Here is a 127,709-nt window from a genome sequence, read left to right as displayed (position 1 = left end):
TGTAATTTGGATATTTGGGTTGTTTGAGCCAAGTTACTGAACTTGTCAGTGCGTTTTTAAATGGATAAAGTGCACAATGAAACAGCCAACTTGAAACTGATCTATCACATCGGGAAAGAATAGACTGCATCTCCGGTGACTGAATAGTTTATGGGATTCCCAAGCTAGTTTAGAGCCAACTCATACATTTTAATTTGAAAAAAATTAAAGTGCAATTGAGAAACAATCATACTTCCCAAGTAGTCTCACTGCCTTTAGAAGTGGTGTTACTCTCAAACAAGAAAACATTTTGAACCATTGACTCCTTTTGAAAATGGCTGTTAGTAAAAGATTAATTTTAGTATGATGTTATTTTTATTTAGTAAACCATTAGCTTAATGGAACCCTAAGGGAGCTTGAGAGGAGACTTGCAGCTAACAAAAATGGGAATCCAAATGGCTTCTATAGACATACTAATGGGAAAAGGGTGATAAAAAGGGAGGTGGGGCCAATTAGGGAACAACAAGGTTTTCTACGCTGAGGTACAAAATGAGTACCTTGCATCGTCTTTATCAAGGAAGAAGATGCTGCCCAAGTCATAGTGAAAGAGAAACTTGATGGGCTGAAAATTGATAAAGAACAGATAAAGGTAGAGAGTGATGGAAGCAGAGACGCTCAATGATTTCAAAAGCAAATTGGTTGGGCACTTGAAGGAAATAAACTTGCAGGGCTACGGGGGGCGTGGGACTGACTAGATTGCTCTGCGAGGAGCTGGCATGGACTCGTTGGGCTGAGTGGCCTCCTTTTGTGGGTGTAAATGACTCTATGACCCTGTGACTAAGAGGAATTAGTTAGGCTGGCTGTAATTAAAATTGATAAGTCACCAGGACAGGGTTGAGATGCACCCAAGGATACTGAGGGAATTAATGATGGAAATTCTGAAGCATTGACTATAATCCTTCAGCCCACCTTAGGTAAAGGCTTGGTGCCAGAGGACTGGAGATTTGGAAATGAAGATTTGAGCAAATGTAACCCCACTATGTAAGAAGGGAGGGAGAAGGAGAATGGAAAACTACAGACCTGCTTGTTTGACGTCAGTAGTAGGGAAAATGTTAGAATCTATTATTAAGGATGTGATAACTGGACATTTAGAAAGTAGTGGTCAACATGGATTTATGAAAGGGAAATCATAGTTGACAAACCTGTTGGAGTTTTTTGAAGATGTTACTAGCAGCATAGATAAAGGAGAACCAGTGGATGTGGTGCATTTGGATTTTCAGAAGGCTTTTGGTAAGGTCCCACACAGGAGGTTAGTAAATCAAACTAGACCACATGGGATTGGGGGTAATATAGTAGTATGGATTGAGAATTGGTTAGCAGACAGAAAGCAAAGAGTAAGAATAAAAGGGTCATTCTCAGAATGGCAGGCTGTTATTAGTGGGATACCGTAAGGATCAGTGCTAAGATTGTAGATCAGCTGATCTACAACAGCTGATGTAGATCAGCTGTTCGCAATCTACATTAATGATTTGGATATGGGGACCAATTGCAAGGTTTCCAAATTTGCTGATAACACAAATCTAGATGAGAATATGAGTTGTGAAGAGGATGCAAGGCGGCTTCAAGCAGACTTGGACAGGCTAAGTGAATGGGCAAGAACATGGCAGATGGAATATAATGTGAATAAATGTGAAGTTATCCACTGTGGTAGAAAAAACAGAAAGACAGAATATTCCTTAAATGGTGAGAGGTTGGGAAGTGTTGGTGTCCTAAGGGACCTGGATGCCCTGTTTGTGAGTCACTAAAAGCTAGCAACAATCAATAAGGAAGGCAAATGGTATGTTGGCCTTTATTGCAAGGGGATTTGAGAACAGGAGTAAAGGTATCTTGCTGCTATTGTAAAGAGCCTTGGTGATATTGTGCACAGTTTTTGTCTCCCTATCTAAGGAAGATACTTGCTATAGAGGATGTGTAATCCAAAGTGGATAACCTCACATTTATTCACATTATACTGCATCTGCCATGCATTTGTCCACCCACTCAACTTGTCCAAATCACACTGAAGCATCTCTGCATCCTCCTCACAGCTCACCCTCCCACCCAGCTTTGTGTCATCTGCAAATTTGGAGATATTACATTTAGTCCCCTCATCTAAATCATTAATATATATTGTGAATAGCTGGGGTCCCAGCACCGATCCCTGCGGTACCCCACTAGTCACTGCCTGCCATTTGGGAAAAGACCCATTTATTCATACTCTTTGTTTCCTGTCTACCAATCAGTTTTCTATCCATCTCAATGCACTACTCCCAATCCCATGCACTCTAATTTTACACGCTAATCTCTTATGTGGGACTTTGTCGAAAGCCTTCTGAAAGTCCAAATGAACAACACCCACTGGCCCCCCCCCTCATCAACTCTACTAGTTACATCCTCGAAAAATTCCAGTAGATTTGTCAAGCATGATTTCCCTTTCATAAATCCATGCTGACTCTGTCTGATTCTGCCACTGTTTTCCAAGTGCTCAGTTATTAAATCTTTTATAATGGATTCTAGAATTTTCCCCACTACTGACGTCAGGCTGACTGGTCTATAATTCCCTAATATATTTAAGACTGAGATGAGGAGGGATTTCTTTACTCAGAGGGTGGTGAATCTTTGGAATTCTCTACCCCAAAGGGCTGTGGAAGCTCAATCATTGAGCATTTTCAAGACAGAAATCAATAGATTTCTGGAGACTAATGCCATCAAGGGATATGGAGATAGTGCATTGAGAAAGTGGTCTTGAGGTAGATGACCATCCATGATCTAACTGAATGGCGGAGTTAGCTCAACAGACTGAATGAACTACTCCTGTTCCTATGTTCCTGTGTTACACCAAGGATAAACCCAGCAACTACAGGCCAGTCAATTTTACCTCAGTGGTGGGAAAACTTCTAGAAACAATAACTCGGGACAAAATTAACAGGCACGTGGACAAATGTGGATTAATTGCTGAAATCTAGCATGGATTTGTTAAGGACAAATCGTGTTTAACTCACTCAACTGAGATTTTTTGATGATGTGACAGAGAGGGTTGATGAGGATAAGGCAGTTGGCAACTCTCCTCAAGGTCACAAATTACATCCTATGTGACTGACAGAAGTAACCTTTCCCCCTTTGTCCTTCTCAACCTCTCTGCAACCTTTGACACAGTTGACCACACCATCCTCCTCCAACACCTTTCCATTGCCGTCTTGCTGAATGGTTCCATTCTTACCATCTGGTCACTGCCAGGGAATCAGCTGCACTGGCTTCTCTTCCTGCTCCTGCACCGATATCTCTGGTGTCCCCAAGGATTTATTAACAGTTGCTGCAATTGCTGCAGTCACCATGTTCTTGCACAGGGTCTCAATCTTTGCTATCATACATATCCTGGGGCACTGCCCCCTCCCTCCAGCAGAAACAGAGACATTTATGCTCCAATAGGATGTATCTATGTTCCAATACTGTACTCCACTACAGAGGCAAAAAAACAGTTCTATGAGGAGCTTGGCTCTGCTATCAACAGAATCCCTAAATCAGAACATCTTTACTCACTGGAGGATTTCAATGTAAGGGTGGGCACAGCCCACCTCTGCATTGGACTTTGGGACCTGGGAAAGATAAATGAGAATGGTACCACAAGCTTTATGCAACCAACATCTTCTTTCAGAACAAACCGCCACAAGGTTCCCAAGATCAGAGCATTGGCACCAGCTGGATCTGATCATCACCAGATGTGGCTCTGAATGGCAGTCTCAATTCACGCAGTTGCCATAGCGCTGGCTGATACACTCCCTGGTGTGCACTAGGGTAAGGATACAACCCTCCACTTTTTCATTCACGCCAGAATATCTGCAGGATTGCTGGTTTCTGGTGCTTGATGAGTTCAGGCAGGATAGCATCAGCACCTGGAGCTTTGCCCGTGGAAAGCGAATCAATAGCTTTGCTAAGCACCTCCAACATGGGTTTGATATCCAGCTCTGTCATTACAGGCAGGCTCTGAATGGTGTCTGGAGCTTCCAGGTTGACAGTGTTCTCCCTGGAGTACAACTCAATGTAGCGTTTCACTTATAATAATAGCATTTCACCTATCTCTTCAACTGTTTATTTCAGTCGGTGATGAGCTGACTGCCTTTCTTTGCAATGGAACAGTTTTCCGTGAACTTTTTGATCCCTTCATACATGCCCCTGTGTCATAGGGCATCTGGATATTCTGGCAAAGTTGTAACAGTAGTCATTAGCGCACTGCCGTAACAGCCTGTAGGACTTTACCTCAAACAGCTCATCCAGAGCCCTCTCAATTGGATCTCCCCTGTAAATAATGAGAACGGATCACTTGGCTTCAGGTTCCATCACAGTGATGTTAGCCTCGAACCGGTGAGCAATTTTCCCCTCTTGCTTACCATATGTTGAGAGTGCAGTGTTGTAGATGGTGTCTTGAAGTCTGTACCATTTTGCTGCTGCACTCTATGTGGAAATGCCAGAGAGAACCAATTCAATCAAGTTGCGGGACTGTTGGTTTTTATTTGGATAGTCAGTAAGGCGGATATTGATATGAGGATGGCAATTCTGGTGTGAATGAAAAAGTGGAGGGTTGTATCCTCACCTGTGGTAGCTGCGTGAATTGAGATTGCCATTCAGGGTCAAGTCTGGTGATGATCAGATCCAGCTGGTGCCAATGCCCTGATCTTGGATATCTCCAGGAAACCTTGTGGCACGGTTTGTTCTGAAAGAAGATGGTAATTACATAAAGCTTGTGGGATCTGGGTTTCCTGGTACATGAATCACAAAAAGTTAGCATGCAAGTGATTAGGAAGGCAAATGAAATGTTGTCATTTATTGCAAGGGGAATGGAATATAAAAGTAGGCAAGTTTTACTGCAGCTGTAGATAGCCTTGGCGAGACCACATCTGGAGTACTGTGTATAGTTTTGATCTCCTTATTTGAAAAAATATATAATATGTGTTAGAAGCAGTTCAGAGAAGGCTCACTTGACTCATTCCTGAGATGGGAAGCTCTTCAACCTTGGCCGCTTCCGGGCAAAAATAAAACTCACCACCATGGACATCAAGGACTTTCAGTTTACCGGTGACTGCTGCATGATGGCTCATTCTGTACAGGACATGCAAAGCACACTTGACCTCTTCAACACCTTGTATAAGAGGCTTGGCCTGTCCTTAAACATCACCAAGACAAAGGTCCTTCACCAACCTTCCCCGGGCCAGCTGAGCATCCCCTGCGCCATCCACGTAGATGGGGTAGCTCTGGAGTATGTGCAGCACTTCCCGTATCACAGCAACCACCTCTCCCAAGGGGCTACCATCGATGATGAAGTCCAACACCCGAGTCAACTGTGCCAGTGCTGCCTTCTTCAAGCTGTGCCAACGTGTCTTTGACAACAGGGACCTTTGCAAGTCAACAAAGGTTCTGGCTGATAGGGCTGTTGTGTTGGCAGAATGGCGGTGGCAGAGGAAGGAGAAGGAAGCCAACCCAGGGCTGCGATTTCCACTCCCCTGCACAACAACGTGCCCCCTCTGCGGGAGAACATGTGGATCCAGAATTGGGCTCCTCAGTCATCTGAAATCTCACCGAGCCTGATGGACGTCATCCTTTGAGGGACCGCTGACATATACATTGGAGTTTAGAAGGATGAGAGGTGATCTTATTGAAACATCTAAAATCCTGAGGTTCCTGACCTATTTTGCTCTACCTGCTCTTCAACAGCATAAAACCCATCATATTTCTACTTCTCTTCAGTTCAGAAGAAGTCATTCGGGCTCGAAATGTTGACTCTGTTTCTCTCTTCACAGATTCTGCCAGACTTGAGTTTTTCCAGCGTTTCCTGTTTTGATTTAAGATCCTGAGGGGATTTGATAGGGTGGAGACTGGGAGGATGTTTCCTCTTGTGGGGGGAGTTTAGGATTAGGGGAGCGTGTTGAAGAATAAGAGGTTTCCTTTTTAAGATGGAGCTGAGAGGATTTTTTTTCTCTTAGAGGATCATTAGCCTGTGGAATTCTCTTCTCCAGAAAGCGGTGGAGGCTGAGCCATTTAATTTATTCAAGGCTGTATGGGTTAGATTTTTGATAGACAAGGTTATGGGGGGGACAGACCAGAAAAGTGGAGTTGAGACCACAACCAGATCAGCCATGATCTTATTGAGCGTGAAGCAGGCTTGAAGAGCTGAATGGCCCACTCCTGCTAAGTCCTGTGTTCCTATGTTAACTGGCCCTGCTTGGGTTGAGAAGCAGCTGGAGAGAACACATCCTGAACCATTTGTGGGGTTTCTATCATCGAGAATACCAATTTCCTTACAGCAAAGTCTACACCTTGCTCACACCTCTTCTCTGAACTCTTGCCCTGCCAGATGAACGTGTAATTTTTTTCTTTCAGTGATCCTCTCAGCTTCCCTACAGGAGACCAGGTTTGCCATGTCAATGTTTGGCCCATCAGGTTCCAAGTCGATCCCAGGTGTCTTGAGCGCGTTACCGAGCAGCTGCGAGTTGTCTGTCAAGCACATGGTCCGGGCGTTCCAGCTTGCCACTCGAAGAGTTGGCATCTTCTCTCTTTCTTTTCATTTTGTTTTGTTTGTTTGCCTGGTGTGATGGATTCTGTCCACTTGTTGAGCAAAGATTCTAAGCTGCAAGCATCCATTGAAGCTGAAGAACTGTGACGGGTCAGCACTTATAGTCAGGAGCTGCCCGACTTGAGGTGATGGTGACTGACCAGTGGACATAATGGTCCCTTTCACCGTCAGAGACAGCCTGTTGCACCCATTCTCTATGCCAATAAACTTGGACTTATCTCTCATGACTGCTGTCTCATTTATTAAATGAACTCTCTCTGTAACAGAACGGGAGTGTCCTCTCCAGGGGGCCAGCCTGGGCAAAATTTGAGACCTAGCACTGCCCAAATGTGAGGATCCCCCTTTTGAACTCCCTGGTTGAGTGCAAAAGAAAGCAAAGCATTGCATTTGGCACCGGCTTGGTGCAAGAGTTGCTGGGAAATACAACATATTTAGATACAAGGTGTATAACCCAATGGGCTCCATTCCAGATTTTTGGTCAGGGTTTACTCCCTTAGCCTTCAAATCCCCTGAGGGATCCACAAAGCAGTGAGGCTATTTGGCCTTAACTGGGGGTTTGGTTCATGATTACCATTGCGTATCCACATGCCAGGGGGCCTGCACACTGCCTATTCTGGGTGGTGGGGGGGAGGCCAGTGGTCGAGGGGTGCGGGGGTGTTGGTGGTTGCAGGACAAATGGGGAGGTGGTGGCGTAGTCATAATGTCACTGGTAAGCCAGAAGGCTCAGGCTAATACTGTGGGGACATGGGTTCAAATCTACCATGGTAGCTGGAATTTAAATTCGATCAATGAAATCTGGAATTAAAAACCTAATCTCAGTAACGGTGGCCATAAAACTATGTTGATTATTGTAAATGTCCATCTGGTTCACTGATGTCCTTGTCTGGCTTGCACATGACTCCAGATCTACAGGAATGTGGTTGACTCTTAAATGCCCTCTGAAATGGCCTAGCAAGCCACTCAGTTGTATCAAACTGTACCAAAAAAAGTTGTACCAAAAAAAAATAGAGGGAGAAAATAAACTTTGAGGGTAAACTAACAAGTAATTTAAAAATGGACAGTAAGAGCTTCTTTAAATTTATAAAAAGGAAGAGAGAGGCCAAAGTGAACATAGGCCCCTCAAAGAATGAGGCTGGGGAAATAATAATGGGGAACCAGGGAATGGCAGAGGAGTTGAATAAATACTTTGCTTCAGTCTTCACAGTAGAAGATACTAATAGCATTCCAAAAATACTAAATAATCAAGGGGCAAAAGTGGGGTGGAGGAAATAAATACAATAACTATCACTAGAAAAAAGGTATCAGGGAAACTAATGGGGCTAAAGGCCAATAAGTCCCCTGGACCTGATGGGTTGCATCCTAGGATATTAAAGGAAGCTGCTACAGAGATAGTGGGTGCATTGGTAGTAATCTTCCAAGAATCCTTAGATTCTGGAAAAGTCCCAGAGGATTGGAGAATGGCCAATGTAACACCCTTATTCAAAAAGGGAGACAAAAACAGGTAACTATAGGCCAGTTAGCTTAACATCTGTCATTGGGAAAATGTTGGAATCTATTATAAAGGTTGTAATAGCAGAGCATTTAGAAATACATAATCTAATCAAGCAGAGTCAGCATGGCTTCATGAAGGGGAAATCATGCCTAACAAATTTATTACAATTCTTTGAGGAAGTAACAAGCATGATAGATAAAGGGAAACCAGTAGACGTAACATATTTGGATTCCCAAAAGTCGTTCGATAAGGTACTTCACAAAAGGCTACTTAATAAGAGCCCATGGTATTAGTGGTAGTATATTAGCATGGATTGAGGATTGGCTAACTAATAGAAGTTGGGATAAGGGGGGCATTTTTGGGATGGCAACCTGTGGAGTGCCAAGGCGATCAGTGCTGGGGCCTCAATTATTTACAATATATATTAATGACTTAGATGAGGGAAGTGAATGTACTATCACCAAGTTTGCAGATGACACAAAAATAGGCGGGAAGGCAAGTGGTGAGGATGACACACAAGGAGTCTACAGAGGGATATAGACAGGTTAAGTGAGTGCACAAAAACTTGGCAGATGGAATATAATGCGGGAAAATGTGAGGTTATGCACTTTGTCAGGAAGAATAGAGAAAGACTGCAGAAGGCTGCCACACAAGAGGGATTTGGGAGTCCTTCTGCATGAATCCCAAAAAGCTAACATATAAGTTCAACAGGTAATAGGGAAGGCAAATGGAGTGTTGGCCTTCATTTCAAAGGGAATGAAGTATAAAAATAGCGAAGTCTTGCTAAAACTATACAAGGCACTAGTTAGATCACAGCTAGAATACTGTGAACAATTTTGGTCCCCTTATCTAAGGAAAGATATACTGGCATTGGAGGTAGTCCAGAGAAGGTTAACTAGGTTGATCCCGGGTATGGAGGGATTTTCATATGAGGAGAGGTTGAGTAGGTTGGGCCTGTACTCAAAGGAATTTAGAGGAATGAGAGGTGACCTTATTGAAACATATAAGATTCTTAGGGGGCTTGACAGGGTAGATGCTGAGAGGTTGTTTCCCCTTGTGGGAGAGTCTAGGACCAGAGGGCATAATCTCAGAGTAAGGGGGTGCCTGTTTAAAACAGAGATGAGGAGGAATTTCAGAGAGTAGTTAGTCGGTGGAATTCTTTACCACAGAAGGCTGTAGAGGCTGCGTCGTTAAGTATATTCAAGGCTGGGATGGACAGATTTTTAATCAGTAAGGGAATCAAGGATTATAGGGAAAAGGCAGGAAGATGCACTTGAGGATTATCAGATCAGCCATGATCTCACTGAATGGTGGAGCAGACTTGATGGGCCAAATGGCCTACTTCCACTCTTATGTCTTATGGTCTAAACTGCTACAAAGTCTACAAAGAGGAATGAAACCAGATGGGCCACCTGGCATCGGCCTAGGTACTGGAAACAACAATGGCAAACCCAGTCCTGTCAACCCTGCAAAGTTCTCCTTGCTAACACCTGGGGACTTTTGACAATATTGGAAGTGCTGTCCCACAGACTACTCAAGCAACAGCTTGATATAGTCATACTCATGAAGTCTCATGGAATTGCATTAAATATGGGCCTACCACACCTTCCCCCCCTCACTTCAGCTGATGAATCAGTACTCCTCCATTGGAAGAGGCACTGAGGGTGGCAAGGGCACAGAATATACTCTTGGTGGGGGACTTTTCCATCACCAAGAGTGGCTCACTAACACCACTACTGACTGAGTCCTAAAAGACATAGCTGCTAGACTGGGTCTGCGGCAGGTGGTGAGGGAACCAAGAGGGAACAATCTACTTGGCCTAGTCCTCACTAATCCATGTGGCACAGATGTATCTGTCCATGACAGCATTAGTAGGAGTGACCAAAGCAGTCCTTGCGGATTAAACCCTGTCTTCACATTGAGGATACCCTGCATCGCCTTGTATGGCACTGCCACCTTACTAAATGAGATAGAGTTCGAACAGATCTAGCAACTCAAAACTGGGCATCCATGAGGCACGGTGGGCCATCAGCAGCAGAAGGATTGTATTCAACCACAATCTGTAACTTCATGGCCCGACATATTCCCTACTCTACCACTACCATCAAGCTGGGGGGGTCAAACCTGGTTCAATGAAGAGTGCAGGAGGGCATGCCAGGAGCAGCACCAGGCATACACAGGGCTAATTACACACCAAACAGCGGAAGCAGCATGCAATAGACAGAGCTAAGCTACCTCACAAGCAATGGATCAGATCTAAGCTCTGCAGTGCTGCCATGTCCAAAATGTAGGCAATGTTATCAAATGATGGAGCAGGCTTGAGGGGCTGAATGGTCTGCTCCTAATACATTTGCTCACATGTCATTCTGGGTGGATGAAACAAGCTGGGCTAGATAGCTTTTGTCATCCATAATTATCATGCAAACAGAGGGAGGAATCATTGTTGCTGATGAAAGTTTACTGTGAGTAGGCTTTGTGGGGTGAAATTTCCAGGACAGGAGTGCATAATGGGCTCATAGTAAATCAGCAACCTGTTTTACACTGCACATGATTTTCAAGAGCATTTTCCATTGACTTCAATCTTGCCCTTTTTTCTACTTACCTATTATCCCCACTCTATGTTGGTGCTTTTTATGAGATTTTTGAGGTATTGAAATATTGTGATTAAAGTTGTGCTGCATATTAGATATTGAAAATATATTGTAATGAGAAGCAGACCTGCTGATCAAGAAAACACATACAATTGTGAACCAGTCTGTGTCCTCTGGCCTATTAAAAGTTGTCACACAGACACCGGAGGGCTCCAGCACTTCTCACTGAAGACCTATGTTGTTCAATCATTCCGCTTTGTTGGTCAGAAGTTATTTGATCTTTCTGCCCTGTCAGATTACTGATAAAATAGAGTCCAATTACACCCTTTGTATGAAATTATATTGAATAATATCATGCACCCAGCCAGAAGTCATCTTATACTTCTACAAAATGGAAAAGATCTTATGCTGTTTATCTGAGTTGCAAGTATTGAATTTTTTCCCAAATTTGAATTTACTGACACCATGTCCATATGGTACAATGTACAGCACATGGTAATAAGGGTTGATATTGTCTGTACAGTGTTATAAGTGACTAATGGAATATTTTTGTCAAATTAACAATATTGCGTGGTGCTGTTTAAGTAAAATTTATACTCTTTGTTTAATGCAGTGGGATCACATAGGGTGCGCACAAACTAATACTGCATTATATTGTTGCTACTCTTAATATTAATGACCTGTGCTGCATATATATCAGACAATATTTGTAAACAGATGTCAACAATTAGCATTATCACTTTACAAGTACCTTTCTGTAATTGCTTGGTAAATCTTGAAAGGGGGAAGGGGCCTGGAAACAGGAGAAGAACCAAGGCCCATGATTTCTCTCTCTGGCCCTGTCTTCAGTACTATTGTCAGAATGCTGTCTGGGCCCATAGCTTTGCAGTATCCAGTGCCTTCAGCCATTTCTTGATATCACATGGATTGAATTGAAGTTGCAGCACTGCTGCTGCTGCTGGCTTTCGGGCAGTTTGGTGGTTTTCTGGTGGGCTTTTCGAAAAAAAAAAATCAGAACCCTTGAAGCTGCCCGAAGTTCGGAAACAGCGGCGCAGCAACTGGTGAAACTGACCTGACACCGACAGACCGGCTGTAAAAAAAAATCCAAACATGTAGCCTGACACTTCCAAATTTTTTAAGCCTGTCTTTAAGGTCTGAAGCTCTGGCTGGATGACTTGAGAACTTTGTTTAAAACCCCTCTCCTGGGTCCCCTAGCCCCTGGTGTTTGGCACAATTTGCATCACCCCCCTACCCATGCCCTGACTGAAGACTTGTGCTCCAGAACTATCTGTGCCCCAAGGCAAGCTGTTCCAGTACAGTTATAACACTGGCATCTACCTGGCAAAATCATCCAGGTATGTTCTGTCCACAAAAAGCAGGACAAAGCCAACCTCGCCAATTACCACCCCATCAGTCTTCTCTTGATCATCAGCAAAGTAATGGAAGGGGTAATCAACAATGCTATCAAGTGCCACTTACATCAACAACCTGCTCACTAATGTTCAGTTTGGTTTCTGTCAGGGCTGCTCAGCACCTGAACTCATTACAGCCTTGGTCCAAACATGGACAAAAGAGCTGAACTCAGGAGGTTAGCTGAGTGTGACTGCCCTTGACATCATGGCAGCATTTGACTAAATGTGACATCAAGGAGCCCTAGCAAAACTGAAGGCAATGGGTATCAGGGAAAACTCTCCATTGGTTGGGGAGTCATAACTAGCACAAAGGAAGATGGTTGTGCTTGTTGGAAGTTGATCATGTCAGTCCTAGGAGTTGCTGCAGGAGTTCCTCAGAATAGTGTCCCAGGCTCAACCATCTTCAGCTGCTTCATCAATGACCTTCCCTCCATCATATGGTCAGGTGTGGGGATGTTTGCTGATTGCATAATGTTCAGCACCATTTGCGACTCCTCAGATGTTGAAGCAGCCCATGTCCAAATGCAGCAAGACCTGGACAACATTCAAGCTTGGGCTGATAAGTGGCAAATAACATTTGCACCACACAGGTGTCAGGCAATGACTATCACCAACACAAGATAATCTAACCATCTCCTCATAACATTCAATGTCATTACCATATGTGAATCCCCCCACTAACAGCTGCCTAGGGGTGACCATTGACCAGAAACTGAACTGGACCAGTATACTCTGGCTACAAGAGGAGGGTGAGAATTTTGTAGCAAATGACTCACCTCCTGACTCCCCAAAGACTGTCCACCATCTACAAGGCACAAGTCAGCAGTGTGATGGAATACTCTCCACTTGCTTGGATGAGTGCAGCTTCAATGACACTCCAGGAGCTTGACACAAACCAGGATAAAGCTGCCAGTTTGATTGCCACCCCATCCATCACCTTCAACATTCAATCCCTCCACCACCAACACACAGTGGCAGCACTGTGTAACATCGACAAGATGCTCCTTCAATAGCACTTCCAAACCAGTGACCTCTACCACCAAGAATGCCCAGGGCAGCAGATGGGAACACCACCACTTGCAAGTTTCCCTCCACACACCATCTTGATTTGGAAATTTATTACCATTCCTTCACTGTCACTTGGTCAAAATCCTGGAACTCCCTTCCTAACAGCACTGTGGATGTACATTGGATGTACCAACGCCACATGGACTGCAGCCGTTCAAGGCAGCACACCACCATCTCAAGGGCAATTAGGGATCGGCAATAACTGCTGGCCTAGCCAGCGAGGTTCTCATCCCATGAAGGAATAAAAAAACCTCCTCCAAAGCTTAAGCCTAGGACTGTGAGGCACTCAGTTTCTGTATATCCTCATGGGGAGGCACAACTGAGGACTTGCTGATGGAGGGGCACTGGGCTTACAGACTTACCCATTTAGCTCTCTTTTCCGCATTGCTGCTACTCAGTGGTGGGGGCTGAAAATTAGAAGCAAACTAGCACACAAAAGCGGAAAACATGCTAAGTCTCTTCGCCCACACACTAGACGTATCACATCAACCTGTTGGACACCCAGGTTCACATTTATGCAGAAGGTGATGAACATTGGAACAGGATTCCACAACAAGCAGGACTCCCTATCATCCTTCAAGAAAATGTTAGGTGGATTTCTGGAATGTGAAATAATCACATCGCATGGAAGATGAGAATAAATTATTCTGGCAAGTAACTACTGGTTTTGGTATCTCTTGGAGATTTTTTGATTTGTCAATGAGAGTTGAGGGGAGTTTCCAACTGGTGAATTGGCTACAGGTCAGGGTTCTTTGTCACTCAGGAAATGGGGCGGAGGAGTTTGGCTGTTTCAGGTGGGTGAAATTGCTGAAGGACAAGGATGGTTCCGTTTGGACCAGCCAACCTCTTTCTCATCTTAGATACACTAACATGAAAGTTGCTGCATTGTGGAATTGATCAAATTATGCACAGATATTACATCGTTAGAAAAGTTCAAGATGATTTGCAAAATTTATCGTTCAACAATTTGGAGGATACCATGTTTTGAGAAGGACTAGAATCCCCAAGCCATCGCATTCACCTGTAAAGATTCAACTGAAATTACATACAGCCAAATTCATTGTTTAAATCGAAGTGTGGCTAAACACGTTTCCGGCCCTTCAGTGATGTCCTCTGGCTCAGACCAGAACTTACAATGGTTAATAAAACTGATCAGGTTAATGATGATGCTGCACAATCTAGTTTGTTTACCCATAAAGTGAGTGTGTGATGCAGTGGGGATACAAGTCCCATTTTTAATCTTTCGGTCTCTAGTTGCATAAATATTAAAGTACTTGCTTATAAGCATATTTATAAGCAACAGATATATGTGAAATTAGAGGTGTAAAATTACAATTTAGAAAGGGGAAGAACTGATGCAACTCTTCCCTCTATTATATAATCAAATAGGGGCAAAAGTGAAAAGGAAAACATCAGTTAAAATAAACGGAAATCTACTAAATAGGAGATTATAGTGGTGACAATAAATAAACACAAAGAGAATAAAACAAATCCACTGTATAGAGAAATTTCAGCAATCTTTTTATTTTTTTTAAAATCTGCCTGACTTACCTGTATTTGCTGAGCTATCTCAGTTTGTTGTGTGATTTATAGCAGCACGCCAAGCATATCTTGATGAAAACCAAAAACATGATACAAGCATTGTGACAAAAGTAAATAACGTGATGCAGCATCACGTGACATAAAATTAGTATGTTACAAGGTTCAGTGAGATACCTGGGCTAGATTTCAAAATTGGTGCTTGGCTATCTTAAAGGAGCAAAAAAAAAAACGATTGGGTTGTGGGAGAAGATATCCTCAGTATAAAATATTTCCCACCCTTCATTTTAAAAACAATTGGAGGTGGAATCTCCTGCTTCTTCTCCCATGGTGACCTTTCTTTTCAGATTCGAACTGAAATGAGTAGTTTCCGATTGAAAAATATTGGAAACCATTATATCTGCATTGGGCGTGAGCAGAGACTTGAAATGACAAGTATCCATGGAATGAGAAAATAGCTTACAGAGCCAGAGGCATTTCCTGACAAAGAGGAGGCACTGCCTTCATGCATTTAGTAGAGTTAATGGAATACACAAATTATAACCTATTCTCCTTTAATGAAAGCTGAATGAGGTATGATAGCTTAAGATAGCCAAACACCACTTTGACCTATGCCTCAGATTACTGACAATCTTATCATGTCTCTAAAATGATCATAAAAACAAACTTTAGAGATGTACAACTGCATATACTGTACCATTTACCCCATTGGCAAAATGTTCCATCACAAAAATGCAAAAAACATATCAAACTGCCAAGTATACATTTTATTTATAACTTCCCTAAAATGTCAAAAATATTTACATTTAATCATTTTATATACGTTAATAAAATGTAAGATTCATTACAAAATTAAAATGAGAAACATTTGCCTAAAAACAAAAATAGCAGTTACAATACTCCATATGGAGCTACAGTTCCCCTTACAGACCATTTGTTCATGAAATGTTAAAATAATTTATATAAATTATTTTCCGAAAATTAGATGAACTTCAGAAATTCACTCAGTTCTGTATACTGTATAACTCTTATATATAAACTGCATCCAAGTATTAAATTGATAAAACAGTAAAACTTTGCACTATTTGTGTCGGTTTACTTTTCTGCGTGTGACAGGCTTTCGGAACACTGGGATCAGTTTTTTCCTCTTATAACGAAGTGTCATCTTGTGTTCTACGGATCCAGCATCATCCTCTCCCCCTTCTCTTTTACTGGAACGTGTATCCAAAGGGCTTGCCAAAGGAGAAAGAAATTCAATTTCTACTGGCGGAGCTGACCACGAAGCCTTCTTGGTTATTCTGTCAAGACCGAAAACAATCATTGTGTCAAAACACACTGAAGTTTCACGTTAATTATACATGCTTGCAATAAAAGAAGCAGCTGATAAAATTAAGATGGGGCTTAAAATTCAATGTCCTTTGAGTAACACAGAATTGCAAATTACAACCACTATCTTATTCTGGCCCCGCCTAAGGGTTATTTTTGAAGAACTGGGTATTACCTGGGGCTCTTTTTCACTCGGAGCCTTGTAGTTCTGCTTCTGGTATTTATTTTCTCCTCATGTTTTTTACTTTTCTCCTCTTCCTGTTTTTTAGCCTCCCTTATTTTGGGGACATCATCCTCCAAAGCATGCAAGTCCTAAGTGCACAAAAATGAAAATTTGCATTAAAGTATTACTTCTCTTACAAAAATATGTATTATAATTTATTATTTAGCCAACTATCTTCTAGAGTATTACTACTAAACAGGAAAAGTACATTAACCAAAGCCAGTTTGACGGTTGCAATTAAAAAGGAAACGAGGCTACCTAATAGCTAAAGGTCAAGCCTTGTCCAGAAGTTAGAACGTAAACCAGGAATGAGAAATAAGCCCATCTTATTCAGCCCATCAACGCCAATTCCTTTATTGTGCAAACTTTCCCAATTTGTATAATTACACTCAATTTAAATTTAACTCGCTAGCCACATTAATTTCAATCAAGTAGTTTTACTATGCATATCCAGTTTTTTATAGTTTTAAAATAAATAATCTTTATTCTAGATCTTAAAATGCAGTTTTGTTTACCTGTTCTTTCACTATCTGCAAAGCTGCTTTGCCAGTTCTTCTCCTGGACCTTGTTAGAGGAGTAGAAAAAGTGAACTCTGGCGGCTCTTTCACAGAAGGTTCCTGCAACATTGTTTTCTGAACTATTAAAAAAAAATTGGAAACAAAACCTGTTAATGAACCACCCAGTAAAAATGACAACTTCATTACTTTCATGAAGTGAAATCCCAGACATTTAAAAGCTTGTTCATATTGTTAAGTCTCAAAGTGATCAATACATGCAAAAACCAAACTTCAAAGTGCCATAGAAAATGTAGTTCTTCACACATCCATAATATGTAACCTGAAGGAATCAACATCCTACTGGAACTTTGTTCTGATTTTGCAATGGGACTTGGATAAATTAGACTTGCCATTTAGTACTGTATTATAGCATAATTATTGTTATAGCCACTCATTTATGTGGATAAATGTCATTCAATAATTTAAAACGTCACAATTTCATTAGCAGTACTGGTCACAGTGTGAATATAGTAATTTTCATGGCAGATTGCTTGACAGAGAACTGCAGATGGACCACCACCCATAAGAGGGCCATGCTGTTTTTTTAAAAAAAGGATAGGCATTCAAGTTCAGCCCATTTAATCCTACTCCTTCAGGTACCATGCCCTAAGAGGGTGTTGGCAACATGGACTTCCATTGGATTGGTACATGATTATGCTTGGCAAAGCACTGCAGTTAGGACATGCGATAGAGGTATTTGAGGAAAATCTCCCCACTTCCCCCCCCACCCCACCGTGCATCAGAATTTCATTAATCTCTGAAAATAACATTTTATTTGCCATTACGTACCTCCTCCATTGAAAGAAAATACCACTTTGTACCTAGTGTTAGCATTCTATAAAGGGAAAATGATAAACATTCAAAAGTCTATAATTATTTTTTCTGTGCTGTGAATTTCATTTTTAACTGGGCACTAGTAAATTGGCTTAATAAATGAATTTCCTTCTGGCTTGGAACAAGACTCATGGTGTGGAAGAGCACCAGTCAAAATATACTCAATGATGAGAAACTATTTAAGATACCTTCTTCTTAGCTGCTAGTCCCCGCCATGTTGTTAAGTATTCATTTTATACAGAACTCCAGAGTCATAAATGCTCGATCATCATATCTGCAGTGGCTTTATGGAATGCAAGCACTAGGTACAAAGTGGTATTTTCTTTCAATGGAGGTGATAATAAAATATCTGTTTTTTCAGAGATTAACGCATGGAAAAAAAAGTGGGGAGATTTTCCTCTCATATCTCTATCGCATATCTTAACTGAACATCTTGAACTACATGTTCAATCTGCAAATTTCCATCTGTTAAGAGTGATGCGTGGAAAGTCACACACTTGTGCTGGCTATGTGCAATTTCCTGACTCTCACTTCTAGCATGTGCTGGAAGCACTGAAGCAGAAGATCTCATTTACAGTCTTGTGATAGCCTTATACAGGTGCTAAAGATGAACCATCAAGAAGTTAGGTTTACTTTGTTGAAATAAGAGGGAACAAGACAACTTTAAATGTAAATAGAGTGACCTTGTAAGTTCTTATTTAGGCAACCATAAATGACGTGAATCTATATTCCACCTTTTCCATGGCTTCAATATCATTTCTATAATGGGGCATTCATAACTACACACAGCTTCTGGATCGGGAGAATTGAACTGTGCTTTTTGTGGCTCTGCCCACCAGTAATCCTGTTGAAGACCTGTGTACCTACATCCCTAGGTCACACCGTTCCTTATCCCCACTGGGAAAGCCACCACATCAACCATATAGTCAGTCATTGTCCTTCTCCTCAAAGAACTACTGCTTCACATTGTTATTGATGTTGATCTGCATTTGACATGTTTTTCCAGATTTTAAAAAATTCATTCATTCCCAAGATGTGGATGCTAAGGGCAAGTCCAACAGTTTGTCCTCAAGGAGGTTTCATGGAGCCACCTTCCTTAAACGCTGTAGTCTGAGAGATGAAGGTTGCATCGTTAGAGTGTTCCAGAATTTTGACCCTGTGACAATATATTTCCAAGTCAGAATGGTGTGTGACTTAGAGACCTTGGGTGACCAAGCCTTCAGTTATCTGCCCTAATATTTCCTTGTGTGGCTGTGTCAAATTTTGCTTAATGACACTCCTGTGAAGTGCTTTGGTTTTATTATGCTAAAGGTGCTATATAAATACAAGTTGTTGTTGTGCTGGTGTTCTCTTTAGCCTGCTGCCTTTGCCTTTCTAGGTGATAGAGGTTGCAGGTTTGGGAGCTGCTGTTGAAGAGCCCTATAGTTGCTGCAGTTGATTTTCCAGCTATGGTGAGCATTTGGTGGAGGATGTGAATATTTAAGGTGGTAGACTGGGTGCTGGATCAATAGTTTGTAACAAGTGTGATGCCTCATTAAAGGTTAAAACACATGACATTAAGTGATAGGGGATAAAAAGAGTAGGGGCGATTGAACATTTTTCAGATCTGCAGGACATTGGTTTGGATGCTGTTACAGTTATCAATGCTATTCTAGACACCCCATATAGAGCCGTGAAAAAGTTAATCAAAACTGTACAGCAAGGATGCACTAGGATACTAGAATAAATGGTTATTAGTTACAAAGGCTTCAAAAATTATCTTCCCACTGAAGACAAGGGAGGAAGGAAGAAACTGAATTTTCAAAAATATGAAAGGTTTTGAGAAGTTAAATAGTGAAAGGTTGTCTTCACTGGTTTGCAAATTAGTAATAAGGTTAAAAAAAAGAGAAATAAAACTAGAACCTGATGGGCGAGGGTGGATCTTAGAAAACCTAAGCCGGGTTAGAGAACGTATGGCCATGGGCCAGATCCGTCCTGTTGCTCAATTTCATCCGGCCCGCAGCAAGATTTCTAAAAGTATAGACCAATGACAGTAGCGCCTTCAAAATAGCATTTATTATCATTATGAATTTGCTTTGGATAAAAGCGTCAGCTAAATTACTATAATAATATTTAACAAAATAATATTCAAATTCAGCCATCGCATTAAAACAACAGGTGAGTTGAACATTTCTGTAATCTCTCTTTAAAAAAAACTAAATTAAGTTAATTTAATTTGTGTGTGTATGGCCCACGACTGATTTTATGTGTGAAGGGCCCGCATCCCTGATCTAAGCAGTCATTTAATGCTATAGTCTTGTGCAGTTTCACTGTTACTGATGCAAGACTACCCTCCAATTGTTTGTGATAATACTAGTTTGAGAGAAACCAAATGCTGCCAATCCTCTGCTATTCCAATATAAATCTCCCTCAGTTTGTATCGTCAACTTAGAAGTCTGATTAACCTTTTAATAGTTTCCTTAATTTTTAAATATACACCCATTAGTGGTTCCTCCACTATTCTACTGGTACTCCATCTTCCGGTGTCAATACAGGCAAAATACTTGCATAGCAACCCTTCCTTATTGTCCTCAAAAGTTCTTTGCTTGTCCACTATTCGATACTCTCTCTAAACTCCATCTTGCATCCCGCTTTATAGCAAGTGTCTATCATCCATCAGCTTTGCACTTGCTGATCTGTGCAGGCTATTGGTCCCCAAGTACCTTAAATTTATAATTCTAACCCTACAATGCACCCGCCACCACCGTCCCCCAAACCTCCCGAGATATCTCCTCTAATTCTGGCCTCTCGTGCACCCCCAATTTTAATCACTTCAACATTAACAGCCATGCCATCAGCTGCCCAGACCCTAAGCTCTATAATCTTCTCCCTAAACTTCTGTTTTCCTTTAACATGCTCCTTAAAACTTGCCGCCTTGACCGAACTATCCTGAAATCTCCCTATGTGCCTGGCTTGTTTGATAGCACTCCTGTGAATCAGGAGAGGATGTTTTATTATTTTAAACATGTTATACACATGCAAGCTGTACAGTAAGTCCTTGCTTTAAGTCGCCCTGCTTAACATGGTTTCGTTTTAAAGTCATTTATTCTTTAGGGTCTGTTTTTCCCGTTTGCGTAGCCATTATTGTTTTTATGCTGTTTACGTACATCATTGGCAGAGTTGCCCGTCGGGTGGCAGCAGTGTTGCTCGCTATCATTGCAGTCGGCAGAGCAATGGAACAGTGCTATTAGGTTTGTCTGCAACCTCAGGAGATGGTTTGGGAGATTCCCAGGTCAGCATACAGCAAGTCAACAGAATCTGTGGAAATTCAGGCAAAGAATACTGGAAACCCATCTGAAGGTGACTGAAGGCCTTGGGTAGCCATCTGTGTCACAGGATTAAATATTTTCTTCAAAGGGTGAAGAATGCTTGGGATGAAAATCATTGGGGCAACTAAATGCAATGTGCAGAGGTAAAAGGAGATGTAAAAATTGAATGCAGCATTTCATGAATGAAAGGTTACCAAAAGATTTGTTCAAAAACGCATTTAGCTTTTAAGTCTGGAAGTGCTGCAAAAGAAAGCACTTAGGGGGCAAGGTTTCTGAACCTTACAGAGGAAAATATGGCAGAGATTTTTGGTGGAGTTTGGGGAAAGGGTCACAGGACCAGACATGGGGGCCACTCCTCAGCTTTTAATCATAGAATAATCAAATTATACAGCACACAAGGAAGCTGTTTGGCCTATCATGTCTGTGCCAGCTCTTGGAAACAGTTATCCAACTTTCCCCACTCCCTTGCTCTTAGCCCATAGTCCTGCAATGTTTTACCTTCAATTTATACAGTATTTATTTTATATTTAATGATTTATTTTATTTTGGAAGTTATTTCAGCTAGGAATGCAGTGCTGTACAAGGGCAGCAGATAAATGGGAACACCGCCATCTGGAAGTTCCCCTCCAAGTCACTCACCATCCTGACCTTGGAAATATATCACCGTTCCTTCACTGTCGCTGGGTCAAAATCCTCGAACTCCCTCCCTAACAGCACTGTGGGTGTACCTACATCACATAGACTGCAGTAGTTCAAGGCAGCAGCTCACCACCACCTTCTCAAGGGCAACTAGGGGTGGGTAATAAATGCTGACCCAGCCACTGAAACCCACATTCCATGAGTGAATAAAAAAAGTATGGTACAGTATTTCGACTTGTACATTATTTTTTCCCCGGTGAGAAATGTCCAAAGGAGCCTAACTCCGGTTTTAACACTGATTCCTATGGGAACCCATGATTCACATAAATAAAAACAGAAAAGGCTGGAAAAACTCAGGAGGACTGGCAGCATCTGTGGAGAGAAAAACAGAGTTAACATTTCGAGTCCGTATGACTCTTCAGAAGAGTCTCTTCACATAAAGTTGTTTCATTTAAAGTCACGATTTTCAGGAACACAACTACAACTGTAAGTGAGGATTTATTGTAGCTGGGTGGGCACCTAGTTAAAACCTGAGTAATTTTGTACAAAACTGAAAATTTCATTAAAGGCCAACAGGATTGTTGGTGTGGGGAATGATATTCTAAGGATAACACCAAGGCACATTGTTGGGACAAACTAATTTCATTCTACTCCTAACCTGTACTACACATAACACAATGGTACTTGATATGAATGATGGTACCTACAGTCCTTACGTTAGCAAGGGCACAAAGAACGCCCTCCTGTACACACAGCGGCAATGGGAGTACAAAACCCAGAAATCAACTGGTACAGGAGCTAACTGAGGACTGGGTGGCAACTTAAAAGGTGGGTTGAGAAATGAATCAATGATTAGAGTGGTAGTTAACTTGGAGAGGGGAGATCAAAGAAAAAAAATGAACATTTTCTTATAGTAAATGATCACCAGGTGGCGTGAGAGGAGAGTCTATGCCTGATGCTGAATAGAATGGGCGATATGAACTGGAATAAATTTTCTCTCAATTTTCTGATATTTTTATGCAAAATATCTATCTAACTTCCCAAATTCAGCAAATTAAGACAAGTTGCTGAGCTACATCCGTCAACATGGACCTGTATACATTTTTCAGTCTGGGCTAAGTTAAACATCTAGGGCCAGATTTAATGGGCCTCCGCCACAGGAGTCTCACCCAGTTCCGTGGCGGAGGCCCGATGGAATAGGTGCCTCGATCAGGCACCGAGTGCCTGACAATGAAGGAATCTGCCACCAAATCCGAGGAGGTGGTAGGCACACCTGAAAAAGAGTTTTCTGGGTGGACTTCAGGAGGCTCGGGTGGCGGGGGTGGGATGCGTGGCTTCCATTTAATCCCTGAGCTATTGCTAAATTCTAGTGGGCTCATGGATAATTGGTATCAATTGGCTCATTAATGAGCCTAATTCACATCCCACCGACAGGCAAATTCCTGCACTGGGCCCTTCCCGCGCCAACATTTTAGTGAGGAAAGTTTTCCCAATGCCAGGAGTCTGATGCGGGTACTCCTGCTCAATTCTCCCGGCCCTACCTCCCATCATCCCTGCTCCGGCGGGCTCAATTAAATTCTGTGCCTGGTCTCAGCCTGAAAAAATTTTTTGTATCATCGCCTCATGACTCCCTACTGCACACCCCAAATATTCAGCGAGCAGAAATTTTAATAAAAATCACAAGCTTCCTGCTCTTTATCACTCTCCAGCAACTCTGAAAGTGGATAATTGAAATTTTGATGAGGATAGAATTAAGGAGACATGAAGCCAATGGGAAACCCAGGAAATTCTAACAAAACTGAACAATTTTCCACTGGCTACAGAAAAAGTGTGGACTTTTGTGGATACATATATTGTACTCTGCGTCGCTAAATCTGGTTGTTTAGGGATGGCACATAGAATATGATAACACAGAAGGAAGCCATTCAGCCCACTGTGTCTGTGCTGGGTCTTTGAAGAGTTATCTAATTCGTCCCACTCCCCTGCTCTTTCCCTATAGCCTGGCAAATGTCACCGTTTCAAGTATATATCCAATCACTTTTTGAAAGTTACTACTGAATCTGTTTCCACCACCCTTTCCACAGTGTCAAAAAGATACAACAGTGACATTCCATGTCAAGTAGTAGGGGCTACTTTAGGCATAGGTGAATGCTACAGAAGTTTCACTGCTCCAGGAAGTCTCAGATCTGATCCTCATTGGAGATTTTTATCTGATACTACTGATTCACTCTGAGGTGATGAAGTCATTGGATTCTATTGCACTGTGATCAGAAATTCCCACACACAGAATTGAGTGGAGTCTGTTCCTGGAATAAAGCAGCTGCAGGATCAAGTAGGAACCAGTGATGGGAACGAGGGGTGAACAGGTAGCAGAACACACTGAGGGAATGGACTTTCACTTGGGGGTGGGGGAAAGACAACAAAGGAAAGAAGTGATATTTATGGCAGTGAGAGCCCAGTGAAAAGTTGGGGGACAGTAATTTTTCTCTGGCTTTGCTATCATCTGTGCTCATGCACAAAGAACAGCGACTGGGTACTTTACTCAGGAGTGTCCAGAGCCTCATGAACCATTACCCAGCTAGCAGGCAATGCTTTATGAAGGGGGGAAGAAAGTTGGTACAAAAAGGGGAAAAAAAACCCTCCAAAGAATATAATGAATGCAAATTTACTTACAGAAAACAGTGGTGATACACTTCACCCTACTACTCGAACACAAAAGTGATGTATACTTCTGTAACGAGTTCTACATATACATCACATGACTGATGTGTTTTTTTTATTCTTTCACAGGGTGCAAGTGTTGCAGGCTAGACCAGCATTTATTGCCCACCCCTAATTGACCCTGACGTGGTTTTACATCAACGCTCCAGCAGTTCTGTCCAACACGCTCACCCAGCCGAACATAGTTGCTAGTCTATTTGTTTGTGTGTGATAATTAAGGATGAGGAATGCTTTACTAAAGTAAAAATGGTAACACATTAATGTTAAAATGTTCATATTTCAGACCAACAAGAAAGCATGCCAGATTTGTGCAAACAGTGCTAATTGAACTATGGCCTTCATTACAATTTTTGGCTGTACTGTCTATTTGGGTAACTAAATTAAAATAAAATAGACTAAACCAACTAACTTGGTACTTACAAAAAGGTTCAAAATACACTTGAACAAGCAGTTTAAGAGCCTTAGCCAAAATTACCTTTTGTTTTTTTTGACGATCTTGTAAGAGGAGGTGAGAAAGTGTAAGAATCCTCTTCTGCTAAAATTATTGCCTGCGATTCAGAGCCTTTACCAGTTCTTCTAGTTGGTTTATGGGTAAAAGTAACTGTAAGCTGTTCCTCTTGCCTGTCATCCTCAATATCATCTTTAACAACAGGCTTTGGCGTTTCTTTGCTTGGAACAGACTGTTTCCTCCTTGTTGTCTGAGAATTAGCAGGCAAGGTTACCTCAACATTTGAATTCAGTTCAGCAATATTTTCTAATGCCACAAGATGGGCATCTTTGGCCCTACTTCTTGTAAGTCTGCTGGGTGTGGGTGGCACAGGCATTTGTTCATTAATCTGCAATGTCGAAAGTGGGTCAGTTAGCAGGGCATGGACTTCAGAAAGTTTCCTACTTTTCTTTCTCGTAGAATGATGAGAAATAGGAACGATGTCAGCTTGCTGACTTAGTGGTGTTTTTAAAGGATCGTGCAAGATGTGCTCTGTATCTGCTTTAATAGCAACACTACTTCTTGTGGATCTCAAAACAGGAACAGTTTCAGTGTGCTGAGTGAGTGGCATTTTGGCAACAAGCAGAGTACTTTCCATGACATTCGTTCTACGAGTGTTAACTTTTTTGGAGGACTTTGAAGTAGGATGGACTGAGTCAGATTTTTGATCAAGTGGTACATTCTTCGGGTCAGCAAAGGTATTTTTCAGGATCTCAACCACACCTGTAACAGTTCTCCTTGTACTCCTCCTTGGTGTTGCAGTTATTTCAATTTTAGGTTTAACTTCTTGTATTTCCACCAATACCAGTTCCTCATTATCCAGGGCATTGCCTTCAGTCACTTTATTACCTTTTCTTCTTGAGGACCTTGTGGGTGTTGTCACTTGCTTAGTTTGTACAACCTTGCCAACAATCTCCTCAGACTCATCTGTTTCTGCTTTCTTCTCTGCCTTGCTCTTAAACCAGCCACCCTTCTGATTTACTACTGGGGTGTCTACATGAGCAGGTAGGGAGATCAGTTCAGATAATTCTACATTTGACTGACCTACTTTAAGAACCTCTATTGTGTTCTCTGTTTTGGCCACTTTAATTGGTTCAGTCACATAAGGCAATGCTTCAGACAGGTTGTGTTGATCTTCTAAAGGTTCTTGAAGAACCAAAGAATTGTTTTTTATGGATGTCTGCTCTTCACTTTCAAACACATTAACCTCCGGAGTGTCTTTACTGGGTTCATTAATTTTAGTTTCCGTTGAATCAAATGGAATTGTCTTTACATTCTCAACTGAAGGATGTTGCTGGCTTGTCTCTGAAGATGTTATCAGTTCAACAGCCTCATCCCCATCGTCTTCTTCTAACATTAAATTAAAGTTTTCTTGAATATTATGTTGCTCTGCAACCTCATCAACTTCGCCTTCAGCTTCACTCTCAGCTTTTACTGTATTATAGGACTGCTCTGCAAGTTCAGAGTCATTTTCTCCAACAAATACAACTGGTTCATGCTGCTTCGGCTCTGTGGGAGTTAGGGGCCTAGGCTCTTCTCTTGGGGGCTGCACTTCAAATCCATCATCACCATCCTGCAATCAGAAGACAGGAGTTTTGGATAAGAAAATATTTCATAAAAGTAATTCCACGAATCATATATTTAAGCACCCATATTTTGGCACCCTTCAAATGCATCAGAATGCAAAGAGGAATTCACTGCACCATTTATTTTAATACACTTATACTAATGGATTAGTTAAAAGGAAAATTGCGAAAGGCAAGCACTTAAAAGTTACATTACCTTTTTAAGTTAATTTTTCTCATTGAGAATAGTTTACAACCTTTCCATACAAAGGAATATGTGGACATCCTAAAAGGGAGGAACCACTTGAGAGTTTAGCCCTCTACAGGAATGACACACACATGCATTCCCTCAGTCTCACAATATAGAAAGCTTCATTTTAGCACTGCACTGCAATTGTTTTAAATGAGGTGGAGGGAGATTGGGAGAGAATGAAAATAGATGACATGTATACTTACAGACCTAAAGACATGAAGATACTTTGTGTGCAAATATGCTTATACAGACAGTGAAACATATAAATACTTAGTATGAGCTTTGGAGCAGTCAGTAAATCTTTGTTCCAGCCATGTTCATGAGATGAAGTCACTGGAGTTCTTTACCTAGCAATATCTAGATGGGAGCACAATCAGCAGGAGATCGCAGGGGTTGAAGCAAAAAAACCCATCAACACCATCTCATAATGAAAAGAAATTTGCAGTAAATGTGGCCTTGCCAGTATTCCCCACATCCAGGGAACACATTAAATATATTTTTTTATTCATTCACTGGATGTGGGCTTTGCTGGCTGCGTCAGCATTTATGGTCCATCCCTAGTTGCTCGTGAGAAGGTGGTGGTGAGCTGTCTTCTTGAACCGTTGCAGTCCATGTGGTATCGGTGTACCCACTGTGCTGTTAGGGAGGGAGTTCCAGGATTTTGACCCAACGACAGTGAAGGAACAGCGATATAATTCCATGACAGGATGGTGAGTGACTTGGAGGGGACCTTCCAGGTGGTGGTGTTCCCATCTACCTGTTGCCCTTGTCCTTCTAGATGGTAGTGGTCAAGCACTTGGAAGGTGCTGTCAAAGGAGTCTTGGTGAATTCCTGCAGTGCACCTTGTAAATCGTACACACTGCTGCTACTGCGCATTGGTGGTGGAGGGAGCGAATGTTTGTGGATGTGGTACTAATCAAGGGAGTTGCTTTGTCCTGGACGGTGTCAAGCTTCTTGAGTGTTGTTGGAGCTGCACTCATCCAGCAAGTGGGGCATGTTCCATCACACTCCTGACTTGTGCCATGCAGACAGTGACAGGCTTTGGAGAGTCAGGAGGTGAGTTACTCGTCTTACTATTCCTAGCCTCTGACCTGCTCTTCTAGCCACAGTATTTATATAGCTGGTCTAGTTCAGTTTCTGGTCAGTGGTAGCCCCCAGGATGTTGATAATGGGGGATTCAGTGATGGTAATGCCATTGAATATCAAGGGGCGATGGTTGGATTCTCTCTTGTTGACGATGGTCATTGCCTGGCACTTGTGTGGCGCAAATGTTACTTGCCACTTGTCAGCCCAAGCCTGGATATTGTCCAGGTCTTGCTGCATTTGGACGTGGACTGCTTCAGTATCTGAGGAGTCGTGAATGGTGCTGAACATTGTGCAATCATCAGCGAACATCCCCACTTCTGAACTTATGATGGAAGGTCATTGATGAAGTAGCTGAAGATGGCTGGGCCAAGGACACTACCCTGAGGAACTCCTGCAATGATGTCCTGCAGCTGAGATGACTGATCTCCAACAATACAACCATTTTCTTTTGTGCTGGGTATGACTCTAACCAGGAAAGAGTTTTTCCCCTGATTCCCATTGACTCCAGTTCTGCTAGGGCTCCTTGATGCCACGCTCACTCAAATGCAGCCTTGATGTCAAAAGCAGTCACTCTCACCTCACGAGTTCAGCTCTTTTGACCATGTTTGAACCAAGGTTGTAATGAGGTTAGGAGCCGAGTGGCTGTGGCGGAACCCAAACTGGGCATCAGTGAGCAGGTTATTGCTAAGCAAGTACCACTTGATAGCACTGTCGATGACGCCTTCCATTACTGATGATCGAGGGTAGACTGATGGGGCGGTAATTGGCCAGGTTGGAGTTGTCCTGCCTTTTCAGTACAGGACATACCTGGGCAATTTTCCACATAGCCAGGTAGGTGCCAGTGTTGTAGCTGTACTGGAACAGCTTGGCTAGGGGCGTGGCAAGTTCTAGGGCACAAGTCTTCAGTGCTATTGCCGGAATATTGTCAATGCCCATAGCCTTTGCAATATCCAGCGCCTTCAGCCATTTCTTGATATCATGTGCAGTGAATCAAATGGCTGAAGGCTGGTATCTGTGATGCTGGGGTCCTCCGGAGGAGGCTGAGGTGGATCACCCACTCGGTGTGAAGATTGTTGCAAATGCCTTATCTTCTGCACTGATATGCTGGGCTCCTCCATCATTGAGTATGGGGATATTTGTGGAGCCTCCTCCCCCAGTAAGTTGTTTAATTGTCCACCACCATTCACGACTGGATGCGGTAGGACTGCAGAACTTAGATCTGATCGTTGGTTGTGGGATCACTTAGCCCTGTCTATCACTTTCTGCTTATGCTGTTTGGCACGCAAGTACCAAACCTTCACCAGGTTGACACCTCACTTTTAAGCATACCTGGTGCTGCTCCTGGCATGCCCTCCTGCACTCTTCATTGAACCAGGGTTGATCCCCTGGCTTGATGGTAATGGTAGAGCGGGGGATATGCCAGGCCATGAGGTTACAGATTATGTTTGAGTACAGTTCTGCTGCTGCTGCTGATGGCCGACAGTGCCTTGTGGATGCCCAGTCTTGAGTTGCTAGATCTGTTTGAAATCTGGTAGTGCCAGACAACATGACAGAGGTTATTCTCAATGTGAAGGCGGGACTTTGTCTCCACAACGACTGTGCGGTGGTCATTCCTACAGGTACTGTCATGGTCAGTTGCATCTGCAGCAGGCAGGTTGGCGAGGATGGGGTCAAGTATGTTTTTCCCTCTTGTTGGGTCCGTCACCACCAACCGCAGACCCAGTCTAGCAGCTATGTCATTTAGGACTTGGCCAGCTCGGTCAGTAGTGCTGCTACCGAGCCACTCTTGGTGATGGGCATTGAAGTCTCCGCCCAGAGTACCTTCTGTGCCCTTGCCGCCCTCAGTGATTCCTCCAAGTAGTGTTCAACATGGAGGAGCACTGATTCATCAGCTGAGTGAGGGTGGCACGTGGTTATCAGCAGGAGGTTTCCTTGCCCGTGTTTGACCTGATGCCATGAGACTTCATGGGGTCCGGAGTCGATGTTGAGGACTCCCAGAGCAACTCCCTCCCGACTGTATACCACTATGCCGCCACCTCTGCTAGGCCTGACCTGCTGGTGGGACAGGACATACAAATAATGTCCCAGACACCTGGTATGATTCCATGAGGATGACTATGTCAAACTGTTGATTGACTAGTCTGTGAGGCAGCTCTTCCAATTTTGGCACTAGCCCCCAGATGTTAGTAAGGAGGACTTTGCAGGGTCAACAGGGCTGAGACTGCAGTTGTCGTTTCCGGTGCCTAGATTGATGCCGGGTGGTCCGTCCGGTTTCATTTCTTTTTTGACTTTATAGCGGTTTGTTACAACTGAGTAGCTTGCGAGGCCATTTCAGAGGACATTTTAAGAGTCAACCACATTGCTGTTGGTCTGGAGTCACGTGTAGGCCAGATGGGGTAAGGATGACAGATTTTCTTCCCTAAAGGACATTAGTGAACCAGATGGGTTTTTACAACAATCGACAATGGTTCGATGGTCATCATTAGACTTTTTAATTCCAGATTTTTATTGAATTCAAATTCCACCATCAGCCAGATTCAAACCTGGGTCCCCAGAGCATTGCCCTGGGTCTCTGGATTACTAAACAAAAACAGAATTACCTGGAAAAACTCAGCAGGTCTGGCAGCATCGGCGGAGAAGAAAAGAGTTGACGTTTCGAGTCCTCATGACCCTTGTTTTTATCTCTGGATTACTAGTCCAGCGACAATACCACTACGCCATCACCTCCAACAGTAAGAGAAATCCAAGGGTAGAACAAAAGTCTATCCATTGACCAATCCTAGAGAGCCAGGAAGGGAACAGTGGCATCCATATTGCAGTGTTTCCTGTTTCTACTTTACATGAATGACACAGGTTCAAAAAAATCAGTGACAAATTGGAGCCAATACCAAACTAGGGGGGTAGTTGATTTGGAGGAGATAGTGCAGGTAGTACAAATGACTTAGGCAAAATATACTACACAAAATGAGTAGTTTGTATGTCTATTTGGGCTAATCAAGGTTCCAGACTACCATCAGGTATTCAATTACATTTCCCATCAAACTTGCGCAGTTGGCCATTATATCAGACTGAGACAATAAGGAATTGGAGATGTGACATTACGACATTTCATGCCTTGAAAGAGATGGAAAGATGCATACGTGGTTACCAAGAGGTCTTCTTTTCTAATTTGGAGGCAACCTTTTCCTCTGTATGAAGATGATGAATAAAATGAGGAACAGCCTGTGTATAATCGTACATACTGTAATATTCAAAGAATACATAAAAATAGTCTGATTATAGATGTTTACCTGAGTGCTAAGCTGAGTGTTTACAGGAAGCAAAACTGTAAGTGGTTCATCCAGTGTACACACAGCATCATCATCCACTATTTCAACATCATTTTCCTCATTTCTTAATAACACAGGCTCATTTTCTTCACTTCTTGACTGTGTATCAGGAATGCCCTCATCATCAACTACAATTACCACAGCTGGAAAAGAAAAAGTGTAATATTTGAGAAACACTACCCATTTTGCTGTTTAAACACAAAGTAAACAAAACTAAATATTTAATAACTACCGTAGCTTTGCAAAGGGATATTAAATGTTAATGATTGTTTAGCTGGCCTGTACATTTATGTAGCGTGAGATTCAACAGGTTCAATGCTGATGAGGTCTTTTCCTCCCACCTCACCTCAAATTAAAATTTATTGCTCCTTCAATAATATGTGGCTGTCAAAAACGGCACTATAGAAAACATTTATTTTTGCCACCTTTAAAACATTATGTGGATCAATCATTCAATTTCCAAATTAAGAATGGTTACACTTAAGAACAATAAAATTAATGCAAAAAGCATCCTTTTTTTCCCTTATTCTTTCATGGGAAGTGAGCATTACTTGCAAGGCCAGCATTTGCTGCCCGCCCTTAATTGCCCTTGAACCGAGTGGCTTGCCAGGCCTTTTCAGAGGGCAGTTAAGAGTCAACCACATCGCTGTGGGCGTGGAGTCACATTTAGGCCAGACCAGGTAACGATGGCAAATTTCCTTCCCTAAAGGGCATTAGTGAACCAGATAGGTTTTTATGACAATTGATGATAGCTTCATGGTCACCATTATTGAGACTAGCTTTCAATTCCAGATTTTTATTATGATATTAATATTAGGATACAATGGCCAAATTGAAAGAATGCAGCCTCTGGGTGGAATGTAACTCAGACCTTGGTGACCAAGTCTCAGATTTTTCCCTTCCTTCATATGGGAAAGTAGCCAGCGCTTCTCCAGTTGAAATCAGGAACTGTATAAAAAATTACATTAACATGTTCTACATCTCCGTTGGTCTCAATAGGAAGAGGAATAGGCCATTGTGAGCCTGTTCTACCATTCATTTAGAGCATGGCTGATCTGTGTCTTAACTCCATTCACTCATCTTGGTTCTGTAATCCTTAATATTCGTGCGTAACAAAAACCTATCAGTCTCAGCATTGACATTTTCAATTGACCTGATCAACAACATTTTGGGGGAAAACAGTTCCAGATTTCTACTATCCTGCATGTGAAGGAGTGCTTCCTGGCATCATTGTTGAACAGCCTAGCTCTAATTTTAACTTTGGCATTAAAGAAACCAGAGTTTCTTTGTCTACCAGATCAACTCCTTAGATCATCTTAAACATCTCAATTGGATCACCCCCACAGATCTTTTATATTGAAGGGAATACAATCCTATGCAAACTATTCTCATAATGCAACCCTTTTAGGAGCAGTATAATTTTGTGAAGCTACACTGCAGTCCCTCCCCAAGGTCAATATATCCTTCTTAAGGTGCAGTGTCCAGACTGAAAGAGGTATCCTAGATGTGAGTCTAGCCATAGCTCTGTACAATGACATACTTTGCAATAGATGGATAGAAGTTACGTACACATTATAACCTGAACTTCACATTCAATTATAGCAATTAAAAACAACAGCTCACAATAGATAAATGCCAGCAGGCACTGTAGAACAAGAACTTGATTTTGATTTTTGATCAGTCGCGTGTTGAACAAGCACAGAAATCGATCACCATACTTAAGAGTTTCCAAATGAAAGTACCGAAAAATTGACAAAGGTAAGAGTTCCTATTTGAACAATTTGAAGTGTGCATTTTCTTTCTGTAAAGGTCATATTCCACTTATCCAAATCTAGAGAATTTAACTATAATTCTGCAATGCATTTCTTGCTGCATGTCCACCCATGACCACTTTACCCCTTAGGGCACTACTATGCATATATTTTCACTGGTTAAATTAGTGGCAAGTAGTAGTGTTGAACTTGGGGGTGGGCAGAAATGCAAAAAAGAGTATGGAAAAACTAAAATAGGCCTTTAAAGACATTGTTTGCAAGTTTTCCTGATATTGCTGGAGACTTTACAGCATTATCTAACCTGTTACCTGATCATCCAATATTGCAGGTCAGGTAGAAAACCCTGGATTTGCAAATTGCCTATTATAATGTCCTAAGCTGCAGTCCTGGCACTGCATTTAGCATATCCAAAGAGCACAGACTGCAGCAGCGACTTTTATGGTTGGTCAATGTTAGTTATAGATGGAAATTCAGTTCTCACCAGATCATTATGGAAATTATATGCTTGTGCTTGCAGTCATTGACATCTAGCATGATAAAAACTCTTAACCCACAAATTCAGTTGGTTGGTTTATTTATATAAGGGATCTGCATCTGAAACCTAACTAGCAAAATAGCTGTTGGATGCCTAAGTACAACCCCTTTGGATACTTGAGAAAGCACTGTAACCTTGTCTGGATGGACATCACTCCAGAGGTCGGGAGCATGTTTTACCAAAGATATCTGGTGAAGGTCACAGGCAACTTGGCAGCAACAAAGTGATAAACTGACTAAGTAGTACAATGATTAGGATAATCCCCTTTTAGCACAGGGGCTAAAGTTCAAATCTCAAATAATTTTATATTCGTGCTTTTTTTTTACATCAAATTCTAGGAAACTATCAGTGAATCAGTTCCTGTATTTGCACTACTAAATCTGACTCTTGTACCCTGGCGAAAGAACAGCAGACCCATGAAAAACAGCTCACAACTCTGCTGTCAGACTGGGGATGCAGCGTAAATGTCTGAAGCCAAATATGGATACCATTCTCTTAGTATCTTAACAACTCTCTCCTGACTGAAAAGGACCCTCTACATGAAATGAGTTTGCAAAGTTTTCAGCCAATCCCAACGACACACAAGCTCACAGTGCAGAATCACATGTATTTAAATGCAAAACTTCAATTACATTTGTTAAATTTAAGGGTGGCTGGTGCAGGAAATTGTAAAAGTAAACACTTGCCCAGGGCAAACCACTCTTCTGAATTCTGAACAAGTTGATGCAACAGAAGAAACGGATTCCAGATTCTAAATTTGGCCATCCTTTACCTGCCCTGGGGATGAGGGGATTGTTTGTGTTGGGGAAAACATTCCTCATTTGGATGAGTGTGAAAAATCTTTGATAAAAAGGTAACACCCCGTTTTTTAGTAAGGAAGGTGAGGTACTAACACTATTTCCACTGCAACAGAGAAGGTTACGAGATTTAAATTGAGGTTTTTAAAATCATGAAGGGTGTCAAGTGTGTGAATATCAAACGACTATTTTCTCTGGATGGGGAGTCAACATCTAGATCATCAATTTAAGATAGTAAGTAAGAGTGAGGAAAGAGATTGGAAGAAATTTCTTTATGCAGAGGGTTACTGGGCAATTCAATGCTTTACACAAGAAGTGGCTGAGGCAGATAGTATTACATCTTTCAGAAAAGATTAGATCAACCTTTGAAGGAGACAACAATAGGATTTAGGAGTTAGTTTTGATTTGCTCAAACAATAAGCTGGCACGGACAGGATGGGTCATTTGGCCTCCTCTTGTGCCATAAATGGCTTATGTTGGTGCTTTAAACTCTCTCTCTTAGTATCTGAACAAAAGTGGTGGTGTACAGGCATCTATTTGATTCTACATCATGGGTGGGGGAACCTATGGCCCGTGGCTCAATTTTATCCAGCCCGCAGCAAGATTTCTAAAACTATAGACCAATGGCAGCAGCGTCTTCAAAATAGCATTTATTATCGTTACTATAATATTTAATATAATATTCAAATTCAGCCATTGCATTAAAATAGCGGGTGAGTTGAACGTTTCTATATTCTCTCTAAAAAAAATACTAAATTAAGTTGATTTTTGTGTGTGTGACCTGCGACTAATTTTGCCTATGTGTTAAAGGCCTGAGATAAGAAAAGGGTTCCCCACCCCTGTTCTGTATAAACAATTACACTCTCCCCATATACACATACACACCTGCCAGAGATTTGTTAAGTTCTTTTTATCCTTCTTGTGATTAGTATGCACATAACAATACGAGAAGAAACAAAATGGACCAGTGTAGGAAGCTTATCAACATATTAATCACCTATGTAACAATTACTGCATTTCAGAATAATTCATTGTAGATGAAGTGCTTTGAAGTGACTCAGAAATGTAATAAAGTGCTATCTAAAAGCAAGTTTTTCTTCCAAGTTAACATAAACCATGGTCTCCCAAGGAGGTGTGTGTAGAATCTACATATGTATAACTACACAATATTGGTGTACAAATAAGCTCAATGACAGCAAATCGGGCTGTTCCTTTTATTAGACGGACAGTCATCTTTACACACATTTTTGTTCAGAAGGTTTCTTGCTGACTTGGATTTCAGAGCAAAAGTCCCTCCAGTTGTTTTCAAATGTTCCTTGGCAAACAAACCTGTTGACTGTAGATGCTGCATTGAAAAAAATTCAAAATAAAAGCTCACCTGCAATAGTAAGCTAGTTTTATTCAAACTTAAGGTGGTAATTTTACACAAGTAATAAAATGAATTGCACATACATTCAGCCTCTGCAGTGACTGGATGCTTCTCACTCTGGAACAATCCATCCTTTTCCTGTGATACATGTGGCAGCTGTTGTTCCTCAGGCATTTCTGGATGCAAATCTTCTCTGCATAGATAAACAAAACAAAGGCAAACATCGAATTACCAGCACAGAACCAGACTATTTGGCCTAACTTGTCTATGCCATTGTTTTTATGCTCCATATGAGCATCCTGCCACCCTATTTCATCTACCCCCATCAGTAGATCCTTCTAGTCCTTTCTCCCTCTTGTACTTATCTGGTTTCCCTTAAATGCATCTATTTTATTTGCCTCAACTATTACATGTTGTAATGTATTGTGTGTTCTAATCGCTCCTGGTAAAGAAGCTTTTCCTTAATTCCCCACTGGATTTATTGGCGACAATATTTTACTTATGGATCTGAGCTTTGGACTCCCCCATAAGCAGAAACATCTTGGCTATGTCTCCCCTATTGAACACTGTTCATCATTTTAAAGTCACTCCTCAGCATTTGAACAGTGCCATTAACAGAATTAATGCTGAAAACTGTATCCACAATCCATCATACTTCTGATCTAAAGACCGTAGACCCCAACAGATATCATCCAGACTGTAATGTTTTAGAGAAAATTAGGAATGGGATTTCCTCCTTTTCCCCTCCTCCCATTGGCATCAAACACTCAAGTCACTGAATGGCTCAATTCAGAAATCCTTCCAGGCTAAAAGCATCCCTTAATATTTCAATAAAGAGCTGCTTTTCCCAGATCAGCTGTTGCTTAAGGTCTCACTGAATGAGATAGTCATACTAATTTCAAATTATTGGACTTTATGTAGCAGATACTCTTGTCTACTAGGGAGTGAGTTAGGAGTATCTGAAATTTTTAATTATTGAGATTCTTACACAGTTTCATTTTATTCACCTGAGCTGAATTTATATCCTACTTCCATCAGAATCTGGATAACTACTCCATTATTGGATAATATGTTGGAAAAAATAAGATGCAAATCACCAAGTCAGGTTTTACAAAATCATATATGCTATGAACACTACAGGGAGGTGCTGCTTCATAGCAACATGTGGTTAACCAGGTAGGCATCTCTGTTTCAGAAGGTGTTTATTAGTTATGTGCAAACCATAAGAACATGGAAACGTAAAAGGAGCAGTAGGCCATACAGCCTCTCAAGCTTGCTCCATCATCCAATAAGATCATGGCTAATCTTCTAAGTAAGCTACACCATCCCACACTATCCCTATATTGTTAATTCCCTTAGTATCCAAAAATCTTTCAATCTCTGACTTGAATGTCCTCAAAAACCTAGTATCCACAGCTCTCTGGGTAAAGAACTCCAAAGTTCACAACCCTCAAGTGAAGAAATACCTCCCCTCAATCCTAAATGGACGGCCCCTTATTCTGAACCCCTAGTTCTAGACTCCCCAGCCAGGAGAAGAAACTTTCCAGCAACTACCATTAAGACCCTTAAGAGTTGTATATGTTTCATTAAGATCATCTCATTCTTCTAAAGAGAATATAGGCGTAGTTTCCTCAATCTCTTCTCATAGAACAATCCCCTTATCCCAGGAATCAGTCTGGTGAATTTAGTCAATCGTGGAATGACCTGACCTTTACCACAAATGTTGTTCACAGTTCACTTCAAAGCATAAACTTTGCTTATCCATTCTGGTATATTCTACTGTGCTAATTCATCTGCATATCTCAGCTTGACTCTGGAGGTTAAACAATCCAATTTACAGTCGAACTCATAGGCCATTCGTCAACTTGTTTATCCTGACCCAAAGATCATATTCCTTTAGCTTTGTCATGGACCAGCACGTGGGTTAGTCATCAGCTCCCAGGCCTTGCTAAAAGGTCACATTCATTCTAGTTTTTTTTGAAGTGTTAGCAGTTTAAACTTATAACCACAGCTTGACCAAGCCTAGGTAATCCCATGATGCATCCTGCTATGCCTCTTCAAAGGTATATGGGGAAAAGGATAAAGTTAGGCTTCAGGTCAGCCATGATCCAGTGTCCCATTCCCCTATTGCGGACTTGCCATTCATTCTTATGTAGTTGGTTTTGTTCAGATTTAAGATCCTAGTTTTGGACTTAACTAAGTCATTCTCAAACTCAATTTAAAATTCTATCAGTTTAGGACTGCTCTTCCCAAGAGGCTCGTTCTACAGGCTAATCTACAAGATTATTAACTAACCTTGTCTCATCACAATACTAGATCCAGAACAGCATGTTCCCTAGTTGGTCCCTTGACATACTGAACCTGAAAACTCTTGAATGCATTCCAGGAATTCCACACTATTTCTGCAAATTTGTTTGCCTCAGTCTATATGAGGATTAAAGTTCCCATTACTACTCTATCACCCTCATTACTTGCACTATAATTTGCAAATGATGGAGGTTTCCTGAAAGTAAAACAGAGCTGTAACTGATAATTTTATACTCTTCTTCCAATCTGCCCCCAATACCATCATTCTTTATAACCTTAAGACCACTGCTGCCTCACACAACACTTCAAGAGGGGGCATACAATCTGCTCTCAGGCCCTGGACCGACGATGCATCATGGGTGTGCAAGGCTGGTAGAAAATGTTCATTCACAGGTGAAAACCACTTTCTAAACCTGTTAATTTGTGCTGTAAAAGTGGCATGGTAATCTAAGAAAAATATTTACCAAATGTTTAGAAACACTGATTTAACCATTATGCCAAGGCAGAACAAAACTATTTGAAAAATAAAAATCTGGAGAAATGGCAAACACCTAACTCATTTAGTGCAACAATTTGAGCAAATATTGTGGAATGTAGAAGCATATAGAAAATGCTGACAGAGAAAGTAAAGGGGAAAATATTCCAGGCTTACCCCTCATTAGCAGGTTCGAGGTTAAATTTCGACAGTGTTGTTTCTTCATTATTTGAGGTGGTGAATGCTGTTGTAATATTTTCTGATGGTGACATACTTCCTTTCTTGGCACCAACGTCCAATCCTAACAACAGAAAGTATCATCCGGTTACTGGCTTTGTTTGACAAACAAAATCAGTTGAAATTAAAGCTACCTCAATTCTAAAATGAAGGATTTCATAGAACACTGCAATTCTCTGATTAATACTAAGGATAGTCAACCAGTGCACACAACAACATCTGCAAAGTTAATCAGCAAGAACAGTAAAAAGAAAAGCCCAAACATATTGCTCCTTACCAACCTTTATATGGCCTAAGAGGATACTAGTAACTCCCAAGTTATGAAGTCTTCTAGTCATTTGGCAGACCATTATGCGGCCCTATTTTAAACTGCGTTATATAGTCTGCATGCGTGGCTGACTTAACTGCCCAATTAATGTCTAAAATAAAAAAAATAAATCTATTAAGTTTAGCAAAACGTACCTTCTTCATATTCAGAAGTTTGCTCAATATCTGACTCAACAAACAGATTTTCATTTGCAGGCACATCCTCATTTTCTATTTGTGGCACTTCCACTTCTTGGTCACTTGTAGCACCCTCCTCCACAATATGTTTCTCCACACAAGGAGGACCACCAGTTAAGATTTTCTCTCCATTACTTAGAAGGAATGCATCTGCAGAAACCGCTTTGCCCATTTCTTTGGAAGTGTCCCCTCTATCCAGAGACTCAGCAGCATCCACATATTCTTCCATGGACCACTCTTCTGTTCTTCCTGAACTATCAATGTCGTCTTTTGGGACTTGAATTCGGTCATCATCCATGTCAGTACCAGAAAGATCAACCATCTCCACTTGCTCAGACAGGACTTCATTGTCTGGGGTTAGCTCACCTGCAGCCTGGTTCTCTGTAGTTGAAGGCCATGATTCAATAGATGGTGTTCGTGGAATCTGTTTGGATGATGAAGGCAGTAGTTGTAATTCATCAGCAGCTGAAACCTTAAATTGAGAGAGATATTTGCAATCAACCATAAAATAACAGGTTAATCAATAATCTGCAAACCTGTGAATTCTGGGGTTACAGACAGCCACGGGTTAAAAATTCTATTCTTCTTGTTTTGCATATTATTAAAGGCTATATGCAGCTACTTCACCTATAAATGACCAAATTGCTTTACAATTTGCAAAGGAGAATAAAAGACTTTAGCAAGCACCTCTTTAAAGAGTCTCATGGAGAATTTCATCAAGTTATACTTTTGTGCACCAATAAGACCACATCTAACAGGCATTTCAGTAGAAATCTCAATAAGATTAGTTAGGATTACATTCTTGTCCCAAACAAAAGACAGTTCTAGGGGAGATAAGCATGTAAAGAAGACATGGAACATGGGCAAAGGACATGTGAAGTATTGTGAAACATGCTAATCATGGTTTAATTCATGGTGACTTCAATGAATTCAATATAATGTTGGATGATGAAGATCATGTCACAATGATTGATTTTCCACAGATGGTATCTACGTCTCCCCTAAATGCTGAATGGTATTTTAACAGAGATGTAAAATGTATTCGTTATTACTCCTGCAATCTGCCCAAGAGTATAGTATTCCACCAATTCACTTCTCTTGAAGTTCAAACTTAACTGTGCGTTCACCTTTTTCTAGTCTAAGCTTGATGTATGTCCCTGTCTCACAGCTTGTGCTAATACTGAATAAGACTCTGGGATCCAGTTGAGCTACTTCCTGTAAGAATTAAAAATCATTCAATAAAATCAGCTCGAAGCTGTCTCCCCCACCTACTGCAAATGTTCCAAATTCTGCAATTTCCCTCTATAACACAAATACCAAAATCTCATTGTATCAGATTTATGCCCCACCTTTTCATTCCCTTCATGATTATAATGTCACTCTTTTGATAAAGTGCTCAGAAATGGACAGGATACTCAAGGTGGGAAGAGATCAATCCATCACTTCTTGGATCACTTACTTGGACATGTTCTAATACTTGAGCTATACGCCCGTTACCACCTTCATCACTGCTGCACATTATGCTAAAGGTTAAAGGGTATTTGTGTTTCAAAAAACAGAATTTTTTTTTTTAAAATCCATAGGAAATTCTGAGAAATCTACCATGAAGCTTTATGACGGCTTGCTAACTCCCACAACCAAACTAAGATGATAACTTCTAAATGAGGTTTATTGATGCTATTTGAGAATCCGTCTTAGCACTAATGACATGACAAAGCCGCAAAACATTTGTCTTTTGCTTTTCAAAAATTTAGAAAAATAAATTAGATAAATGCTCATGATTTGACTGTATTGATGAAATCCATGGAGTAATCCTGAATTCAAGAACTTGCACAGAATGTTCCCTGACTTTATCCGGTCATGAATACCTTCAATTGAACAGAGAAGTGTCATGAAACGCAGATATCCTGCTTTATAGATTTTTATGCATTAATATTTTTAGTTTAGAATTCAAAAGCTCGAGAAGACAGATGGCTAACTGCTAACATCTTGGCCATTAGCTAAGAGGTTTATTTATAACCCCCTTTAATAAACACTTAAATGCTTGCCTAATCCAAAGCTACAAAATACATACCCCATTAGTCCAACGAATAGTTGGTTTCTCCTTCATAAAAGAGATTTTGGTCTCTTTAGTACGAAGTGGAGGAGTTGAAGACCTACTCGGTGAAGCACATGGTGACGTCAAGGGCGTGGGACGAAGGTTGGATCTCAAGATAGACTGAGGAGTAAAATTAGCAAAGGTGGTCTCCGAAGATGTAAATGCTCTTGCCCTCTAAACAGAATAAAACAATATTTTTCATTTACTGGTATATACTAAGTTTGATGACTGTGCCTTTCCCATTAAAAATAGTTAAGGCCAGATACATGGGGTAACTAGAAGGCCACTCACCATAGCAATACAAAGCACATACAATGCGGTTATACTATCTAATAACCAGTTCAAATAGATTTGCCTTAAACAGGTGGATGAAAAATTGTGTTTTTCCTATATGACATTATATATTCCCATGATAGGGGTGTAACACTGACTACAGTATAGTTCCTTTGCTTAGGAATTATTTAATGAAGTTTCATAAAATGTAACATGCTCAATCTAAAAACATGCATAGAAACTAATTGCATACCTTCATCACAGGAGGCGTTTGCAAAAGTTTTAGCTCCGATGCCTTAGAAATGCCTCCAAGATAGCTAGTACTGATGGTGTATGGTTGCAACGGATTGGTTGTCATCCAGGAGGGACTAGCCTTACTTTGTGTACACGGAGTAGTCTCTACTTTCAAGGGCGAGTGGGTCTCCAGCTGCCGTACAGAATCCAATATTCTAATCAAAGAAAAAAAACTGTTGGAAATGCACTCTCTCTACAAAAGCCTCACTCTTTTTCAAAAGTTTAATTTCTTCATTTCTTCACATTGCCACACATGATGCAGGGTGCCCTCAGTGCAAAGATGGAGCAGCCTCTCCAAAAAGTCATTCCTACCAATACTGTCATGGACAGAGGTATCTGGGACAGGTAGAAAGCGGTGGATTAATTAGGTTTTCCCACTTGTATTGGTTCCCTCTTACTAACTGCTTGAAACCCAGTCTGGCAGCTATGTCCTTTGGGACTTGACCTGCTCGATCAGTAGGGTGTTACCGAGTCATGCTTGGTGATGGATACTGAAGTCTCCCAACCAGGGCACAGATTGTACCCTCAGCCCAAATGGTGTTCAACATGGAACAGTCCCAATTCATTTACTGAAAGAGTAGGTGGTATCAGCAGGTTTCCTTGTCCGTGTTTGACCTCATGCCACAAGAATTCAGAGCCTGGGGTCAATGTTGAGGGTTCCCAGGAACACTGCCTCTCAACTGTACTCCATTGAGCCGCCGTCACCTCTTGTGGGTCTGCCCTGTAGGTGGAACAGGCATGGTGATAGAGTTGTCGAGATGTTGACTGGCAGATATGATTCTAAGGGGATGGTGGCATAGTAGTAATGTCACTGGGTTAGTAAACCAGAGGCTCAGGCTAATGTTCTGGGGACATTAGCCTGAGCCTCTGGAGGTGTCAGCTGTGGCTCAGTTCATAGCACCCTCGCCTTTGAATCAGAGGGCTGTGGGTTCATGTCCCACTCCCGGAAACCAAGAACTGTGATTGTACTCGAAAGAGTTGCAATCTGTGACTGTTGATAACTCGAAAGAGTTTCTGGGGACACTGGCTCAAATCCCACCATGGCAGCTGGTGGAATTTAAATTCAATTCATTACATTTAATTAATTAAAAATATCCAGAATTGATAGCTTGAAATTATCATCAATTGTTGTAAAAATCCATCTGATTCACGAACATCCTTTAGGGAAGAAAATCCGCCATCATTACCTGGTCTGGCTTACGTGAGACTCCAAGTCCACAGCAATGTAGTTGACACTTAACTGCTCTCAAAGGCAATCAAGGATGGGCAACGAATGCTGGACTTGCCAGGGGCGCCCACAGACCATGAAAGAATAAAAAAATGTTCTAAATAGGAATATAACGCTTGACGAGACTGTGGGACAGGTCTCTTAGAGAATCATTTGAAAGAGATGCAGTGGCACTGAATTTGTTTGAGAGAGCTAACCACTCTATTATTTAATTTGCAGTTGTCAAGAAACAATACTTAAGCAGATCAAATATGATTACAGTTCACAGGTTATAATAATATTAGTATTTATGTTTAACTTGTAAATGTTAAAGTAAGATGTAAGCTTCATCATCAAGATATAAACTTCCTACTATATGAGCAAAGGGCATTGTGAAATTTGAGTACCAGTTGTTTAGTTAAAACCAAGCAGTGTTTGTCTTTCTAACAAGTCAAAACATCCTCTCATCACAGAGGTCAGACCAAATTAATATTCTGTATATAATACATACACTGTCCCAAAAGGTTTCAATGACTTGGGTAGGATGAAATATATATTCTGGAAATAAACAGTTAAAGCTTCCTTTGTGCTCGGTATGACTTCAGCTGGTGGCATTTTCACTGATTCTCATCAACTTCCATTTTAATAGGTTTCATTAGTCCTACACTCAGTCAATTGTTGCCTTGATGTCACTCTTCATCTGTAGAATTCACTATTTTTTGTCCATATGACGAATCGTCCACTTGGCACTTCTAGCAGATGATGGTTGGGAATGCTTCCATCTTGTCTTTTCACTTGTATACTCTTTCTCCAGGTACACAGGTTGCTGCTCTGGCCTGCGGTTCTACTTCCCATGGTCTGATGGTAATGCCAGAGTGAGGGATATGCAGGACCATAAGGTTACAGATTATGGTAGAATACAACTGCTATTGCCCCTCAGCACCTCATGGATGCCCAGTTTTGAGTTATCAGACCTGATCTTAATTTCTTTGCGTTGCCACACATGATGCAGGGTGCTCTCAGTGCGAAGATGGAGCTTTGTCTCCAAAAGACTGAGTGGTGGTCATTCCTACCAATATTGTTATGGATAGAGTCATCTGTGACTGATAGAATGGGGAGGATGAGGTTAATTAGTTTTTTCCTCTTGTATTGGTTCCCTTTCACCAACTGCTGCAAGCCCAATCTGGCAGCTATGTCCTTCGGGACTCAGCCAGCTCTTATCAGTAGGGTGCTACAGAGTAATTTTTGGTGATGGATGCTGAAGTCTCCCAACCAGAGTACAGTTTGTGCCCTCAGTCTAAATGGTGTTCATCATGGAGTAGTACTGATTCATCTACTGAAAAAGTAGGTGGTTATCAGCAGGTTTCCTTGCCCATGTTTGACCGCATACCACGAGAATTCAGAGTGTGGGGTCGATGTTGAGGATTCCTAGGAATACTGCCTCCTGACTGCATTTCATTGAGCCGCCACCTCTTGTGAGTCTGCCCTGTAGGCGGGACAGGCATAGTGATAGGGGAGTCCGAGATGTTGGCTGGCGGAAATGATTCTAGAGGGATGGTAGCACAATGGCTGGTAAACCAGAGGCTCAGGATAGTGCTCTGGGGACACAGGTTCAAATCCTACCATAGTGTCTGGTGGAATTTAAACTCAATTAATTAATTTTAAAAACCTGGAATTGAAAGACTGCCTCAATAATGGTGACCATTAATCTATTATCGATAGTCCGAAAACCCACTTATTCACTAACGTCCTTTATGGAAGGAAATCTGCCACCCTTATCTAGTGTGGCCTATATGAGACTCCAGACCCACTGCAATGTGGTTTAATTGTTCTCAAGGGCAATTGTGGATGGGCAACAAATGTTGCCCCTGCCATTGACACCCACATCGCATGAATGAAAAAAAAATTCTAAGCATGAATATGCCAGGCTTGATGAGACTGTGGGACAGCTCTCCCAATTTTGGCTCAAATCCCTAGATTATAGTGAGGAGGACTTTGCAAGGTTGACTGGGCTGGGTGTGTTATTGTCCTATCGAAATCTGATACCTAGAACAAAACCTGAATGGTCTACACAGTTTTACTTTCTTTGTAGTGGTCTGATATAACTAAGTGGGTTGCTAGGCCATTTCAGAGGGCAGTGAAGAGAGTACCACATTGCTGTAGGTCTGGAGTCACACATGGGCCAAACCACATAAGGATGACAGGTTTTCTTCCCTAAAAGACATTAGTGAATCAGTTATGTTTATACAACAATCCAGTAACTTCAGAATCACCATTCCTGAGACTAGCTTTTTATTCAATTGATTTCTTATTGTAACTCAATTCAAACTATCAAGTGGCATTTGCACTCGCATCTCTGGCCTCTGGCTTACTATTCAAGTACTACCATAGCCAGGCGTGATAAAGGGAATTTCACATTGCCTCTGCCTCTGGTCTCTGTGACTGACCTGAAGTGCTTATGAAGAAAGTTTGATTTCCTAGCATTAATATCTTGCACTCTACCGAGTGCAAAATAGTCCAAATTTTACAGTTGTACAACGGCAAAACTGTCAGCATCACCATCATTATTGAGAAGCTGATAGCAACTGCTGGCATTTGCCCATGCACAATTGAAAATGGAAATTCCAAGGATGTTGTCAGTGATTCCCTCACCTCCGCAGGGTGTGCTGATTTGAAGTCCTCACAGATAGAAATCAATTAGAAATCTCAAAATTGTGAATTCCCACTTTTTACACTATTATTCTCGATGTGAGAGCCCTTGAAAAAGCTACATCTTGTTGAATGAGGTGTAGTGAATTTTTAATAAAATACCACATCATAATTACTGCTGAGCAACCTCTCTGTCCCTGGAAAGCTGATTTTATATTTGTAGGAACAGCAGAGAGTCATTTAACTCCTTGAGCCTGTTTGCCCTTAAATGAGATCATGGCTGATCTGTGGCCTTACAGATTTTGCCTCACATACCTTAGTACCTTCGGATTATAAAATTCTATTGATCTCAGATGTAAAATTTACAATTGACTTAGCATCATTTGGCATTGGAAAGAGTTCCAAACTTCTATCACTCTGTTTCTTAATTTAATTCCTGAAAGGTCTAGTTCTAATTTTGTATTATTCAGGCTAGTCCTAGACTCCCGAATTAGCAGAAATAGTTTCTCTCCACCTATTCTATCTTTCCCCTTATATCTTGAAAACTTAAATCAAATCACCCCTTAACCTTCTAAACGTCAGAGAAAATAACCCTAATTTGTGCAATCTCCTCAGTCTGGGTATCATTCTTGTAAAACTACACTGCATTCCCAGTATATCCTCCCTTTGGTGCGGCACCCAGATTTGCTTACATTACTTCAGGTATGGTCAGACCAAGCTTTGTACAGCTGAAGCATGACTACTACCCCCTTGTTTTCTAGTCCCCTGGATATAATGGGGTGCATTCCATTAGGCTTTTTGATTATTTTCTGTACCCGTTCATGATATTTTAATAATCTATGAACTTGGTCACCCAGGTGTCTTTGGGCCTCCACTGTTCCTAGCTTTTCACCATTTAGAAGTATCCTGTTCTAACCTTTTTAGGTCCAAAGTGGCTGACCTCACATTTGCCTACACTGAAATCTATTTGCCACAGTTTTGTTCATTCACTTAATCTATCTATATCTCTTTGTAGTATCAAGCTTCCATGTACGCTGCTTACAATGTCATTTGTCTTTGTGTCGTCAGCATATTTGATATCCGGCTTTCAATCCAAGGCATTAATAAATACAGTGAACAGTTGACACTCCAACACAGATTCTTGCAGAACTCCACTAGTCACATCCTGCCTATTAGAGTACCAGCCAATTATCCCTACTCTGTCTCCTGACACTCAGCCAATTTCCTAACCAGGTCAATAATTCTTTTTCATGTGTTTTAACTTTACCTAACAGTCTCACATGAGGGACTTTATCAAATGCTTTCTGAACGTAATGTAAATAAAGTTCATAGACATTCCCCTATTCATTAATTGGTTCCACAAACAGATGTGTCAGGCATGACCTACTCTTTACAAATCCATTCTGGCTCTCTCTGATCAGTTGAATATATTCAAGGTAATTATAGGCTTCAGCAATTTCCTGAGAACAGATGTCAGGCTAACTAGTTTATATAATTCCTTGGTTTCTCTCTGCTACCTTCCTTAAATAACAGAGCGATATGTGTAATTTCCCACTCTAAAAGGAACAGTTATCAAATCAAAAAATCAACTTTGGAAGATTATAGTTAGAGCATCTGCAATGTTCTCACTTACATCCTTTAAAACCCTGCAATGAAATCCATCTGTTCCTGGGATTTTGTCATGCTTTAGTGTCATAACTTTCTTTATTACTGTTATTTTTGTTTACATTCTGGGGAAATCCTGTCACTGTTTTAAGATTGATTTCCTTGCAATTTTCAGCATACTGATCTCTTCCTCTACTGTAAGTACTAACAAATTGTTCATCATACCTGCCAATTTTTTATTTTCATTGACAATATCCCTGCATTAGATTTCAAGGGCTCCACATTGCTCCTGACTACTCTCTTTTTCCTAATATAAACATTTTTTGCATTGATTTCAACTTCCCTTGCAAGTTTCTTTCCATACTCCCTTTTTATGCTTTGTTACTCTTTCCTGTTCTTTGCATCTTTCCCATGTGCCAGGATCTGTTTTTTTTGCATTTTATAAACATTTTTTGCATTGATTTCAACTTCCTTTGCAAGTTTCTTTCCATACTCCCTTTTTATGCTTTGTTACTCTTTCCTGTTCTTTGCATCTTTCCCATGTGCCAGGATCTGTTTTTTTTTGCATTTTATATACCTTTTCTTTTAATTTTACATTGTCCATGGTTGTCTTTTTTGACAAGCTGGACTCTTGCCCCTTAGGGGTATAAACTGGTTCTGCATCACAAATTCTCTTTTGAACACCATGTACTAATCTTCTGTCATTTTACACATTACCACATTTGCCCAGTTTACTGTGGACCATTTCGGTCCCATCCCATTGAAGTTACCCTTACCTAAATCTATCTGTTTTGTGCTTCTCCCTTTCGAACACTGCATTGAAGTCTATCGTATTATGATTGCTATTAGATAAATGATTATGTAATAGACTATTAAAGTAAATCTGGTTCATTACTCGTTACCCGATCGAATATGACATTGTTTGTTAGTTTGTGCATAAAATGCTACAAAAGAACATTCCCATGCACATTCAAGAAACTCACTACTATTCTTGCATGTGCTAGTCTGCTTGCCCCAATCGATATGAGTGTTAAAATCCCCCATTAAGACTACTCTGCCTTTGTTACATGCTTGTCTAATCTCTGCACTTATACTATCTATAAACATCACAGCTGCTTATACACACCTTCCACTACAGTCGTAAATTCTTTTCTATTTCTTAATTCTGCCCATAAAGTCTCCTCTGCCTGTTTACCTCTTGCACCACTGAAGTGACTTCATCCTTAAGGCTATTCCTCCCCTATACCATTTTCCCTGTATTTCCTGTAGGCCTTATAATATATTTAGTTTCCAGTCCTAACCGTCTTGCAGCCATGTCTCAGTAATGGCTACCATGTCATACCCTCCCAAGATGAATTTGAGCCTTCAATTCATTCTATTTGTTCCTTATACTTTATTCATTTTTATAAAGCATACTTATTTGGGCCTCATACTCCTATCTGTCCTACTGTTCTAACATTTCACTAACAATTTTTATTTCTCTCTCCTCATTTAATTTCTTTACATCTTTTAGTTTTCTCTTTACCTGTGATGCCATAGGCACAATTTCTGATTGTTACTCTGCTCTCGCATTTTATTTGGTTTTGTACCATTATCTGCACTACCCTTTACACTGGGGCCCTCCCTCAACCCCATAGTTTAAGTCCCTTTGGCCACCTTATTTATCTTTCCGCTAGGACCATGGTCCCAATCCTAACAGCACAGTTAATTTCTGTCCCAATACTGGTGCCAGTGCCCCATTAACCCCTGTTTTTCAGACCACTCATTTAGCCGCATGTTCATCTCCCTAATCTGCTTATCGCTGTGGCAATTTGCACATCTCCCTAACAGCACTGTGGGTATACCTACACCACATGGACTGCAGCAGCTCACCACCACCTTCTCAAGGGCAATTAAGGATGGGCAATAAATGCTGGCCTAGCCAGCAATGCCCATTTCCACGAATGAATAAAAAAGTCAAATTTCTCCATTCCATGATAAAAATTCCAATTTTCTTTTTGAAAGTTTATGATATTTTGGTTTATACTTTAATTCCACATGTATGTCCCAAACTTTATTTCACTAACTGTAACATTATAAGTGAATGATAAAATGTGCTTGTTAATTCCTGGTTTGTGGTCTGTGGAAATTCTTCAATGTGATTGGATACTTGGCTTACCTGATGATATCACGGTTGCTGATTGCTGGAGATTGCCTACAGCTGGTGCCAGAATGAAATTAATGTTGAGATAAGATAATTCATCTTTAATTCATTGCCACAGAAGGCTGTGGAGGCCAGGTCATTGAGTGTATTTAAGACCGAGATAGATAGGTTCTTGATTGGTCAGGGGATCAAAGGTTACGGGGAGAAGGCGGGAGAATGGGGTTGAGAAACTTATTAGCCATGATTGAATGGCGGAGCAGACTCGATGGGCTGAATGGCCTAATTTCTGCTCCTATGTCTTATGGTCTTAAGAGAAATCTGCACCACACAGCTTGCTAGATATTTATGGGTAGCCTTACTGGAGGTCACTGTGTTGACTGCAAGATCCAAGTTAATAACTACAGATGTCTGTGGATGACTATGAATCCGCATAAGGAGCAACATTCCAAATAAAGGGAAAGAATGCACAAGAATAATAAAGAAAGAGTGCATGTGAGACAGAGTGCAAACAAATTTATTAAATAAAGCAATGTCTACCTGGAAAGTCTTCTAGATTGTCTGTTGATTGGTGTCCCAACAAAAGCATTCGACACTTCAGTAGATTTGACAGCTGGATTAACTAAAGGTGGTTCACTATTCCCAGGGCTGAAGTTTTGTTTTTAAAAAAGAAAAGTGTTTTAGTATAAAGATCAAGATGGACATGTTTTTCTTATTTTACAAATTTATTTCCATCTCTTTTTTGATGTGCACATGCAGGTTATGGCGAAAAGACTATACTGCAGTAAAAGTTACCAAGCAGCCAGAATGAACTTAGCAAAATTTCTGGATAGAAAACAAAAAAACTTGCTTCAACATTTTCCATATCCAGGTTTAACATTCTACAAAAAGGGTGACCTAAAATTCTGCTTATTAAACATACAAGATCTCTGTCTGATGCTTAACTGGTAGCATCCAAGCCCTCTGCCTTATGAGAGCAAACTATACTTTTCAGAAAACAATCCTGCGTTTAAAGACAGCAGTGTGGTTTTTCCCTTCACTCACTTTTCACTGGCAACTTCCAAAGCACAAGAATCACCTACAGCAATCTTTAAGGCTGACTCACTTTCTTTCCATCCACTTCTCGTGTACTAGAGCGATTCATACCCTTCCCCGTGGCAATGAATATTTGAATTTTGCCAATTCTTTGAAGACAGTTGCTTCTTGTTTCTTGCAAACCCTATGACAGATATACCACTATTTACTGTCTTTAACTGGTCCACTCTTGGTTCTTTATCAGTTGATGATATGGTTATTTCACCTTAACCTTAAATGCAACTCCCAAATCCCTTCCATTGCTAAAGTTACAATTAAGAAGCTTGACTGCCCCTTTCTGTACCAAAGCTAGTTTTCCCTTCAATTGCTCTTAATTGGTTTTAAATGACAAGACTGATCAAAGCTTCAATATGTTAGAACATCTGGGCAGGCAAACACCTCTCATTACTGGAAGAGCTGATGGGTGATTGCTCTCTCATCTCCAGCCTTAAAACCTTTTCTTCTATGTCACAACTTTCTTTGTTTTAATTCATCAATACTGCAGTAGTTATTCATTTCATTCCTGTTAAATTAGAAATTAGCCATCTCACAAATAATTCCACTTCACTATGCCAAAATCAAGACTCATTGCACCATTTGTTGTTTGAGCTAATCTTTTACCATCTCAAAACTACAGGCATCTTAATTCACTCAGTCTCACCTTTATCTTTTGATTTACAAGCCTTTAAAACCCAAGTTTGGCAACAAAATACTACTTTTTACTCAACTCATCAATTGTTTTGACGCTGCATGGCACAGACTTACAGAAGGAAACCAGCCTCAGCCATTTTCTGGACACAGCCAAGTAGGCAAAACCATCACTGCAGTGCTAGAATTCCTTACCTATTGTGAGGAGATAGAGCCGCTTCTTGTTCATTTTTTAGCCAGACTTCGTTAACCTTTGAAAGTACTGAGTTGATGAATGTTGCACGAGTAACCACGCTTCCCGAAGTTGTCCGTCTCGCCACAGTAGATAATGGTTTGGGCCGCGTAACTGTTTGCAAAAAATCCTCGAGCTTAAGTAGATTCAACATAGCAAATCACTATTTAACAGTCATTAACAAAGCAAATGGAATGATGGACCAAATAGCAGAAGTTGAAAGAAGTCATGCTCAAATTACATGATACTTCAGTCAAATTACTGTATCCAGTAGTTGTCAACACAACACATCAGACAATCAAGCACTAGGTGTAGTTGATACAATTATGAGGTTTAAGATTGTTATGTTTTGGGACTATATCCTTAATTTATGGTAAACTAAATGGGGTCATGTGACCTGTTCTAAAGTCTGACAGGGCAGGGTGGATGGTTTGACTGCTAAAGGTTAAATGAAGGCCTAGATTGTTTTACTAGGAAAAAAGGTGCAAGGTATTTGTGCTTGTAGACAATGGTGAAAGCTGCTGTGATGCTGGTGGACAGACTGCGAGACTCCAAGTCCCAGAAAAATGTTGAGGATATCGGGTTGTAAACAGTTATGCTTTAAACTGTCCATTTACTTCCAAGATGAAAGAGTTGGGCTCTTGAGGATAGATAATCAGCACTTCTACCTGGATACAAGGCCAATGTGATTTACAATGCCTTGGTGATGAGCTTTGATGAGTCTGCCAGGCCCTGAGAGCAAGCAAGAGAGAGAGCGAGAGAGACAGCGAGAGAGAGAGAACGAGAGAGAGAGTTTAATCACGTTTTTTTCTTTATTCATTCGTGGGATGTGGGCTTCACTGGCTCAGCCAGCATTTATTGCCCAACCCTAGTTGCCCTCGAGGAGGTAGTGGTGAGCTGCCTTCTTGGACCGCTGCAGTCTCTGTGGTGTAGGTACATCCAGTGCTGTTAGCGAGGGAGCTCCAGGATTTTGACCCAGTGACAGTGAAGGAACAGCGATATATTTCCATGTCAGGATGCTGAGTGGCTTGGAGGGGAACTTCCAGGTGGTGGTGTTCCCACGTGTCTGCTGCCCTTGTCCTTCCAGATGGTTGCGGTCGTGGGTTTGGAAGGTGCTGTCTGAGGAGCCTTGGTGAGTTCCTGCAGCGCATCTTGTAGATCGGTAATGGAGAGAGTGAATGGTTTTTTTTGGATGGGATGCCAATCAAGCGGCCTGCTTTGTCTTGGATAGTGATTTTAGTGATTCAGTGATTTTAGTATTTTGTCCCAGTAAACGTCTTAAAGGGTGAAATCTTGCTGTGACATCCTTTCAGCTATTACCTGGAAGTTTAAATTTCTTTCGAAAGTTATGCATCTCTATGGAAATCATAACGTACCTCAGAGAAGAACCTTAAAGCCAAGTTCTCTGATATTAGGGATTGAGTTACAGGAAAGGTCAGAAATACTTGGGCTTTTCAGTCTTGAAAACAGACAACAAAGCATTGACCTCAGACAGATATACAAGATAACAACCAGTACAGTAAAAAAAAAATCCACAATATTATTTCAAATTAAACTAGGCCAACAGAAAGGAGTATTGGCTCAATTTAATAAAAAGCCACGGGTTCCGTGGCAACAAGCAGTTCTGTACATGGAGACATAATATGGATTTAAAGTCCAGGAAGGAAACAAGGAACATTAGCATTGCTTAAAAAATGAATTAAAATTGTAACAGCAGAAAATTAACAGCATAAGAAATAGGAGCACGAGTAGGTCAATAAGATCATGGATAACCTTAACTCCAATTTTTCACAAAATCCACATATGCCTTCCTCCTCATGTCCAAAAATCTCTCTCAGCATTGAATACACCTAACGACTAAGCATCCAGGGTCCTCAGGGGTAAAGAATTCCAATGATTCACAACCCTCTGAAGAAATTCCTTCTCATCTCAGGTCTTTATTGACTGACCTCTTATCCTGAAACTATGCCCACTGGGTTCTAGACTCTCCAGCCAGGGGAAACAACCTCTCAGCATCAAGCATACCAAGCCCCCTCAAAATCTCTGAACTTTCAATGATATCACCCTTCATTCTTCTAAAATCCAGAGAGTATAAGACCAATCTACTCAAACTCTCATCATATGACATATAAACATAGAAAATAGGAGGTCATTCAGCCCTTAGAGCCCGCTCTGCCATTCAATATGATCATGACTGATCCTCTATCTCAACGCCATACTCCCACTCTCTCCCTATACCCCTTAACGCTTTTAGCACCTAGAAATCTATTTCCTCTTAAATATATTCAGTGACTTGGCCTCCACAGCCCTTGGTGGTAGAGTATTCCACAGGTTCATCATCCACTGAGTGAAAAAGTTTTTCCTCATCACAGTCCTAAATGGCCTACCCTGTATCCAGAGACTGTGACCCCTTGTTCTAGAATGCCCCAGCCAGAGGAAACATCATCCCTGCATCCAGTCTGTCCAGACCTTCAGAATTTTATACGTTTCAATGAGGTCCCCTCCCATTCTTCTAAACTCCAGTGAACACAGGCCTAGATAAACCTCTCAATCCAGCAATCAATCTAGTGAACATTCACTGTATTGCCTCCAAGTTTTTCTTTCCACAGATAAGGAGACCAAGACTGTGCAAAGTACTACAGGTGTCATCTCGCCAAAGCCCTGTACACAACTGTAGCAAGATTTCCTTGCTCTTGTACTCTAGCTCCGTTGTAATAAAGGCCAACATGTCATTTTCCTTCCTAACTGCTCGCTGTGCTTTCATGCTAACTTTGTGTTCTTTAAAGGGCACCAAAACCTCCCTGAACATCAACATTTAAAAATTTCTCTCTATTTAAAAAATACTCTGTTTTTCTATTCTTATCAAAGTGAATTACCTCATTTCCCTACATTATACTCCATCTGCCACTTTACTGCCCATTCACTTAACTGGTCTATGCTCTGCCACCTTTTTCTGTTCTCCTTACAGCTTACTGTATCCCACCTAACTTTGTATCGTCGGCAAACGTTACATTACTCTTATTACCTTCATTTAAGTCATCAATATAAATTCTAAATAGCCGAGGTCACAGCACCGATCCATACTGCAGCCCACTAGTTACAGCCTGCCAAGTTGAAAATGCTCCATTTATCTCTACTCTTTGCTTTCTGTCCGTTAACCAATCCTCTACCTTTGCTAATATACTGCCCCCAATCCCATGATTCCTTATGTTGTGTAACCACCTTTTATGTAGCACCTTACAGAATGCCTTTTGGAAATCTAGGGTGTAAGAACATAATGTTCATTATGTTACATCAACTGGTTCCCCTTTATCTACACTATTATATCCTCAAAGCAGCTTAACTTTGTCAGGCATGATTTCCCTTTCGTAAAACCATGCTCACTCTATCTAAGCATATGATTTTCCAAGTGCTTTGTTAACATCTTAATAATAGATTTCAACATTTGCCAATTCTAGAGTCTTTTTGGGCTGGTGAGCTAAGGTGTACTTAAAACAGCTTTCTTCAGCTATATCTGTGTTATGTAAACAAAAACTTCACATAGCTTTAAACATTGCAGATTTCAAAATATCTCAAAGCACAATCTCACCTTCACGCAAAATTGCTAAATGATGGTAAGGTTTTGAACGTTCAGTTGCTAGCCTTCTCTGAACCCTTGGAAGAACTTTTCCATACTGCTCCAGAATGGAATTCCTAGCAGCTGTTCTTTCTCGAATTTGTGGATCACGGTCATTCTGACAAAACATTTTTAAAAAATACTTCAATTCTGTCATTTTTCTGCTTTACATCCAAATGCTTTACTTTCTATCTTTCTTCCTCCAGAGTTAGATCCTTTTCATGCCACACAGTCAACACTGGAATATGTTTCTCCTTACATGAATATAGATGTACAATGCAGCAGAGATTTCCTGCCTTCATAGCGAACCATAGCCAAGTTTAATCATTGGTAGATTTACCCTTGTTTATATTTTATTTATGGCAAATTGCCTGAGTACTGTGGTAAATCATGTTCAGCAGAACTTGGGAGGGAAGCAACAATAAGCCATTGGCACAGTGTCCAAAGGCTACTTTGAACATACTTGATATGGTAGGCATGGCCTAAAACAGAAAGTAGCTCAAAAGCAAAGCTTAATGGCTTTGCGAACACCTCAACTGCAAGGGTCACACTCTTGGCACATGCAGTCAGTGTCTGTGACATCATTGCCAGCAAAGCCACAGGTAGCTATCAGCATCAAATATTGAGCAGTGTAAAGATATTTTAACAAGTGCAGCACCAATAAAATGACTTTTTTCCAAATTTTTCTCTGATGTGCATAGTCTTAAATGATGTGTGATCTTACTCTGACAGTCTAAATACCATGATTAAGGATTACAATTCTCACAGGACATTGATCCCCAAAACACCAGTTAAAAATCCTGGATCGTGACTGCGCTTTGACCTCTCTGCCTCAGTCGCGGCCCCGCTCCCAGTTCTTGTCTGCCTCACTCACCGCCTCAATGGCCGCCCCACTCCTGGCCCCTCACTGTCTCCCTCCCACTCATCGCCCTGCTCCCTCACTGTCCACTGCTCACTGTTAGTGAGGCAGCGAGAGCTCAGGCAAGGAGTGGTGAGTGAGGTGTCCAAGATTTGGGAGCAGGGCTTCAAGTGGGGTGGCAAAGGGATGGAATCAGGGTGGCAAGGGGGAGGCAGAGGGGTCAGGAGTGAGGCAGTGAGGGGTCAGGAGTGGGGTGATGAGGAGACAGGAAGTGGGTGGTCAATGCTCAACAGGTGCACAATGGCGTCAGTGGTGAGAGGAACGACACATGCACCAATAGATTGAGGGAGGTGCCAACTTCCTGTTTCAGCTTGGTGTCAGGAGATACAGTGAGGGCGGGGTGGTGGTGATAGGGAGAGATTTCATCATATTCTTTCCAAATGTTACAAATTCCATCTACTTCTGATACCCTCACAGGTTCAGTAACATCTGTCACTTCCACGACCAAAGTGTTTTACTTTTATGCATAACCCAGGGGCTCAAAAGTTTGAGAACTGAACAATGAATCTGGGAGTAGCTGGGTTAGAACAGGTCAGAGGGGGAGATTTGGGGGTGAGGGGGGGAACCCAATCACTGTCACAGAAAACCATAGTTAGATGGCATCATAAATTGCTTCCCAGTTACCAACAGAAGGTCTGAACAATTTCACATGGGCTTAAGTGAACATAATTTTTTTTAAAGTTGCAATATTTGTAACCATATTAAATGTTTTAACATTAATATTTGTATGATATATTACAGCTCTAATGTTATCCTGTAATATCAAGCATTTTTGTTTTACACGCAACAATACAAAAATGGGGGCAAAGCTAACGTTTCATACAGATATGCGAAGGTATATTTGAGAGATTTGTTTCTCCACTATCGCGAACATACATCTCGGCAGATTTAGACAAATAAATAAATTCAGTCCCCAAGGATCAAAAACAATTCAAAAAAAGGTGGCTTTCAGCTCACCAAACTCATTTTCAGTGACTGATTAAGCTGCAAGGCTGGGACATAGTTGGCACGTTGAAGATGATGAACTAAAAGATATTCTTGGTTTTGAAGACTGCCATTCTTCTTCAAAAACTTCTCTAAACATTCCTGCGAATAGATAACATATAAAACTATATAAATATTGCTGGATACAGTGATCATGATGTGTTTATACTAAACCCGCTATAACAGTAAACACGTTTACCATTTGAATGGAAAATATTTCTTTTTCAAATTATACCTAAAAATGATTCTTCCTTCCAAACTACAGGTGCCTTTAAAGAATTAGTGATTTATGCATATACCTGTTCAGTAGCAGTGAAAGGGAGTTTAAGCAGTTCTTCCATCAGCCCATTCTCCTGACATAGTTCATACATGTGCTTTAGCAGGTCCTCTACATTTATTCTATTTGCATTTAGTCGAAGTAGATGCCAAGCCTCCACCATGCACCTGAAAGTTAAGATTACAAATGAAATGTTTTAAGTCCTTAGTTTCAATGTCAGTTTTCACACAATAATTAAACTTAACATGTACAACCTACCCATTGAGAGCTAACCCACAAGGCTTCCCTTTTGCAACATAAGAGCAGCAGGAGACCATTCGGCCCCTCAAGCCCATTTTGTCATTCAATTAGATCATGGCTGATCTGTATCTTAATTCCATCTACCCACCTTGGTACCATAATCCTTCATTTCATTGTGCAACAAAAATCCATCAACTTAGTTTTGAAATTTTCAACTGACCTACCCTCAACAGCTTTTTGTGGGGGAGAGCATGCCAGATTGCCACTGTCTTTTCAGTGAAGAAGTTCTTCATGAACTACCTAGCTCTAATTTTTAAGGTTATATCCCCTTGTTCTGGACTTATCCATCTTGATTGCTTTAATACCTACAGAAAGGCTTTCAACCATTGCCCAAAAGTCAGTTTCAAAAGAATAGCTTTAAATGCCCAGCTCTTGCAATGCTCTGGTGTAGTGTACATGATAACAAGGCAATTAATTTAGTGTCTAAGAAATTAATACAGAAAACAAAAACAGGGAGCGTAAATATACATCTGCAGTTTCCCCATACTGGCGAGCTTCAAATGGTGGACAACCTTTGTTTGGATTGTCCAAGCAGATAGTCCCGTTTGAATATAGCTTCAAGAAGCAAAGTGTGGAAATAACCTTAGATTCAACCACAGGCATTTCCAATTAGAATAACTCCCAGAGTTGAAGGCCTAGGAAGGGAAAGAATAAGCCAAGAGAAGGTAATTGATTGCAAGGATACTGTCAGTAGCCTAGCTTAATAAAGTTCACGTGAAAGCAAAAGGGTTTTACAGCAGAATCAAAGCAGTGATATCAAACAGCCTATAAATAGACAGGGTACTAGGATAAATCCTCCAAAGAACAAAGAAGCCACAGTTAGTACAGCTTCCAAAACAGAGATAAATCACCATCTACTATTGGTATGGGTATCCCAAAACATTTTTTTTTTTTTAAATTCCTTTTTGGGACATGAGAGTTGCAGACAAGGCCAACATTCATCCCCAATTCCCCATGAGAATATGATGGTAAGCCACCTTTTTGAACTGGTGGTGTTGTTCACACACAGTGCCTTTAGGGGGAGTGTTCGAGGATTTTGACCTAGCAACAGTGAAGGAACAGTTCCAAGAAATAGCTCCAAGTCAGGATGGAGTGCGACTTGGAGGGGAATGGCAGGTGGTGGTGGCGGTGGTGTCCCATGCGTCTACTGCCCTTGTCCTTCTAGGTGGTACTGGTTGCAAGTTTGGAAGATGCTGTTGAAAGATCCTTGGTGAGCAGCAGCACTGCACCTTGTACGTGGTGCATGCTGCTACCACAGTGCAGTGGTGCTGTCTTACTGCTATTGTCATGTTGCAGTTTTGTAGGTATTTGAATTGTATCATAAATAAAATTGAATTTTAAAAGTAAACATTTGTAATCTGCTTTGACAATCTCAAACTCAGCATGCATATCATTCTGGTTATCAGGCTTGAGATTTTCCCACCCCACCTCTCCTACCACACAAAAAAACTCAATGAGAAAGCACGTGTGTGGTTCATGCTCGAAAAATAGTTGGCAGAGTTGCTATATCATAACAACTTCACATGTAACTAAATCAACCTTTAGCAACTGAATGGATAAAAGGACTGCCCTACGAGCAGTAAGAGCTACAAAAATAAACTGATGACCAATTCAGTTACCTGTTAAACAGCAGCACAGTAAGGTGGAGTTTAACCTCACTGCTACTAGCCATCGAAGGTTTCATTGCCTGCATGTATCGAAGGGCCTTTCTATGCTCTCCTTGGCACATCAGGGCTTGTATGATCCGGACATGCTGCCATGAGGACAATGACCTACTGGTGGCAGGATGCAAAATACGATCCAAAGCATTCTTGAAAAAAAAAAGGAATAAAAAGAGATCAAAATACAATATTTTCTAACTGAATATCACCAGCACATAACATTTATTTAATTTAGATTTGCCAGATCTTACTTCAGTGATTTTCATGGCTGTTCTTGCTGCACATTATACTGAATAATCTTACTTTCCTGGGTGTACATCTATCACAGACATATCATGCGTCTTAGTCAATAATAGAATTTACAGCATAGGAACTAGGTCAATCAGCCTATTTTTGGTGCTTATGCTCCACGAGCTTCCTCCCACCCTACTTCAGCCAAGCCATCTAACAAACAGATTGTTATACACATCTTAAAACATAAATTAAATGGGAATTGGTGTCTAGGGTGTTATAGAAACCTCATCAGTAAATAAATTGTCACCCAATGTACTGGGCTTTTGTACCACAGGCAAATGTTGAGGAGAGAGCTGGTATTAAATCTGAGCCAACTGCAATTGTGTAATAAAGTTTGGAAAGAGGTAACTGCTTGAGACATGGAGATGCCATCAGTTCATCGAATGCGCAAAGAACTGTCTCTTCCTTATTGTACTCCAAGGGAATTCAAGGCCAAGTCTCATGAGTGGCAATCAGCTGAGGAAAGACTCCACAGATTCCAAATCTGGCTGGCAACCTCATTCAGAGGACAGCTGATGTGGGTTATAAAAATTGTTGCACTGACTTGATAAGAGACTAGGCCTTTTAGTAGGGTAACATATCAGAAGCTTTTTTCTGTCTCTAAACTCTATGCTGCCCCAGCAGGAAGCTGTAATCATGATTTGAACTCCAGGTAAACAATTTTTTTTTAAAAATCGAGTCCAGTATCAGTTCGGAGAGAAAGGGGCATGTTACACCTCATTATTACAATCACCCCAATTTTGCTGTAATTCTAGCTCATCCAATTGTTAGAGGAGACATACCACACCCTACAACATGTTTCTCAACCTCCTTAGAACTTTCTTTAATACAATACTTAACTTTCTCAACTAAGAACATACTAACCAATAGTTTCAGATAGCACTGACATTGTGTCAAAGCGATTGTGCATCATTTGCAGCATGATCTAGTTGAAATTCTAAAAAAGGTTGCTATCTTTCACAGACATTACCTGCTGCCCAACCAACAAAAATCATACCATGGAGTCCTTGATCATTTCAGAATGCGCTTGATTCTATACCAGCCAATCCTGTACCAGATTATCATTCCTTCTAATCTCTAGTCTCGTAGGCTGCTCATTCTTTTTAAATCCATGTCTTCAATAATTATCTTTGCAGGCTAGGTCAAATATCCTGTCTCTATCCATAACTGGTGTGTATCAGCATTTTAAAAGACTTTTCATCTTTCTCCTAGCCTTGCCAAAGTCTGGCATGAACAGATCCAGGATCTGACAGCCACTCCTTACTCTTTTTCCCAATGAAAAATATAGCTGTACAAATTCATCTTTCCATTAACAGTAATGGAACTGTTAGATCCATTACTTTGCTTTTTACTGATTCTTCCCCAATGCAGCATTATCCTTATGTGGGCAAGTTATCCAAAACTACATACAACATTCCAAAAACAGTGGCTGTACCAGTGATCTTATACAAAGTTAGATTAATATGGTTTGACTTTTAGTCTTTTGGTGTAATTCAGGTGTATAATTAACATTTGCAGCAGCCTTAAATTCATTAAAAAAATTTTCCTTCTTTGCCTTTGCCAAAATTACTTAATAAACAGAATAAAGGCATGATGGACAGACTGTAGGCTCTTACTGGATTGGTCAAAGCACCTCCTTCATGTGTATCTACCTTGTGATGGTCATAAACCACTTCTTTAGTTACCGTCTCAAAGTATTCCAGCAGACTGGTGAGGCGTGAGTGCGTAATGCTTTCAACTCTATCTGCTGATTACACCTTATGGACTCTGCTTGCTTTAGATGAGCAGAATAACCGTATATATAATGCCATCAAGTGTTTTTTTCTCACTATAGGTATTTGGTGTCTAATTTATAAACCATGCCTCTTCCCATATAAAGATGGCAACTGACCATTCACCAATCCTTGTTCCAGCAACAATGATGCTCCAAAAAAATTTAACTGAGCAATGCCCTTTCCTTCTCGATTTCCTTGTGAATTCTAGGGTTTAATGCATCTAACTTGAATTTCATGTATTTTTTACAATCTTCCTTGCATCACTGATATCTACTTGTGTTGCAGGTTTCTGGGCCTAAAAAATGGGTTTGCAATTTGACGACAATTGTCTTCACTTGCAACGACCAATGAAAAAACGTTTAGTTCCTGAGCATATGGAGTTTGAATGAATGAGAAAGTAAAAATTTCCTATACAGCTCAGAATTTTGAGCCATGTGATACACATCTTTAAACACACTATCCATGGTTAGTATGGACATCTTAAAAGTTGTCATCGCATACAATGTTAACTGGGAAAATGTCAATTTTCAATGTGCATGTTATCCACCTAGACACTTCAACAGGAAGTCAACAATATGTTTCAATTGACAGGGAAGGAGAGGTTGTTTTTGGCATCTGTACTTACCTCATGGTCACTGTGATCCAAAAGCCAAAAACCCTGGATAAGGTTCACAAGACCCACAGGCACGGCAAAAGCAGGTGGAAAGGATTCAATTGAAGACTCATTCTTGTTAGGAGCAGAAGAAAGGACATCCAACAGCAGGTAAATAGCCTGTAAATCAGAGGTTAAGGCTCCAAAGCAGAAGTGTGATGACCCAAATTATAAGTAATTACCTATATAATTAAAAATAACAACAGGAGGCCAGATACTTGCAAACACGAATTCATCAGTATACCAGAGGGGCTCCATATAACAAAGAATACCTTCCACACAGCTGAAGGATACAATGGCATGCTTTGTTGTTTCATCTACATTCTCCAGTAAATACACATCAAGAAGAGCCTGTTATTAAAAATAAGGATGATCAATTTAATATTTGCAAAATTTCCAATGAACTTATTTTGTCATTTGTGTATCACATCTTACGTGAAGGCTTGAGGGTGGATATTTTCCTGTTCCCCCTTCATCCCTCTTCCACAGCTGCTCTATGTGGTCCCCTGTTTCTGATACCATTCCATCAATCAACAGGCAGTCTGAACACCATTTGCCTCTGGGTAAAACAAATGTGAGGAATATGAAATATTAACAGTCATCTTGTGACTATCTGATGTTTCTTGTCTAAAAATAAAATTTTCTTCTAAAGACAATTTTCCAGAGAAAACCTAAGTTCGAGGCATTGATTTCAAAGCTAGAAATTGTGAACTAGGTTACAAAAAGAGTTGGGCTATACACTAGGTTAGCAATTTTGAGGATCACATTATTGTACATTTAATTTGTAAAAGATAATCCATTTGGAACATACTTGGATAGACGCTCCAACTTGTGCCGTCTGTTGGTATAATAATTTTGTATAATGGGGTAGTTGTAGATGGGCCTGGATAACTGTAACACATCGACATCATCTAAAAGGAAGAGTAAATAACGTTTAAAGATTATACAGGCTAACTGAAGTACAACATAAAATGATATCCTTGCTTAGCTGATAAGCATTCTTATAATATAGATCTTGATTTTACCTGAACCCTCCGGGAGTAGGCCAGCACGACAGAACCACAACACAACCTGCGTGTACTGGGAAAGTAGAGTGCCTACAAGGCGCTTGTTCATTAAGTCAATCAATCCTGTTGGAAAATGTTATCATTAATATATTTAACAAAAGAATTTCTAGGAGTTTTTTTTAATATATGAATACCACATTCAAACAATGTAGTAAAGATAAATATTTAGCCAGAGTCTCTTTATCTGGAAAAGCTGCCTCAAAATATTTATTTCTAGGTTATTGCCATATAACTGTATACTGAGTATTTGGTGGTTATTCGTTAGTATGATTAACAAAATACAATTAGCAAAGGTTTAAAAATTTGTTCCTCCCCTGAAATAAAATGGCATATTAGTAACAATGTACACAAAGGAATGCAACTGTAACACATATACACACACCTCGCTCAGTCAGCTCCTGGGCCTCAGTAAGGAAACAGCTAACAATGGTAGTGAGGTTGCTAAGTAACATCTGGCAGTGCTGCAGAGACTGGAGTGTGTGCGAGTCAATGAAGTGACAGGATCCATCAAAAAGTGGAATACCTAGTGGTTAAAGGATAAAGTGAAACACACTAAAGTTAAGCACGTGGCAACCTTTTCAAAATAATGTTTCACAGCTGTTAACCCTCACACTTGTAGACTTACACAAGTATCTGCTTCAAAATTAGAATAAATGTTCCTGAAATGCAAGTTTAAAAAAAAAAGCATGTAATTTATTCACTTCTATGAATTAATTTGGGGTGATCTACTTGGCTCATGCCTACAGTACAATGCATACAAGTTAAAGATGTCAGCCACTGTTAATCAGAGGAATCTACAGAGCAAACACTAGCCTCCTCCAGACACGAAGTTAAGTATCAAATCCTGCAATCCCACTGCTCAGAAGACATAGATTCACTCCAGGCTGATTTGCATATCTCCCAGTTATATGTTGGTTAGTGGTCTGGAAGTAAATCACCAGCAAAAAGTTTCAGCCAGAAGATGTTAGCATAACAGGACTACACAGAAGGAAAAACAAGTGGTTTTTAGGAAACTGCTTATGGTTTCAAAATATGTAACTGTGAACTAAGGAAAAAATAAGTCTTCCTTGAAACAAAAAATTATAAATGCTATTGTTCAAGTTTTGGTCTTAACACATATGGCTTAGTTCAACAGCGAAGTGCTAATTTAGTTCTGCGTTAGTCTAACACACCTACATAACAGGCCAAGTCCACATTTCAATATATACTTTCATCCAGTAGCAGCACATGATAGTAGGATCGATGCTGTGGCTACTTTTCTTCTTATTAGTAGTGTGCAGCTCCTTTAAGTGTATAATCACTTCTTTCAAGCAACTCTAACTCTCATTAAACTACACCAACAAGAGAATCTAACCATATTCTCTTTATATTCAACATCCTTGGTTTTACCATGCATCAGAAACTTAACTGGACCGGCTACATAAGGCAGGAACTGGGAATTCTGCAGCAAGCAACTTACCCTCCTGACTCCCAAAAGCTTGTCCACTATATCAAGGCAAAAGTCAGATGGAATATTTTCTACTTGTCTGGATGAGTTCAGCTCCAACAGCCCTGAAGAAGCTTAACACCATCCAGGACAAAGCAGCCCACTTGATCAGAACCCACTACACCACTGGTGCACAATGCACAATGACAGCAGTGTATAGCATCTACAAGGTGCACTGCAGCCCTCTGCAAAGGTTCCTTCGATGGCACCACTAACATCCATGACCTCCACCGCTTAGAAGATCAAGGGCAGCAAATGCAGGGGAACACCACCACCAGTTCCCCTCCAATCGCAAACCTTTGGACTTGGAACTATATTGTCATATCACTGTCGCTGGGTCAAAATCCTGGAACTTTCTCTAACAGCACTGTGGGTCTACTTACACCACAAAGAATAATACAAACATACGAATTAGGAGGAGGAGTAGGCCACTCAGCCCCTCGAGCCTGCTCTGCCATTCAATAAGATCATGGCTGATCTGGCTGTAACCTTAACTCCACATTTTCACCAACTCCTGATAACCTTTCACCCCCTTGCTTATCAAAGATCTATCTAGCTCTGCCTTAAAAATATTAAAAGACTCTGCTTCCACCACCTTTTGAGGAAGAGTGTTCAAAAGACTCACTACCTTCAGAGAAAAAAATTCTCATCTGTCTTAAATGGGCGGCCCCTAATTTTTAAACAGTGACCCCTAGTTCCAGATTCTCCTAAAGGAAGAAACATCCTTTCCACATCCACCCTGTCAAGACCCCACAGGATCTTACATGTTTCAATCAAGTCACCTCTAGTTCTTCAATCGTTCAAGGTAGCAGCTCATCACCATCTTCAAGGGCAATTAGGGATGACAAGAAACGACGGCCTTGCCAGAGATTCCCACATCCATAAAACATAAAAATAATTCCAATGATTTTAATCATGAACCAGCCAAAAACTATTAATTAGATAGAAGGACAAGATTACCAATCGGTAACTTACCATTACAAAACCAATCAAACAAATTGCTCAAAATCTTTCCACTGCTACTAATTCAGGTACAGGCAATTACCTCACAGATGACAGTCAAACATGGTCATTTGTTCTGTGTGGTCAACCAGGCTTTTGATAAAGCCCATGCTATACGGACAAAAATAACTCAAAATATGATGCAGAAAAGTTGCATTTATTTATTCAGTACTTTTAATGTGGAAAACATCCCAAGGCACTTTACTAAAGGGCAGAGTGATGGGTTGGGGTGGCGGAGGGGGGAAAATAGATAAAAAGGATAAAGGAGCACAGACGAGCATGGCAGGAAACAGCTTTGAGAACTGACTGAAGGGGGTGATTCGAAAGATCAGATTTTAGAAGGAAATTCCAGATAAATGGGACAGTGCAGCTGAAAACTGCCATACATGGAACAAAAAGAAGTGGGAACACAGGCAAGGCCAGAGTCAGAGGACTAAACCATATAGGTGCAAGGGCTAGAAAAGCTGCAAATAAAAGTTGGGTGAGGTTGTGGGAAACAAGGACAAAAATTTTCACTTCAGTAAAGCGACAGGAGTTGTGCTCAAGTTGGAGTTTATGACAGGCTGCAAAATGGAAGGCTGGCGAGGAAGATCTAGAATAATAGCCCCAGAAATGCCAAAAGAATAGATAAGGGTTTCAGTGGTGTTGGGCAGAAGCATCCTACTCATGAGAAACGTAACAACCAAACGCTTGACCCAAGAATAAGTAAGCAATGCTGTACAAGACATGACTACTTTGACCATAAACTAGAAAGTGAGAAACGTTCATAATTACTCCCTGAGGCAGTGAGCGGTAGAAACATAGAAAATAGGTTCACGAGTAGGTCATTCGGCCCTTCGAACCTGCTCCGCCATTCAATAGGATCATGGCTGATCCTCCATCTCAATGCCATACTCCCGCTCTCTCTCCATGCCCCTTGATGCCTTTAGAGTCTAGAAATCGATTTCCTTCTTAAATATATTCAGTGACTTGCCCTCTCTGGTACAGAATTCTACAGGTTCACCACCCTCTAAGTGAAGACATTTCTCCTCATCTTGGTCCTAAATGGTCTACCCTGTATCCTGAGATTGTGACCCCTTGTTCTAGACCCCACCGAACCAGAGGAAACATCATCCCTACATCCAATCTGTCCAGACCTGTCAGAATTTTATACGTTTCAATGAGATCCCCTCTTATCATTCTAAACTCCAGTGAATACAGGCCTAGTCAGCCCAATCTCTCCTCATACGACAATCCTGCCATCCCAGGAATCTCCGGTGAACCTTCATTGTGCTTTGTTTCGATTTAGGGCCCTAGTTTCAAATTGGACTACTTCACTTTCCAACCCAAGGAAGAATTCTATCATGTTATGGTCACTGTTTCCTAAAGCACCCAGCACAAGATTATTAACTTACCCCTTCTCATTGCACAAAACCAAATCTCATATAGCCTGTTCCCTAGTTGGTTCCTCAGCATAGTGGTTTAAAAAACCATCTTGTACACACTCCAGGAATTCATCCGTCACAGTATTATTGCTAATTTGGTTAGCCCAGTCTATTTGTAGATTAAAGTTCCCATGATTATTGTAGCACCCTTGTTACATGCATCTCTAATTTCCTGTTTAATAGCTTCCCCCACCTTACTGCTACTGTTTGGAGGCCTATAGACAACTCCCACTAATGTTAGCTCCCCTTGTTGCTTCTTAGCGCCACCCAGGCTGATTCTACATCTAGATTTTCTGAACCAATATCCTCTCTCACTATTGCACTGATTTCATCCTTAACTAACAATGCCACACCAAGACCTTTTCCTTTTTGCCCGTCCTTCCTAAATATTGAATGCCCTTAGATTTTCAGTTCCCAGCGTTGGTCACCCTGCAGGCTTGTCTCTAATTGCAACCATATCATACCCATTTACATCTATTTGCGCTGTTAATTCACCTACCTTATTGCAAATGCTCCATGCATTCAGATACAGTGCCTTTAGACTTGTCTTTTCGCACTATTTTTTGTACTACAGCCCCATTTGCTGCTAGCCCATTTCCTCTGTCTTCCACTTTTGCTTTTTTACTTTCCTGTCTTTCATTTCTATCTTTGTTTCCCTCGCTTGTGTCTCCCCACTCAGGTTCCCACCCCTCTGCCACTCTGGTTTAAACCCTCCCCTACAGTACTACCGAATATCCCTGCGAAGATATTGGCCCCAGTCCTGTTGGGATGCAACTCGTCCAGCTTCTACAGGTCCCACCTTACCAAGATTTGGTCCCAATGCCTAAGGATCCAAATCCTTCCCTTCTACACCATCACTCCAGCCACACATTCATCCGGTCTATTCCCCCATTCTGGATCTCACTAGCACGTAATCCTGAGATTATTACCTTTGAGGTCCTCGCTCCCTAAATTTTGCTTGCAGGGTCTTATCCCTCTTTTTACCTATGTCATTGATACCGATATGGAACATGCCCTCTGGCTGTTCACCCTCCCCCTTCAGAATGTCCTGCAGCTGCTCGGTGACATCCTTGACCCTAGCACCAGGGAGGCAACATACCATCCTGGTGTCACATCTGTGGCCACAGAAACATCAATCTGTTTCCCTTACCTATCACTTGCTTTCCCACTCTTTTTCTCTCCACCCTTGCAGCTGAGCCACTCGTGGTGCCAGGGACTTGACTCTCACTGCATTCCTCTGAGAAACTATCTCCCGCAGCAGTATTCAAAACGGAAAATCTGTTAGAGAGGGAGATGGACCCAGGGGATTCCTGCACTACCCGCCTAATGCCTTTACTCTGTCTGGCAGTCACCCATTCCCTTTCTGCCTGTGCACTCTACCTGTGGTGTGACCAGCTCACTGTACGTGCTAGCCATGAAGATCTCAGCCCTGCGGATGCTCCACAGTGACTCCAGCCGCTGTTCAAGATCCCAAGTAGCTGCCGCTGGAGATGCTTCCTGCACACGTAGTCACCAAGGACACTGGAAGTTTCCCTGACTTCCCACATCGCACAGGCCAAGCATTCCACATGACTGAGCTTCCCTGCCATGACTTACCCTTAAATTACACCCTTTAATTTTGCTTCCTCTAGTTTAGAGGATATTAAGGACAGTAGAAATACTCACCAAGTCCTACTTACCCGGGCTGTTGCTCTTCTTTCTGAGGAAAGGTAGAAAATGAAAGGATCACCTCCTTCCTCTTCAGCGAACTCCCTCATTCACCAAACTCCAACTAAAGCACTCAAATGCAGCCCAAGACTGCACTCAGTGCAGTTGAGGCAGCCCTGTAACTCTTTCGAGTTATCAACAGATCGCATGTAACTCTTTTGAGTACATTCACAGTTCTTGGTTTCCGGGAGTGGGACATGAACCCACAACCTTCTGATTCAAAGGCGAGGGTGATATGAACTGAGCCACAGCTGACACCTCTGAGGCAGCCCTGTAGATGGCCTGCTTTTACCTAGTTTCTGAAAACCTATTTAAGCCAGTTATCTAATTAACTAGCTGCAAAGAGAGCCTGAATGAGCCCTGTTTTAAAGCTGGACTAAAACTTGTCTTCTCCCAACCCAAACAGCAACTTTTAGTTAATTGCTTAATTAAAGACAAATTAGGCTGTAGATAGAAATTAACCCTTAAATTAAATTAACTGTTAAAACACCCTCACTCATCAAACTCCAACTGAAGCACTCAAATGCAGCCCAAGACAGCACTCGGTGCTGTGGGGTGGGTTGGGAGAGGGGGTGAGACAGGAAAATAAGAAGTGCACGCTCAATAAGGTTAGAGACACCAATGCTGGAGAATTTAATACTTAGCCCACCTTTGTCATCTACTATTAGCACTGAGCACTCCTAAGTAAGGTATAACTGACAGATGTAATTCCCTCTACACTGCCTCATTCTAAAAATCAAGAGTGCCTCCTACTTTGCCATTGTGACATTCTGATTTTACAAATTAAGCCATTCTTATGGCCTGACTACGATTGCTTACCTTTTTACCCACAGATGCACCAGGTGGTTATAGTACACATGCATATGCCATGCAAATACAAGGACAGAGATCACATGCTCAACGATAATGTCTTTTACTCATGTTTTATTTAAATAATTAGCCACATCTTGATTCCCAAACAGCAACAATGTATTCAACAGCACTGTACTAGAAGATATAAAGAAGGCACACTAAGTTCAGAAGTGAAAAGGTTGATATGGCTTGTTTAAGTATTGATATTTCAAAAAGTATGTATACCTAAATTTTTCAGATTAATACAAAAGGACAGATTTACTGCTCTCGAAATTAAAACTGGGAACAAAGAAACACCAATAATTTAGCGACACTCGACAACATAATGGTTGCCTCAGTCTGTTTATTTCAGTTACCCAAGCTTCCAATTCTGCTTTAGGATTCATGTACATATTTCTGCATGCTGCACAGCAGGACAAAGCAGCCCGCTTGATTGGCACCCCATCCACAAACATTCACTCCCTCCAGCGCCAACGCACAGTGGCAGCAGTATGTACCATCTACAACAAAAACAGAATTACCTGGAAAAACTCAGCAGGTCTGGCAGCATCGGCGGAGAAGAAATCAGTTAACTTTTCGAGCCTTCATGGCCCTTCGGCAGAACTTGGCTTCAGTTCTGCCGAAGGGCCATGAAGGCTCGAAACGTTAACTGATTTCTTCTCCGCCGATGCTGCCAGACCTGCTGAGTTTTTCCAGGTAATTCTGTTTTTGTTTTGGATTTCCAGCATCCGCAGTAGCTTTTAGCTTTTTGTTTGTACCATCTACAAGGTGCACTGCAGGAGCTCACCAAGCACCTTCCAAACCCACAACCACTACAATCTAGAAGGACAAGGGCAGCACATGTATGGGAGCACCAACACCTGGAAGTTCCCCACCAAGCCACTCACCATCTGACTTGGAAATATATCATCGCTCCTTCACTGTCACTGGGTCAAATCCTGATACCCCCTTCTTAATAGCACTGTGGGTATACCTACACCACATGGACTGCAGCGGTTCAAGAAGGCAGCTCACTGCTACCTTCTCAAGGGCAATTAGGGATGGGCAATAAATGCTGGCCTAGCCAGCGACACCTATATCCCATTAATGAATAAAAAAACATTTTTCTTACTGCAAAGGCACAAAACTAAACAAGTGATAATCTAAGTTAAGTGGTAGTAGGCAAAAGCAATTTACTGAGATGACTGTTCATACTCATGCACACAGAAACCTCTGGGTATCGAAGTAAACCGTAATCCATTATCCTTAGAGACAGATGATTAAAAGTAATCTAAGTACCACAAATATTAAAGACAGCAATTATGCTAGAGTAAGGAAAGAATGTTAATTTTATGGGTACTAACAGATAGTAAATTGAAAGAAGTACAGCTTAGAAACACATGTTGGCCAATGTGATTCTGCAACCAAGGAGAGTGACCACCTTTCAGAGAACAGAAAACTACAAGGGAAAAAAGGTAGTTATACCTTCTACCACCTCAGTCTCCCTCTCAGCCCAGGCAACATAACCTCTCATTCTAGAGTATGTATCGTAAAAGCTGAACCACTGAAAAAAAGCACTTTCACAAGCTGCGGACTTACAGATGTTGTCGAGTTCCTCTTTGGTACGAGTTATTTTTTTCCAGGTCCACTCAAGCACAAAGCGTAGGCTGGCAGCTGATCTAGGTTGTTCTTATGGTGGAGTAAAAAAAAAGCATTACCAGCTGAACCACAGTTCAAAACAGGTGCCTGAAAATAAATTTTACTGTTGAGAGGGCAAGATTTTTTAAATACTTGAATTTTACGCATTAAGCTGAAATACCAAGGTTATTTTTAAAAGAAGTTTGCAGCATTCCATTGGAGTTCAATTCTGGAAAATTCAGCTGCGGTTTGCTCAAACTATGGAATTAGGGGGCAAAATCATAACTGTCAAAAAATAAAACATTACTTCGTCAGGTGTTCTTTTATTTTTTTTTGAACAGATATGATAGTATGTACAAAAAGATTAAAACTAAAAAAAAATTTACCTCAGCGCTGTCAGGTTTTTCCAGAGTGAAACAACTTTTATTTCAAGTATAAGCCTTCCATTTTTAAAATATAATTTTTTAGCATCACATTTACACAATTACATACAGAGGCATGATGCTTACTTAGGGTAGTGGGGGAATGGGGGCAGAGGCAAAAGGGAAGGGCTGCCAGAGTTATTGTTTATGACCAACAGTCTTTGCTGAGGAAATCAAGAATATGTATACTGATGAAGGGCAGGAATGGGTTGGCTGTGATTTCCCCACATATGCTGACCTATGGTATATAGGCCAATACGAAAAGCTGACAGTTGGGATGAGATACTGGAGGGTGATTGATATTTGTGAATCTGTGCTTTTGGTGAGTCATCATTTTCAGAAAAAGATAGAAAACTGTAAAGAAGAAAAGTTGGATATGTTTTTATCTGATGGCACGAAGTTCAATTATGGGGTGCGATGTCTTAAATGGCCTCCAGAATGCAAAAAGCATTTTGTGTGAGACTGACGACATTTGGGCTACTTTCATTTTATTTTTTTTGCCTGTTTCAGTACGCTGTTGGCCTGTGCAATATCTTAGTACAAATTACAAGTTTTAGGCAAACGAACCAGTAGGCCACTCAGTCCCTCAAGCTTGTTCCACAATGGAGTGTCTTTCACTGCCATTCTGTTTTGTTTCAATTGGAAGGCTCAACTGTCCCATTAGTCATTTTTTGAGAAGAAAATTGAAGATCAACTCTAAAAGCTTGCACACTTATCAGTCCACAGAAGCCTCCTTGGGTTTCTGTAAATGTATTGCCACAGTGCTGCTAATGACCTTAAAAGCTCACACAACATTACAAAAATTTAATAAGTGCATCATTGACAAGGCCAGAATACCAAGCTGAAATTTTGAACGGAAGTTAAAAAATTAGTATTTTCGAAATACACATAATTTGGCCCATGACTAATGATGCATTTCGTTCAAAGCAAAGTGCAAATCCAATGAAAACTTTAAAATGAACAGAATAAACAGGTAAAAACAGGATTATTTTAAATAGGTTTCAACAAGCTTACCTTCTGCTGTCCATTGTTTGATGCACCCAGTTATTAACCCCAAGGAACTAGATTCCACAGCTGCTGACAAGATTGCTTCAAGTTTCTCTTCCTTAGAAAAAGGAAAGTAGCATTATAATTGAGTTTACACTGCTGATACTATCTTATCCCAGCTTTAAAAGTCTGCTTCCAGAGATACATCGACAAGCCCCTATAAAATGTAATAGGATCTCATGTATAAAATATCTCGATACAATTAGCTTCAGTGAATAACGAATCATTGTACTGATAAAGTGCACAATGGACATCACATAGTTCATTGCTATAAATTCAAAAAATCCTCTCTAAAATTACTGCAAACACAAATAGGAAAGATATATAGCCTGCATGTAAGAAACCTATTAAACAACTTAATTAAATTTTACAGATAGTTAATGAGGCAAACTCTGAAACTATTATTAGTTTAGAGTTATAAAAATAAGTTGTATGCCAACCTTGTCATCTTCATTTCATTAAAGCAAAACCCTGCTGACACGCATTGATTAACACAACCTCAAAGAAATCAAGTTACAACACCTCATCAAATAGTTGTAAGACTTAAACAGATAATAAACTTAGTTAGAGGTCAAACTGGGCTCAAATTATCGCCTATGTGTTCGTCCTTTAGTCATCTGACAGAATTGACAAAAATAGCTGATTCATGGAATTGTTCATCGAGAAAATATTGTAAATGTTGTATCCACCAACTGCTGTGTGCAGCTCAATAAATTTGTCTGTTTCGCTCTAAATAGCTCACTTTCAAAGATGATCACAGAATAAGTCATGTAGAAATTAGATCCAATCAAAAATGAATGTTCAAACAGCTTCCTGTAAATGTTGTTTAAGGCAGATCATTTTTGTCAAAATACTTCCCTCTATCAATAAAGTATTGTTCCCTTGTAAAAAAATAATAAATGTCTCTCCAAATCTGGTGTGTTTTTATAAGGGTGTAGAAGAAAGCATCAATTTCAATATTGTAAGATTAAAAACTTAATTGACTAAAAGCTTCAGGATTCTTAAGCTTTCAATGCTGTACATTGAGCCTTTGGATAAAAGCAAAATACTGTGGATGCTGGAAATCTGAAATATAAACAAATTTCTGCAAATACTCAGCAGGTCTGGCAACATCTGTGGAGAGAGAGAAACAGAGTCAACAATTTGAGTCGAATATGAGTCTTCTTCAAAACAAGAGTAGTAATCATATTCGACTCATTAACTCTATTTCTCTCAACACAGGTCTGGCAGCATCAGTGTTGTGAATATATAATTTAGTGATTCATATATCGTAGGAATATAACTTTTAGTTTTGGGGAAATTAAGTTTGTAAATGTAAGGTAATTGAAACTCGAATTCAGAAGTCGCAGCTCACCCACAGTGCTTAAATATTAAAAGGTCCTTCCGTGTGTATTTACAAGGTCAGAGTTAGAAGGCAAGAGCCATAAGACGGCAGGCGGGCCTTCACTAGAGATGTGAATTATTCACGTAATTCCCCAGATCAAAGAAAGGTTGAAAAGCAACAGACAAACCAGGGAAGTATCCATATACTTTTCAGATCAAAGGAAAGGACTGGAAACTGAAGCTAATTAATTGAAACCTCTACCTGGGACATCCCATTGCTGTGGGGATAGGTGTGAAGGCATGAGAACGAGAGACAGAGTGTGCACATTGCTGGGAGTCCGAGTGCCAGACTGGGAAACAGAGTGTCAAAGTGAATTCTTAAGACCTGTACCACACCCTGGTTTGGTCCCAGGATGAGTGAAGAAACCTTCAAGATCCTGTAAGATATAGGGGTACCCTTAGTGGGGATTAAAAACAGAATGGGAGGTGGTCTATTGGGATTTTTGTGTTTAAATAGCAAGGGTTTATGACATAGTGTTACGTTAATAGTACTTTATTTAATTCTTGTACAGTAAAATGTTTTTGTTTAAAATGTGAAATCTTTCTTCCAGTTAATAACTGGGAGTTCCAATTTCTTTTTAAAAATTGAATGGTCTCCCTCGAGATCTTGAGTATTGTTGAATATTTCCAGCACTGTCTTTATTAACTATAAGTAGATGTAAACTAAACAAGCAGAGCCCAAGGGGAATGAATAAAGAAACAAAAATAGTTTATACACAGTGCGGGGGGGGGGGGGGGGGGAGGAAACAAATAGAGAAAACTGGGAGAAAAAGTTCAATTTAAGTCACACCTTGCATGCCCTCAGGATAACCAAAAGCACTTCAAAGGCAGTGGACTTACTTTACAGCGAATTTGCACACAGCAAAGTCCCAAAAACAACTGACATAAATGATCATTTATTTTTCAACTTCTGCTGATTAGGAAGAAAAAAGCAGAACTCTATGCACTTCTTTGAACAGAATAATTTACATCCACCTAAACAGGCTAAACTGGGACTTGGCTTAACACCTCATCCAAAAGACTATTTCTGCACTACACTGATGTGTCAGATTAACTAATGTACCCAAGTCTTGGAGTGAAGCCTGACCCCACAGCCATGGTGATGCAAAGGGAAGCAGTATTTCCAAATGACACTAAAAATAAGATTCTAAACCAGTTAGGAAGTACACAAAGTACAATTAATATCCTAAAGGTTGCTACAACGAAACAAGCTAACCAAATAGTTATTTGAGCAAATGTTGAGATCTAAGAGACTGAAATTGAAGGGAAATTAGTCCAAAAACTTGAACATTTTTAAGAAATGTTGAACAGGATAATACTATTGTTATCAATTTCATAAAGCAAACAGAATTCTGAAAGATCCAGAGATCAGTGAGGTAGAAATAGTAGCTGGATAAATGGAATGGAAGGATCACAATCACTTGGACCTGTTGACATGTCATCTACTGAGGATGATCAGAGAGTCAAATTAATAAATTTGTTGGGTATTAGCAATTTTCACAAAGGCATCGATCACTTGCAGGTCTACAGAGTGAAGCAAGCAAGGAAATCTCGTGCCCATATTTTAAAAATAGAGCAACAAATTAAACTCAAGCAGTTACAGGGCCATTGACTTCAAAGCAACAGGTAAAGTAATGGAAACCACTCTGCAGAATAAACTGGTGGAGTGCTTAATGACAACTTATTCAAATTCATAAAATAGATATTGATGATAAAGTTAATTATTTCAGGAACCTTTTAACAAGGTTACAGATGAAAAAAAAGCTAATGAAAATGAAATCCATAGAAATTCAGTGTACATGCATGTTAGCCATAAGAATTGGAGAACAAGATTTGATGGGTCAAATGGCCTTTTCTTCACTTTCAATGTTTCTTTCTATCCATCATTAGAAGATTTTACATAACTCTTATTCTCAACTTACTTGTGTGAGGCAAGAAGGCTGTACATCTGCTAGCCTTGGAGACAGAAGGCCAGCCATCAGACAACGACTATAACCATCAGGTATAGCTTCACTGAGGAAAGGACCAGTTTTCTTCAAATAATTCAATGTCTGGAAAACAAAATTGGATGTCAGTAATGTAATGATAAGCAGTTCTTCGACAAAGTTCTCAGTATATTAAATGTATGATCATAGGATAAACACTACCACAATAGGCCAGTAAAGCATCATCTTGTAGACTGGGAACAGCTGATTAAGACAAGTTAAACATATAGCAAAAACATTCATTCAAGTCTCCAGTTTCTATAGAGCCTGAGAGGTTATGGATCATAGGTAGTAGTAAACGAATGCAGGAATTTAGAACTAGTTCTGAGAATGCACAATTTCTTTCGAAATTTGCATGAGGGGATATGAGAAAGATCTGGCTGGTAAAAGTAGGGAAAAATCCAAGATATTCTGTAAGCATATCAATGGGAAGAGGATAACCTAGGAAAGAGTAGGGCCCATTAGGGACCAAGGGGGCAATCTGCTGAGGGAGGCAAGGGAGGGGATTGCAGAGGCTCTGACCCAAATTTTTAATTCCTCTCTGGCCACAGGGGAGGTGCCAGAGGACTGGAGAACAGCTAATGTGGTTCTGCTATTTAAAAAGGGTTGTAGAGGTAAGCCAGGGAACTACAGGCCAGTGAGTCTCACGTCAATGGTAGGGAAGCTGTTGGAGAAAATTCTGATGGAGTCTAACTCCACTTGGAGAAGGCAAGGTTTGATCAGGGATAGTCAGCATGGGTTTGATCAGGGATAGTCAGCAAGGCTTTGTCAGAGGGAGGTCATGCCTAACAAATTTGATTGAATTTTTTCAGGAGGTGATCAGGTGTGTAGATGAGGGTAGTGCAGTTGATGTAGTTTATATGGATTTCAGAAAAGCCTTTGACAAGGTCCCACATGGGAGACTTATAAGGAAGGCAAATGCACATGGGATACAGGGTAATTTGATAAGGTGGATTCAAAATTAGCTCAATTGTAGGAGACAGAGGGCGATGAAAGAAGGATGCTTTAGTGACTGGAAGCCAGTGTCCAGTGGCACACCACAGGGATCTGTGCTAGGTCCCCTATTATCTGTCATTTATATAAAACGACATAGATGACCATGTGGGGGGTAGGATTAGTAAGTTTGCGGATGACACAAAGATTGGCTGGGTGGTTAACAGTGAGGTTGAGTGTCTTGGGCTACAAGAAGATATAGATGGGGTGGTCAAGTGGGCAGATAAGTGGCAGATGGAATTTAACCCTGAAAAGTGTGAGGTGATACACTTTGGAAGGAGTAATTTGACAAGGAAGTATTCAATGAATGGCATGACACCAGGAAGTTCTGAGGAACAAAGGGACCTTGGCCCGTGTGTCCATAGATCTCTGAAGGCGGAGGGGCATGTTAGTGGGGTGGTGAAAAAGGCATATGGGACACTTGCCTTTATCAATCGAGGCATAGATTACAAAAGTAGGGAGATCATGTTGGAGTTGTATAGAACCTTGGTGAGGCCACAGCTGGAGTACTGTGTGCAGTTCTGGTCGCCACATTATAGGAAGGATGTGATTGCACTGGAGGGGGTGCAGAGGAGATTCACCAGGATGTTGCCTGGGATGAAACATTTAAGTTATGAAGAGAGATTGAATAGACTTGGGGTGTTTTCGCTGGAGCAGGGAAGACTGAGGGGCAACCTGATCGAGGTGTACAAGATTATGAGGGGCATGACAGGGTGGATAGGGAGCAGCTGTTCCCCTTAGTTGAAGGGTCAGTCACAAGGGAACATAAGTGCAAGGTGAGGGGCAGGAGGTTTAGGGGGGGATGTGAGGAAAAACTTTTTTATCCAGAGGGTGGTGACGGTCTGGAATGCACTGCCTGGGAGGGTGGTGGAGGCGGGTTACCTCACATCCTTTAAAAAGTACCCGGATGAGCACTTGGCACGTCATAACATTCAAGGCTATGGGCCAAGTGCTGGTAAATGGGATTAGGTAGGTAGGTCAGGTGTTTCTCACGTCGGTGCAGGCTCGATGGGCCGAAGGGCCTCTTCTGCACTGAGAGATTTTGTGACACCAGTTTTGAAATGAAAATTTTTTGGGATGCAGGTGTTATTACTGAATGGCGAATTGAGGACTGCTATATTATACTGAATTTGCCCAGAATCAGTACTCCACACAGGAAACCTGGTGTCAAATACAGTCTAAACAAATTATATTTCAACAGTTCACTGTGATAAGCGATGGCATGGAGAGTAGAGTAGGAAATAAAGCAAAGATCCAGTTGAGTGATAGGTAAAAATGAAGGCCAGTCCCACGGCTACAATGGTAGAATAGTCAGTACCTTGACTGGGAAGCTGGAATTCAAACTGTTTACACTCAGAACCACAGAGCAGATTCATTGCTGCATTCCAACTGACTAACAAGTTAATTGAAGGTCATCAAAAATTTGCAAAATGTAGTATCACAGACTAGAAGCAGTACTTTCAAGGTTACAAACTGTATAAGCATAAACAGGCACAGCTATAGCCAAATCACAAAAATTCATTTTCATCAAGCACAAAAGGATTAAGCTCACTAGATATTACATAAATTCTCCCTCCCAACGTTTACCACCTTTCTCTCCTTCATAACCTCCCCAACCAACCAGAGACACTTTTGTTTCTCTCTTCCCATGTACAAGAGATTAGTCTAATATCTGGCTTAAGTAGCTTTGGGTCAGCTTAAACCTGAAATTTAAAGGTGTTCCTATTTTACAATGTTAACAGCAATCAGATACTTTGTAAATTTAAAATTTTACCTCAGTTAAATAAAGTGGCACTGCAGTATTGCTGTGTTAAGTAGTATAAAAACTCACCTCTTTTTGAAACCCAGAGCATGTTATATGCACAAGTCCTGAATTTATCAAACAAGTTGCATCTGTAAAAATAAAAAACATACTCTTTTAGAATACAAAAGTTAGTTAGATTTAGTTCAAGCACAATGTCTTAAACTTAATATTGGTCTCCAAGTTAAAAAAAACAATGCGCATACACTTTCATTGACACATTCAAACAATGCAGATTAGTTAAAATTTCACATTATACAATTTCAATTTGTACTATTTACACTTTAGCATTCAATGCCTCACTCTATAATGTAAAACCTACAAAAAAAGGGATTAATAATGAAAACTGATGTTACCAGTGTAGATTGAAGTATGTTGGAGAACAATGCAAAGACATCAGGGAAAGAAATCAGCAACTGACTCCCTCAAGCTTGAGGTAAGTAAACTACAGGAGTTTAGCACCTTTAATGTAGTAAAATGTCCCAACTTCACAGAAGCATTATCAGATTAAATTTAACACCAAGCCACACTGAATTATTAGAACAGGCGACCAAAAGCTTGGTCAGAGGTAGATTTTAAAGACCATCTTAATGGAGAGGTGAAGTGATGAGGTTTAAAGAGGAAATTCCAGATCTTCAGGCCTAGGCAGTTGAAGGAACTGTGTCACCAATGATGGCGAGAAACATAAATTACCAGTTGGACAGGGTTAAGGCCAGCAGCAGTATACCATAAACATGAGGTTCACTGAGCACCTTACAAAATACAAAGCTACAAAAGTTTATACTTCATACAGTTGGCTCCTTATGGGATTTGGTTCCATGGGCACAGATTCTAAGTTAACTAGCCTAATTGGGCATTACACAAGCATGAACCTTGAAAATGATATAAATGTTACATTCTACTATAGCACTCTAAAAGACAAACCACATAAGTACACTCACCGAAATTGTAGGTACTAGGATTAAAGAACTGCTCTGGTGGGGGATAAGAAGGGGGAACGCCACGGCTAAGGCTTCTTTCGTGTACCAAGACATCCAGCAGGTAATACGGAAAGGTCATACACACAACAGCATCAAGGGACCATAAAGCAAAGTAGGGGCAGTTATGAAGTTGCTCTCCTGCCCTATAAATAAGAAACCATGAAATTAAAGTAACAACCATATCTAGTCAAAATTACAATTTGCAACAGGTTTAAGACCTTCCAAACCCATGACCTCTGCAATCTAGAAGGACAAGGACAGTAAACACATGACAACACCATTACCTGCAAGTCCCCCTCCAAGTCACACCATCCTGACTTGGAACTATATCACTGCTCCTTTACTGTCGCTGGGTCAAAATCCTGGAACTCCCTTCCAACAGCACTGTGGGTGTTTCTACAACACAGGCTGTAGTGCTTCAAGGCAGCAGCTCACCACCAGCTTCTCAAGGGCAATTAGGGATGGGCAATAAATGCTAGCCTAGCCAGTGATGCTCACATCCCATGAACAAATAATGAAAAAAGACCAGTACCTGTTCTGGTGAAAGGTCATTGACCTGAAACATTAACTCTGTTTCTATCCACAGATGCTGCCTGACCTGTTGAGTATTATCAGCGTTATCTGTTTTTTATTTCACATTTCCAGCACCTGCAGTATTTTGCTATTGTACAATTTGCAAATTTGTTCCTACACTTTGAAAGAACCATGCAGGAAAAATGTGGATGCAACACTCCAATTGTTCCATCATGGCCTGCCCAGACACTAATTAACTGGAAGCTGGATCATTTATCAAAACAGATGGAACGTGACCTTCCTTCTGATTATTGTATTAGGTGTTTCAATTGCCAGTGTGCGTATCTCAGTTTCCTATATAGCATCATCACAATTACACATGGAAGAAATTAAAATTTATCCCAATGTAGTCCAAAGTCAGTTTATCGCACTTACGCGGGTGACAAGCTTCAACATTAACAGGGGATTTTCAAAGCTAGTCTGGGGTATTATCCCTGCTCACCCACTCCAAGACAACGCATTTAAATTCTTGCTAAGGTTCTGTCACACAATCAAGTCAATTAGATGGCACCCTGGCTTGAAAGTTTCCATGATGCTCCAGTAGGGGGAAGAATGACCTTTTACAGAAAGATCTGATGTTTCCAACTTCACTCTGCTCCCTCCACTCTTACATTCAGTGTCAGAATAGCACTTGCCCCTGATCAAATCCTTGCACCTTCAAAATCAGCCTGCCAATTTAGTGCTTTATAGTTACATACTAACATATGAATTAGAAGCAGGAGTAGGCCCATGTTCAAGGGTAATTTTATTAATAACTATGAACAGAATAATAAGAAAATTCAGATCTCTTACCTTAGTGAATCAGGCATCTGCGCATGATACCAACGATTAATATCAAAAATACCCAGGTAGGTAGATGGCTTGCGTTGCCCATATGTATTCACCTGCCAACTGAAAATAGACACACTGGTGTCTGGCGAGCTGGCTGTAAGCAAAAGGACCGTACTAAGCTTATTGCAAACAAATAAGCACAAAAATTACATTGAATATATCATAATAATTATTGTTTTTCTATCCTGCACAATGCAAGGATGTGTCTAGAATTTTGTATCCTCCAAGAAAGTTGCAAACCTAGTTCAGCAGAGTACCGAAGAGCAACAGTTCAAAGTAAAACAGCATATCAAAAGTTAGGAAACTTTGAATAGTACTGTTTCATTTATTGAACTATTCTCTATAGGAGCAATTTTAACCTCACCTGTTCAACAAAAAACTGGATGGGGGTGGGCAGTTAAAATCATCCAGATCACTTACCTTTAGTGGAGCTACCTAGTTCCCACAAGCCACTAGACAAAAGACTAAGGCACTCAGTCAAAGCTGGCAAAGCCCTTCATTAAATAGCATTATGTCAGGGGTCTAATGCTATCACTGAACCCAGACTGCAAATGTAACTCGGGCCCAAGTAGGTGTGGCTTTCCTGGCAAGCTGAACAGAGTCAGGGTCTGCTGGGAAGGCAAAGAGGCTCAAGCAGGTGCGTACTTTTTTTAAAAGCAGAGCAGGGCTGCAGCTCAGGGTTCCACAAGAGAAGTTTAGCCCATTTCTACACCTTCGTTTCCCTTTTTCTAAGACATCTTCCTGGAGCCTTCTTGCCAGCAGATTGTCAGCAAGTGGCCATGGGGTACTAGACTTTCTTGTAGCATATTAATGAGGCCCATGGGTTTAATAGCCTACTGATTTCTGCAGCAATGGCTGAGTTCCCAATTCACCTCACCACCCAAAACTTATTGGAGTTAAAATCAGGGCCTATATTTTGTAAATTGCAGTCCATAAAATATATATAGTGCTGTCGCTTAAGATCAGAAAGTTCCACATAATGTCAATTAAATGAATGTTGAGCACCTAAAGCTCCCAATCTTCCCCAAGGGGCATTTATACATAGCTCTGGACATGAGCAGTAACATTGCCTTTTGGTCTTCAAAAATGATCTGATTCTCTATATAGGTAACACTTTAAACTCACCCTCAGTCACACTTTCTTCTCTATCACCATGATTGCGAAATTTCTCTATAGTCTGGCAGCCCAGCAGTCGAGCATTGGTATTCCTAGTCCTTGAAGAAAATACTTCATAGGTAAGATCTTGAGTATAACGCTCTTCACAATATTCCAAGCCCTTCAAAATAACAGAAAGTCTATTTAGGAACTCTGAATACAAATTCGAACCCAGGTTTTCTTCTGCTTTAATACACCACCAACATCTATGGTATGTGTTTATCCTTGCAGCACAGATTTCCAACCATGTCACCAAGGCCCAAAGGTCTACAAAAATCAGACTTTTGATGCTTGTTGACAACAAATTTCAGATATTCTATTTTATAGTGCAATACATATGTACCCACAGATAATTTTATATGTATATATTTAAACCTTGATTGAGAACCATGGACTTGAAGAAAGCAAAGGCACAAGAAAAATCACAAAAACCACCCCCCACCAAATTCATTTCTTGCTGCCTGCCCTCCAAATGGGCAACCCCCAACGCTCTCCAATCCCTCCCGCCCTAAAAGCCTGGGACTTAACTGTTTCCAGTCCTCACTCATCTTCCTGTACCTCCTTGCAGTCCCGGCAGCAGCCACAACCAAGTTCTGCCGCTGCTGGGACTGCTGGAGCTGCTGTCCAATTGGATTGGTCGGCGGCTAAAGGGTAGGACTTCCTGTCCACTGAGGGACAGAAGTCCGACCAATCGTTACAGCATAGGAAGCTATTCGGCCCATCTGAGCCCGTTTAGCCCAGTCCCATATTAACGTTGCAGAGCAGGCTTTTTATAAGTCAGTCTGTTCAGGACCAACTTTCCTACCATGGAGTGTGAGCAGTTCTGTCACTGCACCCCCACAAAGTTTTAAAATCCAGCTCCATGAAAGTCTTTCATTCCTTACTTCTTCACATTTTCTCCCCTTCACAAGAGCAAACCTGGGCCATGAGTCTATAAATCAGGTACAAGTCTAAGTGCACTTTGCATTTGCAACACTGAGGTATAATGGATAGGCCAGATGCTGGGATATGGGGAGCAAGTGGGAAAATGGAGTTTGAAGCCCATGATCAGCCATGATAGAACTGAATGGTTGAGTAGGCATAATGGGCCGTTTGGTCCACTCCTGCTTCTATTTCTTGTATTCTTGTAAGCTCGCACACTGTATAGATTGCTAGTAACACTGCATCATATCAGAGGATCCATTTATTAACTGGATTAGATTGTTTTAGCTTCTAAAAATTGCAAATACTTTTAAAAAACTTTGGTTTCATATCTTTTTATTATTAATCTTGTCCCTGTTTACATCCAAAAAAACTGCCATTTGTTCAACAGTAACATGGGTTATTTTGTGTATGCATCAAAATATGTGGTTCCATAGGAGGGAAAAAAAACGTGTACCTCATAGAGGATTTGTCCTGAAGTTAAACACTTCCGATCACCAAATGCCAACTGGAGTAAGTGCAGGCTTACCACGTCCCCTTCACTATAGACAAAAAACAAACAAGTAGTAAACTAACACTGGAGCACATTACCATCCCTTCCAATGTTTCTTGACCACAAACTAAATCATCACTGTGCAGACATGGCTTTATATATAGCTTGCACTTTAAAATGATCAGCATATAAAATGGATAAAGAAAACCGAAAGATCAATTTTCTTTTGGAACATGAAATGTTGGAGGAATTGGGCAGTACAGTGGATTAGATGCTAGCCTTTAACTGCTGAAATTAGAATTCCAGTATTATGCAGACTAATTAGTACAGCAGTAAACAATGCTATCATTTGAGATAAATTTTGGGTCCCATGACCTCATTCCTAGCAGTCATGGGTCCCACAGCAAGAGAATTTTCCTGAGCTCAGTGGGCCCACACAATGAGTGACGTAGGATATGTGGCACAAAAACAGGCCATTTGGCCCAACTAGTCCATGCTGGAGTTTATTTCCCACTTCAGCTTCCTCCCATCTTTCCTCATCTAAATGTAGAACTGTGGATAAAGTCTCAATGAAAATTAGAGGTTGCTTTCCTGCATTTGGGGTCGAGATGTGCTGTTACACATCTATGCTGCATCAAACTGCATTATACCAAACTTTGGAATGATTAATCTGTACACATGAAGCTCAAAATATAGAGTCTTATGTGCTCTATGATTATTGATTAATATTAATCATAATCATACAGCATATTAATCACCTCAAGAAGCAAAACATTTATACAAAACATGAAATAACATCAATAACCATACTGCAACATTTTTGTTATTTTTCACACATAATTATGGGCACTCACCCATCCTGAGCAGACTGTACAGCCCAAAGATAACAGCAGTTCCGAGGATCATTCTCAGGCTCCTGAAAGGTGAATGCATACACAGGCACTTTCCCTCCTTCCAACTGCGAGTAGTATCTGCACCAAGGAAAAGGTCCCATCAAATCAACTATTTTCAGGAGTCCACTAGAATGTGGCATCTGTTGTTACTACTGTGTGTGCCTGTATCTTCAGAATCCCTCTGTCCTAATTATACTAGTTAGCGAAACTGAATATGGTAAACTTTAGGGAATAGGAAGGATCTATGAAGGGACCTAAAAAAGCTTCAAATAGCAATCATGCAGAGCAGGTATGCAAAATCTAAAGTTCCTAATACTTACTCTTTTTTCAAAGTCTTCAAGTTCCAGAGTTGAACATAACCATTAGCAAAGCCAACTACCAACTGGTTTGTTCTGGGCACATAGCTCATTGCAGTGGCTGCTACCGCTGATGGACTCTGCAGCTGGAAGCAGAGGTGTCGTCCTTCCCTTATCACAGTTTCCCTCATTCGAGGAATTTCCGCAGGGGATCTATTGACCACTTCAAGATCTGAAAAGAGATTTGTTAAGAATACAGCAAGTGAAAATGCTCCTAAGCCAATGTTTTAACACAGACGAGATGAATTGAAAGGTCTGGGTGGATGATTAACTGACCACACTGAGCCTACAATCAACTTCTTAAAAGAGGTATTCCTATAGTAATATTTTCAAATAAAGTATAATTTTTACTTGTAGGGCTAAAGCTAATATTTTATGACCACAATTTTTGATTTGAATATGAATATAGGCAAATAAATGTATGCTCCCAAGTCAGAGTCACATGACCATGGCTGCAATAGCAATAAAGATCCACACGAGAACAGAAGAACTCTGTTTAACAATGTTCATCGGAGACCTCAGGATAGCGGAGGGCCTGTTTTCCCTAATTGATTTATGGTAGTGAGGCACATATAACACTTGGGTCTATGGGACTTGTGTTTAGGAGTCCCCACCAGGTGGGGGAAAAAAAAGGAGCATGAGATCCCACCGAATACCCTCCTGGCCCTTATCCTCCCAATCTTCCAACTACCTTTCCAACAACATCAGTAGCAGCTGCAGTGTAAGAGGCTAAAGCATTTAAACAAACCACTGAGCGAGCAACAAGAGGCGAGCAAGGGAACTCAACTTCCAGTATTCAACACACCAGTCAAAGCTTTGCCCCCAGAAGTTTTTCCATTAGGCATCACCATTATGGTGAAGGAGAGAGAAGCAAAGCTGAGATAATTATTGATACCTTATAACCTTATAATACACATTTCTTGGAGCATTTTTACAATGTATCGATACAAAGAAGCCAACAACCGAGGACTGGAAACATAAAAGACTCACACTGTTGCTGGAACAGTAGGTCCTGTTAACCTGTTCAAGGTGGGGTTAACATTTCAGCTCATCCAGGGCTGGAGTTCTTTATGGGGGGCGGGGTGGGGGGGGGGGGGGGAATGGGTTCTTTTAGCTCAAGCCTGCTCTCCCCGGATCCGCCGGGCCAGGTGGATATCCTTGGGCATGATGGTGACCTCTCAGTTCCTCCAGATGTCCGACAAGCAGTCTGACAACACAGAGGCATTGGAAGGGTTGAGAGAGATTTTGCTGAGGAAGAGAATGGCGCAATCACGTTACACGTGGAACCTGACAAAATGTTTTCAGATAATATCAATGGGCAGCACGTTGATGAGAAATAGTAGGAAGCCATGGATGGCTCCTTGGGGGACCCCGGAGACAATGGTGCAACAGCAGGAAGAGAAACCATTGTAGAAGATTCTCTGTCTACCACTGGATACACAAGGATATAACAACATACTAAATCAAATTGTAACACCACAAAAACTTGTAATAGTTCAAGTCTAATCTAACCAAAAGTTAGGCTGGACTTTCTTTGGGGAGGCAAAGTAGAATTAAAGAGCAGAGTATTTCATCCGGGAAGGGGTGCAGAAAATTTTGCTGTGTTTCGGATTACAAATATTTTCTCCCTGCAGATCAATTTCATCACTGCCCACAAGTATAGCCAGTGTTAAATAAGCACATATGAAAAGGGTCGATCTCTTTGGGTGTCTAGATGGTGGGGTGGGGAGGGGAGGGTGCAGTGATAGCTGTGTACTTAAGGAAAGTAACCAATAATTGTGTAATAGAGATTGTTGCTTGGTGAATATTTGTATACCATAGTGACAACAGCAAGGTAAACAGACTAGTGGCAAGGAAAGTGTCATTCTTACATCAGGCCTGCACAGACAATTAGTAATAAGCACAAATTTAGCGTTATAATTCAGAGCATAAAGGAATGTTATGAAATGGCAGGTGGTATTTGCCAGGCTGACCAAATCCCAAAGGGAAAGTTGGCCACACTACCACAACAATTTTGCAATTTGTTTCTATTATGAGAAGGTTGTGCACTGACGTCAGAAATGAGTCCACTACCACCTTTTGAGATTTTAAAGATTAAATTAAAACATTTAACAAAAGAAAACTTAAACACACAAGACTACAGTTACACAGTTACATTTAGTTTTATAACAGTTCTCACAAGATTTCTTTAACTAGACTCCCAACTACAAACCCCTTTCAGGCAACAGTCCAAACAGATTCTTAATCTATAAACATTCAGCAATATTACCTCAAGCACCCAATGTTACTACAATGGAGATATTTCACAGCTTCTATCTCCTTCCCATTCAACAATGAAACTGCCACTGTGTGCTGGCAGTGGCTTTTAACAAAACCTTGGTTATTGGAGCAGCAAACTTCTCCAGGGTGGCTAGAGGCTTTTGCCCACAGGTCTGTTGCACACAGTGCACCTTTCAAGCTCTCATACAGTCACTCCCACACAACTTTCCATCCTTCTTTAAATATATGTTCCCCTATATGGTCTGTAAATCCTATCGTTTCAACCTTTCTTTGGAAGTTACCTTTACCAGAATATAAAAATCGTTCATGTTGACATTATGGCCAGCACTTTCAGGGAAAAATAAACTTAATAGCTTTGCCTTATTTATCTTGCCAGTTGTAAACATCTCCATCATGTCCCTTTGAAAACCAAACAACCTCAACTTATCTAAAAATGCAAATTGCATTCACACTATGTGCTGAGACTTCATCCTAGCTTACCCACCTCCACTTCAAATGCATGTTTTACACCTAACCCCTTTTGATTATTCAAACCTAGCAGTCAGACTATCTGCAATTTAATTAAACTAGACACATACACAAACATACATACACACAGTTCCCATAAGCCTGCTTCAGTATCCCACAGTAATATTCGGGGAAAAAAAATGATATTTCCTTCACATGAAGACAAGCATTACTTCCATTCTCAGGCATAGCTGCGCAGATCAATTTACCTGCTGGCTCCTGTTCACTTTGACTGCACGAGAAGTCATCCAAGCACAGGTCGATGAGCAGAACATGTCCGGTATCAGTTACAACAGCGACTATGCCAAAAAACCAGCGTAGACTCTGATTTAATCGCTGTGTGCTGGCAGTGGCACCTCCATGGTTTACTATTGGTTCGATGGCAGTCACCTGAGTTTAAAAAAAACAGCTAATTGTGCACAATTTTTTTCCAAATACTATATAATGGATCCAAAATCTTACAAAATGTTGAATAAAAACCAAAAATCAATTTAAGTTGGCAGAATTAATCAGTACAATTTTTAATGTTTTTTTTAATTCATTCATGGGATGTGGGCATCGCTGGCTAGGCCAGCATTTACTGCCCATCCCTAACCGCCCGTGAGATGGTGGTGGTGAGCTGCGCCTCAATATCATATTATGTGGTGTACACCGGTGCCTTCTGTTCCTTTTCACCCACTTCACATTTGGCCCTTGAGGCAATTTTTGGGGTGGGTTGTGCTAAAGAGAACAGGACAATTATTGCAAGCGAGGTGGGTCCCTCCCTCCAGGTCTAGGTGGTACTTAGCAGCTGATCTAGAAAGTGTTCAACATTAAAATCAGTAATATTCACCTGCCTTGCATGGAAAGAACCAGGGATATAGCAAAAGTTTAAAAAAACTCAAAACATCTATTCTACGAGCTGAAGAATCCAGCTTAAGCCACATAAAGTCTAGATGATTCAAAGGGAGAACAGTGTGTAATTTCACTTAAGTGGTTTGATGCTGGGTATTGACAATATGCTTTTCCTGTACCTGTGTAGAGAGGTACCATTTCCAGTAAGGATCAAGTTCCTTTTCTTAGAAACAATGCTACGTATAAACAGTTGGAATTAAATTCCAATAATGCATAGAATAGAACTGAGGAGGCCAGAGTACAAAATATTACATTGAAATATTAAAACATTTAGAAGAAACTTTCTTAGGCCTCCTACCCTGAGCCTGACTAATGTCAAGATGGAACTTATCAACAAGATAAAATCATATTTGAAACATATCCTCCAGAAATACACATATTCCTTAGTGGATAGGCTCAAAAGAAAAATCAATAAATTGTATAGGAATTAATTCAAATGGCATCTTATTACTGATTATTAAAAATGAACCTCAAGGTTGACCAGGACTTAAGTTGAATGACACTCAATTCCTGACTAGATGCAGGCAACATGGAACACTCACAAATCATGAAGTTTCACATGTGGAATATGAACAGGTTTAGTTCAATGGATGAGAATGCAAAAAAGACAAGATAAATCTAGCAGCCAAGGCAGGTAGGGAGTGCCAGGATTTTGATCCAATGACACCGAAGGAAAAACAATATATTTCCAGCCCAAGTGCGCCACTTGGAAGGGAAATTGGAGGTAGTGGTGCTCCCATGCACCCACTACCCTTGTCCTTCAAGGCAGTAGAGATCATGGGTTTAGAAGGTATACCGAAGTAGCTTTGACAAGTTGCTGCAATGCATCTTGTAGATTGTACAAACTACAGAATGCCAGTAGTGGAGGGGGTCGAATGTTTAAGGTGGTGGACATAGTGCCAATCAGTGGGTTGCTTTATCCTGCATGGTGTCAAGCTAGAGTGTTGTTGAGTTGTGCTTATCTAGACAAGTGGAGAGCATTCCATCACACTCCTGACTTGTACCTTGTAGATGGTAGAATGCCACTGAGAAGTTGGAAGACCGATAACTTGTCGCAGAATACTAAACTCTAACCTGTAATGCACATGCAGTGTTGAAAATTTTCCACTTGTCAAACAAAGTCAAGTGCATAGAAAGGATCGTAAAACAAGAAATTCAGACCATTTTGGAAAGGAACAAAACACACAACAGTCCAGTCCCAGGTGAAGGAGGGCAGTTGGTTGGCGTTAAATAGAAAACAAAGGAACGTTCATTTTTCCTTGCAATCTGTGAAAGGATGGAAATAACTATTGCTTAGCTCCATAGAGCTGAGAATGTGAAAACTGACATGAGAAATTTCAAAAGGCACTTGTTTTCCAAGTGCAAATGGCACAATCATTATTCAAAGAGGTTAAAGGCTCTCTGCCTAATCAATGTATTCAGTTGTAAAGGAAGAGAGGCCGTGGTCAAAGGATTATAAAAATGTACCTTTCCAGGGAGAAACACTGCTTTAACCACTCTGGATACTGCGAGGTCATAAAGGCAGAGGATGCTACCTTCAGATTCTTTTAATCCTATCAATAATCCAGTTCTTTTCAGCCAGCAGAATTCTTTTACAGCCAGAATGGTTGGGGCCTGTTCTCCAATTCCACGGAACCGATAGGCTGACAGTCTTTCACCTGTGACCGAGTTAAGCAGCTCCAAATGAGCACCGCAAGCTAGCCAGGACAATCCGTTTCTACCTGAAAGAGAAACACAACACAATAACTACATTTATTATGGTAAATATGAATTTTCATCAACTCTTCACTTATGATTTTATGATCTTAAAAGGAACATAAAACGAAACTAGATTTGTCTAATGTCCTTTAGGGAAGGAAACTTTCTACGTACCAGATTTGGCACGATATCTGATTTCAGTTCGACATCGACTGTTTGTCTACTAATTCCCGCATCAACTGCTTGATTATTAACTGCTCACTGAAATGGACCAACGTTAGGAACAACGTATAACTTTAAGTTTAATTTATAACTGCATGTTAAGGAAGGTTTCAGTTTCATTTAGTTTTTTTTGAGAGCTTGGTGCTGGGAGGTCTGGAGACTCTCCTAGCAAAAGGTCAGGTTTTTTGGACTTTTGTATACATGCATTTTTAATGAGGTTTTATAACCCTTGAAGAGGTGGGTTACAAAGAGGCTAGTAGTTTAGTGATTTAGGGAAAAATCACAAAGTAGAAAAAGCTGTGCTGTTGCTTAGTGACAGGGGTTCAATGACACACAGGCAAAGATAGAAAAGAAGTTCAGAATGTGTATGCAAGAGTGAAAACAAGAATTCTAAACTCTCTGGTAAGAAATACTGCAAGGCTGCTGGGAACAGAGTTTAGGGAACGCAAGCATTTGTTCTGCAGTTGAAGTAATAGTGAGTTGAGAGTGCGGTTTTGGGCGTCTCAGGGAGGTACACCAGCTAGGGAAAATGCTCAGAAATCCATTGGAAGGAACCCGTTTGCATCTGGGTGAACCCAAGCAAGCTGCCTTGGTGTTAAGATAGTGGTAAATCTTCACTGGAGTTTTGTGTCTGTAAGGATATTGCTGGGGTGAAAGGAATGGTGCGAGTTTGAATCATTTTCTTGCATTTTTATTGAGATCTTTCCAACCTTTCTGTCTAGTGTAATATAGTTCAATTTTTTCCCTTGCTAATAAGTGTTTTATTCGTTATGTTAAAAGTTCATCTTGTGAATTTGTTCAGTAACTTTCCTCCAGGTTTCTAAACAAAAACAAAGTTAGGATCTATCAAGCCTCGTTTCACTCTGGGATCTGACTTGTCCAGTATTAATATCAGCTGGGGTCGTAACACCAGCAAGCCACTCTGTTTTATCAAAACCGCCACAAAGAAAGGTAAAATACCCATAACCTTCTCAGGGAAACAAGAGGTGAGCAATTTATGCCTGCTTTGCCAGTGGCCCCCAGGCCCTGAGATTGATTTTTAAAATTAAGAGCATAAGCAATGAATGCCCAGGGTTGCAGTGCGAAAATGAAAGAATTTGGCAAATTTGTAAGAGATTTCCTCAGAAATAGTCTCATTCTTTTGATTGTTTCTAGAAAATAAATAGTATTTCCCTTACCTGCTATGGGTAGATAATGAGCAATTGTTACTGATACGTGAGGGATGTTTAAATGTGTGTGTGTTCTCGGGCAGGGCACAGTTCTTTACTTCTACTGTCTATCCGGTCATGATATGGGAAATGCATAAGCTGAAAAGGTGTACTAATTTGCAACTTCCCTTCTCATCGCCACAACAGCAGTCAATATTGCCTAAAAGATTGTATGATTTCTTCAGAATCTTCCTCAGAATTTGAACAATACTGCAGTCCTTCCAAAATTTTTGATGATATGAAATCATTTTTCTATCAGGTTTATTTGGGTTCTGAGAAATGTAAATTAGAGCACTGTAACTATTTAGGATATCTTACAGATAAAGATTTACAGTATTTGCCCCATGGAATATGCTGTAATGGCTAATTAGACAACAATGGGTTGAATATAATAAAAAATAATCTGGGCTTTCTCCATGAAAGTCACCTCAGGAAGAGTGAGCACGAGTGTGAGTGAGGAAGTCAGAAGTGCTTATAAGATATTTTCACGGCAGCACACAAATATCTATCAGCTGTACTCTCAGAAAAGCACTTTCAGTTTGTTGTACAGAACTCAACAGGCGGCTCAGTAGCTCAAATGCTGGAACCTCAACTCCTAACATGTGTCCCAGTTATACAATCTCTCACTGTATTCGTACTCAGTGACATAAAAGTGGTAAAAAAGTTGCAGTATTGACCAAGTAAATCCCAAACAGCTGTAGCACATTCACTAAATCCCCCCACACCCCCAAGCAAACAACATATTGGCTCTAAAGCACAGCTGGAGCAGAAAACTGTCTGGAATTCATCACACATTGTAACGCCACAGGGCACACGCTTGTCCCTTATGCCGATCGCTGCTTACCAGAACCATGCAAAAGAAATTTGACCTCACCAATGCAACGTCGATATAAGGCACATAATATGTGGGAAAGTTGCTTTTTGAAAGATCCTTGGTGTGAATCCGATTTTACAGGCAGGAAAGAGTTTAACTTAAACAGCCCTGATTTCTCCTTACACCACCCGTCCATAAGTAGAAGAAAGGCGTTTTAATTTTGATTTGCCCCTTTATAAGCGGTGGTGTATTTCCCAACCCCTCAACTTTGGTGTGATTCAATTTCTATTAATAACCTCACAGCAAACTTGAGATAGGCTGAACTCAAGAGGGTTAGTTTAGTTGCACATGCTCAAACGTGACAGGGTTGCAATGTAGCCCCCTGTGCATTTATACAATAAACGAGGGAAAGGGGAAAGAGAACAAGAGAAAGATAGATTTACAGGGCAAAGGCAACAGAATAAAGAATTATTGTTTCACGTGAATCCCAGAGTTCAGAATCAAAGTCCAATGGTGTATTCCTTCACAGAGGTCGGCAGGCTGAAAACTGATGCTGGACTGATGAATTAGTCTTGTAGGTGATGGTAGAAAAGTTCAGATGTTCCAGTAGACAGTACAGCTTTTTGGGGCGGGGTCAGGAATTCATACCTAGGCAGAGCCCCCTTTCTGAGCTGTTGCTTGGTAGATGGAAAATGGCAGACTGATTTGCAGTACAGCAAGACAGTATAACTGGTTCTCCTAGCTAGGGAGGTCATGTCACATGACCCCCACCTCTCCACTTTGGCTTTGACAAAAGGGTGTACGTTCCTTTGTCTGGGTTCGAGATTAAAATTCTTAATGGTTGGAACATTAACAAAGGACGGTTGCAGTGCTCTTTGTCCCAGCAGACTAGTGGACTCCAATGGTCAGGCCTGGCTTATGAAATGTAGATGGCCTTGTATAATTCCCTTTGAATTTGGTCTCTGCAGCCTACAGGAGTTGTTTGTGTCTCTTCAGAGATAACAAGGCACAAGGTGCTGCAATACTGCCAAATAGCTCTTATTGTTCAAGGGTCACAGCCAGACATAGCTTCAATCATTTTAAAAGGTCATGCCATAATATAGTTTGGCCTAACACCACATGAGGAAGATGGCTCCAATCCCCTTAGACCCAGTACAAATTTTGAAACTGAGGTTTAAGAAAAATCTGTGGTAGGTTAAATGAAGTTGCAGTACAAGTCAAGATCAGTTCTTCCTCAGCCCTCACAGAAAAATTTGAATGCCACTGATTTGGACACCAAGACCAGACAGTAAACCTGACCTCTACAGGATAGCACCATATCACACCTAAACCACCACAAGAGTATAACTTGTCACAGGAGAAAGGATGTCATCAGCTAGGTCTATATTTTTCACCTGACTGAAGGAGGAAGCAATAGGAATTGAGTGAATTTGCATCTTCTTCAGAAAAGCATAAAATACAACACAGCTGTTCACACCTACATCTAATGGTGGTTTTCTCAAAGGATTGGAGTTTAGAAAAGGAAAATGTTTATTAAATTAAACTTCTTAAAAGGCACTCTAGGAATGGTATGTATTGCAGTATTAGCATGGTACACCTGAATGTTCAGTCATATACCGGCTACTAGATTCCCTACAAAAATAGCTAATTTTCACAATAAGCATAAATGATAAGCCTCCCCTACAAACATAGCCTTTAAAGTCTGGACACACATTGTAGCGCTACAGTGTAGCTCTGATAAACAAAGCAATCAAACAGAACTAGCAATTACCTAAGATTTACTGGACTAGTAATCCAGAGGCCAGAACTAACGCACTGGAAACATAAATCCCACTGTGGATGCTGGGGGAATTTAAATTCAATTAATTAATAAACCTGGAATAAAATGCTAGTCTCAATTATTATGAAACTACCCATTTGCCATAAAAACCCATCTGGTTCACTATGTCCTTTCAGGGAGGAAATCTGCCATCCTGGCCCGGTCTGGCCTACACAACTCCAGACCCACTGCAATGCAGATCATTCTTAACTTCCTTCTGAAATGGTCTTCTAGCAAGCCACTCATTCAGTTGTATCAAACCATTACAGAAAAGTGGAAGAAGAATAAAATCAGTCTGCCCGCCAGCATCAGCCTAGGCACCGGAAAACGACAAAGGCATACCTAGCCCTGTCAACCCTGCAAAGACCTTCCCCTGAACATCTGGGGATTTATGCCAAAATTGGGAGAGCTGTCCCACAAGCCAGTCAAGCAATAGCCTGACAGTCACTCACAATCATACTTTACAATGTCCCAGACTTCTCCATCATCATCCTTGAGCATGTCCTGACCCACCAGCAAGACAGACCCACTAGAGGTGGTGGAACAGTGGTACACAGTGAGGAGGGTAAGGCCCTGGGTGACCTCAACATTGACTCCAAACCCATGATGTCTCAGGCATCATGTCAAACACGGGTGAGGAAACCTCCTGCTGATTACCACCTATTGCCTTCCCTCAGCTGATGAATCAGTGTCCCTCCACTTCAAGGGTACAGAAAAGTATTCTGCATGGGGGACATCAATACCCTTCACCAAGAATGGCTCAGCAGCACCACTACTGGCAAGTCCTGAAGGAATACGTGCCAGCCAGGACCTGTAGCAAGTGGTGACTGAACAAACACGAGAGGAAAAACTATTTGACTTTGCTCCCACCAATCTACCTGTCACAGATGAATTTGCCCATGACAGTACTGGTAGGGGAGACTGCCACACAGTCCTTTTGGTGATGAAGGCCCATTTTCACAGAGAACACCCATCATGTTGTCTGGCACTTTAGCTGTGCTAAATGGGATAGATTCAGAACAGATCCAGCAGTTCAAAACTGGGCATCCATGAGACGCTGTGGGCCATCAGCAGCAGAATTGTATTCAACCACAATCACAATCTTCATAACTTTGTGGCCAGCCATATCCCTCATGCTACCGTTACCAACAAGCCAAGGGATGAGCCCTGGTTCAATGGGGAGTGCAACAGAGCATACTAGGAGCAGCATCAGATATACCCAAAAATGACGTGCCAACCTGAAGAAACTACACAGGACTACATGCATGCCAAAAAGCAGAAGCAGCATGCTGCAGATAGAGCGAAGCGTTCCTAAAACTAAAGGATCAGATTAAAGCTCAGCAGTCCTGCCACATTCAATGGTGGTCAATTAAACAACTAACTGGAGGCAAAACAAAAATTGTCTTTCAAGGAGAACACTCCATTTGTCTTACCAGTCTTCAGTTTGATGATGCAACACACCAGCCAGGAAGCGGATGGGGGGGGGGCGGGGGGGGAGAGGGGGCATAGGTGGTGTTAAGTTCCAATAGTTGTTTAGAAATGAAGACTGAAAACAAGTCAGGATCCTTCAGACAGAGTTATATTGCTTGTCATAAAACTCTACCAACAGAACTAGCCTCAGCTGTTATCCCTTTCATACAGCCAAATGGGTACTTAGTTAAACAACCTAATAATTAGCAATTGAACTTCTTTAACTGTTTCCTTCCCTAACAGATTACCCTCTTCTTAAAAATGAAGCACCCTTAAGTTTATATAATCACAAAAAAAAAGTAATAACAAACATCAATATATATTTTTCATTCAATAAACTGACCTTATTCCCCTTCTTAAAAAAAAGACACATGTATAGATGTGTCCACACAAAAGAAGTATTTTTTTCCTCTTTGAGGATCTCTAGTAATATCTTGGAACTTGCTCTTCTTTTGGTGAAGCAGTCACATAATTGGTAGCTGCTAGCAATCCATTTGATCTTGGCAATCCCCTTACTCTCGAGCATCTGTTTTGAACTTGCAATGTCAATCCGCAATCTCTTATTGACGCACTCCGTAGAGTGAAAATTTTCCCAAAGTGACTTATTATCTATAAGATATTCGATAGGTACCATTCCTGAATACCCTTTTCCATTTAAAACTTCTGCCAGTATCTTTGATATAAAAAATGCCATATCTACCGTCTCAACAAGGGCGAGTCTCTGCTGCTGATGTACTTTTTACAAATCTTCGTATCCTTTTAGATTCCCATGCCAAAGGGCAGCATTTGCCTTTTTCCCCATGAGAATTATAATAAATCCTCCCGCACTCGAAAATCCATCACATAGATTTGCATAAGACGCATTACTGAACCGAGTTTCATTTTTCTAACATCACCCAAAGAAGGGAATTTCAAAACACACTGCTCCATTTTTAATTTTGTCAATGTTTTGTTTGCCTGAATGATTTCTAAAACTTTGGGATCGTTCATTTTAGTGCTCAATTCCGAAACGTCAAAACTAACGCCTGGCCTTGTTTGTTTGCCTAGCCAATTGAGTTGCCCAATTAGACTTCTGAGTTCCTGTTTCAGAAGCCACTGTATCTTTCTGGGAGGCCCTACCACTACTAATTGCAATGGGATTGATGTTCTCTAAATAGGATTGCTGATGTAAATGGACCTGTGATCCACTCTGCCTGATTTCCAATCCTATGTACTTAAATGCACCAGAAGCCTGACTTCCAATTTTAAACTCTGTTCTGAGCCCATTAATGACAACTGTTTCAAATTCACTACTACCACCCCAAAAAAATTAATCTACATGCATCATAAAGATGCCTGCAAGTTTCTCCCTGGTGCCAACAAAACATTGCCAGGTCTGCTTACAAATGAAGGCAGCCCAACTTTAATAAAACTAACCTCACTAAGAAATACCAAACTCTGCAGGCATCATTTAAACCGTATATGCATTTATTTATCTTCCAGAGAGTCCCTTCTGTGTTTGGCGCCTCTTTTGGTGGACGGAGAGAAACTTCCCTTTGAATTTGGTGTCCCTGCAAAAAAGTAGCTTTAAATATCAATGGACTTACATTCCCAAGCATTTGTAGCTAATAGAGCTAAAAAGATCTTCTGCATAACTTTCCCAATTTTTCTTCAAACCCTCGTGCCACTACATTGGCTTTAGCTTTATAAGTCCCATCAGGACACCCCTTTTCCATGCATATCCATCTATGAGACAGAGCTGGTTGTCCCCTATCTGGCACCTTTGTGTATACCTCAAATTCTTTCCAACTATGTAGTTCTTGTTGTTTGGCACCCTTTATTAATTTATCATCCAATTTGTTTGAAGCTGCTAAGACTTCTCAATCACATGGGCTTCTGCTCCTTATAGCGTTACCAGTCTGTGCCATCCTTGACTTTGTTAAACTACGCCCTCTACCCTGTGTTCTGTCATGCTCCGGACTGTTACTGTTTGATCTCCCTCTCCCATTTACAGATGTCCTTTTCTTCCTAGAGGCACGTTCACTCCCAGACCCAGTGTCTGAACTGATGCTACTTATCCGTGCATTCCGTTTTTGTACTTCGTTTCCAATCCATTGGCCTAACCTCCTGTCTTTTATCTCGTACATTCATCCAGTTTTTATATTTTCCAGTGGCCTTCCCTGCTCTACGTACAATCGTCACATCCCGCCATTGACTGGCCCCTTCCGGAAAGTGTGTAACTTTAGTGCCAGCTTTCAGCAATTGTCCTCTGGGACAAATTGCCTCATTTTCTTCGTCCAAATTACTGTCTCCATCTTCAGATATCCCGTCAACTTCAGCTACCTGGTCCTCACAATCATGCAACATATGGGTATGAGAAGTAGATAATTCCTCATCCCTTCCTACAACACTTTCCAAACCTGGCAAATTTGTAGTCAACGCCAACTAACCTTGTTGAGTGTACCCAAGTGGTCTGGTTCCCACGTTGTAAAATGACTGTTTTACCATCTTTACCTATGACCTTTCCCGGGCCTATCCACTCATTAAGTCCTTCTCTTTTATAGAATACCATGTCTCCCTGATTGAAAATAGTTTCTGACGGATGTGGACTATGTCTTAGAGCTCGCTGAATTCTGAAACTTCCAGCTTTAACGAACACTCTTCTGCCCGCGTGTAGTGCATTTAAATGCTCAGAAAAGGTAGAGCTAATCGTAGTTCCCTCCCAAGCTGCGGGATGATCATTCAGGACTGAAGGAATGTTTGGGTTTCTCCCAAAAACCAACTGATATGGACTATAGCTCCCAGTCAACTGCAGTGAATTCTTGGCATGGACAGCCCATGCTAGAGCTAATGTTAATTTACAGCTTGGTCTATCATCCAATATTTTATATTTTATGAAGTATCTCATTCATAGCCGCATGACTCCTTTCACACACTCCATTACTAAAGGGGCTTTCAGCTGTGGTATTCATAACTATTATATTCATATTTTCACAAATATCCCGGAACTCGTCGTAAGCAAATTCCCCCCATTATAAGTGAGGAATTTCACTGGTGGTCCCAAATCCACTTCTCCATTACCTGTGCCGCAATTATTTTCTTTCCTTTATTGTATATGATTGTTGACTGGCTAAACCTTGTTGCCAAATCTACGAAATGTAAAAATGTTCTTTTCTTTACCCCACACCTTTAAATCCATTGCCACAACTTCACTGAAATCCCTCGCTAAAGGTAGACTCACTATTAGCCATGACGGTGTCCTTCTGTATTTCTTATATATGTCACATCTATTGCTTATCTCCTCTATAAAGTTCAGCGTACTCTCCACCCCTTAGCAAAATTTTCAATCTTTGCGAAGGGTGGGCAAGCTGCCGATGCAATTTTAACACAACTTGCTTTTTGTCTTCCAAATTGTTATCCCCTGACGCTAATAACAATTCTTTAATCTTAATAGAAAAGTTGAGTTTCATTAGAAGGAATACAGTCGTGTCCAGATTGCGTAAATTATAAATCCACAGGTTTTCCAAATACAATGACCTTGTCATTTTTCATGTCCAGCTTCATTTGCGCTTTCTTCATCGATGGTCTGCTCAACAGTAATGGTATTTCGCTAGACACTACATCCATGCTGACGAAATGATTGACTCCAGCTACCTTACAGGGAATCACTACCCTTTTAAAAGATTTTAGGGTATTATCATCTCCAAATCTAAAACTTGTGGAACTCTCAAATTCTTTAACCTTATTCCAGCCCTTGTCATTTAAGGAGTCCAGGTAGCATTTTAACCAGTCTATTCTACAGATGTACATCCATTATCTAGCACCGTACAGTTGAAGGACTCTGCCATCAAGACATTCATCACCGGGCTGAAACTTCTTTTAACTAATACAATGCCCTCTCTTTAGTCAATATCTCCATCTTCCTCTTCTGAATCTTTTGTCTCATGTTTAATTTTACCTTGTTATATTGTTTAGGACAGTTTATTGTATAATGGTATTTTGAATTGCATCTAAAACACCGATTGACCATGCCCTGGGTATTTCTGAGGCTCATTCTTTTGTCGTAAATCCGTAATTCTTTTCTCCTGCCATAGCTGTCCAAGGTGTTTCTGTCCCCATTGTTCTTAGTTACAATCTCTTTTCGTACTGATGCCTGCATCCTGTTTCTAAACGATCTCACCATTCCCTTAACATTGTATCCTCCATTTTCTGTCTTAGCACCGAATGGCTCATTTGCGCCATGAACGGTGCTGGAAAGGAATGGCTTCCGAGGTTTTTTTTTTAAAAAGAGCTTCTGACATCTGTTCTAGCAGTGTGTGCCTTTCTGAAAATTCAACTCCCGTTTGAACTAGAAGCCTGTCCATATTCAATACTTTGGCACAGTCTAGTAACTAGAACGCCAGCACCGATTGGGGAATTTCTAGATGGAACTTTTGCAATCTTGCATATAGCCTACTGAATTCCATTATGTAATCTTCTATGGAACTCTCTTTCAACTTTCTAAATTTTCAAAATCAGACTGTGCTTCGTAAGCACTTAATAAATAATCTTTTTGATAGATCTGATCCATAAAATCGAATAATGTTTCCAAGCCTTCATCCTTGTCCAAACGATCAGACTCCAACTCCAAAAATGCATCTTATTTTGCTCTTGTATGGTAACGAAAATGCCAAGGCCATTCCTTGTTTTTTCTTTGGCAAGGGCGTAACCCATGTCCATACTGTTACTTCATTCTTGCATTGTTCATAGGGTTCATTCTCAGAAAACATTGGTGGGTAATCATACCCCGAAACTCTGCATTTTAATTCAGCCACTCTCATTTTTTTGAGCGACTCCAAACCACTCTGCTCTTAAAGTTAACTCCAAATAGTCTTTTGTCTGAAGAAAGCTTAGTTTCTAATCTTTTACTTCCAACCGGCAACCATCCTCTGCTACACTGTTAAGTTCCAATAGTTGTTTAGAGATGAAGAGCAAAGCCAAGACAGACTCCTTCAGACAGAGTTTTATTGCTGCTCATAAAACTCTCCACTGACAGAACTAGTCTCAGCTGTTTTCCCTTTTATACAACCAAATAGGTACTTATTAAACAACATACTAGCAACCGAGCTTCTTTAACCGTTTACTTCCCTAATGGGGGTGGTGGCATGGGGTGGTGTGGGGAAATATGATCGCAAAATATTGGCCATCGTCAATTCATTCATCCTTTCTTTTCTGCTCCCATCACAAATCCCAGTTGGGAAGAATCTGTTGCTCAAAGCTTCTTTGCAGTAACATGTAGAACTATACAAAGCAAAATTCAAGATGCAAATCAGTAATTCATTATTGTATTGCAGCTCTCATTAGAACTGCATTCCCAGAAAACAAGTGTCATAATTAGATAATTTATTGTATTGACATGAGCAAGCAACACCGTCAATGAATGTATTTTTGTAGAAAAATGGACAATATTGATGAACCAACAAGTTTTTTTTAATTCATTCATGGATGTGGGCGTTGCTGGCTAGGCCAGCATTCATTACACATCCCCAAATGCCGTTGAGAAGGTGATGGTGAACTGCCTTCTTGAACTGCTGCAGTCCTTGTGGTGCAGATGCATCCACAGTGCTGTTAGGGAGGGCGTTCCAGGATTTTGACCCAGTGACAGTGAAAGAACAGTGATATGTTTCAAAGACAGGAGGCTTGGAGGGAAACTTCCAGGTGGTAGTTTTCCTAAGTTTCTGCTGCCCTTGCCCTTCTAAATGGTAGTGGTCATGGGTTTGGAAGGTGCTGCCTAAGGATTCTTGGTGAGTTTCTGCAGTGCATCTTGTAGATGGCACACACTGCTGCCACTGCTCGTCTGTGGTGGAGGGAGTAAATATTTGTGGATGGAGTGCCAATCAAGCGGACTGCTTTGTCCTGGATGGTATCTAGTTTCTTGATTGTTGTTAAAGCTGCACTCATTCAGGCAACTGGGGAGTATTCTATCACAGTCCTGACTTGCACCTTGTAGATGGTGGACAAGCTTTGTGGAGTCAGGTGGTGAGTTGCTCGCCGCAGGACTCCGAGTCTCTGACTTGCTCTTGTAGCCACAGTATTTATATGGCTAGTCCAGTTCAGTTTCTGCTCAATGGTAACCCTGAGGATGTCGATAGTGGGGGACTCAGTGATGGTAATGGCACTGAATGTCAAGGGGCGACGGTTAGGTTCTCTCTTGTTGGAAATGATCATTGCCTGGCACTTGCGTGGCACAAATGCCATTTGCCACTTGTCAGCCCAAGCCTGGATATTGTCCAGGCCTTGCTGCATATGGGCACAGACTGCTTCAGTGTTTGAGCAGTCGCAGATGGTGCTGAATATTGTGGAATCAGCAGCGAACATCCCCATTTCTGACCTTATGATGGAAGGAAGGTCATTGATAAAACAGCTGAAGATTGTTGGGTCGAGGACACGACCCTGAGGAACTCATGCGATGATGTCCTGAAACTGAGATGATTGACCTCCAACAATCACATCCATCATCTTTTGTGCCAGGTATGACTCCAACCAGCAGAGGTTTTCCCCCTGATTCCCATTGACTCCAGTTTTGATAGGGCTTCTTGATGCCACACTCGGTCTAATGCTGCCTTGATGTCAAGGGCAGTCACTCTCACCTCACCCCTAGAGTTCAGCTGTTTTGGCCATTTTTGAACCAAGGCTATAATGAGGTCAGAAGCTGAGTGACCCTGGCGGAACCCAAGCCGAGAATTTGTGACAAGGTTATTGCTAAGCTAAGTATGTTTGGTGCTGCTCCTGGCATGCCCTCCTGCACTATTCATTAAACCAGGGTTGATCCCCTGGCTTAGTGGTAATGGTAGAATGGGGTATATGCCAGGCTATGAGGTTACAGATTGTGGTTGAGTACAATTCTGCTGTTGCTGATGGCCCACAGTGTCTCATGGATGCCCAGTCTTTTGCTAGATCTGTTCAAAATCTATCCTATTTAGCACAGTGGTAGTGCCACACAACATGATGGAGGGTATCCTCATTGTGAAAGCAGTATTTCATCTCCACAAGGACTGTGCAATGGTCACTCCTACCGATACTGTCATGGACAGATGCACCTGCAGCAGGCAGGTTGGTGAGAATGAGGTCAAGTATGTTTTTCCCTCATTGGTTTCCACATCACCTGCCACAGACCCAGTCCAGCAACTATGTCCTTTAGGATTTGGCCAGCTTGGTCTGTGGTAGTGCTACTGAGCCACTCCTGGTGATGGACATTGAAGTCCCCCACCCAGGGTACATTCTGCACCCTTGCCACCCTCAGTGCCTCCTCCAGGTGGTGTTCAACATGGAGGAGCACTGATTCAGCAGCTGAGGGGGGGCAGTATGTGGCAATCAGCAGGAGGTTTCCTTGCCCATGTTTGACCTGATGCCATGAGACTTCATTGGGTCCAGAGTTGATATCGCAGACTCCCAAGGCAACTCCCTCCTGACTGTATACCGCTGTGCCAGCACCTTTGTTGTGTCTTTCCTGCCAATGGGACAGGACATATCCAGGGATGGTGATGGTGGTATTTGGGACATGATCTGTAAGGTATGATTCCGTCAGTATCACTTTTTCAGGCTGTCGCTTGACTAGTCTGTGAGACAGCTTTCCCAATTTTGGCACAAGCCCCCAGATGTTAGTAAGGAGGACTTTGCAGGGTCAACAGGGCTGGGCTTGCCATTGTCGTTTCTGGTGCCTAGGTCGATGCTGGGTGGGGTTTCATTCCTCCTTATTGGTTGACTTTTTAGAGGTTTGATACAACTGAGTAACTTACTAGGTCATTTCAGAGAGCATTTAAGAGTCATCCACATTAATGCAGATCTGGAGTTTGCCATGATGGGATTCGAGCCTGGGCTCCCAGAGCATTACCCGGGGTCTCAGTCCAGTAACAATGCCACTACACCACCGCCTCTCCTATGCCCACGTTTGACCGAATGCCATGAGGCTTCATGGGGTCCAGAGTTGACGCTGAGGACTCCCAGGACAACTCTCTCCTAACTGTATACCCTAAGTGATGGAAAGAGAACTTGTGTCAACTTGGTGGCGATACCATTTAACTGCAGCACCTCAGCCAATTCATCTCTTTTCTCCCATCAGTGTTACACCCTAGTCTTGAATTGCTCAAAATGCTCACTGCAGGCAAAATTTTAATTTACAAGGACAAAATCTATAATTGCACCCTTAGCTGCTCTTCATTGTTCAAGTGGACACAGTGTGAAAATTTCACACATCCCTATACTTAAATTCTAGCTATAAAACTGTGGAAATCTGCAAGAACTTCAATTACAATAATAGTTTGGCATGGAATAATTATGCACTAGGATCTAATTTCTATAATTATGCTTTTACCTTAAGGCAGCAATAAAAATGGTGCACAAAGCCACTGGAACAAGTGCCGGCTCTTATCCCATTCTTGACCCAAACTCTCATCTAATAATCTCAAACACACATAAGATGAACATGCAAACACACATTCATTGTTGCATATGGCATGCACTTACTGTACATATTAACTTTATTTCCTATATCACTTTTATAATATAAAACCCATATGTCTATGTCACAATAACCAAACCATAGGGCAACATTTTATAATTGGTAAAGCTGTTGCTTTTTAGGAAAGTTTGCAAATTACATCACTGATTTTTTTTAAAGCTGCAATTCACCTACAGCCACCCCTACAGTAAATGAAATTTCTAATAATCAAAATAAGATGTTGCAGAAAGTAAAAATTCAAACATTTTACTTGGTTCACAATATAATAATAAATTTAGCCATTGTGTCTTTTCATATGTTCAGTAACAAAAGTTCTACTTGGAGTGTTCAGCTTCTCTTAAAACCTAGGTTTCAACTTTATACTTCCAAACTCAACCATTTTGAGAGCTTTTGACTATATTTGTGAAGAATTTCCCAGAATGCAATCTGTGCATCATAGGAAATACAGGGATATGTACTCCATATTCTCTTTAATAAAATCCAATATGAAAAATCAGCTCAAAAAATGGTGCAATATCAGAAATTGTGTATCTTTCAAATCTTACTAAAGAAAGGTTTCTCCTTTCTCCACTAAAATTATGTATTACTAATTAACCTCTTTAAATTAAGAATAAGGAATGTAATCTAAATGTGGGGTATTGCAGCCAAACATTTAGTAGCATTTGTAGATACAAACTCATGATAAGACAATATTAATCACAGGCTCACATCTGCTTCCTTTTAGAACTGTAATCTTGCATAATGATTCTGAGTTGAATCTAACTAAGTTTTGCAAATATAAGTTATGAATATGAATCCTTATTAGTTATAAGCAATCCTGTGCCAATAAATCTGGAAGGAAGACTCAGAAGACAAATAAAAGCCCTTCACAACTGATCCAAAAACTACATGTCAGCAACATTTCATTTTAAATGGAGGCTCTAGAATGGAGATTAATCAGAAGTACTGGCTACAATAAAAAATACATTTTAATGAATTCCAAAATATAGAGATATAGTGTGTAACAATGGCCACTCTTGGAAGGAATGCACCATTATTCAGGTTTGGAGGGAACTTCTGAATAAAACTCTGAATTTAACAGATTACTAATGCAGTATCTTTTATTAAGTATTCCATCAGAAATATTTAGTGATCAAGGATTTCTATGATTCTACAAGAAGCATTTTAGGTTACTCTTAGCTTAGGATAATAAAACTCATGCCCTGAACCAATGGGGCAGCTTTCCTACCCAATATTGTAAGAATTGTTTCTGAAAGGAATAACAATATTTGAGTAAAAAGTATATATTTTATTCCTTTAACCAAAAAGAAAGAACAGAAGAAACTAAAAACATTGCTTTAAATAATGTAATCTAGTTTGTGCGCTTTAGTTGATGTAAGCTTGCCTCAGTGAAGCCACTACTGTGGTTGAGTAACAGCATTTTATGTATTTTAACTTGACGCCTGTACTGAATTATGGGAGAACAGGGTGCTTGCCCAAAAAAAACCTGGTAATGAATGTAATAAAAAGAAATTAAAACAGCACCGTATAGAACTCCAGCACTTTGACTGTCAATCAATCTAGATTTTGTGCATTATCTAGCCATATCGAGAAAGCCTGAAAAATATCTCAGTACAAACTGAAGTTTTGCTTTGCATAATTTATACTCAGAAGATTCCTTCTCCTGTATATAGGCACGAGCTGGAACAAAAAATCTACTTGAAGAGTTCAGCTTCTCTAAAAATCTAGGCTTTGTGTATTTTCACCTCAGCTATTGGGAATTCTTTTGACTATATTTGACTATATAAGGAGTGCAATCTCATTGCGAGGGACAGTTAGTGACACCTTCTGATATGAAAGATCCCAGCAAATCAAAGCATTTTTACCAGTTCTGAACAACGTACTCTCTAATCTTTATTTGTCGTGTAGTGTTTAATTGTAGGTCCTTTTAAATTTTTTGTGCAGCCACTTGGTAACTTGAGGAGTTGATTTGTTTGTGGCCTGCGCAGCAGTTTTCTGGTTACTGTGCAGCCACTTGTCCTATAGGAAACATTAGTTCCAATGCTTAGACCTACAACAGATTGCCAGATAGCAAGTGCTGTATTGGTAAATGATGCAAAAAGAAAAGCGCTTTGTTTAATTCCTGGAAAGTTGTACCAAAGAAAATACGTACCTTGAAACCAGAAAACCCAAATGCCATCACTGAACTCCATTCAAGGACAAATTGACCAGAATCAATCAATAACTTGAAACAAAAGTATCCAGCACTACAAGATAATGAAGTGAAACAGCATAACATACAATCACAATTTCCAGAACTACACTGCAAACACTTTTGTAGTCAAAGCATGCTGATATTCAGTGTTATCTACTAATCTGAATGTGAGATGGGGAAAAAAATAAAATCAAAATTCTACAAACAACATAATGTAACGTTTAAGAAACCTTAAACAAAATGAAAAGTAAGTTACAGGCTAAAATAAACAAATTAAGCTCATTTTGATCACACAGTTATATACCGTACCTGCGGCAATTTTCCCATATAGACCTTCATCTTGTGTTGATTCGTCATCGGCAAGAGCTTCTATGGTCACTTCTGGAAACTGTAGTAGGCCACTGGTGACTTGTGCCGCAAGTTCAGACATACTTCACTCTGAAATAGAATAAGCCGAAATATATGGGGTGCTACAGATCAATCACACAGCAATTTCAGCATTTATAATTTTTAAAACACTAAGCAGACCTCCCATGGCGAGATCAAGGCTACACTTCTATAATTAGGTTAGGGATAACACCAAAACAACTGATTTATAGTGACAAATTCTATTTTTTATTAAAAACATGTTTTGGGATTGAATTCCATGACTGTCCATTATTCTGTGAAACCATTTCATATACTGCTTTAAATAATTTTTTATCCTTTTCCAGTTTTAAAGCTCAAAATATACAGCAAGATAGTATGCAAGATGTACCATTTGGAATTAGATATCTGATATCTAGTAGAACCGGAGTAGGATTTAGCTGCACTAGGGGTAGTTCTTTGCTCTGCTATTGTTGGCTGTTAGCAGCACTGGGGTTTGGAAGCATTTGTGGATTATACAGTCTAGCATCACTGTAGATTGAAAACCTTGAGGCTTTTGCTGGGCCAAGGGCGTGGGATTTTGTTGACTCCTGGATTCCTGGTATTGATCAGCAATGAAAGAAAGGATTTCACTGGTTTAGAACTTTCTTGAACATCTTAGCAACCATTTAATTTTTTAATATATGGGCTGTGGGCATCGCTGGCTAGGCCAGCATTCATTGTTCACCCCGGTTGTCCTTTTTCAGAGGGCATTTAAGAGTCAACCACATTGCTGAGAGTCTGGAATCACTTGTAGGCCAGACCAGGTAAGGACTGCAAATTTCCTTCCCTAAAGGACATTAGTGAACCAGATGGGCTTTTATGACATTCGATAATGTTTTCATGGTCAACATCAGGCTTTTAATTCCAGATTTTAATTGAATTCAAATTCCACCATGAACCCGGGTCCCCAGAGCACTACCCTGGGTTTTTGGGTTACTGGTCCAGTGACAATGACGCCACCCCCAATGATTAATTCTTGGAAGTTTCTCTCTCTCTCTTTTCCTATCTCCCCAAAAGGTATCAATAAATAGAATAAATAGTTACATTTTCTCAATACAATGCTTATAGCAGACAAATTGATGCCAACCAGGATTGGCCCATTGCACATGGAGGACAATGTGGCCAAGGAATTTTAAAAGGAGTACAAACACTAGTTGTCAGAATAGCATTAGTCTTAGCTGAAACCCTTGCTGGTTGCTTTATTTTCATCTGTATACACAGCACAATACAAACATATACCCAATCTGTTCTGTGGTGCACAAGGTCACATGCCTCCTTCCAAAGGGTGTGGCCCAAGCAAAAGCACTGGGTTCTCAAACAGCTTGGTCCCTGTCCTCAGGTACCTAACTGCCAAGGTCATGCTGGTGGACAAAACAGCTCAGGACAGCACAGCAATGCAAATCATTCCTGCCACCTGCGACAAGCTGGTAATCATAGCAGTTGCTGAGGTTCTAGTGGCAAAATGAATCATTGGGGGGTGGTAAAACACTGAAGCTGGCAGAACCACCTGATCAGAATCACAAAAATCACACAAGGGCTTAAAGACCGACAGCGAGATGAACAGGTAATTTAAACTGCTTGCTCTTTGAAACAGCCAGCACGCTTATTATTTTTAAGTGGTTTTTTTGTAATCGGCGCCGATGGTGATGCCAATTGGTTTGTGCCATTTATCCAATACAGACAGTTGACTGTGATAAGTGCAAACAGTGTACATTCTGGGAACTATATTTTTAAAATTGACAATTAGGCATAAACCAGTTTGGCTAAATGGTCTGACCTACGCTGAACACTCTTATTTAATTACAGCCTTTCAAAACACATCAAAATGTTGAAAATTCAGTTCAAAACTCATCTCTTGGGCTATTTTTTGTTGTGCGCATCTATTTTAAATAAAAACTAAGAAATAGAAATAGTTTATAGAAATTTATGTTCAGTAAAGGCTTTGGGGTCAGTTTTATAGGAAGGGCGTGCAGACTTTGGAGATTACAGAAGAGATTTACTATTCCATGAACTCTTTTAAAATAACTCAATTAAAGATTCATAGATTCTCTCAACTTAAACCTTCTTGTATTTAGAAACAACAATAGCTTCAACAGGCGTGCAACTGGTGCATTCTGAAGTTATTTTACTCAAAGAACATGTTCTTTAAAAAAAACTGAATAAAACTTTGGAAGTTATGTTTTTAAAAAAGTGAAAAGCTAAAAAGTCAGAAGAACCAAATAGGTTTGGTCAGAATCTGACAGGTATACATAATTTGGCAAATGTGAATGCTAATGGTGCCTCCTGGGAAACTGTACATAGCAGATCCTCAGACTACGTTAATAACTACACCACTCTCAGCAAAAAAACTCAAGGCCAAACCAGGATTTTCAGAGGCAGATGTGCCTCCAAGCCACAATAAGACAAAACAAAAATCAGTTGGTAATTTTAATGTTAATGCAAAATACATAATTTAACTTTTTAAAATTTATTTTGGACAAATAAATATCAATTATCATGGGAAAAATTATTTGAGAAAAGTATTCTAAGAGTTTTTTTTGATTGGTTCACTGACAAATGACAAAATTAAATGGGGCTTTGCAAAAATTAACATGTACAGACAGATTTCCAACACTAATGACTCAAAATTGTGACACTGGGATTGCCTGTCATACATACGAGAGTGGGGGAGTGAGAGAGACACTGCAAGAATAATTCTATAGATTAAGTGTTTTCTAGCACTTCCAAGGGACATTTTGTTCCTGACTCAGGGTTGGGTGGCATTTTATTATATTAAAGGTATTATTTAAATGCATAGATAAAAACAAAAAACTGCGGATGCTGGAAATCCAGAACAAAAACAGAAATACCTGGAAAAACTCAGCAGTTCTGGCAGCATCGGCGGAGAAGAGCAAAGTTGACGTTTCAAGCCCTCTGTCTGTGACATCTTTTGGTTATCTCCTCCTATCACTGCTTGCTCGTCCCAACAACACCCCCCCTCCAACCCCCACAAACCAGCTTATATTTCACCCCTTTCCTATTTCTACTTAGTTCTGTTGAAGGGTCGTGAGGACTCGAAACGTCAACTTTGCTCTTCTCCGCCGATGCTGCCCGACCTGCTGAGTTTTTCCAGGCCTTTCTGTTATTATTTAAATGCAAGCTGTTCAACAAGCTATAGAATTCAGTTTCAGCTACTACTAATAAGTTGGGCGGAGACTCATGTGGAGCACATTTCCGAATAGGACCTAATAACCTGTTTCTGTCCTGTAATTTCTAAGCAATTCTACGTAATCTTTTACATGCCAAAAAGCAACCATTTATCTATCCCATGAAAAACAAAGTTTTATTCCACTTATCAAGAAAAGTTGTTCTTTCTGGAACCAGAACAGGAAATACTGTACAGAGATACAATGAGATTAACACAAGTATGTACCTAAACTGAATCAACCATTAGGTGGTTGAGAACAGCAAGAGATGTACAACTTTTGCTATTTATAAATTGCTTAATGGAGTCCTCAGGATATTTTATTTTTGTATACTATCCACATAAATGCACCAATGAGCCCCATCATCTAATCCCATCAGCATATACTTCCTCCCTTGTGCTTATCCATGCTATTCGCCTCAACCAGAATAGATAAAAATACCTGCTGCTGCCTTCTTCCACCCACATCATTTCGTTTCAGGGTGTATTTCGTTCTTTACAGAGTCATCAAGATCTATGTTTTGCACGGTGTCGATATTATGTACATTGTGCTCAGACTTAGATACATCGTAAAACTATTTTCATACTACTTCAAACAAACATGTTTTAACCCAATCCCAGGAAATAATGTACATCTCCGCTAATGGCAATAAGATTTGCAACATAAAGATACAAAATAATTACAGGAAAAGTATATCAAAACATTTTTATTTGAAATAGCATTTCCATCTTAAGCTTGTTATTCCAACAAACTTGAGCTTTAGATCCTAGGACTTCAAAGGACTAGCAATGTCAGCCAAAGTGAGTCAACAAGATACCAGTTCATAACTCCCTGTATGCAACTGTACCTACAATTTCTCCAATTACTGACAGGAAGACTGACCCTTTACAGAGCATGCAAATGCATCCCTTCCTCAGCTTCCTTACCACAGGTAAATTCACATTGGAAATAATTTAAGTAGTGAAAGTAACTGGAACATGTTTGCATATAACAAATAAAGTGCAAACGTTTGAGAATTTTGACTTAAAAAAGTAACTCTACATTCTAGAAATTGTTCATTTAGAAACATATTGTGCAACAAATTAAACTTTGCATTTGGAACAATAAAATCGTTACAGCAATGGAGGCAGCCATTTGGCTTGTAGTCTCCATGCTGGCCCTCTGAAGGAGCAATTCGCCTAGTGCCACGACCCCAATTTTTTCCCATAACCCCGCAATGTTTTCCTTTTCAGATAACGATCCAGTTCCCTTTTGAATTAGCCTCCACCATGCTATCAGGCAGTGCTTTCCAGATCCTAACCACTTGCTGCATTAAAAAATTTCCTCATGTTGCCATTGCTTCTTTTGCCAATTACCTTAAATCTGTGCCCTCGGGTTCACCAATGGGAACAGTTTCTCTCTGCTCTGTCCAGTTCCCTCATGCTTTAAAATATCTCTATCAAATCTCCTCTCAACCTTTTTTTCTCCACTTATCTACATAACTGAAGTTCCTCATCCCTGGAACCATTCTTGTGAATCTTTTCTGCACATGCTCTAATGCCTTCACTTTATTCCTAAATGTGTTTAATTTTTATTTATATGTTGCAATATATAAAGTAGTTCACAGTTGCGTTTCTTTTGTGTTTGAGAAAGGTGTTAAAAGAAATTAAAAAATAAAGGGATTAGTGTGGGAAAGTGGAATGGAGATATATCAGCCATGATCATACTGATTGGCGGAGCAGGCTCGAGGGGGTCACATGACCTATTTCTTAAACTCTTGAACATAGATGTTCTGGAAAGATTGTACCGTTATTCAAGTTTTCAGGAGGGCACTGAATATAAGCACCTGTTTTAGCAGAAATCTTCTGGTGACATTCAGTAGTGCCGCAGAAATGTTTAATATACAGCACAAACAGGCCATTCGGCCCAACCTGTCCAAGCAGGTGTTTATGCTCCACTCAAGCCTCCTTCTGTCTTTCCTCATTGAAATCTCCCATCGTAATGCTATTCTTTTCTCCTTCATATGCTTGTCTAGCTCCCCCTTGAATGCATCTATACCATCTGGCTCAACCACTTTTTGTGGTAGCGAGTTCCACATTAGAACCATAGCAAAGTTACAGCACAGAAGGAGGCTATTCGGTCCATCTTGTCCATGCCAGCCCGAGGACACCCAGGTGTCCTTTCTAATCTCACCTTCCTGCACCCAGCCCATAGCCCTGCAGCTTACAGCACTTAAGGTGCAGATCCAGGTACTTATTAAAAAAGAGTTGAGGGTTTCTGCCTCTACCACCAACTTGGGCAGCGAATTCCAGACACCCACTCTCTGCGTAAAAAAGTTCTACCTCGTCCCCCCTACACCTCCTGCCACTTATCTTGAATCTATGTCCCCTGGTTCTAGAATTCTCCAAGGGAAACATCCTCACCACGCTTTTGTGTAAAGAAATTTCTTCTGAATTTCCTAGTCACCAAGCATTGGAATGTCTTTGTATTGATGACATCTAGTTATACTCTTCCCCACAAGAAGAAACATCCTCTCCAGATCTACTATAAAAACCTTTCAGAATTTTTAAACACCCTATTAGGTCGCCCCTCCACCTTTTTTCAAGAACAAGACCCAACCTGTCAATCCTGTTCTGATGTGTGCCCATGCTCTTCCGGTATAATCCTTATGAATCCTTTTACAACATGGTGAGTAGAACTGAACGCATTACTCAAGGTATGATTCAACCTAGGTTTGATACGGGTTTAGCATAATTGCCCTTCATTTCAATTGTATTCCTCTACAAATAAAGCTTAATGCTCGATTTACATTCTTATATGGCGTTGCTAATCTGTAGCACAACTTTTAGTTAAAAGCAAAATACTGCAGATACTGAAAATCTGAAATAAAAACAGAAAATGCTGGAAAAACTCAGCAGGTCTGACAGCATCTGTGGAGAGAGAAACAGAATTAATGTTTCAAGTCTGTATGACACTTCTTCAGAGCTAAAGGAATATGATGAAATTTATACTGTTTAAGGGGGTGAAGCTGGAAAAAAGGCCAGCAGTAGGCGGGGGCTATGGGGAGATTGACAAAGGTGTCATGGAGGAAAAGACAAAGGGAATGTTAATGGTATTGGAGGTAAGGGCTAAAGGAGGTGCTGATAGTGGCATAAAGGTAAGAAAGCAAATGTTTTAATAGCAAATCAAGGGTAAGCACTCTGTGAAAGAACAACATGAAACAAGTAACAGATGGCCCCATTGGGGGTGGGGTGGGGGGAGGGACAGTGGTTTGGGCGGCGGGGGGGGGGGGGGGGGGGGGAGAGAGAGAAAAGGAATAAAAAAAGGAGATAAAACAATGAATGAATTAATAAATGAAAATAGGTGGGTAAAAATAATAATAAATTTTAAAAAGGGGGTGAAGATAGAGAGAGTTCATGGTCTGAAGTTGTTGAACTCAATGTTAAGCCTGGAAGGCTGTAAAGTGCCTAATCGGAAGATGAGGTGCTGTTCCTTCGGTTTGTGTTGGGCTTCACTGGAACGCTGGAGCAGGCCAAGGGCGGACATGTAGGCATGAGAACAGGATGGTGTGTTGAAATGGCAAGTGACAGAAGGGTGTGGGTCATGCTTGTAGGCAGACCGAAGGTGTTCCGCAAAGTGGTCACCCAATCTGCGTTTGGTCTCCCAAATGTAGAGGAGACCGCATTGGGAGCAGCGAATGCAGTAGACCAAATTGAAGGAGGTGCAGGTAAAGTGCTGCTTCACCTGAATGAAGTGTTTGGGCCCTTGGACGGTGAGGAGGGAGGAGGTAAAGAGGCAGGTGTTGCACCCTCTGCGGTTGCATGAGAAGGTGCTTTAGGGAAGGGATGAGCCTGAGGCGTTGGGCGTGACAGAGGAGTGGACCAGGGTGTCCCGGAGGGAACGGACCCTACGGAATGCTAACGGGAAAGGGTGAGGGGAAGATGTGTTTGGTGGTGGCATCATGCTGGAGTTGGCGGAAATGGCAGAGGATGATCCTTTGAATGTGGAGGCTGGCAGGGTGAAAAGTGAGGACAAGGGGAACCCCATCATGGTTCTGGGAGGGAAGGGAAGGTGTGAGGGCAGAGGCACGGGACATGGGTTGGGAATGGTTGAGGGCCCCATCAACCACAGCGGGTGGGAAACTTCAGTTAAGGAAGAAGGAAGACATGTCAGAAGCATCGTTTTGGAAAGTGGCATTATTGGAACAGATGCAACGGAGGTGAAGGAACTGAGAGGAAGGGACGGAGTCCTTACAGGAAGGGTTTCCCAATTATTTGCCCATTCTGCAATTTTATTCATGTCCTCCTGTAATTTGTTACAGTCTGTCTTAGTACTGACTATCCACCCTGCCCCAAAGTGATGTGACCCACAAATTAAAAATTTATATTTTTGATTCCAAAGTCCAAACTGTTAATGTAAATTGTGAACAGCAATGGTCCCAACACTGTTCCTTGTGGGGACACCACTTCCCACTTCTGTCCCTCTGAATGACCCAGCAATATGGAAAATTGCTCAGGTATGTCCTGAACACAGAAAGCAGGACAAATCCAATCTGGCCAATTACCGCCCCATCAGTCTACACTCGATCATCAGTAAAGTGATGGAAAGGGGCTCATCAACAGTGCTATCAAGCGGCACTTGCTTAGTAACAACCTGCTCACTGGCGCCCAGTTTGGGTTCTGCCAGGGCCACTCAGCTCCTGATCTCATTACAGCCTTGGTTCAAACATGGACAAAAGAGCTGAACTCCCGAGGTGAGGTGAGAGTGACTGCCCTTGACATCAAGGCCGCATTTGACCGAGTGTGACATCAAGGAGCCCTAGCAAAGCTCGAGGTCGATGGGTATCAGCGGGGAAACTCTCTGCTGGTTGGAGTCCTACCTAGCACAAAGGAAGATGGTTGTGGTTGTTGGAGGTCAATCATCTCAGTTCGAGGACATCACTGCAGGAGTTCCTCAGGGTAGTGTCCTAGGCCCAACCATCCTCAGCTGCTTCAATGACATTTCTTCCATCATAAAGGTCAGAAGTGGGGATGTTCGCTGATGATTGCACAATGTTCAGTGCCATTCACGGCTCCTCAAATACTGAAGCAGTCCAAGTTTAAATGCAGCATGACATGGGACAACATCCAGGCTTGGACTGAATAAGTAACATTCACGTCACACAAGTGACGAGCAATGGCCATCTCCAATAAGAGAGAATCTAACCATCACCTCTTGACATTCAATGGCATTACCATCACTGAATCCCCCATTTCAACATCCTGGGGGGTCACCATTGACCAGAAACTGAACTGGGCTAGCCATATAAATACTGTGGCTACAAGAGCAGGTCAGAGGCTAGGAATCCTGCGGTGAGTAACTCACCTACTGACTCCCAAAAACCTGTCCACAATCTACAAGGCACAAGTCAGGAGTATGATGGAATACGCCCCACTTGCCTGGATGAGTGCAGCTCCAACAACACTGAAGAAGCTTGACACCATCCAAGACAAAGCAGCTCATTTGATTGGCACCACATCCACAAACATTCACTCCCTCCACTACCGATGCATAGTGGCAGCAGTGTGCATCATCTACAAGATGCACTACAGGAACTCACCAAGACTCCTTAGACAGCACCTTCCAAACCTTGTACCACTACCATCTAGAAGGACAAGGGCAGCAGACACATAGTAACACCACTGCCTAGAGGTTCCCTTCCAAGCCACTCACCATCCTGACTTGGAAATATATCGCCGTTCCTTCGCTGCCGCTTGGTCAAAATCCTGGAACATCTCCCCCTTCACCCCCACCTAACAGCACTGTGGGTGTACCTACAAGAAATTCAAGAAGGCAGCTCGCCGCCACCTCTCAAGGGCAATTAGGGGTCGACAATAAATGCTGGCCTAGCCAGCAAACCCACATCCCTTGGATGAATAAAAAAATAACTATTTGGTAACACTGCCTCAGTGGCAGCACTCACACCTTGGAGTCAGAAGATTGTAGGACCATGGTCCACACCAGAAATTTGATTACATAATCTAGGCCAACACTTTTACGCAGAGAGCCTGGCCTCAGTTAAGTGTAAAAGATCCCATAGCTCTATTTGAAGAGCAGCTGGTGAGTTCATTCCAGTGTCCTGGCCAATATTCAGCCCCCAACCAACACCTAGAACAGAGGATCTGGTCATTTACTTCATTTATTTTTGTGGGATCATGCCACACACAAATTGGTTGGTGCAATTCCTACAGTGATCACATTGTACAAGTATATCACTGGTTGTAAAGCATGTTGGTCAACACCTGAAGTCATGAAAGGTGCTTTTTGAATACAAGCCTTTGTAAATAAAGATATCAATTGGGTTAAAATATTATGTTTTACATTTCTTGGCTCCAAATGTAAAAGCCCAAACTTACTCTTAACTTCCCTTTAAATTATTGTGGAAATGTTCATTCCTCTCCCATCTCACTTTCCTTACAAGAACAGGTTCACTGCGAGCAACCACATGGAACATATGTTATCATTGAAAAATCGCAACCTGCTTGCCCGTAAAGCAAAAGTGATCATAAAAATGACTTCCCACTGAGCTAGCCTGAATAGATACCATCTACTGAAAATGACTCCAACAACTGAGCAAAAAAATGGAATATCAGGTTAAATTAGAGCTTGTGAGAACCTTGTAAAATTTAATAAAAACTAGTCAGGCCTAGGATCATGATATGTTTTGGAAGAGGTGTCGTTTTTTTGACTGGAGGGAGAAGATTAGGGAGAAAAGGAGGGTGGTTTGAGAAAGAAAAGAATGAATTGTAAAATTACCCAGAAAATACTGTAGCCTGTGTAATTTTAGGAATTATGCATAACTTTTTAAATCACTGTTTATTATCTTGCTCATGAACATGAGGAAAGGAAAACAAATATTTACCAAATTATTTTGCCGCAGCCTTTATCCGCTTACTGCCACCTATGGAGATCTGCGTTACTGCTTGAGCTGTGTGTGAAAGCATGTTGCTTGTTTGAAGCAGTATGGAAATAGTTTTACGATGTATCGATGTGTGAGCAGAATATACATACTATCAACACAGTACAAAACCAGCACAGATCTTGGTAACCCTGTAAAGCCATTTCAAGTTGATGGTGGTGGGGAAGAAAGTTTGAGTGCAGAAAGGAGGGAAAGAGAAGTTTTTTTTTTTAAAAAGGAGCAAATCTTGCTTTAATTGACCATATTGCTTTCTTTATTTTTCAGCAATGAAATATTTACAACTATCCTCACAATTCTATGTCAACATTTGTTATGTAACCAGTGATTATCACTGATTACTAGTCAGTTTCTGCTATGGGCATTCCCAGTTTACATTAGACAGAGCACAAACAATTTTATGGACTTAAAAGGGATTGTCATGCTCTCAAAAGTGATGCAAGTTTCGATGGCCAATTGGAATACTTACTTAAAATATTATATATTCAGAGTTCCATGTATTGTTTTATGCTCTTTGTAGGTCAGCATATACTTATGTTAAATTTATGGCATTTTTATGATGTTATCCAGATACCCCTTACAATTATATTCAAATTACATGCGTATTGTTCACTACTCCAAGCAGAAAGAAAGCACAAATGTTTATTTTGTTTACCCCTGAATTTGCTTGGGAAAAGCACTGGCAAAACCTAGGGGGCTGGGTAGAATCTGAATCTTAACCAAAGTTAAGCCACCATTATTTGATTAATCCCTCAAAATGTGTTCCTAATCATTACAGAGGCATCTTGAACACAGGTTGTAGCAGTGTTTTGGGGTTTTGATTGGCTGCTGAGGCACAAGAAAGAGTGCTAAGGGCCAAAAATAAGAGCATGCAGCTCACAAATTGCCACAACCCATTATGTTATCACCTCATCTCATCACTGAGGATAGAAGTGATTTAAATTACTTTTTTCCTCCTTCACACTTGCCTTTTTCTTATAATCAAAATAATTAAGCATGATACGTATCAATTAGAAATGATGAATTCTCAATTGTTTAAAAAGATAGAGTTTGACACATCAGTAAATTAAATCTAGCAAAGAAAAAGAAACTTTGGAGAATAGTGAATTTACTACGGTGGTCTAATACAAACTCTAGCAAAATTAAGTTTCATGTTACAAAGCGGAGTTATCCTACCAATTTCTAAAGCAATAGTCAACAGCAGATTTCCTTAGGCAGTCCCTCGGGATCAAGGATGACTTGCTTTCACTCCAGTTCGATGAGTTCTGTGACCGTTGACGAGCCCAATGTGCAATATGGAGAGACTGCCACATGCCCAGGGCAGATGGTGCTTGAAAGGTTGGGTAGATGGGTTGTTTGGGGACTTTTGCACTCCCTCCGAAGTCTCAACTTCCCCTCTTCATGTTCCCGATAAAGTGTCTCTATGTGTTTGGTGTCTTCCTGAATGACCCTTCTCCATTTTGGTCAGTAACAAGTCAAGCTAGGGTCTGCCATGGGTTGGGGGGTATGTTCGACCTCTTAACGAAGGCAGACATAGACAACGAATTTTACCATCACCTCCAATGTGCCAGCTCAGCCTTTGGTCAACTAAGGCAGGGAGTACGTGAGGACCAGGATCTCAAACCTGAGGCTAAAGTCATGGTTTACCAGTGAACCCCGCGCTCCTATGTGTTTCGCAGATTTGGCCAGCCTACAATAGGCACCTCAAAGCACAGGATAAGTATCACCAGCAGCACCCTCACAAGATCCTCTAAATCCAGTGATGAGGAAGGCAGTCCAGCAGCAGCATCCTCCCCAAAGCCAACTTGCCCCACATAAGGCCGCTAATCACTCAAAGCCAGCTCCACTGAGCAGGACATGATATCTGCATGCCTGATACTGCCAATAACTGGAGATATGTACTACTGCAGTGTTAGAGCAGTTATAACAACACCTCTGGCCACAGCGTAGCACTAAGGCTAAGTCTATACAACCAAGTTAGTCATTTTTAAAAATCCAGTAACTTACTTAGAGCTGCATACAGTAAAGGCAACTACTGAATTAAGACTGCAGAGCAAAAGCTGACACAAAGTAACCAACCTACTGGAAAGAGACAGAGCCCCAGAAGATACAACCTATGTGTTTCACAGTTGCAGTCCACTGCCTGACAATATTATCACTTTGACTGCTGGTACACAAAAATATAGCTAAGCTACCCTCATCAGAAGTCAGTCTGATAAAAAAATATAAAAGGTAAAATTATCTTCGGTTAGTGCCATTATCCAGTTCTGATGCGAGCATCAGCATGAGAAAATATTCTCAATACAAGTAATGTCACAAGCTACCACAATCTGCCTGTTTTGAGAAAACATTTAAGTACACACTGGGTGGCAGGATAGATTGCTTCAGCAAACCAGTGCATGAAAATCACAAAAGCCAACATGGCATCAAGCTACAAACTGAATACTTTCTCTACTCTTCCCTACTGCTATTTAAGCTGTGCTGACAGCTTATAGCTGGAAGCTGACCCACTACAAGAGATCAGTTAGGCAAATTTGGGGATTTTTCAAAAGTTTCTTCTTCTTCTGGAGTTCTCTGCCCAATGGCAGGTGTGAGCGGCCACAGCACTATGCTCTCCACCACAGGTAGGGCAAGGAGGCAGGTCCCGAAAGCACAGCTGTGGATCGAACCCTGTGCTATTGGCACTAATCTGATCCACATTGTCCATCCAGCCTACTGGCCTCCCCCCAAGGAGTCCAAGTGGCAACATACACTTTTACATGCATATTGCAGCCTGGAGCTGTGGATAGTGATGATAGAGGCTCCAATTTCTTTCCATCACATAGAATCAAGAATCTCTCCCAGTCTTAATGCCTGCCAGTGGCATGTGATGGAAGGATTTACAGGTTGATACTCAACCTGTGTGGCCATATTATGAAAGCGCATTGCTTGGCCATCAAGTTCTAGAGTGAGGCTCGAACCTGGAGCTTCTGGCTCAGAGGCAGGGATGCTACCCACTGCACCACAAGACCTTCCTTTCAAGAGTTTAACCTAGTCTTAATCAAATGTGCACTTTGCATCTAAACAGAAAAAACAGTTTTGAATTAAAATGACCTATTGTGCATTTCCAGTGGACTGTTTCCATTTCAGATTTCCAACATTTACAACTTTTCCTTTTGATTTTATTTGCTTATACCTCTGCACTCACCCTTGCATAATATTGAATTTCAATGCTCATGAACAAGGTCCAAAATCAACAGTGCTGCCAATACTGAAATGCAAAATGCACTACTGCTTTCACAATACACACAAAAGAAACTCAGATTTCAAAAGCCTCAATATGAAGCATAACTGGTCAGAATACAAAACTGGCAGCATTCATCAGGAACCAAGCCAAAATAAAGGTTCTCCTTCCAAAATACAATGTTTTCTAATAGATGTAAATATGCTTCAATTATGACCAGCATTTGTACAGCAACTACACTGCATCAAAAACATGAGTACCTAATCGTGGCTAACTCTCCAATGTAGAAGTGAGAGAATGCTGCATTTTCCCAGATGATCCAAATGTTTATACAAGATATTAAACCAAGACCCATTTTGTCTGCTTAGATGAATGTAAACAATCCTATAGCACCACTAACTGCAGATAGTTATTGATTTGTTGTTTGTAGGACTTGTTGTCCACAAAATGGTCACCTACATTTGTCTACATAATTGTGCATTACTCTACAGAACACAGTAATCAATAAAAATCAAGGCATCAAAAGACATTAAATAAATGCAAGTTCATGCTTTTCAATGCACAAACCATGTTGCCTGATAACTTTAATGCAATACGCTTTGACAGTGATCTCTATCATCAAACCTTCCGCGTAGATTGGGTGTAAAATAAGTAAGGATTAGCTTTACTTCTCTTTTTTTGGAGTTGTTAAAAACGTTTAGCAAGCTGCAACTCGTTTTTGCAAAGGACCCGAATACTGCTACTAGTTCCCTACATGTCATAGGCTCACGCTCCGTGGCCAGTTTAATATACAGATTTGCTCTGCGCAAGGGTTTCGGCCCCATGTGCATCCAGTCAAATACCTTCGATACCGTTCAATTGGTGCTCGTAGCATAACGTGGTTTCTTCCTATTCAAGAGCACAACGTGCAGATTTCATCCACCAGACTACAAATCCCAGCATTGCCTTCATAAATGAGGAGGAGGATTGGGTGGATTCAACTCCCTTGTGGACTTTATCACCATGCAGACGTTATAAATGTTAATAAATGCAAGATCACTGCACTTTGAATATCTGACACATGCTAACTACACGAAGCGCAGAGAGACGGGGAGGGAGCTCCTTTGCACCGTGTGGATTAAAAAAATCCGAACCGTGTATGACTCTTTGGGGGATTCTGCTCCTTTTTGCAGCCTCCCAGCACAAAATCCTGATCCCATTCAAAAGTGCTGGACATGCTCACAGGGAACAGCAAAGAGAGAGAGAGAGGAAGGGGGGGTGGGGGGGGAAGAGAGCCCGGCGCGCGGCGGGGCCTACACGGCGGTGACTCACCCCCGCCGCCCAGCCCTCCACAGCCGCCTCTCAGTAAGCCCAGGGCGGTAGTGTCGACCTCACTCGCAGGCCCACCGGATTGGGGTTTGATGATGAGAGCGGATCCCGGGGTTGTGGGGGTGACTCTCTACAAGACGGGGAGCCTTACCTGCGATCAGATGCAGCAGCAGCACCGCCGCCGCCGCCGGGGTGATCCTGTCATTAAATCCAGGGCGCGATGGCCCCCCTCCACCACCAAACAGCCGCTTTCCCAGCTCGCTTGAGTGCGGTGACGGTTGCCTGTGCCCAGCGCTTCTTTGCCCTGTTTTCTTTCCCTCCCCCCGCACCCTGGACACACACACACACTCTCCCGCTCCTTTTACTTTAACGTCAGCGCCATTTCCCAGCTGGGGCTTGCGCAGTCCCCTCCCCCACCCAACCCAAACCCCCCCCACCCTCCCCCCGCCCGGCTCCAGCTCTAGCTCTCGTCTGACGTCAGATTCTCGCGGGAGCCGCGCGGACGGGAGCGGGAATCTCGCCCGCTTTCAAAAATTCCAGCCGTTAGGCGCCGTCCCGCTAAACTTTATTTAAACCCCGGCTAGCTGGCCGGCGGGAGGAAATATGAGGAGTGATAAGCAGCCTTCTTCTGAGGGATTGGAAGCAGCAGAGTGTAAGTTCTCGCCTGACGAGAAAATGTTTCCGCAGCCTTTGCCAATTTATTCTCTTTTTAAAATACAGAGTGCTTCATTGGGGTTTACTTTTCCAATATATGTGTATTCATTCCCAGGATTGATGATGAGCCGAAGAATCACAGAATCTCACAGTGCAGAAGAGGCCCTTCGGCCCATCGAGTCTGCACCAACACGTGAGAAACACCTGACCTACCTGCCTACCTAATCCCATTTACCAGCACTTGGCCCATAGCCTTGAATGTTAGGACGTGCCAAGTGCTCATCCAGGTACTTTTTAAAGGATGTGAGGCAACCCGCCTCCACCACCCTCCCAGGCAGCGTATTCCAGACCGTCACCACCCTCTGGGTAAAAAAGCTTTTCCTCACATCCCCCCTAAACCTCCTGCCCCTCACCTTGAACTTATGTCCCCTCATGACTGCCCCTTCAACTAAGGGGAACAGCTGCTTCCTATCCACCCTGTTCATGCCCCTCATAATCTTGTACACCTTGAGGTGTCAGCTGTGGCTCAGTCCATAGCAGCCTCGCCTTTGAATCAGAGGGTTGTGGGTTCATGTCCCACTCCTGAAAAACCAAGAACTGTGATTGTACTCGAAAGAAGTTGCAATCTGTGGTTGTTGTTAACTCGAAAGAGTTTTAAGAGGTGTCAGCTGTGGCTCAGTTCATAGCACCCTCGCCTTTGAATCAGAGGGTTGCGGGTTCATGTCCCACTCCCGGAAACCAAGAACTGTGATTGTACTCGAAAGAGTTGCAATCTGTGACTGTTGATAACTCGAAAGAGTTTGATCAGGTTGCCCCTCAGTCTTCTCTGCTACAACGAAAACAACCCAAGTCTATCCAACCTCTCTTCATAACTTAAATGTTTCATTCCAGGCAACATCCTGGTGAATCTCCTCTGCACCCCCTCCAGAAGTCATATTGAACTTGAAATGTTAACTCTGTTTCTCTCTCCACAGATGCTGCCAGTCCTGCTGAGTTTTTCAGCACTTTGTGTTTTTATTTCAGATCTCTAGCATCTGTGATACCTTGCTTTGATTTCAATGATGAGTCTTTTATTGCCCTGAGAAAATGTTTTTTTTTCTCAGCTGGGTGTTGCTGATAGGAGCAGCATCTATTGCCCATCCCTAATTGCCCCTGAGATACAACTAGATCATTTCAGAGGGCAGTCAAGAGTCAAATGGGTTCCAGCACAAAAATCCATGCTGACACCCCCTCCCAGTGCAGTACTGATTGAACATCCTCAACTCCATTCCTCAGTACTCCTCAGGCCACAGATTGACTTGACAGCACTGAAGAAACCGCTGAGGGAGCTTTGCAATGTAGGTGCTGTCTTTCAGATGAGATGTTAAACCAAGGCCCCATCTGCCCTCTTGGGTGGATGTCGCTGATCACATGGCACTATTTTGAAGAACAGCACGGGAGTTATCCCTGGTGCCCTGGCCAATATTTATCCCTCAGTCAACATCACAGGAAACAGATTACCTGGTCATTATCACTTTGCTGTTTGTGGAAGTTTGCTGAGTGCAAATTAACTGCTACAGTTGCTACATGACAATACTGGCTACACATCAAAAGTACTTAATTGGCTGTAAAGTACTTATGAGACGTCTGATGGTTTCCTTTCTTTCAACCACATTGCTGTGGTTATGGAGTCACATATGGGCCAGACCAAATTTCCGTTGGCAGCAAAATTTGAGCAGGACACACCATAAAACTTCACGGCTGAGAGGATCAAAGACTTTCGTGAAGTTGAAAAGTCCATGTACAACAATTGGTGATGTTCCTTGCATTTTTCTTTAATTTGTGGTTGTGGAGCCTCTCGATGGGTGAAAACTGCATTGCTACTGTGGAAGGAGCTCTTCAGACATTGAGAGAAGGCAATTGAGAAGAATCCTTGCAATGATCTTCCCTGTGGAAGACAGCAGGGAGAATGCTCTGTAGTTACCGCAATTGAACTTGTCTCTATTCTCCCTCAGAATCCCTGCGATCCCCTGGCATACACTCTTTCCAGGTGAGGGATGTGAGGTTGTGCAGCCACGCCAGGAGTGTATTTCTGCCATGTTTCAGAATTTCAGAAGGGATTCCACCTGCTCCAGAGGCCTTGTCATTTTTTAACTGTTGATGGCTTTTTCAACGTTACTGTGGACCAGGGTAACACTGAGACAGGGCCTGATGGGATACTATGGAATGGAGTTGAGGATGTTCAAGTTGAAGATAGTCTCAGTTGAGAAGTTCTTCAAAATATTCTCTCCAGTGAACACTCACTGCCTCCCTGTCCTCGATGAGGTCCCTTCCATGCTTAGCTCTCAGTGGGGTGGGCCCTTGAGTGCTTGGGTCACAGATTGACTTGACAGCACTGAAGAAACTGCGCATGTCATTGGTGTCTACAAGTTGTTGGATTTCCCACGCTCTTTCTACCCACCATTTGTTCTTTATGTTAAGGCGCAGGTGATGTGGATATCTTTGCTGTCCCTTGCTTGATTGATGACATAGTGAGCAGGTGCCAATGTTTGGACTGTGGCCATGAGGTCTTGTGCTGGTGAAACAGGGTGTTGGTTATTGGAACATAGGAACAGGAGAAGGCCATTCAGCCTGTCGAGCCGGCTCTGCTATTCAATATGATCATGGCTGATTGAATGCTTCAATGCCTTTTACCCAGACTATCCCCATAACCCTTTACATACTGGTAATCAGAAATCTATCAATCTCTACCTTAAACATACTCAATGACTGAGCTTTCACAGCCCTTAGGGGTGTGGAATTCCAAAGATTCACAACCCTCTGAGTAAAGAAATTTCTCCTCATCTCGGTCTTAAGTGGCTTCCCCCTTATTTTGAAATTTGTCCCCAACCTGGTGAAACATCTTACCTGCATCTACCCTGTCTATTCCTTTAAGTATTTTGTAGGTTTCAATGAGATCATCTTTCATTCTTCAAAACTCTAGAGAATACAGGCCCAGTTTCCCCAATCTCTCTACGTAAGACAGTTCTGCTATCTCCGGATTAAGTCTGGTGAACCTCCGTTGCACTCTCTCAATGGCAATAATATCCTTTCTGTGATAAGGGGACCAAAACTGCAGGTGTGGTCTAGCCAAGCTTCTATACAATTGAAACAAGACTTCACTACTCTTGTACTCAAATCCTCTTGCGATAAAGGCTAACATTTCATTAGCCTTCCTAACTGCCTGCTGCACCTGCATGTTAGCTTTCGGTGACTTATGGACAAGGACACCCAAGTCCCTTTGTACATCTACACTTTCTAATCTCTTACCATTTAGGAAATACTCTGCACATCCGCTCCTTCTACCAAAGTGGTTAACCTCACATTTTTCTACATTATATTCCATCTGCCAAGTTCCTGCCCACTCACTAAGTCTGTCCAAATCCTCCTGTTGCCGCTTTACATCTTCCTCACAACACACACTCCCGCCTAGCTTTGTATCATCTGCGAACTTGGAAATATTATGTTTAGTCTCACATCCAAATCATTGATATAAATTATGAACAGCTGGGACCCAAGTACTGATCCTTGAGGTACTCCACTAGTCACAGCCTGCCAAGGTGAGAATAACCCGTTCATTCCTACTCTCTGTTTTCTGTCTGCAGCCAATCCTTAATCCATGCCAGTGTATTGCCTCCTATCCCATGTGCTTTTATTTTGCTAATCAACCACCTGCAGGGGACTTTTCAAAAGCCTCCTGAAAACCCAAGTATACTATGTCCAGCGACTCTCCTTTATCAATTTTGTTAATAACATCCTCAAAAAACTCCAACAAGTTTGTCAAACATGATTTCCCATTTGCAAATCCATGCTGACTGTGCCCAATCAGATCGTGATTATCCAAGTATCCATTTATCACATCCTTTTATAATAGATTCTAGCATTTTCCCTACTACTGATGTAAGGTTAACAGGTCTGTAGTTCCCTGTTTTCTCTCTCCCTCCCTTCTTAAATAGTGGTGTGACATTTGCTACCTTCCAATCTTCAGGGACCATTCCAGAATCTATAGAATTTTGGAAAATGATCACCAATGCATCCACTATCTCTATAGCAACCTCTTTCAACACTCTGGGATGCAGAATATCAGGTCCTAGGGACTTATCAACTTTTTCAGTCCCATTCATTTCTCCAATACAACCTCTTACTTATACTAATTTCCTTCAACTCCTCATTCTCCCTAATCCCTTGGCTCTCTAAATCTAGGAGATTTCCTGTATCTTCCTCAGTGCAAACAGAAACAAAGTAATCATTTAGCTTCTCTGCCATTTCTCTATTCCCCGTTATGATTTCTCCTGCCTCTACCTGTAAAGGACCCACATTTGTCTTAGCCAAACACTTCCTTTTTACATACCTATAGAAGCTTTTACAGTCCATTTTTATGTTTCTTGCTAAATTGTATTCAAATTCTATTCTCCCTTTCTCTACCAGTTTCTTGGTCTTCCTTTGCTGTATTCTAAAAACCTCCCAATTCTCAGGTTTACTACTACTTCTGGCAACTTTATAAGTTTTTTCTTTTAATCTTATACAATCCTTAACTTCCTTTGTCAGCCACGGTTGACTGACTTTTTTTTTGGTTTTTGTACCTTGAAGGAATGTAAAGGTGCTGTAAGCTATGTAATAGTTCTTTGAAGACTGTCCATTGCCTATATACAGTCGTAGCTTTTAATGTATTTTCCAAATTCACATCAGCCAATTTGTCCCTCGTGCCTTCATAATTTCCTTTATTCAACTTTAACACCCTTGCTTCAGAGTGAACTACCTCACTTTCAAAAATGATGTAAAATTCTATCATATTGTGGTCACTCATCCCTAAAAGTTCTTTTACAACAACATTATTAATTAGCTCCTTTTCTTTACATAATACTAGATCTAAAATAGCCTGTCCTCTATTCGGCTCCTCAACATACTGCTCTATAAAACCATCCCTAACACAATCTAGAAACTCGTCTTCCACATCATGAGTGCTCAATTGGTTTACCCAGTCTAAATGCAGATTGAAGTCACCCATGATTACTGTATCGCCCATGCTACATTCTTCTCTCATCTCCTGATTAATACCATGCCCCACATTACCACTACTGTTTGGTGGCCTATAAACAATTCCAACCAATGTCTGCTGCCCTTTGCTTTTTCTTAGCTCCACCCAAACAGATTCCACACATTGTTCTTCCGATCTGAGATCCTCCCTTACTAATGCACTGATCCCATCCCTTATTATCAGTGCAACTCCATCCCCTTTCCTTTCTTGACTGTCCTTCCAAAACATTGAATATCCTTGAATATTCAGTTTCCAGTCTTGGTCACCATGCAGCCATGTTTCCGTAATGGCAATTATATCATACCCATTTACCTTTATTTGTGACTTTAGATCATCTACCTTATTCAGGTAGAGTGCCCTTAACTTTGTCTTTTTGACATAATTCCGCATTCAAAGCATACTCAATGCTCTGCTTTGTTTCTCCTGCCTTCTAGTCTCACTACTACTTCCTGTTACCAACTTTACTTCCTCCCAATTTGGGCCACCCCTCAGGTTCCCACCCCCATGACACCTTAGTTTAAACCCACCCCAACACACTAGCAAATCTCCCTGCAAGTATATCAGCCCCAGTCTGTTAAGATGTAACTTGTCCAGCTTGTACAGGTCCCACCTACCCTAGAACTGATCCCAAAGCCTCAGAAATCTGATGCCCTCCCTC

General features: G+C 41.1%; 1 protein-coding gene across 1 annotated transcript; it reads right to left on the bottom strand.

Annotated features, from left to right (window-relative positions):
- Positions 1 to 14,649: 14,649 nt before the first annotated feature.
- ahctf1 (AT hook containing transcription factor 1) lies at positions 14,650 to 121,728 on the bottom strand. The gene is made up of 37 exons (XM_078557373.1): positions 121,493 to 121,728; positions 106,593 to 106,721; positions 89,847 to 90,100; positions 87,695 to 87,875; positions 84,663 to 84,870; positions 84,304 to 84,420; positions 83,414 to 83,498; positions 82,006 to 82,156; positions 80,842 to 80,974; positions 79,438 to 79,619; positions 78,527 to 78,588; positions 75,640 to 75,768; positions 72,302 to 72,392; positions 70,827 to 70,916; positions 63,160 to 63,300; positions 62,736 to 62,840; positions 62,522 to 62,621; positions 62,146 to 62,269; positions 62,005 to 62,061; positions 61,684 to 61,830; positions 58,948 to 59,138; positions 57,051 to 57,195; positions 56,725 to 56,853; positions 54,822 to 54,966; positions 51,196 to 51,346; positions 49,819 to 49,926; positions 41,637 to 41,832; positions 41,087 to 41,284; positions 38,971 to 39,484; positions 38,449 to 38,572; positions 35,573 to 35,682; positions 35,364 to 35,465; positions 30,978 to 31,159; positions 24,772 to 26,356; positions 16,753 to 16,874; positions 16,190 to 16,326; positions 14,650 to 15,986 (listed from the first exon to the last, which is right to left on the bottom strand). Exons 2-37 carry the CDS (start codon positions 106,711 to 106,713, stop codon positions 15,770 to 15,772), a joined length of 6,834 nt encoding a protein of 2,277 aa, XP_078413499.1. The 5' UTR covers positions 106,714 to 106,721; positions 121,493 to 121,728; the 3' UTR covers positions 14,650 to 15,769.
- Positions 121,729 to 127,709: the final 5,981 nt, after the last annotated feature.

This window comes from Cetorhinus maximus, chromosome 14 (assembly GCF_964194155.1).
Source record: "Cetorhinus maximus chromosome 14, sCetMax3.hap1.1, whole genome shotgun sequence".
Taxonomy (NCBI): domain Eukaryota; kingdom Metazoa; phylum Chordata; class Chondrichthyes; order Lamniformes; family Cetorhinidae; genus Cetorhinus; species Cetorhinus maximus.
The sequence above is the reverse complement of the archived record's forward strand: the minus strand, read 5'-3'. Positions and strand labels throughout refer to the sequence as shown.

Excerpts from the sequence above, each read along its gene's own strand:
- ahctf1 (XM_078557373.1), bottom strand. The coding sequence starts at position 106,713 with ATGTCTGAACTTGCGGCACAAGTCACCAGTGGCCTACTACAGTTTCCA. Across the intron at positions 80,975-82,005 it reads AGAAGAAAGTGTGACTGAGG|CCAGCTCGCCAGACACCAGT; the intron begins GTGAGTTTAAAG and ends TTTTGCTTACAG. Across the intron at positions 26,357-30,977 it reads ACACTCAGCTTAGCACTCAG|GATGGTGATGATGGATTTGA; the intron begins GTAAACATCTAT and ends TTCTGATTGCAG.